We start from the raw sequence: 107,543 nt of genomic DNA, 5'->3' as shown, positions 1-107,543 counted from the left end.
GCAGTGCCTGGCTCGGGGGCAAGCGTGCAGACAGCGCCTGCTCTTTCAGAGTGGGGGAGGCAGGAGCAGTCTGCCCCCGTCGTTGGGAAACATCCCTCGGTCTTCAGCCATCTGTGAGCACCCAGGTCTGTCCGCTGGGAGGACAGAGGACTTGGGCTGAAATCCCCGCCCTCCCGTCCCGGGGTGCGTGTCCTTCCTCAGGCATCCGAGCCCTGCAGGACCCCGTTTCCTGCCGGCTGGGCCTGCCGTGTCTGTGGCGCCCTTCCTCCCTGGCTTTGCATCTGTTGAGTCTTGACACCCTCAGCAATCCAGGTCTCTGCTCAGTGACAAATCAAAATGAAAAGACTTCTCCATCTGTGCTTCTCCTCCAAACTCCCATCTCCCCATCTGTACATTCTTCAGAAGCAAATCAGTACATTCCCTGGCTACTCAATGAACTTCTTACATCCATTTATATTTTTTTTAAAAAAAGAGAGCTCAGGGTGCCTGGGTGGCTCAGTCGGTTGAGCGTCTGCTTTCAGCTTGGGTCATGATCTCAGGGTCCTGGGATAGAGCCCTGTGTTGGGCTCCTTGCTCAGTGGGGAGTCTGCTTCTCCCTCTGCCCTCCCCTCACCCTTTCTTGTGTTCTCTCTCTCTCAAATAAATAAATAAAATCTTAAAAAAAAACAAAGAAAGGAAGAAAGAAAGAAAAAGAAAGAAAGAAAGAGAAAGAAAGAAAGCTCAAATCAGGCTTGCATACCCTTTGCCCCATCATCTTTGGGGGTGGTTTTGTTTTTTAATTCAACAGGGTCTCAGGTGTCAAGAACAAAACCAGTCAGTGAAAATTCTAAGTCAGCTAACTTTGGCTGTGAGGACACTGCATTAGCAGGAGCTGTCCAATAATGGAAAGGGACGTAGACAACAGTCATGAATCAGATGGCCTTGAAGTCTGAGAGGTCCCCAAGGCCCTCCCAACCCAGAATTGTGTGGCCAGTTTCCCTTAATTAGTCTGTGCTGTGGGGGCCACAGACCAGACCCACCTCCTGCTCCTTCCTTAGAGGGGAGGTTTTTTGTGTTGGGGGGAAGACTCTTCTACAACCCATTCCTCAAAATGTCATCCAGGAGTCCCCGAGAGTTCTGGCAAGGGCTTGGGGGAAAGAAGGTGTGGTAGCAGGGGAGAGGAAAGAGGCCATGAGTTGTAAAGGGAGTTGGGGACTTTTGTTTCATTCTGGCAACTTTTTTTTTTCCCAAATAACATCAATATAAGTACCTTCTGAATCTTATGGGGGTGAGACTTTATAGCTGGAGGATTCCACCTAGCCTCAGGGTCTGAGTTTCTCTTTGTGTTTACAGTGTCATTCTTGCCGAATGATCAACTCAAGTAAAAGAATTTAACTGAATGTATTTTTGCAGCTAGGTGGGTCTGTAGGTCTTCAGGGTCCATGGGTTTTCAATTTTGAGAAATGTTAACATATGAACGTGTAAGCTTGCAGAGAACAAATGTCACCTTGCGCTTGATGGTGACTTACAACGGTTGAGGGACATGTAGGCCTGCTGGAGAAAGAGGCGGACTCCCACATGTCCTGCCTGCCCTTTGAAACTGGCCAGGAAAATCTACCACATATAAACCAAAGAATTGACCAACCCATCCTGGCAATCCGAATAATGAAACTCAAAATAACAAGAGAGGCCATCACTAGAGACTGCAGGCCCTGTTCCCTCCAAGGAAGGGAACAGAGGAAAAACCTTGCAGGGAAGAGAAGTTGCCTGCACCCACTCACATTCTATCCCAGTGCCAGCTTTACTAGAGTGCAGAATCCCAGGCGTGAAGAGTGTGTGTGGTTCTGGGATCCCAGGAGCTATTTCCTTGGCTGAACTTAAGAAGAAGGCACATGGCACTCAGGTACTGGTGTCATCGAATTCCTCCACACCCAGAAGAAGGAAGAACCAGCCAGAGTAAGCGATCTCTGCCTCCCCACCCCAAACAGCCCCTCAGTGCTGCTACTAACCTGCCATTTCCCTTCCTTGTCCTTCTTTTGCAGTGCTGGGGCAGGGCTCTGCAGAGTAGGGGTCCTGGCCACCCAGCCAGGCAGCCAGAGCTTGGGCAGCTGGGCCCCCCAGGCCGTGGTATAAAGCTCCTCCTTGCCGACTGCCAAAGCCCTTCTGGACCAGTTCCTAGGACAAGAGAGTCTGGGGTTTGGCTCCCAAGGAGGGGCTGGATGGAAGCCAGAGCTTGGCACAGAGCGAATGCTGGAGGCTAGCCGGGGAGCGGCAACTCGTTATGTTGTGGAGGGAGAAAAGCACTCTTCCAGGCTCTGTCACTGGGAAAGGAGGAGCCTGTGGGCTGCTTCCCCCTGTGTGACTGGGCTCCTTCCGCCTCCCAGAGCTGCGTTTTCCTGGGGAGAAGGTCTTACTCCTTCAGTGGTGGGATGGGGCAGCCCCTTTTGTGGTTCAGAAACAGCGACTTGATTTTAGAAGTAGATGGTGGGTTTGGTTTGGGGGAGACAGGTATCTGGGGGTTTCTTTGTGGCTTTCATAGGCAGTGCAAAGTGTAGAACATGGGACGAGTCAGAAGGTTTAGCCTCAGCTCACCTGCTACCTGGTGACTTTCCTGCACTTCATCTCCCTCGGGTCATGAACACAGACAGAGCTCCCCAAGATCTCTAAGAACCCTTCTTCTTCCATAGTTCTGTGTTCTGAGGATCGTAGGAGAGAAGCTCTGGGCAATTTTTCCTTGTATGGTTCTTAGAAGGGAAACAATTCATTAGTTAAATGAACCAATAGCTTCCAAACAGACTGAGAAATGACTCCTCAATGATCCGCTTCAGGACTTTTGATCAGAGATATAAGTTCACGGTTTTAGAGGGGAAAACCTTTAAGCTAGAAAACGCAAGGTAAAATTAGGACCCCAGGGGCACCTGGGTGGCACAGTGGGCTAGGTGTCTGACCCTTGGTTTTGGCTCAGGTCATGATCTCAGGGTCCTGGGATCAGGCCTGCACTGAGTTCTGCACTCAGTGTGGCGTCTGTTTGAGATTCTCTCTCTCCCTCTCCCTCTGCTCTTGCTGCTTGTACTCTGTCTCTCAAATAAATAAAATTAAAAAAAAAAAAAAGGATTCCATAAGGACCAGAGAAGGGAACAATGTGAGCCAAGGTAGAAAGCCAGTCAGTCAACAGCTTAGCTGGGGCCCACTGGGATTCAACGGCAGGACCAACCATCTCCTGAGACATACATTTCAAACTGAGATGCGTCGGACTCAGTAACGTATCTCTGTAGAGATAACAGGGTGATAAGCAAAGTTATAAATAAGTCATTACTGATTTGAGGCAAATATCATAGGAAATTATCAGAATTATTTTAAAGTACATTAATATAGCCATTCCCTCAACAAATGAGATTTGTATGGAGTTCTCAGATCGTTTTTTCCCTCGACTAGTAAAACTCGATTTCCCTCTATGCGGTAGACACACCGTGTCACTGAGATAACACTATATTCGTATGTACAAATAGCATCCTTTGAAACATCTTTAACACGTGTCTGTACAGAGTGTATTTCCCGCACCTGATGTCATGAACTTTTTCTTTAAACAGCTTTATTGAGGTAGAATCCGTAAAACATACTATTCGCCCACTTAGAGTGCCCAGTTCAGTGGGTCGGTGTGTATTCACAGACGTGTGCCCGCACAAGTACACAACTTAGAACATTTTCACCCCCTCAGAAGGACACCTGGCCCTCCAGCCGTCGCCTTCCTCCCCCGCGCGGGCCCAGGAGCAGTAGCGAACTTGCCCTGGCCCTGCCCAACAGCACAGTAATACTTTCTCACCATCGGCAGTGCCCTGGGTCATAGATTCGGAGCAAGCACATCCCAGTGGCCTGCGCGACGGAGACCCGTCGGGCTGCACGGGGTGGAGGCTCAAGCATCATCTGTGTTGTCCCGTGAGAACAAGCCTCAGCAGCCTCCTGACGGGCGGCCTCCGTGGGGAGGTGGGTCCGGCTAAGCGTGAGGACGGCAGGCTCACGAGACGCCTGCAGCTGGCAGCTCCCTCGTCCTTTTGCTGCCCCAGCACGGGACGCTGAGTCGATGGCCATGTGCCGAGGGGGGCACAGAAGCAGCTCGGGCATCGTGAGGCAGAGGGCCTCAGAGTGTGGACCCTGAACCACCTGCATCAGAATTTCCGGGGACAGGGAGTGGTTCCTTGAAAAATGCACGGTCCACCGCCAAAACCACTTGAGCCAAATCTCTGCATTATGATCAGACTCCCTGGTGGTTTTTAGACACAGAGCTCGCTGACCCCGGTATAGGGGGCTCGACTTGCCATCCTTTCCATCTCTATGCTTCTCAGAGGAGGTGTTTTTCCCTCCTGCCTCTTTCAGCTTTGAGACTGAGTCCCTCATTCTCCCTTTGTGTCCATGAGGCCCCCTGGATACTTGCTGTTCTCACGTACGCCTTCCCCCCGGGGCTATCACAAGCCCTGTCCTCACCGGCTGCAAGGGCCTGAAGGAGAGCAGTCTTCGCTGCAGTGGACACCATCCGTTTGCTCCAGTGCCGAGAGCCATGGGAACTATGGGGAAGGTGGCAGGAGGTGACCCATGCAGTCCTGGCCATGCTGTGAGTTTCACATTTGCCATGGTTTTTTTTTTTTTTTTTTTCTATTTCTTGTCTCTCAATTAGTGAATTACCCTCTAAGGTGGCTCTCTGAAAATTTTCTTCTAAGGAAAATGACCTAGGATGCTGATCTGGAAATGTAATTTGATCCAGTTGCTCCAAGAAGACTAAGAGTCCCTCAGGGGCACGTTAAAGATGGCATCCTCTGCTAGGCCCCTCTTGGGCCCTTTTCTTTCCAAGGCCCCCTCTGGAAATGCCAGTGAGGGGCAGGGTTCTTCTGGAACCTAGAGGTAAAAGGAGCAGAAAGACCTGCCTTTCTTTCAGCTCATGGAGAAATGATCTTAAAGTCCAATGTGGGCTCAGACCAGTCATCCACAGGACTCCCAGACAGGAAGGAAGAAAGGAGCCAGGGCACACAGAGACACAGGGAAAGGCTCCCAGGCACATGGACGTTTGGTCCCACACGGTTGCAAGTTGATCAGGGCTACCCACCCCCTTCGGTGGTCCCTATCCAAGCTCTCTTGCAGCAAAGGGGAGCTGGCTTTCTGCCAGAGGAAGAAAGCTGGAGGCTACCTTTCAGAAAGGGATCTTGTAGCCGATGAAGCAAAAAAGGGATGAGGGAGCTCCAGCCATGTTGTAGGGGTGAGTGCTCACAGGCCTCCCCGAAGAGCCAAGTACCCCCCACTCTGGGTCCACTAGCACAGGGAAGGACTAAGGTGCTGGTGTACCAGGCCCCTCCTGGCCAGGGCTAAAACCCCACAAAAGTGAGGGCTTACCCCACACCTCTTGCCCCTGATCAGACAATGGCAGCCCGTTTCTGGAGAGACCAACCAAGTGATGGTTCAGATTATGAAGCCATATCCTGATGATTCCCCAAATTCAATCAATGAAATTGATTTCATTGAAATCAATGGGCTGCTTCCCTCCATTCTATGTCGATGGAGGCCCCTTTGCTCATCATTTATTTGTCAGGGGCAGGGTATTTCAAGTGTTTCCGTCTTGCTTCTCCACACCATGGCAGCCATATTCACTTTTTTCTCGCAATTTTTTTTTTTACTGTAGTAAAATACACAGAGCATAAAATTTAACGTCTTTACCATTTTTGAGTGTACAGCTCAGGGGCATTCAGTCTACTCACACTGTTGTACAACCATCACCACCAACCATCTCCGGAACCCTTTTCATCTTGTAAAACTGAAACTCTGTACCCATTGAACAATAGCTCCCCATTCCCCCTCCCTCTGGCCCTTGCAAACCACCATTCTTTCTCTCTCTATGATGTCGATTACTCTGAGCACCTCCTCTAAGTGGAATCACATAGTATTTGTCTATTTGTGGCTTATTTCACTTAGCATAGTGTCCTCAAGATTCACCTCTGTTGTAGCGTGTATTAGAATGTTCTTCCCCTTTAAGGCTGAAGATTCTGTTCATTGTGTTTGTACCGCGGCGTGCTTATCTGTTCATTCATCCATGTGCACTTGGGTTGTTTCCACATGTCAGCTATTGTCAACAATGCTGCTATGAACATGGGTGTACAAATGCCTCTTTGAGACATGCTTTTAATCATTCCACCCTAAAGTGGTATTGTTGGATCATATGGTAATTCTGTTTTTAATGTTTTGAGGAGCCACTCTTCTGTTTTCCACAGCAGCTGTACCATTTTACATTCCCACTGACAGTGCACAAGGGTTCCAATTTCTCCACATCCTTACCAACATGTGTTATTTTCTGGGGCTTTTTTGATAGTAGCCACTTGAATGGGTGTGAGATGGTATCTCACAGTGGTTTTGACTTGCATTTTCTTACTGATTAATGACGTTCTGCATCTTTCACGTGCTTATTGGCCATTTGTATCTTTGAAGAAATGTCCATTCAATCCTTTGCCCATTTTTGAATTGGGTTGATGTTGCTGTTGCTGAGTTTTAAGAATTCTCTATATATTCTGGGGGGCGCCTGGGTGGCTCAGTCGTTAAGCGTCTGCCTTCAGCTCAGGGCTCAGGGTGTGATCCCGGTGTTCTGGGATCGAGCCCCACATCAGGCTTCTCTGCTGGGAGCCTGCTTCTCCCTCTCCCACTCTCCCTGCTTGTGTTCCCTCTCTCGCTAGCTGTCTCCATCTCTGTCAAATAAATAAAAACTCTTAAAAAAAAAAAAAGGAATTCTCTATATATTCTGGATATTAATCTCTTCCCAGACATATGATTTGCAAATATTTTCTCCTGTTCTGTGGGTTGCCTTTATACCCTGTTTTCTGATGCACAAAATTTTTTTTTTGTAATTTTCAGGAAATCCAGTTCTTCTTTTGCTGCCTGTGCCTTTGGGGTCATATGCAAGATATCACTGCCAAATCCAATGTCATGAAGTTATGGCCCTATGTTTCTTCCAAGAATTTTATAGTTTTAGGTCTTACATTTAGATCTTTGAGCCATTTGAAGTTAATTTTATTAGCACTTTATTGTAGTTTTCATTGTATGGTCTTTCACCTTGTTAGTTCCTATTTTTGATGCTACTGTAAGTGGAATTATTTCCCTAATTTCCTTTTCAGATTGTTCATTGTTAGCATATAGAAATGCAACTGACGTTTGTGTGCTGACTTTGTATCCTGCTACTTCGCTGAATTCATATATAAATTCTAACAGGTTTTTCTGTGGAATCTTTAGGGTAGTTGCTACTGTACTAAGAGCTGAAATCGACCAAAATTAACCATCCAAGTCTTCCTTGGAAGTTGCAAGATGGTCTTACTCAGTAGACTCCAGGGTTCTAAAATAGTTAGATCAGACAGATTCTTTCAGTGCAATTGTTGTCTAGCTGGGGAGATAGATTCCTGGTGCTTCCTGCTCCACCATCTTCCCAGAATCCTCAGTGGTGCCTTCACTCTTGGGTCTCCTGCCCTCTCACCCAATGCCCTATCATACCTTTATATGTATGACCTCCAGATTTCAGGCTCACCACCTGCAGGGATGTTAAAACCACTGATGAGGTTGTGAATTCTGCTCAGCAGTGCATCTCCTGGATTCATCAATCTAGGAGAACCAAAGGCCCACCTCTTTAAATCCTCCTCCTCCTCACCTTTTTGCAATCAGGTATCTTTTTCACATTTTTGCCCAATTCCCTACCAGTGTGATCGAAATCCCAAGAAAAGGAGAGGCGTCTTCATGCTGTATGTATTATGTATACCCATGTGTGGGACACAAGCACCTGCTTTTCAAATTCCCAAAACCACAGAAAAATATCTTTTTTCATTTTTTAAAGTCAAATCCAGTTGACAAATTTCCCAAAACCCTCCTAAGTTAACTACAAACAACAGGAATGCTTGAAAGATTCTTGGTAGACATTAAGCTTTTCAAGAACGGGAACAAGAAAAACCAGCCCGTGGGCTCGCATGTGTGGTGCCTCCAAGCCTGGAGCAGGTCCTCTGACCACCACTAGCGGAAGGAAGAAGTGGTGACATTTCACTTCCCACCTCTCCTCTCGCTGTCTCTCAACCTGAGTGATACTGATCTCATTTGTGAACTAATTAATGCCAGGTTGATGTGAGGGGAGACTGTAGCCCCTACACCCAGGAGAGAACTGCAGCTTGACTGGGCTGCTGAAACAAGGCCTTTGTAGGAAATGGGTTCCTCCTGACTCTCCTCCCCTACATTGTAAATGCCAGGAAGAAAGGACCCACAGGGGAGTGGGTGACCCTCACAGTCGTGGCTGGCCAATTCCTCACTTGCCTGAGAGTTCCCAGAGGAAATGCAAACAAATCAGACCACACTTGGCTGCTGGCCAATGAATCTTTGAACTTCTTCAATAAAAAGTCTTTAAAACTTTGGTTCTGACCCAAATCTTTTGCTGCAGCATAAAAACCGCTAGGCCTCAAGTCTCTGTGTTTAGGGAAACAGTGTGTCTGTGGCATTTGAATAAGGGTGTTTATCTCAGAGATGGTTCCTTGAGTTCCACCAGGTTCTATAAAAAGTTCACTGTTCCTCACTTTCAGTGTCCAAACCTTCCTGAATATTCCACCCCTTACCTGTCGGGTGTATCTACTTGTGACTGTTCCTAACTCCATCCTCTTTCTTGTAAGCCCCCTATTGTGCTTTATAAAAGGGCCCAGAGGTTGTTGAATTTCCACTGAAACCAGGACAAGAGAAAAACTCTCCAGCAGGCGGTGTTTAAAAGGTATTAGTCGGGGCACCTGGGTGGCTCAGCCGGTTAAGTGTCTGCCTTTGGTTCAGGTCTTGATCCCAGGGTCCTGGGATCGAGTACCACATCAGGATCCCTGCTGAGCAAGGAGCCTGTCTGTATCTCCCCCTGCCTGACTCTCTCTCACTGGCTCTCTCTGACAAATAAATAAACAAAATCTTAAAAAAAGAGAGAGATTCTCTCTTTCCCCCAGCGCCTCCCCCCACTCATGCACGCATGCTCTTTCTCTCTCTAAAATAAATAAATAAATCTTTAAAAAATAAATAAATAAAAGCTTTGATCACTGGCTATCTAAAGGGGTCCTGGAACTACCACCGTTACAAAAAATAAATACATTTAAAGAATTTGTGAGATATAAGATGTCATGTGTTTCTTTTACGCTAAATTGTATATCGGATTTTTTTTTTCATTCCCCCTTTGTTGCTGCTTACTTCCACAGCAGATAACATGGCAGGTACCTGCCCTCCAAAGCCAAATCTCCTGCCCTTATAAACAGAAGTCTCAAGAGGAGGGAGAACCAACTTTTCCAGATCTAGGCAATCCTCTTAGTCCCATGTGTCCTCCAAACCAATACCCTTACTGCCTCCACTTCCATACCTTCCTGGAAATAATATTGAGTCCACTTGGAGCCTTTGAGAGGAAGTCTGGAGGAAGTGAGTTGCCAGCAAACCACTAAGCAGTGATTTCTTAATCTGCTCTATCACCAGTTTACCTACACAACACGGACATTCAAACAGCAGCTGAACCCTCCCCAGTGTGTCCCCTGAGTACTACGCTTGAACCTCCGCAACCCGAAATCTGCCTGCGCCAAAGCTGTAGCACACCTGGGAATCTAAGGCATCAAGAAAGTTCCCCAGAGAATCCCAAGTAGCTGGAAAAGGAGAGCAGGAGAGGATTCCAGACTCCAAGAAAGAAGAATCACAGATCATACCCTAGGCATATTTTTAAAGAAAACTAGAGTGAGCAATAATTGTTAACCCATTTCCGTAATTGTGCCCTTAATTAACACCTTCATAGAGTCAGGCCCAAACTGTTCATTTTCGCCTGAATGATTTTTAGTGACAATCGATGGGAACCAACTCCATTTCAGAATTAATTTTCTTCTACGGCACATGTCCAGATGCATCACAGGGCTTTAAGTGTTATAAAATAGTATTTTCTGTTATTCTTGGAGTGTCAGTATAAATTCGTATGTACATAAATGTACCGGGTCCAGTATTTTAGGACAGCCCCAAATCATTTATAAGAATGTACATCACTAACTAGGGAAAAAGAGGTTCTAAAGAGGCCTGCTGCTTGCTTCCCTATTAGGCATCCTTTCTTTTTGGACCTGTGGCAACACACGTCATCTCCTCCCCCCCCCGACAGATTTACTTTAGCCACCCATAAAACAATTTCACATTCTATCATAATATTTGTGGATTAAATGTGATATTTGACCTCATTTTGTTCAATTTTCATGTTTTTCTTGCCATTATACGTATATATTTACATGGAAACTTCTAAAATTGGCCAGAACGCTGATGGAGCAGACAAATTATGAGAGCAGATGAAATAACATATTCATAGATTATTTATGATGTTGTAACTTTCTAAAGTGTTGTGAAGCCAACCCCCCATAAGATGATAACATTGCTGGTGCTGGTATTTATGGCAAGTCCTAAATGAACGTGCTGGATGCCTGTTTTGGGTAATGGCAGCTTTTAGGACTTTAGAAGAGTCCTTCACTGCAGTCACTTTGTTTGACATTATTCTTTCCTCTGGGAAATTTCTGGGTGGCTGTTGAAGAGGAGGCTGACCCTGGAGGGAGGTGGTCAGGGCTGCATATAAGGAGGTGAGGTCATCGTCACTTGCCTGGGTAAAGAGTTGTTTCTTAGGTTGTAGCATGTCTCATCTTAGGCTGCCTTGACTCTCACACATTGCTGATGGGAGTGTAAAATGGTGTTGCCACTGTGGGAAACAGTGTGGTAGTTCCTGAAAAAATTCAACACGGAGTTACCATATGACCCAGCAATTCCACTCCTAGATACATACTCAGGAGAACAGAAAACATAGTCTCATAAAAATCTGTACACTAATGTTCACAGTACCATTCATAACAGCCGAAATGTGGGGCGCCTGGGTGGCTCAGTCAGTTAAGCATCTGACTCTTCATTTTGGCTCAGGTTGTGATCTCAGGGTCATGAGATCGAGCCCTGAGACGGGCTCTGTGTTGGGCATGGAGCCTGCCTAAGATTCTCTCTTTTCCTCTCCCTCTGCCCCTCTACACCCCCTACTCATGCCTGCTCTCTCTCAAAAAAATAAAAATTAAATTAAAATAAAACATAATTGCCAAAAAGTAGAAACAATCCAAATGTCCCTCAACTGAAGGGGATAAACAAAATGTGGTATATCCATACAAAGGAATACTATCTGGCCATAAAAAGGAATGAAGGATTGTTAAATGCTACAAGATGAATGAACCTTGAATACATTATGCGAAGTGAAAGAAGCCAGACACAAAAGGCCACATATAGTTTGATGCCATTTTTTAAAATGTCTACAAGTGGTAAATCCATAGACATAGAAAGAACATTAGCTGGTTGCCAGAGGCTGGGGAGAGGGGAAATTGGGACTAACTGCTAATAGACACAGGGTTTCCTTTTGGGTTGATGGAAATTCTGTAGTGACGATGACTGTACAACATAGTTAATATACCAAAACCACCGAATTATACACTTTAAAATGATGGGTTTTACATTATATGAATTATATCTCAATGAAAAATTGCCAAAATCTAAGGAATATAGTATAGTCTTCACAGAATAATATCAACAATGTCAAACTTAAGAACTACAAAATGCAACTCTGAAGGCGACTGCAGGCAATTTTAAGAAAAAAATTAGTAACATATATCTTCTAATGCATTCTTCAGAAAAACATCTCTGTTTTTTGAACAGAAGAGTTGCTGAGGTTTTGAGGACAGAAATAGCTAACAAATGTGAACATAAGAAAAATAATTCTGCTTATTTTTTTTAAATGATCATATAATCAATATAAAGACATTAACTTTTGCTTTAATGTAAATAGTTATGTGTTCCAAAAATTTGTTGGAAACAGCTTTTTATTTATCGATTTTATTAATCCACCAATAAGCCAATTTGTTGATCAATGAGTATTTTTTATATTTATATATAAAGCTCTCACTTTCAAAAGTATCTTAATTTCCACTACTAATGACATGGTCACCCTACTTAGAAAGAAATAATCCAGAGTAACAGGTAACAGCTCCTTTGTATGCTGAGGAACCAAGATACTTCACAGCCTTACTAGGGAGAAGGTCCCTTCTGAACAGCTTGTGGGGCTCCTGCAGACATCTGTGTCCCCACCCTTGCCACACTCTGCCATCCAGATAGTTCCCCCAAATCAAGAGCTCCCCAAAGGCAAGGATCTGATCTCATTCCCCAGGACCTAGCATCCTGACTGACCTATAAAAGGTGCTCAAATAATGAAAGAAAAGAAATAAGGGAAGGAGGAAAGATGACCACTTTTTGTCAGCTCTGTGCTCTGTTCCTGCAGCCCCAATATTCCAGGGCTCATGTCCCCCTCTGTGTTCTAGTGTGGGGTCTGGGGAGAACTGGGGGAAGCCCGGCAAGAGGACCAGACTTGCCCCCTCTTCTCTCTGGGCTTCTGGGACTGGCAGCCACACTTTTCTGGACCAGTTAGTAAAGCCTCACAGCTGGCCCATCCCCATGCCCCAGACTCACACCCCCTGAACTCTGGTCCTGCAGCCCTGGGCTTGCTCCCAGCACTCCAGTCAGGAATGGGTGGTCTGATGATTCTACACTATACCCTGCTGGGAGCAACCTGGGCACATTGGCTGAGAAACTATACTCAGAGTTACCTCCTCAAAAGTTGATGTGCTGGGGGGTGCCTGGGGGTTCAGTTGGACTGTTGATTTTGGCTCAAGTCATGATCTCAGGGTCATAAGATTAAGCCCCAAGTGGGGTTCCACGTTGGCCATGAAGCCTGCTTATGATTCTCTCTTTCTCCCTCTACACCTCCCCACGTGCGCACTCTCTCTAAAAGAAAAAAAAATGAGGTGGCTGAAATAATCATTAAAATCATTAAAAAAAGATCTTTCACATATACATATAAAATAGTTAATAGTTTGAAACATGTTTATTTCAGTAAAGAATTATATAGGTGCCTCTCTGTGTATCTGTATACGTATGATGGATTAATCTGCTTATCATTTTTTTGTGATGATTGTTTTCTAATACAAAACAATAAAAACAGTGAATCATCAATCATCAACGGTTAACTTGTTGAAAATAGTTTTCTTCTGGCTTTATAATTACCTGCTTCAATTAAATAAAATAATCACAGCATTATTTAATTTCCTGACCCAATTGCCAAATTAAAAACAAATTACTGTAATTTCTCAATTTTCTTAGGCTACCTGGACTTTCAGCATTCTGAGTGGCTTCAAATCTGTAAGTAACCAAGAAAAGAAAAAACAAATACGTCTCTCTCCAGTCAGAAAAGCCCTCCCTGTCAGTCTGCTCACAGAAGTTATGGCACCCACTAACTGGCAGAGCTCCCAAAGGGCCAGCAGCTCCTCACCAAAGCCACAAGGTGTGGAAGAAGAAAAGGAAAAAGGAAATAAGAAAATAGGCAGAGGACATTCAAGGATGATCATAAAATCCCTGATGTCCTAACTCTACTACTAGGTATCTGTGTGACCTCAGACAGTCACTTCAGCTCCCCAAGACTCAGTTTCTTCATCAATAAAATAGGAAAATACAAACAGGGGTTTGGGGGACTAAGCACATAATAGTGTTTGGAAGAGTTTCCGACCCAGTGACACTCAATGAATGTTACCCTGTTATGATGACAAATTACTTTTCCTTGGAGGCCTTCTGGATTTAATTAGGGGTAGACAGTCACTGTGGACGGGAAATAAGTCAGAGTAAGAGGTAAGGCGGAGAGCTCCTTGTAGCAGTCTACAAGTTGGGAATCCCCTAATGTGAAGGAGGTTGTTATAAACTAATTACATACTACTTAAGACAGGATAAATTGGCTTCATTTTGAGTGGTAACTCAGACTACCTACTATTTAAGAAATGGATACCTACAGGGCTATGGTTGGAAGGATCCTGAAGCTGAGACTTGAGTCCAGAAGCAGGAGGGATGTGATAGATGGCACCGCCTGGCATTTTCATTTATAAGTTCAATGTCCACGGAAGGAAATTTCAAGAAACAACAACCCTCTTCCCTGCTCCCCCTCCCCCAAAAACCCTATTATGCACAGACAAATCAGCAGTTCAAACTCCACAGTATTCTCCCACAAAAAACATTCCCAAATACCACTCCCAGTGCTGGGGAGAGTTCAGCTCAGGCTGGCCTACCACAGAGCTCTTAGCCTGGGGCTGCTCCAGGCAGAGGCCAAGGCTCGTGCCCTCCTGGCCTGTCTGGCATTGTCTGTCGACACAAGTCTTCCGAGACTTCACACTGATGGAAAGATTTCAGAAGTCCTCTTCTACTCCATTCTGCTTTCTTAACCAGCGCTTAACTGCCACAATAAGGAGCTCTTCCTTTCAACGCTAATTGCATCCCCCAGTTGTAGGTATATTATCTTTTTTTAAGAAAGATTTTATTTATTTATTTGAGAGAGGAGGGAGGGGCTGAGGGCGATGGAGAGGGAAAGCTGACTCTGCACTGAGTGTGGAGCCTGACACAGGACTCGATCTTATGACCCTGAGACCATGACCTGAGCCCAAACCAAGAGTCAGACACTCAACCAACTGAGCCACCCAAGCGCCCCAGTACATTATTTTTAATAACCTGGCCCAACCTAGAACACACAGAGGAGTGTTCCAGTTCTATGTTCCCACAGAGTAAAATGTGCCTCTTCCTTCCAAATTCTATACTGAATTTAATCAAGTGACTCAGGAATTCCCAGAATAGGATAGGAATATGTCCTTCATGAAATTAAAACCTAATTAGGGTACTACCTCTTCTGACCAAAAGGACTAGATTTATCCTCCTGCCTTAAACAACCAGGAAACTAGAGAAATTACATGAAATCATGATCTTTAGACACTGAAAAACCACCATCACAGGACTCTGATTTCTGATTTTGTTTCACAGGGAAACAAAAACCAAGGCAAATCCTGTGATTGTCCCAGCTGACTGCCTGGAAGCAGGTTCCAGGGCACAGGACAGGGAAGGAAAAATCCTAAGAGATGGAGGAGGCCAGGATGGCTAGAATTTGGGATGGAAAAGTTTGTTTCCACCAGCCAAAGTGCCCTCATGAGACAGAGGCAGTACCTTCAGAAGGGTGTTGCCTTAATGGTGATAAATTAACCCTAAACACTGCTCTGGACTCTGCCTAAGAAAACTTAAAGGCAGGTGTTGAAAGGACCAAACTGATTCTAAGTAACTGCACCAGAACAAACTCCAATTCTCTCTGAATTGCCATTAAAGTTTAAGAATAATGGATTTAATATCAGGATTAGAGCAAGGAAGGGATAGAATAACCACTGTTTTTTTTCTAGATTTGACCTTTATGGGCTATAAATCGAGATCTTGGTTGAAAGTTAGATCCAAGATAGTGCTAATAGAAATATAATGCAATCACATACGGAATTTAAGCTTTCTAGTATCCTGCCACATTAAAAACAAAAAGAAACAGGTGAAATTAATTTGGGTAATATACTTTTAGTCTCATATATCTAAAATACTATTTTAATATCCTTAATATAAAAATTACTTTACTTTTGGGGCACCTGGGTGGCAAAGCGGTTAAGCGTCTGCCTTAGGCTCAGGGCGTGATCCCGGCGTTACCGGATGGAGTCCCACATCAGGCTCTTCCGCTATGAGCCTGCTTCTTCCTCTCCCACTCCCCCTGCTTGTGTTCCCTCTCTCGCTGGCTGTCTCTCTCTGTCGAATGAATAAATAAAATCTTAAAAAAAAAAAATTACTTTACTTTTGCACTAAGTCTTTGTTTTTGTTCTTGTTTTCTTTTTAAAGATTTTTATTATTTATTTATTCGACAGAGATAGAGACAGCCAGCGAGAGAGGGAACACAAGAAGGGGGAGTGGGAGAGGAAGAATGGGGCTGGATCCCATAACGCCAGGATCACGCCCTGAGCCGAAGGCAGACGCTTAACCGCTGTGCCGCCCAGGCGCCCCTGCACTAAGTCTTTGAAATCCAATGTTTACACTTCAAAACACATGTCCATTTTATACTTCAAACACATCTCAATTCTGGCCACATTTCAAGAACTGCCACATGAAGAGATACATATGGCAAGGTCCGAAAGGGTACTGAGCATGGGAACTTCTGTCCCCATGGAACCGGGGTCCATCACCAACATGGGAAGTTCATCAATCCTATTCAAGAGTTTTTACAGAGCTTAATCTCCAGCCGCACTGCCCCTCTCTTTTCCCTTCCCAGAGGTAGGTGAGCAGGGTCTGAAAGTTCCATCCCTCTGATCACTTGGGGCTTTCTGGTGACCAACCCCATTCTGTGTCACTTCAGTAGCATAAAATCAGGTCTGCTCAAAAAGGCTCCTTATGAATAACAAAAGACCCTTATCACTTCTGTAGATGAAGACTCGTCCAATGATTTGGAGTTGGGTCCAAATCATTTCATTTTTCCCATAGCTCACAATAACTCTTATTTAACCCTAGCAACTATTAATCAGTGAACTAAGATGAAAAAATAAATTCTTAACCTTATCTATCAGGTCTTATACCTTGCTCATCAGTGGGGACCAGCTTGTTCCACTTACTGGTTTTGCCCTTAACTGCATTGAAGCGTACAGCAGCAATTCAGACCAAGCCCCTCCCACTAAGAATATATCACACCTCGCCTCTGTTACTTTCTACTTGTCACACAATATAAGGAAATATAAGGAATGGAGATGTGCAATCAGATTTCCAAGTACTTTTCTTTCACTGAAATACAAAAAATCTCTGGGCTCTAGTCTCTGCCCATTTGGCACATGTCCTGCCAGACCGCATCAGGGAAGAACTTCCTAAGGTCAGCTGTTTAGTGGCATTGACAATGTGTTCTGGGGAATGAAAAGTACTCATCCACTTAGGAAAATGGTTTAAAATAACTAAAGAAAACTGATTCCTTTCTTGGAAAGAAGGCCACAATCTAGCTGCAACCGCTTAAAAGAACTCATTATATTTTCAGCATTAGAGATGCTCCAGGAAATTCATGCTGTTTGACATTATCCATCTTTTCCCCCTGCCCAGGTCTATCTTCCCTGTATCCAGGCCACAATCTTTAAGACCTCAGGGTTCTCTGGACCCATCTTTTGGGTGCCTTCCTATCTTGGATCCAGGCATCTACCATGAAGTTTCCCATGTGATGCCTATGAAAACATATTTCTTTTTAAGTAATTCTGTTTCCTGCTGCTTATTCAGAAGACCTGTTCTTCCCCAACCTTCCTGATGCTGTTGGCCTTGTTAATGTATAGCTGTCCCTCCGATTACCACAGTGCTCACTCTTCTAAAGAAACAGGCAATGCTAACTTAGCTGGTAAATCTGCTTTATATTCATTAGCCACCTATCTTCAGCTTCACTGGTCAAATGTCCACTGCTTTCTGTCCTAGAACAAGTTCTTTTAGCTCAGTACAACTTCATGGACATCTTCCATAATGGAGGAAAGTGCTCCTCCACATCATACTATCTGTAATCACACGATACTTGCACAGAGATCTCTTAAATGACATGGCGCCTTCTCACAGGACTTAGCTTTCAGGCGGTAAAGGTCCCATCAAGCACTCATGCGTCCTCTCCCCCACCTGGTAGAAATTGGCACAAGCTAGTTTTACCAGAACCCCTTTCTGCTGACTTACATCTATAAACTAGATCAGATCACTTTTCTTTACTTCTCGGAGAGCCACAGGATTGCTAAAATCAACCCTTGGATATTACCTGGTCTCAGATTACTTATTTCGAGGTGACAAGTCTTTTTAGTCATTCATTCAGTAAGCTGAGCCCCTATTACCAAGTGCCTATTATGTATTAGACAAAAGGAACATAAAATATACACATGGTCCTTAACCATAAAAAGTTCATAGTCTCATTATGCAAGCACATAAACAAGTAACTTTCATACAATCATTAATCCTGGCCCATTGGGCAGCAGCGGCTCCCTCCCTTAAGAGCCCCTTCTTTGCAATTACTACAGTGGGTGTGGTGAATTTAAACCTCCTTTACCTTCAGTGCCCCAAAAATGCGGCTTCAGGTCTCAGAATTTGTCTGCTATACATTACAGCCAATAATAGGCATAAATTGCTGAGATTCGAATGCCATTTTTGATCTAGCTTTGTGTTTTAGGGTACACATGCAGAGATGGCCAGGAGACTCAGAGTCTTTGGTCACTAAGTCACCATCTGACTACTACGTTTCTTGCATCTTGTGGTGGCTGTAAGGAGAGGGCATCATAGAAACAGAACACTGCTTTGAATGCTCTGGTCAGGCTAAAATGAAAGCAGGGGATTTGGACACGCACCTGAGGATCAGTCCACACTCTAACCTGGCTGAACCCCACAAAGCTCTCTTTGAACATCACACAAAAACGGCAGTATCTTTACTTTTAACCAATGAGACCACATTCTTTGGGATTGTAATGAGTAAATCACTCCTTTCATCCCATTCCAGTTGTTTCTGTTCTTTTTCACTAAACCTAACAAATTACTGAATAGTATTTACTTATTATTCAGCTATTTGGATAATAAAAAAATACATAGAACAAAGGACAGTATAGATCATTTTGTATTTATTACATATTTAACTGAAGTTTTTCCAATTACAGAATTCAACTCCAAAACAACGTAATTAATGCCTACTAGGCTGTCATTCTCATTTGCATTTTTCCTCCTAAAATTTTAACACAGCAAAACACCTTAAAGACATGTGAATAGGTTCAGTGCACTTTCAAGTGGCTCACGATCATGAGGAAAGACCACATTTATCCATAAAAAAGAAAACAAAGAGTTCAATATTTTACAATATTACTGACATGAAATAAATGAAAAGAAAAAATACAATACTGCATTTTCAGCACAGGTGTTTTGGTAGAGGCTAGTAGGTTACTGTTTAAAACAATGCCCCTGTGCAGGGCACACGCTGTGCTTGGCATGCTTGGCACACTCGCCCTTGGTAACTGCTCAGCTTCCATCTGCAGTGTCTTCAGAAGGACCCTCACTTGGGGCCCACCTTCCCCTGAGCCTGACCTGCCCACCTCCACAGGGATTACTCTGGTGGGAGCCTGATCCTTCTTCATGCACCTGCTCTTAAGGCTCTGCTGTCTGCCCTGTATCCCGCCCCCCCCCATCCATGCTTCCGCCTCCAGCACTCACACAGGTGAGTATCCCCACCGCAGCTCTTACTCCAGGTGCTCGCCCTTCCCGTGACTGAACCGTGACTGTAGGACAAAGGGATCACCCGCCCACAATAGTCATTCTCCCTACTTCATAGTCACAGCTCCTGCAGTGCATAAAAGCTTGGGGATGCCTGATTTAGAATTTAAAACATTGAATTTATCTAGGCAGAATATATACTACTCTGAAGTTCTTTAAAATTTACTCTTTCCTACTGTTGTTTTTAAAACCATAAAAATATAAACATTGTAAACAATCTACTAATCATTTTAGTGGAAACTCTGTCACCCTATTTTCCCTTCAGTGAGTTCAGAAAGAACAAAAGTGGCACTAAGTTCCCTTTGGCAGGCCAAAATGATGCCCCCCTGCCCTAACCGACCATTACACGTGTCCCACCATTAGACAGCTCTGTTGGCCAAGCCACATCTTGCATGACAACTGCTGCTGCCACTCATGAACAACCTTGCAGCCAAGCAGCACTGCAGTTCATGGTAACCTCTCCCAGGTGGCTGTCCATCTGCTTGCTGGGCACCTTACACCCACCGCTCCGTACTCAACCCAGCCTTGGTGATCACACAAACACACAGAAGTAAGGACACAAAAAAATTAGAGCACCTCCTTTGCCATACACTGCACTCCTCTACAAAGTGAGAGGGTATGTCCTATTTCTTTGTCAGAGTAAGAGCAGAATCGGGGGCTGTTGTTGAAAGAGGTAGAAATAAAGAAGCTGGTAAGTCTAGCCACCAGTGTCCACTACACTCCAGAGAGCTCACTCCCTTCACCATGACACTGCTGGGAACCCGAACATGAATCTGATCTTCTAGTCAAAAGGAGAAACCTAGGCAGGAAATTCCAGTCACTTACCATTGCTTTTGTAGCAAGGTTTTACTGCATGTTTCTAAAAGCATGAAATTAACAAGGTGCTACCTTTTTAAAAATGAATAACTTTAAAATTAATTTTTAAAAACAGTGCTTTAGTTTTTAGGGGGGAAACTAATGAAATGAAAAACTAATGAAATCTATCAGCTCTGGGGAATCCCCTTAGTATCTTCATCAGCTATGATTAGTGAGATAATTTAAACCAGAATCCCACACCTCGGTGACAAACAGTATTAATTAACCAGAGAATTAACTGCAATGACTTAAAACTATATTACCAGAACAGTCTCCATGGTGAAGTGTCAGAAAAAGTGAAATAATAAATATTTTCCACAGCACCATAAGATTTTATAAAATACTTACTATTTCAGTTTTAACTTTAACGTACAATCTCAAGATTGTGGTCCGTCCTTCATAGTACGCTTAACCTCTTACTGATCAGAGTTCTGACAGAGCCATAAAGGTACAGCTACAACATACAAATGATATATTTTACTGAAGAACCTGTATGGTAGAGTTAAGCAGTCACTGCTTTGGTTGTATTCACTGAGTACTAGTAGATTCAAAAGCCAGGAAAGACGGCTTTGCCATTTATACTCACAAAATTTAATTTGTCAAAAGGACCTAAATGGTAACTAAGATATTCATCATAACTAAAAAGTCCTTTGATAACTGTTTGTTTTATTACTGTGTGCTCTTACAGGTTGTGTTTCCACATGACAATATTTTGTAAATGGCTCTGGATTTTTAAAATAAGAATACAGTGATTTACTCCGAATTTTAAAAATAAATGCAAGTGGGAAAACAAATTTTGGAGCCAAATTATCTGCAAGTATGTGTATCAAGTTATCTACAATAGAAACTCTATCACGGATTGAATCCCCCCATTATCCAGCATGCTCAAGGATCTCCTGAACTGTTAGTGTGTGCTGTGCCAACTTAGTTCAATACTGATCTAAGCAAAACATAACTGAAAGTAATGGCTTGCCTATCAAAAAATTTACACTGCATTCCAAAGCCAAGTATGAATTAGGTTTGGGATTATCAATGCCATGTCTGTCTCCCCTCCATTAGTGCAGAGAACTGAGACTTGGCTTTACTACAAATCAGCTAGCACTAGAGTAAATTTGCTATAAAATTATTTATAACAAAATAAATATTTTCAGTCCCTCTACACTAAGTGACATATAAATCATTAGCAGTTTATAACATTAGTTTAGGTCACTTTTTTGGGACCCAAACATACTGTACAATCCTGAGTAAAAGGTTAAGGATACAGTTCTTTGGGGATCTTTCTTGATCAGGTTTCATAAAGAAAACACATAGAACCACAGCTTATAATAATCCCCATTTTCATTAGAAGTACCAAGAGTTCTTTTTACTTTGGTAAATAAGTTCATCTATGTAAACCACTTATTCTGATGGAGTAAAATGTAAGTAGAGCTTCTGCTAGGATCCCTCCATCACCTTTTGACACTGATACAGTAAATAGTCAGGAAGAGCAGAGCAGGAGGATCGGAACCACAGGGCTAACACGTCTCCATGAACTCGAAAATGCAGCAAGCAGGGGATGGATGGGAGCAGCTGACAGGCCAAAAGCCCTTCATTGCCTACAACAAAAATTAAAAATTCTTTAAGACAAAAGGACTTAAATAGACATTTCTCCAAAGAAGATATACAAATGGCCCATAGGCACGTAGAAAGATATTCAAATCATCGATCAGTAAAGAAATGTGAGTTAAAACCACAGTGAATTCCTACTCATATATGTAAGATACACATATATCTCATACACACACACACACACACACACACTCATATGTATGTATAACAACTATTGGTGAGGATGTGGAGAAATTGGAACCTCTGTGCGCTGCTGGTGGGAATGTAAATGGTACTGATGCTGTAGAAAATTCTATGGCAATTTCTTCAAAAATTAAATATAGAATTATATAACCAAAAGAACTGAAAGCAGGGACTTGAACACAGATTATCTGTACACTCAGAGTAGCATTATTCCTAACAGCCAAAAGGGGGAAACAACCCAAGTGTCCATCAACAGATGAATGGATAAACAAAATGTGGTACATCCATACAATGAATAGTATTCAGGCTTAAAAAGGAAAGAAATTTTGACACATGCTACATGAATGAACCTTGAAGACATTAGGCTAAGTGAAATAAGCCCATCATAAAAGGACAAATATTATTTCACTTATATGAGACACCTAGAGTGGTTGAATTCATAGAGACAGAAGTAAGAATGGCGGTTGCCAGGAGGTAGAGAGGAAGAGGGAATGACGAGTTAGTGTTTAAAGGGCACAGAGTTTTAGCTAGGGAGGAGGGAAAAGTTCTGGAAGTGATGGTGGCAATGGTTGGACAACATGAATGCACTTAATGTCAATGAACTGTACACTTAAAATTGGTTAAAATGGAAACTTCTGTTCTATATAACTTAGCACATAAAAAAATTATTTAATAATGTCTGAACAACACACTCATTTGAAAGATACTCATAACAGGAAATATAGCCCTAAGAAATCTGATATTCATAAAAGCTCATTTGTGTTCTGACTGTGAGAAAGCCCCTATAAACACAAGATTGCCTTTTCGCAACTCTACGAACCTATAATTTCAACAACATGAAGTCTCAGTTTCTGCTGCAGGGTCTTCAGGGCAGAAGGCAGAGTAGCTTGAGATTCTGACACTTTTACATTCTGCTTCACATCATTTGCAAAGGATAACCAGAGTTTGCCAAAGTTTTCAGTTGAGATTTTTAATGGTCTGTAAATAATTTTTAAAATTAGATTTATGTCCAAAAGAATGAAATTAATTCTAAACAAACAAACAAATACATTTCAAATGACTCATGGGAAAAGAACATAATCATTGTAAATCTGGGTCCCACAAAATTTGTTTTAAAATTAACTATGATTAGAATGCTTACCATCATCCTCCAAACCGATGAAAATACTGAAAAAAGATGTTATTGAAGTATAAATGTCTTTTCAATAAATCACTCAGTTCTCTTTTTGTCTAGTAGTCATTTCACTAAAATTTTACCAGTAATTCCATGAATCCTTCAAATATAAAACTTCCTTTCATGTATACTTTGGATTGGGGATAATAAGACACTATCAACATCATGTACAAGAGTGCCAATACAAATATCTAGCACCTTACGTAAATTAGACCAAAGAAAAGAATTTAACAAATGCATTTTTGAAAATGGTTCATGAGACTTAAGATCAAATAGTGAACACTGGGTCTCTGGAGGTAGAATTATAAGGAACTTTTTCTTATTCTACTTATATTTTTCTACAGCATTTGAATTTTTATAATAATTACGTGCTTATTTTATAATTAGGGAAAATATTTTTTAAAGATACATGGATTTTATTAATACACACAGAAGAACTATTTTTGTACATACTGCACTCACGAATGTTCACCACGGGACATACCTTTACAGTCAGAGAACATAAGGCTTTAGGGGGCTGGATTCTATCTTATACAGCACCATAGGCAGAAATATATTCTTTAACAGAGTGAGAGACATGTTCTTACTAACAGATTTTAAAGAGTAGGCAAAAATTACAGCAGTGTAACACAAATGAATGTGTGAAGGTTAAAAAATTTCAGATATTCATTGGCATTCTGCATTCTTGGTTCAGGCAGCCTTCATTAAAAAAAAAATGTTTTAATACAGTACAATATATCCATAAAACTAAATGAGAACAGAAGAGTAAAGAAGTTGTCTTCAATTATTCTGGTAACACTGCATAGTGTCTAGCATAATGCTAAATACTGACTATATCTCTAATAAAAGTTTAATAACTTTGAGTAATTTTCTTACGGATCTCTAAAGCTTAATAAACAGATTTTATGAAAGAATTAATCAAATAAACGAAATATAAATAAGAGAAACTTCAAAAGCTTTTTAGAAAAAAGCCAGGCAGAATCTCTGAAGTAATTTCAGCTTAAACATTACTTAAATATTACTTTCTCTCAGAGGTTTTCCAAGATTACTAATCAACCCCAACCTAAATCAGGTCCCATATTATAATTGCTCTTTGTACCATTTACTTTCTCTTCACAGCACAATTCTAAATTATATATGCATTCATGTGATTGTTCAATGTCTCTTCCCTAGACTGAACACTCCCTAAAGGTAGGGACTATATCTAGCTTTAAATTATTTTACTCCCTAGCACTCAAGCACAGTGTTTCTTTCCAGAGAAAAGGTCTAATAAATATTTGCTGAATGAATGAATAACTTAACTTTCCAGAAAATATTTACCTAATGAAATCTAATAGTGATAAATTTACAGAAAATTCAAGCTGAACAGAATGAGTATCCATCATTTGATAATTTATAAAACCAGAAAGATTCCCTTCTGTAAAAGGTTTCTCCATCTGCACGCTATATTGAAAGGTTTTGATGCTTTCTGCTTCTATTACAGGCAAGCAGCATCCAGGTTGCTCAGTGATCTGTAAATAAAATTATAAAAGTATTGAAGACAGGATCAATACAGACTATCATATGAATATCAATTTTCTATTTTATTGAAGTGGTACAAAACACACTATTGTAAGATGTTAAAAACAAACCACATTATGAAAATGACAACTTCACCTGAGAAAAATTCACAGATAATTAAGAAACAGTATACAGGTAAAAGTTATGTACCAAACTGCAGCGAAAATCTCTGTAAAATTTAGCAACAACAATATAAAAATTGTTAAACTTGTATCTTTTGGTTCTCAATCCTGGCTAGCACCAGATGCTTAAAGCCAGGAGAGCTGGAGCACCTGGGTGGTTCAGTCAGTTAAGCCTCCCGGGATCAAGCCCGGAGTTGGGGGGGGGGGGGGTCCCTGCTCAGCAGGGAGTCTACTTCTCTATTTCTCCCTCTGCCCCTCCCCCTGCTTGTGCTCTCTCTCTCCGTGTGTGTGTCTCTCTCTCAGATAAATAAATAAAACCTTAAAAAAACTAAATTTATTAAAAAATGCTAGGGGAGTTAAAAAAAAAAAAACGTGCACACACACAGGCACAGACACACACAGGTGTCTTCACTTCTCAATCTACACGGTTACTCAAGCTATCAGGGCAGAGCCCAAACAACTGGACTGGACTTCTTGCTTTGCTTTGTTTTTAAAAATTCCTTAATTTTTTATTCCTGGTACCACTACCACAATTTACAGGGCAATATACATGATGTAATGAAAAGAAAAAGAAAAAGCTACAACAGATAAAAGACCTCAGGAATGTACATCTAATTGATACTACCCTGCATTTATCAATCGCTGCACTTTTTGCAAACTGTAGCTATGACCGTCCTGAGCAAGAAGGGCTTCCTGTTTAAGCTACAGTGACTTTTCCGACTATGGATCATCGTTCCTTCTGTGGCAGATTTTTACAGTTCCTCTAATGCGTTTGGGACAACTGTCTCAAAGTAACCTGCAGCTTTCCTGACAACTCCTCCTTCTCTCTCCTGCTAAGAACTGTAGCCCTTTTCTTCTGATTTTTTTTTTAGAACCTTCTGCTACCATATCCACCACTTCCACCACCAGATCCATAACCACCACGATAGGGACTGCCCAAGCTTCTTCCACCAAAACTGCCCCCCTTCATGGGTCCTTAATTTGATTGTTATTGTCCACTATAATTTCCAAAATCATTACACTTCCCACCATCACAATAGTTATCACCTCCAAAATTTCCTCTTTCATTGTAACCATCATACCCCCTCCACCACCACCACTACCACATCCGCCTCCTTGGTTTCCATATCCTGGTTGACCATAGCCTCCTTTACTACTATAACCAGAACCACCAACCATAGTTGCCATCTCCAAATCCATTATATCCACCATCACTTGCTCCATAACTAGCTCTGCTACCACCACGTCCACCACCTACTCTTCCACCAAAGTTTCTACCACCTCCAAAGTTTCCTCCACGACCCATAAGTTGCCAGATCCACCTCCATAACCTCTTTGTGATCCAACTGACTGCATTTCTTGTTTAGAAAGGGCCTTCTTCACTTCACAATTATGCCCATTAATAGTGTGGTATTTCTGAACAACAATTTTATCAACTGTATCATGATCATCAAAAGTTGCAAAAGCAAATCCTCTCTTTTTTCCACTCTGCCTGTCTTCCATAACTTTAATGGTTTCAATCCTGTCATACTTTTCAAAGTGAGATGTCTCTCAAATTATATTTTTCTGTATCTTCTTTAATACCACAAACAAAAATTTTCTTCACTGTTAAGATGGGCACCAGGCTTTACAGAATCCTCTCTAGAAACAGCTCTCTTTAGTTCCACTACACGTCCATCAAACGTGTGTGGTCAGGCACACATTGCTGCATCCGCCTCTTCCACACAAGAGTAAGTCACAAAACCGAAACCCTTGGAACATTTTGTTTGGGGGTCTCTCATCACCACATAATCTGTAAGTGTACCCCATTTTTCAAAATGTTCTCTTAAAGTATATCTGTAGTTTCAAAGCTCAAACCACCAATAAACAGTTTTCTCAACTGCTCTGGTTCCTCTGGATCATGGCCCTCCTCCTGGTGGTGGTGGCGGCGGCGGCAGCGGCGACAGCCAGAGTCAGCCTGGGGGTGACCGTGCGGCGGTTTTAACTCCATCTTGAGACCGGACTCTGTTTTGTTTTATTTTTTTAAGTTCCACTGGTGATCTTTTTTTTTTTTTTAAAGATTTTTATTATTTATTTATTTGACAGAGATAGAGACAGCCAGCGAGAGAGGGAACACAAGCAGGGGGAGTGGGAGAGGAAGAAGCAGGCTCATAGCGGAGGAGCCTGACGTGGGGCTCGATCCCGAAATGCCGGGATCACGCCCTGAGCCGAAGGCAGGCGCTTAACCGCTGTGCCACCCAGGCGCCCCTTCACTGGTGATCTTAATGCCCACCTAAAGTCAGGAACTTCTGCCCTGGTCAGTGGTTCACGCAATATCCTATTCAACACATTTCAGCCCAAAGGAGAAATTGGGTCAGTCTTGTGGAATAACTGATCTACTGGTCAAATCTCATTTCAACTCCACCAAGGACATCCATACAATAACGTAATTAAACATATTTCCAGAAATCACAATGGCCATCTCTTAGAGCTAGGAAGAAATACAGCTGATCCCCAAGCACTCAGTATAGAATAATAAATCAATGAAAGAAAAAAGGCAGCAGACAAGACAGTATACACATTTATCCTTCAGTATTCTTACTCCTTGACGTTCTGCTTTGTTAAACTGAGAACTTCGTCTCAGTGTTTAAAACAAGAATGAATGAGCCACTTAAAGAGTACAAAAACCCACAAAATACACACTGAAAATAATAACATGATAACACTTACCATGTGGCAGGTACTGCTTGTAAGCATTTTACAGATATTAACTCATTTTGTCCTCACAGCAACAGGCAGACACTATTAATATCTTCATTTTAAATGTGAAGGAACTCAAAAGTTACATAACCTGACCATGTAACACAGCTAATAAGTAGCAGAAGCAAGATTCAAAGCCAAGCATTCTGAGTCAAGAGCCTACCTTTTTAACTACTGTGCTCTATCAATATTTGCTTTATATTTATGGCCTTCCCCAATACAGCTGGAAAATCTTTGTTTCCTTGTCTCTTTTGAATAGTTCATCCCTACTCAAAATAATTTAAAAAAACCTGTCATACCTTTGGGATTTCTTTACTAAAGAAAAAAGGGTGTGAAGAAATTTATAAATCATGAGAAGATCGAACAGCAGAAAAACTAAGTAAGCATTGTCCATTTAAGGCAGAAACAAGGAACCATTCATTGTCTTACCTTGAAATTTTCTGCTGGAGCAATTTCTAAGTTAGCACTTTTCAATTCCAAACCACTCTTATTAGAAACTGACCAGACTATGAATAAACAATCATCTTTCCAAATTTTGTAAGAAGACACTGATATGGTCTCATTATGACAGACCTCCACAAGCTCTGAATGCATGTGTTCAGAAGTTTCTTCCAGCAAAGAAGAAGCTAAAGAGGTTTCAGGAGCAACTGAGGGTGCGGTGGACTGAGAAGGGTGAAAACCTTCCATATTGTTATCAGTAAACAAGGAAGGTGAAGAAGACAGCTTGCAATTGGAGAGTTTCTCAACTGAGGGCAGTTCTGTGAGTGACTCGGAATCCAAAAGTTCAGAGTTGAGAGAAAATTTATTTAATTCTTTGTCTCCTCTATCCTGTAAAGCATCCAAGTAATAATCATCTTCATAAGTTGCATTTGACGAAGAACTAAAGTAAGAACAGGTCATACTATGAGCACTGGTTGTTTCTCCACTTTTGGTTTCCTTGACTTTTGGTTTCCTTCTGAATTTGTGAGATACTGTATCTGCTTTTCCTAGCTGTAAAAATAAAACATAATAATAATATTTAAAAACCCATTCTACCAGTCATGAGTTTTAAACATTTTTCTATAATTTCAAATGAGCAATTTACTAACTTAAGATTCTATCTATAAAGCATAGATTAACAAAAGAATCAGAGATGAATAAAATGTTAAGCCCTAAAATTCTGACAGCTACCTCACTTTGAACTATTAGCTAAATCTTATTATTAAAAACACATAAAATTAAAAAAAGAAAGTCAAAAAGTCATTTGTGAACAATTCTAAAAACTTGCTCAATTTCAGAATGCTAGAGTACAGATTGCACAAATTAAAAACAGCGAGGGGCACCTGGGTGGCTCAGTTGGTTGGGTGTCTGACTTGATTTTGGCTCAGGTCATAATCTCGGGGTCATGGGATTGAGCCCCGCATTGGCTCTGTGCTGAGCTCAGAGTCTGCTTGAGATTCTCTCCCTCTCTCTCTACCCCTCCCCCACTGCTTGTGCACACTCTCTCTAAAAAAATAAAAATAGGGCGCCTGGGTGGCTCAGTTGGTTAAGCCTTCAGCTCAGGTCATGATCCCAGGGTCCTGGGATCAAGCCCCACATCGGGCTCCCTGCTCAGTGGGGAGCTTGTTTCTCTCTCTCCTGTCCCTGCCACTCCCCCTGCTCTGTTCTATCAAATAAATAAAATCTTTTAAAAATAATAAGAATAAAAAGCAGTAAAATTTTTTAAAAATAAAATTAAATAAATGAATGAATGAATAAAAACAGTGAGAAACCTAGCCATTTTTTGAGTTTCCAGAGTTGTCCTGTAAAAGAGAAGATACCTTCAAATACAGGGATGGCTCAAACTCTGGTTTGGTAGTCTATAATAGCCATGATTTCAAGGCCCACAAGTCAATAAACAGAGAAGAAAAACTGATTTTACCTCAAGAACCAACTGGCAATGGCTGGCACAAACAGCAGTCAAGAACTCTATCAGTAACTAGTGATGTTTCCTACAGACTCAGGAAATGGAAATGGCAAATCTGCCATCATTGAACCAACAGCCCTGGGGAACGGTACGCAAAGAGTGGAGTGATGGCTCACAGCTCCCCCTTGCCCTTCACAGTCCTATCTGGAATCAGTGCAGCAGACTGGCACTACTCTAAATCCACGTCTCCACCCTCCTTGGGGCAGTGTGGCTGCCATTCACATGATTCTAGTTAACCAGAATTCTAGTTCCTCTTCCATACCCTTTCATTCCCTCAAGTCTCAATACCTCTTCCAACTCTCAGCAGATTAGTGTGTCTCCTATCTCTCAATTTAGAAGCCATCAAACAAGAATTAAAATTTTATTAACACAAAAATGAAAACGAGTAGTGGGTGAAGGCCTTCCATTTTCAAGTAGCTTTGGGACTTGAATTAGACATATATTAGACTGTTCAGTATTGTTCCTCAGGTCACTGATGCTCTGAGGGTTTTCATTTGTTTTTTGTTTTCTCTTTTCTGTGTTTCATTTTGGGTAGTTTCGATACTTTATCTTCAAGTTTAATAATTTTTTTCTTCTGTACTGTCTATTCTGCTGTTAGAAGCTACACAAGCCATAAGATACTAGAATGACATCTTTGCTAAAATATTTAAAGAAAAGAAACAGTCAACCCAGACTTCAGAGAAAATAACTTTTAAAAATAAAGGTAAAAGAGAAAGGAAAACCAAGAAACACACTTTTAACTACAGAGAACAAACTAAGGGTTACCAGAGGGGAAGGCATGGGGGGATGGGTTAAACAGATGCTGTGGATTAAGGAGGGCAATTGTAGTGATGAGCACCAGGTGTTGTATTAAGTATTAAATCACTAAATTCTACACCTGAAACTAATATTACACTGTAGGTTAACTTACTAGAATTTAGATAAAATCTTAAAAAAATAAAAATGAAGATAAAGTAGAAGGCAAAGATGAGGGGGGGGAAAGCCTTGATCCTTAAAGTGAATTATGTAAAAAAATTAACTCAAAAAGGATTTAGTATACCTCAAATGGAAAAACAACCCCATTACATTTCTGATATCAAGCACACCACAAAAAAACAAACAAAAAACAAAAAAACCCAAACAACAACAACAACAAAAAATTCCTGATAATTAATTTGTCATACTGAATGTTTTCTTGAGAAAGACTGTTTAACTGAAAGCTTTGCACTTTGTTGAGGGGGCAGGAACCCTTCAATACCAGCCATGGGATTCACAAATCAGGGCTCCATAAGCCTGGGTGCACTCTGACCACTGACTACTTGCCCAGCGGTGCCAGGGCATTCACGAGTGCTCTTACCACAGCCAGCTGGAACACCTTAAAGGCCCAAGATGATAAGTCACTTTGCTGCTGAAATGCAAATGCTAAGACAGCATTAAAATACATTACTTATTGAATTTTTTTTTTCCTTAGGAGGGAATATCAAGTCTGATAGAAATGGGGTCTAGAAAAGAGAGAGAAAACAGGCAAAGAGTATAGGGATAGAGAGAAAAATCCACCAAGGGAGAAGGAAGATGAAAGAACTGGAATGATGTAAAACTGAGGAAAATGTAGCTCTAATCACAATTTTCTACCAGGTAGGTCCATCAGTCCGCCAAATGGAAAATTACATGGAATTCTCAGATGCTCAAAAATAGCACCTGCCCTTCACTCCAATTTTTCATTCTTTTACTATGATAATAATATATCAGCATAAAAAGTTTTGAAAATCATCATAATCATAATGCCTGAGTGTAATTTTCATTTTGTGTAATTCCTTTCAGTCTCAAGACACTTTTATCTTAACAGTTATAAACAAAGTGTAAATAAAGCTTTATATTCTGCCTTTTTGTTTAATATATCACATGTATTTTTTTATTTTACAATGCAGTATTTACCATTTTTAATGGCTGAGTAATATTCTGAGCTAATATAATTTACGTACCCATTCTCCTACTATTAGACATCTAAATTGATTCCTATTTTTTACTATTAAAAATACCATTTTGAGAAGTACTTTTTCCATAGACATACCCATATTGTTGAACTACTATTATCGCCAATACTTCCATCGAACCCCCTTCCCACTGAGAACTGTCCTATCCCCCATAGGAGTAATACCTGTGGTCATATTTGTAAATTTATTTGGACCCCGACCCTTGCCCCAGCTGGCTGAGCTACAGAAAACACCTGACTCAAGCTAAACCAATTAGAATTTCTCTTTCAGGAATATAAAAAGCGTGTCACTGATGGCTCTGGAGCTGGGGAAGCCATTTCCCGTGTGTATGGAAGCCGAGAGCTTCTGTAGAGCCAGTTTTTTGGTACAAGACAGGGACACAGATTCCCAGAGGACTATAATGGACTACTTACCAAATTGATTGTACTTTCTGATCCTAGCCCAACAAATAATGATGATGCCAGCAGCTGCTTTTCCTTCTCCTCTTTAGATTGGGTAAGGACTTGACACTGATCCTTTTTTGTTACAGCTTGGTCTACATTCTCCATTATTATACTCTCTTGAGGAACAGGCAGAGCTTCAGTTTCATCCCCAGTTTTGCCTTCCTTCTTGGGAAGATAACCCTCTTTCCCCCACAATTTCTTTATACCTTCCAGCTTCAAGCTATTTGTCCTAAGGAGATTAAGAATGAAATCAAGTCAACTTAAATAACTGCTGAAGAGTTACTTTCTCGAGGCATTTTTTAAAACACATCATTGCCATGGCCTCTTAAATTAAAACAGCTTTCAGGGGGACCTGGGTGGTTCAGTCGGTTAGGCATCCAACTCTTGATTTCGGCTCAGGTCACGATCTCAGGGTTGTGAGATCAAGCCCTGCATCAGGCTTTGCACTGGGCATGAAGTCTTCTTGGGATTCTCTCCCTCTGCTCCCACCCCCTGCTTACACGCTCTCTCTCAATCCTCTCTCTCTCCCCGCCAAATAAATAAATATATACATACATACAGCTTTTATACTGTACTCCATATGTCAGGAAGTAAAATGTAGATTTTATTTTAGCTTCAGCCAATGCCCCCTAACCCCCCAGCTAAAGGATTGAAGGCAAAAGAACTCTAGATTTAGTTAAAAATTTCAGATCACTTGATTTTCATTTTACTGTTTGAATAAAGTTATCCAAAAACAGAACTACTATAAATTAGTTCCTTTCCTCCACTGACTTTTCAAAAATACCTCTAATGCTGATGAGTTAAAGATCAGAAATGACTCTTAAGTTTCTTAGCCATAGTCACCCAATGAAGGAACTGACCCTACATAAATTCATTAAATAAAATCCTGTTGAAAGCAAAAAATCATTCAAATCCATTCCTATCCAAAAAGTTTTCTTAATGTGAACACTAGATACATTTTCAACTATTATAAGTGTACTTTTATTAAAATGAAATGAGGTTTGATCTATAAAAGAAAAAAGAGTTTTGGAAAAAGCATGTAGATGAGTTTTTTTATGCTCGAACTGAAGAAGAACTAAAAGTAGTGATTAGAATTTGAACTCACCTCCTACTGTGTCAAAAGTTACAGCTGTGAATAATCCCAAGTGCAGGCTGAAACAGCCAAAGATTACCTTTATTGTTTTCATATAAGAACTATGTGTCCATTGCACTTGGCTCATTTAAGCATCACTGTCATTGTCCAAAACAGCATTTTAAAATTTGTACCACAAGATAACCAGATCATGAAATGAATCTAAAAGAAAAACTCAGAAATATCTTTACTGGTTATTAGTCCCTTCTAATTTGTTGGAATCACGATCAATTTAATTTTCTATACTATGCCAGAAACAGACAGGTGGTTACACTTCATACTGAGTGAAGAACTAATGCTATTAAATACTAATTGGCTGAAAGAAAATCTGAATGTTAATAAAGAATGCCCTAGAGGGAATTAGTACAATCCTCCTCAATGAATTTTACTGCCGACTGTTCCTTTACAAATATCTTGATTTCTCCCTTTCTTTCAGGCATCCAAAATAGCCTTCTAAAAAAGTTTTTTTTTTAGAAAAAATAAAACTATTAGTTATCCATCAGACCTCTTAGAAGAAAACCAGGTGTTCTTGCATGAGCAGATCCAAAAGTGGTCACAGGAAGATGCCCCCCAGCATCTCTGGGATGCTCAACAGCAGCAACTCAAAGGGATTCATAAATGCCCACAGTGTTTCTGTAACCCTGTTTATCAAAACATATCCTTTAATTAAGAAGAAAAAGGGCAACTCCCCAAGTTTTACTAATAAGTAATTAAATATCAGTTAACAAGTTAAGTGTGGTGGACCCTGAGATGCTCCATCCAGATCATCCTTCAATAAAGGACTTGTTGCCCCAATTGTTGGGAGTACAGCCCTCTCTGGGATTGCCTTGGCCGCAGAGGGACACCTTGCCTGAGACCAACCATACCTCTCCCTGGGCAGCCCATACCCAGTGACTGATGAACAGAAGTACAGAGTCCTGGCCACCCATGTGGACCCAACTCAGGACAACTCTGAAGGGCCACTCTAACTTCCGAGCTCCCCATGGGGTCAGCAGAGACTGCTGTTAGACTGCATTGCACCTTAACTTTTTCCTCTGCCCAAACCTGCTTCTTTCTACTTCCTTCCACAGGTGGTCATCACAAGGGCACTCCTTAATATTATGCATGCTAAATCCATCATGAGGGGCGCCTGGGTGGCACAGCGGTTAAGCGTCTGCCTTCGGCTCAGAGCGTGATCCCGGCGTTATGGGATCGAGCCCCACATCAGGCTCCTCCACTATGAGCCTGCTTCTTCCTCTCCCACTCCCCCTGCTTGTGTTCCCTCTCTCGCTGGCTGTCTCTATCCTGTCGAATAAATAAATAAAATCTTTTAAAAAATAAATAAATAAAAAATAAATAAATAAATCCATCACGGAATGCACTTCCCAGGGAATCCAATCCACAACAGGCAAAATAGGAAAGGAGAGGAAAAATAAGACTGAAAGGAGCTTTAAGCTACTTAAAAAATTTTTCTGGCATATTTCAATTGCATACATGCCTATTATCAACATAAATTCTTTCTGTCATGGATTATATATTGGCAGCCTAAAAAGCAGGAAAAATAAACAAGAGCACAAAATATGCTTCTTTATGATATGAAACATACTTTTTTTTTTTAACATGAGTCATCTTTGCCTGGGTTTTGACAACAATGTAACTCGTGGTTTTACGTGTTATACCTTTGTATTGTTTTTAATCAGATCATTCAAAGACAGATGTAAATTCTGGCCAAGCTAACCTTCAAAAAACTAGGGATACACTTTAATTCAGCTCTAGGAATTCCCTTTTGAGATAGCCCCCCAATAGGGCTTAAGGTAAGAAATTCTAAATTGGGCTTGCTACTACTTTATTCTCAGTTCGCCAGAGATTGCAGAAGAGTGACAGTCTGCTCTGTAAAGCTGATTTGCCTTGTCAATTACCACAGAGGTTCCCAATTCTGAAATCAGGCGTGAGCTGTGGTCCTCTTTGGAAAGAAATTTTAAATTCATCCCTCATGTTCCATTTCATGGTAACACAGCATATGTATTATTCCTTAGCAGCTCTGCCAAATGTCATTTCTCTCAGAGCAGTACATGTATATGTATAGGACTTACAAGGATCGTCAAGTCCCCCAGATCTTAGTTCAGTACTAAACAAACAGATGCTGTCACCTGTTGTGCATGTAAAAGAGACCTAGTTTCCTCCCTGCGTTTAGAGGGTTCCTGTCCTCTCCTTCCCTTGTCCCGCTGTTCTGTTTGGGGCACTTTCCATTCACCTCTACATTCAAATGCTCACAAATCATATCTGTTCCCCATACTTGGAATACCAAAATTAAATGTCTGGGAAAGAAAAAGGTGTCAACAGAGCAGGAAAAAAGGCTAAGAAAGAGAATTTCATTCAGCATATCATCCTATATTCCTCATCATCTATGTGTCATTCTTCTGGTATATATTCTTCCAACCATCGTGCTGGAAGACTGACAAATGCAGAGACGAACATAAAATAAAGTGAGTGACTCCATAATGAACCTATGAGGACTCAAAATTCAAATGTCATCTTTCAAAGTTGCCACCTTTGAGATTTTATTTCATTTATTCCAACAAAGCTACCATTATTCAAAACATTTTTTAATAAGCACTGAATAATATATGGAGCTGGTGAATCACTATATTGTACACCGGAAACTAACGTAACACTGCATGTTAACTACACTGTGATAAAATTTTTAAAAAGTTTTTTTTAACTCTTTTAGAAGCTCCTTCACAAACAAGGAAGCCATTTTCATTACTTTATGTCACATCAATAACCAAAGTTACCCAGAATGATCACTAATTTCATTTGGTTAACTCAGCTTCTGGATATTGATAATGATGGCAATGACAATTAGTATTAATAGTAGCAGCTACCATGTATCAATCACTTATTATGCACTGGATTTTATGAGGCACTTTATATATATTATCTCACTTTTTTAACTTAGTCACATTTCTAAAATTTACTTCTATTTCCAAAATAAAAATCTACCTAAAAAGACTGAAGATTTGGCTCCACAGAAGACATTTAGATAAATGTATCACCAATTTTCATGGTGGCAGGAAAGCAGCTCCAGAGGTATTTTGAGCAAAGTATACAGCTTACTTAAATGAAGTCAGTCATCTTATTTTATGTTCATCTCTGTACTGCCAATCTTCCAATGAAATGGTTGTAAGAAGATTATGGGGAATGTAGAATGATATGCTGAATACTCACCTGTGTATAAAAGTTCTCACACACTTCTTTAAAAAAATGTGTGTGTAAACATATGTGTATGTCAAATATATGTATAAATGTGTGTATAACACACATACAGACATACATACATACACATACATACACGCAATACACAGTAATAACACACACATCATTATTATGTGTAAAGCCTATATATATTACTGTCTTGGAAGTAAGCAAGCTCTCTACAAGTTCTCTTGTACAACATCGACACCTTGAAAGCAATAAACAGAAACAACTGAAACAACAGACCATGCAGAATTCAGCTTTAAGGGACGCTTCTACATTTAAACACATTTAAATACTCCTATGCTCTCAATTTTAATACGAAAGGAACTTACTCTTTCATCCCAGTCTCTGCACTATTCCCAGATATATCTGAACCAAGAGAAATGCCAGCAGGAGACTGTCGTCCAGTGAAGCCAGATGAAGAAAAGGAGAGTCCATATGGTTCAAAATTGAGAACTAGAATTTTAAAACAATAACAGAAGTTCATACTTAAAACAAAGCAAAAGTTAGGGGGGAAAAGCAGAAATTATCAAAGTTACCATTCACTACTGAAATAAAATAACTGAAGGTTAGAATCCAATGAAAACTTTTATTTTTTTATTTTATTTTTTTAAGTAACCTCTACACCCAACATGGGGCTCAAATCTACAACCACAAGATGAAGAGCTGCATGCTCCACCAGCTGAGCCAGCCAGACACCCTTCCAATGACACTTTTTAAGCTGGAAGGGTCTCTGAGATGATCTAATCAAATAATTCTAGTAATAATAATAAAGTAGCTATGATTTATCGAATGTCTATACCATTTGCATGCTATTAGTTGATCAAAGACAACGGTACTTCACTTTTATCTTTTCACCACCCTTAGAAGCTAAAGTAATATCCAATTAGGAAAGACAACTGATAAACCAGGTCACTGAAAAGTGGCTGCTCCCAGACAAAAATGTTTAATGAGCTATGAATGAAGACAGAACCATGCTTTTGTTTAACAAAATGCTCTTACGCACATTCCTATACTGAATGGACTAATGGAGCCCTCAATGTGAAATTTCCCTTACTAAAAAGAATACGGTTTACTCAGGTTCAGATTCCTTTGAATCTGTATTCCCAAATGAATTCAATCAAGAGCCATAAAAATTCATATTGTTATTATGGTGGAGCAGATGTCAATATCCATTCTCCTCCTTTAAGTAACAGAACCCTCGCTTCTTAGCTAGGTACATCGCCACCCAGAAAAGAAATGACATTTCCAGACTCCTCTGCCATGTGCTTGAGCACTGGCCAATGAAATTACGTACACATTCTGTGCACAACTTCTGGGAGGATCTTCCTGGAAGAAAAAAACATCTTTCTTCTCTCCCTTCCTCCTTTACATTCATGAAGGCATCATCAATCCTTGGCTGCCTACTTCTGGAATTTCTTTAATGGAAAAGAGCAGTAATCTTCTACCTTGTATAAGGCTACATTGTGTTTGTTTTCTAATATGCTATGTAGCTATACCTAATCCTAACGGGCATATTTTTATCTTTCTGGACTATCTGGATTACAATACAAGGGACCTTCTTAAATCATAAGAAGTGCCTTATAAAATATAAATGTGAACTTCTCTAATTATTATCTTAGAGAAACTGCAGCAGAGTTTAACATGAACTTACAAAAGATCACAAAAATAGGAAAAATGATAGAGCCAGATAAGAAATCAGATACCCTGGTTCTAGAGGTCCACTCTCAAGTATTCTATTATATTGTCTCCTCCAGAAACAGCAACTAATCTAAAGAGAACTAAATACATTAGTTTAGGATAGAATAAATAAATTCTATATCTAAAAGAATGATATAGAAGAGAAATCAACATGCAGTAGAAAAAAAATAGGCTCATTAATAACCAGGAGAACTGAGTTCTTGATATACATCGGGTATGAACTGGGTACATGAACTAGACTTTAACTTCTCTGTCTGTAAAGTGAAGAGTCTGGGCTAAACAGTTTCCAGATGCTGACGGGATAACCAGGATCAAGCTGACTTTGTAGAATCTCCCACATAGAGCCAAGCTTTCACAGATTCACAAACAAAAGACACAGCAGTAGGGCTCAAAAATCTGTATCATTTTTTAAAACTCTCTGTGATTCTGATTCATAATCATGTTTGGAAATCACTTCTCTAAAGACAATTATCATATCGTTTCACTCATACGCAGAACATAAGGAACAGCGCAGAGGACCACAGGGGAAGGGTGGGAAAACTGAACGGGAAGAAATCAGAGAGGGAGACAAACCATGAGAGACTCTGGACTCCGGGAACCAAACTGAGGGTTACAGAAGAGACGGGAGTGGGGTGATGGGTATTAAGGAGGGCACGTGTGGTGATGAGCACTCAGTATTATATGAAACTAATGGATCACTGAACACTACATCAAAAACTAATGATGTACTATATGCTGGCTAATTAAACAATAAAAAAAAAAAGAAATCACTTCTCTAAATCCTTCCAAGGTCTTTTTCAACTAGAAAATCCTCCCATCGTAAACTTTTCAATCATGTAGTTTAACTTTCTGTGCCATTCTGACCTCTTTAGTAGCATCTGTGACAGTTATCAAGCCTCTGCGTTAACAAAGCAGCGATGAAGAGTTCAAGAAATGCTTCCTATGCACAAGCAAAATCAGAGTTTAAGCCAAAGATCAAGTAAAGATAAGAGTTTAAGCAAAGAGCAGAAAGAATTCAAAATCAGAGGTAGAGTTTAAGAGTGGAGAGAAAAAAAAATTGACATAGAAGGGGACAGCATCTGGAGACAGATAAAATTCCAAACCTGAGACAACAGAATTAAGCACTGTCATCTAAGGAAGGCCTGGAAAGGCTCGAGGCTGAGAATGAACTTCAAATCACATTATTTTCATTCTTCAATGAAAATTTCCCAAGATCTTTACAGAGGTGAATGACAGGGCCAAAGATTTTTTAAAAGTTAACTAGACATGTAAGAGTTCATGTGCGTGTGGGGAGCAGGAGGAAAATAACAGTATGCAGAAAGAGTCAGAAGAAGGCAATAGATGGCTGAATTGAAATTTATATTTTTTTGGTGTCATTTTAAGATCAACCAGTTGGTTGTACTCATATGCCTACCACAGAGCTTGGAAAGTACTCAACAAAATCATGAGATTATGAATGGGGAGAAAAAGAGCTTTCAGCATTGAACTTCTCAGTATTACCATTCTGAACTCCTACAAAGATAATATTCAGTGGTCTTCTATTTACTCATATGCATACTTCCCATCCACCATCCAAACATCTCAATGATTTCCTCTTTACCAAAATCATAACAGGCATCTTTCCCTGACAGGCTACATTTCTGAAATTTAAGTTATTCTTTCTTTTCTTAGCTGTTTCTAACTTTACTGACCAGATATTTTGCTGGAGGGAAGCATTCTAACACAGTTTATATAAGACTGCTTAGAATGAAAATGAAACTCACTAGTCCATGGTAACCAGATTTTTTTTTCAAACTTCTCCACAGACATGCTCGCGTGAATATCTATCAGCTCTCTATCACAGTGACCCAACATGATAATTCCACCTTCGAGTTCTTTCAAAATTCCAGAATGGCACTTATATATATATGGAGCCTAAGACTTTGGGAATATCTCTGGGCCAACTTCTTTTTTCTGGGTATCCAAAGACCTAATCAGGGTAAACAAGTCACAGGCAGATTTAAAGAAAGATGATAAAAGTAAATATCCTCAGTTATTTACATTACATGACTATAGTACCAATTGCATAAAAAAACGATTCCCTATAATTTAGCTTGTTACAGACCTACAAAAAATTACCTTTTTCCTGAGAAAGCTTTTCCTCCTGCCGTTGGTGGTGAGGTTTGTAAGGTGCTGCCCCCTGACTAAGTTCTTCAGCCACAAAACCATCCAGAAAAGATAAAGAAGCATCTACCTATATTAAAGTGAAGCAAAAATTAGAAATTAAAAAATTTACCCTAAACAGTAGACTGTACACTCACATAACTAATTCTGACTTTTTATTAACATACAATGAATTATTTGTTTCAGGGATACAGGTCTGTGATTCATCAGTCTTACACAAAACACAGTGCTCACCATAACTAATTTTAATCCATATGTCCTAAAAATAATTTTTAACTTCAATTCTGAAAGGGCTACCAGTGCTACCAAACTCTCTACCTTTCTAAAACATCTATATTCAAATCACTTAGCTATGAATGTAACAATGTAGGTCATCTGCAGTTGTGATCAATTTCACTGCACTGCAGAATAAACTGAGCATCCAGTATGTTAGAGCATCATATGTTAGGTGCTATGACTGAGACAAAGACAGTTCCCGCCTTCATGAGAATTGTAACCTACTAGAGAAGACACCTACACCAGGAGCTGCAGGGTCTGTATTAGTTTGCTGCTGGCGGCTAAAAATAAGGTGTTGCCAAGGCTAGTTCCTTCTGGAGACTCCAAGGGAGAGTAAGTTCCTTATCTCTTTCACTTTCGGAAGGCACCACCATTCCTTGGCTTGTGGCCATATCTCTCTGATCTCTGCTTCTATTGTTCGTTGGCTTTCTCCTCTCTGACTCTTTCCTCACTTTTATAAGAACTCTTGTGATCATGCCTCTGGACAATCCAAGATAATCTCCTCATCACAAATCCTTAACTTAATCACATCTACAAAGTCCTTGTTACCAGGTAAGGTTCCAGGGATTAAGGTGCATACAACACCATGCGGAGGTCATTATTCAGACCCACAGTGACTTTCCTATTCTCTTCTACCTGAAAATGCTTTTTCACAAATCTATGGAAAATTACTTAATTTCAGCAGGAATAGAAAGGTATGAGAGAACTGATTAAATGAAAAGAAATAAGTGATGAAGAAAGAGTAAGGGGAAAAGGAGAAAAGAAAAAGTGAGCAAAGAGTGAGATCTACACAAAAAGACATGGCAGTGGTAGCTTCAGGTTTGCTTCTCCTGCTTTAGCCAAGTGTATGCTAACAGCTCAGATAATTAGAAGAACAGGTGAATCTCAAAGAGTTAAGTGGCACGTCACACTCTGAACCTACAAAGGTTTAGTTTCATTAAGATTCTCACAAAATGAAGCTATGTCATCATCACTTTCTTCTACTAGAGGAAAGAGGAAATAGGTTACTTCCTAGTTTAATAATGTGTATAGCATATTTATTCACCATGTCAATGAATGTCTCAGGAATGCCTACCAAATACGAAAGCAAGGCCTCTGCCCTTGAGGAGCTATCTGTAAGAACCAATGAACAAAGGTTTAAAATGAATACAAGCCATGAAAATCTGAGTCAGAATTAATAGGAATGCTACCCCTCCTCTCTTCTTTCTCAACAATATGACATCTGACAAATAAAAATTTGTACAAATCTGGCTTCCTTTTGGCAATTTCCTAATTCATGCCAGTCTGGGGGAGAGACCGGTATACACTCAGAGGGTGGGTAGTAACTGAGCCCATTAGGTTAAAAAGGGTGGTGGCTAAAAGTTAGGTGGGAGAAGGAAAGGTGGGTAATCAGGTTCCAAAGTGGGAAAGAAGTTTGATACCAGGTAGACAAAATGCAACAGTATTATTTCCATTCTCAAAGAAAACACAGTAATAATTAAATGACATATTAGAGAAGTTCAAAGGAAACTAAAAATGTTTAATTCTTGAATTACCATATTTGTTAAAAGAGACTGTCACAAGATATAAATGCCTTCACTGCAGTTCTCCAAAAGAGACACTCCTCTATTCCCGACTATTTAGGGTCGCTACTGACCTAGACCTTGCAAATTCTCTCATACTAATGTGAGAAAAACTCCAACCTTCATCTTTAACGTTATGGAAACTATATTTTGATATATTCCAGATACATCACAAATGCAAGAACTATTCTGTTTATAGACAATGCGATTTTTACAAAGCTAAAATACAGATGCCTTACCACTATGTCTTCACAGCTCTTATCAACTGGAAGCAAGCTCTTCATAAGTTCCACATTCTCACGTAAGTGTTTTAATTCAAACGCATGCTGTCTCATACAAGTATCCAAAGATATGGTGAATTCCTGGATTAATCTCTCAACTATGTTAGAAGAGTGTGCTTGGGATGTCAACTTGGTAACAGCAGCGATTAACCAGGCTTTTGTTTCTGAAGAAACCGAGTCATTCATAAGTAACTTGTAGAGCTTGGTTAGAACTTCCTCTGGTGTGTCCTTATCTAAGAGGTAGTAATACTCCCCTAACACCTATCAGTAAAACAAAGAGATGTTTATATAGAAATATCAAGTTACACAGCAAATTGTACTCAGAAATCCAAACAAAGCAGCTACTGCTGGAGTCAATTTACTCTAGATTAAACATACTCTAATGGTGAATTATTACATAAGGATAAAATTATACATTTTAGGTTCAAAATTATATAAGAGTTGGAACTCGATACAAAAAGGTTTTCCACATCTTTATCATTAACGATATATAAAGCAGCATACCTTTACAAGTTCGCTTTCTTCTGAACTTCAGGTTTGGTTATTGCTTTTTACAAGCATGTCCACATTCTGCTACTGATTTTGCAATAAGCACTTAAACCAGGGGTTCTCACATGCTAATATGCATGAGAGACACCTGCGGGATTTCATAAAAATACAGATTTCTAGGTTCTACCTCCAGATATTCTGAGTTAGTATGTCCGTGGTGGGGCTCTACAATACACGTTCTGAACCAGCATCAGCTGAGTCTGATGTACACGATCCATGGAAGAACCTCGGAGGAACACTGATCTGTGTTACATATCTTTTCCTTACATTTAACTTATTTAGGTGATACATAATCCTACTGGCCTAAGAAACATTAATAAACTGATAATTCATGGAGTGTGAGATCTTTCCTAAGTGCTACTTATGGAGTGTTTTCATGTCTTTGGTGTAACATTGGCATCAGCAGGGAAAAAAAAAGGGGGGGGTGAGGTGACAGGCAAGGAGAAATTAATAGCTAGTAACAAGAACAGGAGGAAAAATAAACAGAACTAGTTCAATTTTTAAAGTAGCAAGAAAATTTTTGGTGTGGCTTAATAAGATGGAAGATAGCTCTAGAAAAGCCAGTAATCTCAATCCCAGTTCAAAAATTAATGGGAAGATGGAGTAGATGCATTTTCCCCTATTCTTCCCAATAAGTACACCTAAAAACCCTTGATGTTATATATGAAGCACACATAAAAAGACACCGATAGATGGAGAAAAGAAGGCTGACTGCTAAGGACACTGGGACAGTACAGCGGGTTATCTGCTGCCTCATACACCCCAGACTGGGTACTGGTAAGCCAGCAACCTGGAAACACCAATGGGCACAGACAAACCGACCCCAAGAAAAGCCTGCCCTCTAGCCAAAGAGCCAGGAGGCCAGAAAACTTTCAGACAATAACCCTTCTACGCCAGCCAAGCACTGCACAGGAAAAAACCACAGACCCACCCACACCAGCAAAGACAGAGTAGAGAGCCAAGACTTCCACCCTTACCAAACTGTAAAAGACACCCCCATTCCCTCCTTCTCTGTGGTGACAGAGAAGACCCAATGGGGAGCCAGGACTTTCATCCCCACCAAGCTGTAGAGAGGCCCACTCCTCCACAGTGTCCATGAAGACCACATATGAAGCCACTTCACCTCTACCCAGGTATAAAGAGGGACCCCTCCCCCACTGGGGTGGTGTCAGGAGAAGCCTAGTAGAGAGTCAGGACTTTCACCACTGCTCAGCCATAGCAAGACAACCCCTTCACAGTGTCAGTGGAGGCCACATAGTTAGAGATCTCAACACCTGTGTCACAACACATCACCAAAAGAATCTAATCAACATTTACTAAACACACCATCCAACAACAGCAGAATACCCATTCTTTTCAAGCACCCACAGAGCATACAGTGAGACATACCTTGGGCCATAAAACAAACCTCAACAAACTTAACAGAACTGAATTCACAGAGTATTTTCTCTGATGACAATGGCATCAAACAAGAAATCAGTAACAGGAAATTTTCCAAACACTTAAAAATTAAACAACACTCTTCTATACAATTTTTCCAGAACATTCCTGACTTCAGACCAAAACCAAACCAACAGAGTAGAAAAAAATCTCATGAACAGAGATGTAAAAATTCTTAACAAGGTGTCAAGAAAACTACAAAAAAAAAAAAAAGATTCCTAGATTAATGAGTTCAGCAACATTGCAAAGACTGCAAAGCAAGACTGCAAAGACAAGATCAAAATACAAAAATCTATTGTACTTGAATAAACTAGCAACAAATATGTGGGAACCAAAATTAAAAATACAACTTATTTACTACTGCTCTAAAGAAAATGAAATGTGTAAGTATAAATCTAACAAAACCTGTACAGAATCTGTATGTTGCAGAAAGACATAAAGGCAGTATAAATATATGGAGTGACACAGAGGAAAAAAACGAATGGCGGCCAATACAGTAACCCAGGTAGGCAAGGATTACCAATACTAAAACCATTGGTGAAAGACAGATGAGGAAAAGATGTTCATGCACAGCCACACAGAATCACCTCACAGATTAGTAATAAATTACTAAGGAGAAAGGGCACCTTTACAATGGAGATATCTAAAAGTCATCTTAACCAAACAATGAAACTTAAAATCACCAATGACTAGAGGAACTGATATGAGATGCATCCTGATGATGCAGTGGGAAGTACATAATATTGTCGAAGTAGTATTCTTGCTAAAAATGTTTTACCAGACCAGAAATATTGAGGCAAATTCACAATGGTGGATATTCTATAAATCAACAGTATTCATCCAAAAAATCAGCACCATGAAAATAAAAAGAAACTGAGGATCAGTATAAAATAAAAGAAGCTAATATGACAACTAAATGTAATTTGTGAACCCTGAATGGATCCAGGATTGGGAGTAGCAGAAAAACAGCCATAAGAGACCTTTTTTGGACAAATGGATAAATGTAAACATGGACTATAGAGTAAGTGATATTAATGGACTAATGTTACATTTCTTAGGTATGATAATGGTTCTATGACAGGACAATGTCAATCTTAGAAGATCCACACTGAATTTTTTTATGGAGTGTCATGATGTCTGCAAGTCTATTGTAAATAACTCCGCAAAACACACTGTACATAGGTAGCTCTACATAACAGATGCAGTAAAGCAAAAGTAGTTAAAAATATTAACTGGGAATCTAGATGAAAAGTATAGAGGTATTTATTCTACTAGTCTTTCAACTTTCCCATATTTGAGGAAAAAAAATTCTTAAAAATCTGGGTAAAATTTAAGTTAACATGCTAACATTTGGCCAAAGTATAAAATATTAAAATATGTATATCCTATGATCCAGTAGTTGTACTTCACCAAATCTCCCCCTAAAGAAACTCACCCATACGCACACCAAAAAATACACAGAGTGACAGTATGCATGCAATTACCTATGATTGTATTACATAAAATGTGACCTTCATTGACCTTCATCTTACAAAGAGATGATCTCCTTTGCTGGCTTTGATAAAGCAAGGAGGCATGTCGGGAGGTCCACATGCAAGAAACTGAAGGCAGCTCTAGAAGCTAAGGGTAGCCTACAGTCAACAGTCTGAACCTCAAACCCTCAGTCCTATAGCTGCAACAAACTGATTTCTTCCAACAACCACATGTGCTTGGAAGTGGATCCTTCACCAGTCAAGATTCAGATCTTGGGATCTGGGAAAGAAACTGACAGCTGAAGGAGTCAGCAGAGTAGAACTGAATGACTTCTGAAGGAAATATATCGTTAGTATTTGGTTTTATAAAAAATAATGTTATAAATACATATGATCTAATGTACTTTGCTCACCCAACTCATAACTTGAAGAAATTTCTGTGGATAGAACACATTTTCCACATCTAGTAAAGTGAGATAAGACTGAACTGCATAAAGCCTTAATTGTTGATCTTCTGTTTCATCATCAAAACCTACAAAGAAATGGATACATCATTTTAACTTCCACTAAATTCTCTAAGGACTCTGTAATAAAACAGTTAATTGTTGGATCTCTATTTTACAGAATGCAGTAATTTACTAACCTTCCGCAAGCAGTCTCATAAAGTTATTGGGAATATCAGGATGCATGACATCTCCTCCCACTGAAAACACAGCATTCATTGTCTGAATAAACCAAGCATTATCAGGGGCATATGTGTCCACAGTGTTAAGAACAAGTATACTTCCAAATGCCACTTATTAAAATGATCTTTTCTGCATCAACCTTTTGAAGAATAACCCCCAACCCATCCTACTTTGTCATTTTTCTCTTAACCTCTTCCAATAAATTATTCTATACTCCAGTTTCATGTAAAATAGGTGCTCAGTAAAAGCTTATTTAATAAGCTTAATAAACTAAGTTCATGTTGCTTCATCTAGCACTGTTCCTTGTACATAACTAAGCATCCAATAAATAAGTGTGAAATAACTTAATGAAATGTTCCAGCTGACTAAGGACAAAAAATGGAAAATGATCTACACTTCAAAGAGGCTTAAATGTGGTGTGTCTACTTGAACAAACTGTTTAACCTCTTTTCTAATCTGTTCCACTTCTAAAATTCTAAAGTTCTAAAATTCTATCATTCCGCTGGCTACAGCTATAGCACTGGCTAGCACGAAACTATTCTTAAGCTATTTCCAAGACAACTGTCTTAACACTGTGCGTTTACTCTTAGATTTAAATAAGACATCTTAAAAAGAATAGGATCTCCTTGTGACCTACAAAGTTACTCTAACTTTTAAAAAGCAAATGTCGGGGCGCCTGGGTGGCTCAGTTATTAAGCGTCTGCCTTTGGCTCAGGGGATGATCCCAGGGTCCTGGGATCGAGCCCAGCATCAGGCTCCCTGCTCAGCAGGAAGCCTGCTTCTTCCTCTCCACATTCCCTCTGCTTCTATTCCCTCTCTCGCTGGCTGTCTCTCTGTCAAAAAAATAAATAAAATCTTTTAAAATCTTTAAAAAATAAATAAATAAATAGATAGATAAATAAATAAATAAGAAAAGTGACATGCGAATGGAGTTCCCAAACACCTTACTGTGACAATTTCCAGTATAAACAGTGGAAAGGATAAATTTTAGCATGCTGATCCCTACTCCCAAGGCCCCCTTGCAGAACAAGAACTTTTACCAGAAAGGAAACTAAGTGTGAAGTAAAGTCAAAGATAAGGAGGCACTGGGGCACACGGATGGCTCAGGCAGTTAAGCGTATGTCTTCAGCTCAGGTCATGACCCCAGAGTCCTGGGATCGAGTCCTGCACTGGGCTCCCTGCTCAGCCGGAAGTCTGCTTCTCCCTCTCCTTCTGCCTCTTCACCCCCCACCCCGGCTTGTGCTCTCTCTCTCGCAAATAAATAAATAAAATCTTGAAAAAAAAAAAAAAAAAGATGAAGCAGCGCTGAAAGAGGAATCAGGCAGAGGTTCCTGTATCTTTATGCTCATAATACTGACCAATTGAGGGGAACCTGGGTGGCTCAGTCGGTTGAGCATCTGACACTTGATTTCAGCCCAGGTCATGATCTCATGGGTCTTGAGATCAGGCCCACGTTGGGCTTCCCGCTCAGTGGCAAGTCTGCCTGAGATTCTCTCCCTCTGCCCCTCTCCCCATTCTCTCTCTAATAATTAAATAAATATTTTAAAAAATCCTGACCAATCAAATGAAAAGAACCAGGAAAAAGACTATCCACTAAGAAGCCTACACAAATTCCTGTTTTTGATAAGAAAGGCTTAAATATCAGGTATGGGAAAAATTATCACTGTATCTCTGAACTCAACTTGCAAGTGACCATACCTAAACCAATCATTCTAAAGTCACTGTGTAACTAAAGGTATTCATGACTCATGGTCCAAACAAAGGATATTTCTCAGCAAGCTCAGCTATTTTGCCAACCAAATTGACGATAATATATTCTTCTTTGCTCTGATGTAAATATTCAAGCATTTTCTGGACAATCACTGTTATATTTTGTGCATTAGTAATTCTGTAAAGAAGTTCCAGAGTCTATTTAAGAAAGAGGAATAAAAAAAGTATTATAAAACTATGCATAATTCCAATAAATACATCATGTTTATATTTTTTATATATTTATATTTTTATATATAATATGCTTATAAAATATTTATAATACAGTTGATTCTCCCACTTTGCATAGGTCAACTGGGCAGTTGGTTAATAGGTGCTGAAGAAATGCACAAGAACTGAAGAAAGGTAGAACCTAGTGTCAAAAAAATTAATTATGATCAATTTCAAAGTCTAAAAGCCTTCTACTGATCTCAATAAGTATTACCTAATTCTACATAAAAGGACATGTAAAGAATAAAAAATTAAAGGGTTTATAATCTATTTTCTTAAAATAGAACAGCTATTTAAACCTGTATTACTTATGCCTGTCTGTGCATGTGTATATACACACATACATACACATACAAAAATCCAGTCTTGCAAACTATATTTTCCACACTACCCAAACAATAGAAAACAGCCCTTCAGTGGGTTTGTCAGCTGAGGGCAAATGGCCTCTCAACAGACAAAGCCTGGTGGCTCAAGTGCTTCAAAGCCTTACAAGCCCTATCAGAATCTCAGGCAGCAAGGAAAAACCATGTTAGAGCCTCTTTCACAGTGCTCAGGAACATACCTCTTACTTCTTCAAGTAAGATGAAGGAAAACCAGTACCATGGTAAGCTCCCATTTGGCTGGACTTTCTGAGGACCTACATTAAGGTTCTAAAAATATTGTAACTCCCAGAAATCAGTATGAGACCAAGGGCGGTACTGAGAAGGTATCATTTACTGGTATTTTAGGATCAACAACATTAGCTGCAAAAGAATTTCCACATATCATATTTGTCAAACTTGTTCAAAATACCTTTAGCGCTCTTTATAATTTTTCAATCTTTACAGCCAGGATTTCAAGTACAAAAGATACCTGTTTCAGTTAATCTTTAGCTCCATTTAAAATCTACAAAAACACAGGTCCCCCTATCAATAGTTTTCAATTTATCTAGCTGTCTCAGACATGCTCCTTGTAGACTCTGAAGTATACATTATATATTTTTAGATAATTTACACCCAATTTATTTCCTACTCTAAGACCATGCAATTTAGCATTTCCAGAACTGCATGGGATATGGTATTAGGAACTGCATGGCTAGAGGTCTTTTATGCTAGCTCCTTCTTGTCTTCTTTCTCCCTGTAAGAAAGAAAGGTAATAAAACCAGTGAAAGGGAATCCCAGTTCGAAGCAACAGGCTACTTCATACCCAGGGACCAAAGTTCTTGATATGCAATTACTTATAGAGGTTAGATGTGACAGTGGCACCCAAAGAAACAGTACTGCAGTGCCTTCTTGGGGCACCACTGATATTCAATACCTTCCCCCAAAGAATTCAAACTACTTTTCTCACTACAGGTAAAAGACAAACAGATCAGACTTGATAATTTTAAACAGGTCAGACATGATAATTTTATTTTCCCTTTGACTCTCATTTTTAAATGAGAGCCTCCAAATTAAATATAGCAATAAGAAAAGTGTACCTAAGTCAACTCTGTTCAATTTGGTAGCCAATCACACAAAGAAAACACTTGCTCTATGTCTGTTCAAAGTGGAAGAGCCATATAATTATTAGTTATTGTCCTTTGGTGTCTTATCATTTTTCTGGGATGCCCACACATAGGAATTAGTATATCTATAAACTTCCCAGATTCATTTGAGGCAGGTAACAATTTTGGGAAGATTAAAAATATGAATGCAAAAAGAAAAAATATGGGACACCTGGGTGACTCACTCAGTTAAGCGTCCAACTCTGGATTCTGAGATCAAGCCTCACCCCAGGCTCCATGCCTGCTTAAGTTTCTGTCTCTCCCTCTCCCTATGCCCCCCCTTTTCTGCTCTCTCTCTCATAAAAATATATATATATATATATATATATATATATATGTAGATGACAATTTCTCAAAAATACGTTTGTTTCAAAATAGCACCTTTTAGGGGCGCCTGGGTGGCTCAGTTGGTTAAGCAACTGCCTTCAGCTCAGGTCATGATCCCGGGGTCCTGGGATGGAGCCCCACATCGGACTCTCTGCTCAGTGGGGAACCTGCTTCTCCTTCTTCCTCTGCCACTCCCCCTGCTTATGCTTTCCTGCTCGCTATCAAATAAATAAATCTTAAAAAAAAAAGCACCTTTTTAAAATTCAAAATGTATAAACTTATCTTTTAAAGTTATAATTGCTTAATGAAATAGTGTTCTTTCAATAAGCTATTTTCACTCATTGCTTTTAAGTAATTTAGATGTTCAATAAATTAACTTTATTATTTTTTAAATAAAAAATAAAAATATCTACTCATAGGTCCCATATACCATTTTAAATGAAGGTACAGAGTAATTTCTTTCATGAAAATTAACAGAAATACTTATATGGACACTCAAGTGGACACTGAAACTATTCTACAAAAGGAAAAAGTTGAAAAAAATTAAGTAAATTATACAACTTTCCTTCCAAGCAGTTCAAATCATTTTGGGGATATTTTTATTAATTCTTTCAAAATTCCTACATAGTTAATAAAGAATGCATTAGCCTACTTTACAGATGTTAAGGAGAATATGAACAAATATTAATAGTCATAAATTACACTTTAAGTTGTGTTAACAGAAAGACCTGGAAACAGAATTCAATTCTTCTCTTGGACCAAAAAGATATTAATGAATCCATACAAGTAACTGAACCCAGATCCTCCAACTCATAGTTTAAATCCATTTGTGAGGATACTGACACAAGGCCTTTTTAGAAAAGCTCCTTAAATTTCAGTAGAAAGAATAAAATATACTCAAAAGTTAAAATACATGTCTGTGTCTATACATATACACATACACAATGCCCACTACTCTATTCTCTTCATAATACCAAAAAAAAGTTTAGAAGTTCTAACACTCTGCATACGCTCTTCAAAATAACAGTTTACCTCTCTTTTAATAATGGGATCAGGATGGTCTAAGCATTCAATTATTGTCATCTGGTGCTGAAGAGCCAGAGTGGGATCCTGTTGGATAACATAGGTAAGAGCCTTCAGTCCTAGAAACAAAGATTAAGTTATACAACTGACTGGAAACAAATAACCAGCAAATTTCAAGAGCTCTCTTTGTAATTTCTGTCAAAATTATCTAATCAACTTGGGGCATTTGGGTGACTCAGTCATGATCTAAGGGTCATGAGATTGTGCCCTGTATCAGGCTCCACCCTCAGCAGGGAGTCTGCTTGAGATTCTCTCTCCCCTTGCTCTGCCCCTCCCCATTCACGTGTGCATGCACGCACGTGCTCTCTCTCTCTCTAATAAATAAGTAAAATCTTTTTTAAAAATTATCTAATCATCTTACCTAAATATTTGAGATTTATTTTAGGTGACAGAACAAATTTTCCAATGCACTTGGCCGCCTTCTCAAGTAATTCTGATTTAGGATAAATAGAATAAACTGTATGTACACATTCAAACAGAATAGCTAGAATAGAAAGAAAATATAAAATATCAGGGATCACGTTAAGGCATAATAAAGGAACATACTTGTATAGAATTCACAACAAAACAAACTAATTAAAGGTCAGTTTTAGTAAAAAATCTTATTTATGGAAAATGTTCAAAGATAGGAACCTTATTGTTTTCAGGCTTAGAGTAATTAGGATTATGTTACCACAGCACAATCTAAAGAGAATTATCTATATATTAATAGATAAAAATGATGAATTAATTCACGAAACAAGTATTTACTGAACACCTCCTATGTGCCAGGCATTGTTGTAATAGTATGGATACAGCAGTGGGGAAAAAAGACAAAAACCCCTGCCCTTAAGGAGTTCACATTCTAATGGACACATAGGTAATGTGTTCATTATTCCTATACAAACAGATATTTCCAACACTCCTTGAATACTTTAAAATAATTTGTTTTTAGGCAGTTTCTACCACTTATACACAGAAACAATATATGTAAGTTTATTTTAATATAATCATTTTAGAATGCTATAGCATTCATTTCAAAGTAGGACCACTTCATGAAAATCCTCAAGTCAGTTCTTTAAAGCCAACCTCAAAGAACATAGAACCATCAACTGAACATCTTGATAGTGTCCAAATTTGATTTTCTAACATAAAGATCTGATAAATCTGATAGATGATCAAAGTTGACACTAAAATTTTTTTCAAACTCTTTTGAAGAGCCTGAGTCAAGGAGCTGGAGCCTTGCCATGGTAAAGAAGATCCAGTGAACTATCACTACGTCTGGCACGTGCTGTGGAATCACAGCGATGACAAGGGAGACATAGAATCAGCAGACTTAACAGTTCTACTACAAGTTGAAGCATATCCAAGTGTCCTTGATAGGACCACTTCTCCATTTCCAAAAGCCTAAAAAAACAATCGGATACTTTTTTGTATACAAGACAGATCTTGAGTATTCAACTAGCTATGTTTACACTGCTAAGTTGCCTATCAATTGATTCACACCTAAATTTTGTGTAAAAAGCTTTATACAAACCTTTTCTATGGAGAGAGAAAGAAAATAAATCAGAAATATAAATTTCTCTTTAAGAGGGAATGGACTTTAAAGAAAAACTTACAAAGTAAGTTAATTAAACCTAAAAAAAGACTCTGTATATTCAGATGTTGTGCTGTAAAATGTCCTTACTCTATGCTATGAAAAAAAGAGACTTTATGAGTTCATGAACTAAACAAAGAAAGGCTTGGTCAAGTGACTACCAACTAAGGCAGAAGTGGATAAATCGCTACTAAATCCAGCCCTTGCTCTACTTTTGCAAGCCTGTGAACTAAGAATTATTTTTACATTTTTTTACTGAGATATAACTGATATATAACTTATATTAGTCTCAGGTGTACAATTACATTTTTTAAAGGTTGTGAAAAAGGGGCGCATAGGTGGCTCAGTCAGTTGGGTATCTGACTCTTGGTTTTGGCTCAGGTCATGAGCTCAGGGTCTTGAGATCGAGCCCCACGTCAGGCTCCCTGCTCAGTGGAGAGTCTGCCTGAGATTCTTTCCCCCTTCCACTCCTTCCCCCTCCCCCTCAGCTCCTCACCCTTCCCTCCCACTCGCACTATCTCTAAAATAAACAAAATCCTTAAAAAAATAAAAAAATATAAATAAATTTTAAAAATTAAGGTTGTGAAAAAACAAAACAAAGGAGAATTTATGACAGAAACCTATGTTACCTACAAAGCCTAAAATATTTACCACCTGGCCCCCTTCTGAGAAAAAGTTTGCCAAACCCTGAACTTACAGGCCAGTCCTAAGTAAGATTAAAAATAATGCTGCTCCAGAGCACCTGGGTGGCTCAGTCAGTTAAGCGTCTGCCTTCGGGTCAGGTCATGATACCTCCGTCCTGGGATTGAGCCCCACATTGGGCTCCCTGCTCAGTGGAAAGCCTATTTCTCCCTCTCCATCTGCCCCTCCCCTCCACTCATGTGCTCTCGCTCTCTCTTAAATAAATAAAAATCTTTGAAAAAAAATAATGATGCTCCATTTTCTACTGTAATTGACATGGTTTCCTTTACAGATCCCTGCCAGTCAGAACTCTTCTGCTATCTGTGTTACTACAAAAGGTTCTCATTACTCACCTAAACTTTTTTAGATGCTTATTAAGATTTCTGGAAAGCTAGTACAGGTAAAATTAATAGTTAGAAAATTGCACTTATTAGTCAACTTAGGCATAAATGAGCTGAAAAAGAATTTAACAGGTTAATTATTTTTCCACTGGAACAAAGTCCTTTTATTCCTCAGCTCTACAAAAATCTGAGTATAAGTCTACAAAATGAAATAGCAGCCACCCTGCTGTCTCCCCTCTACAGTGGTTTCAAAAAAAGTGCTTCTGAGGATTTGTAAACATAAAAACACAATGTGAAGTTTTATTTTCTCTTCTAGAGCAACCCACGTCCTAACCAAAATATCATCAAGTAAAAATTATCAAATTAAAAGTTAATAACATTCTAACATTCCTGACACTGTGGTTTTATCATAGGTATTTTGGGTTGGATTATGCACAAAATTTGAAGTTCCACTCATACCATATCCTTCAAACTAGACTTCACTTTCATATGAAGTAAATCTCTATCTACTGATCCGACTCTGGCAGGGAGATGTGGGTACTACCCTATGGGAGTGGAAGCCCAGGTTCTCCTTTGACACTTGGGAGAAGCAAGGGATCCTTGTTCCTTCTGGGTGGGGGATGGGAACATCTGCTGATACTATCCTGCTTGGGAAAGGAAGGGGCATTACTTCACTAGTACTCCCTACATGGCCTCCACTGACACCGCTGGGGTGGCCTGAGTATCCCTGACCAGTGGTGAAGGCTCCAACTCTCCACTAGGCTTCTCTAACACCACCCCAGCAAAGAGGGGAGAGGTACTTTGTTAACCCCCTATTCTTAAATATGTGAAATCCAGGCTTCCCACATCATGAGGAGGGTGTGCCCCTCCTCAACACCTGGCAGGAATGAAATTCTGGCTCTTCTCTTGGGCTTCTCCACCAGGAGTCCAGTGGAGGGTTGGGAAGCTGGTTACACCTGGTGAGGTGCAATTCTTGGCTTTCCACTTAGTCTTTTCTGCCATGATATAATTTGTTCTGTATGATGCTTGGCTGGGAGAGAGGCTACTGTCTAAAAGTTTTCTATCTTGCTACTTTGCCCTTTTCTTGTCAGTCCTTTGGCTAGACAGCAGGCTTTTTTCTTGGGGCATTTTTGTCTGCGCCCATCAGCATTTCCAGGTTGCTGGCTCTCCAGTACCCAGTTTGGGGACTATGAGGCAAAAAGAAAACCCAGGGTACTCACCGTGGTGTTGTTCCTTGCATCCCAAGGTCCCTAACCAGTCTACCTTCGTTTCTCCACCTTTCAGTCATATGTTAATTTTACATATAATATCCACTAAGTGGGAAAAACAGGGAAATGCACGTCTATCTACTTTTGATGGTTCTGTTCCTTGTACTCCATTTTATATAATCTCCCAATTTATTAAACAGCTTACTAGTACCCTGCCTAAAAATCTTCCATATCTCTGGATTTATACAGTATAAAGTCCAAATCCATTTGGCTCCCGCGAGAGGACCTCTAAAATATGGCCTTTCCACTGCTCCCACTATGAACGGTCCATGCAGGCTGTGGTAAGTCAATATGCTCTGAAACAGTTTTAAACATCCCCACTTCTGCACCTTCTCTCTCATGTTCCCTCTGCCTAGACCGCCTAGACTTCCCTTCTGGCTATCTGAATCCTACCTACCTTTCAGGGCTCCATTACATCAGTAAATCCTTATGTGTGTCCTCAGGCCCACAGTGATCTCTACCACCTCTGGACTCCTGTAATATTTATTCCCTGCACCACCCTCTTAGCATTCTACCTTATACTGGTATTATGCTTTCATATATAAGCTATTTCTCCCATTATACTGTAAATTCCTTGAAGGCAAAGACTGTATTTTACACTTCTTCATATGCTCTATATCACTTTGTACAATGCCTGGTACATAACAGTAGTCAATAAATGTCTATGATGTGCTTTATGTCTTGATTTAACATTAAGGTAAGTTGTAATAATAGAACTGTCATAAAAATATGGTTTAGAAAGTATAAAGACTAAAATCCAATCCGATAACTGATAAAAGTAATCTTCTTTTCCTTTAATTCAATTAAAACATATTACTCATTGATTCACCCAGTGCTAGATACTGGGTAGACACAGCCTCTTCCCTTATGAAGTTCATAATTTAAAATTCACATTCTTAAGCAATAAAATATTTATGTTAGCACTACTAGAGAACAGTCTACCATTGATAAAATCACTGTAAGTTATAAACCATATCAATACAAAAAGGGGGGGGAGCCTAACAATGGAAAGATTAATAAAGGAAACAAACAATAAGGTTTCCATGTCAAGGTGAACACTGGACTGACAGCCTACAAAGAAATGAACTGATGGTGTTGGTCCCAGAAATCACAATAAAGGAAAGGTGCCCTAGTGGAGAACATTAAAAAATATTTCCTCAGGTATACAGCATTTTCCAAATCAAAGGAATGGGTAACAGTGGCTATCGCTAAGAAGGGGAACTGGGTGGTGGGTGGTAAGGGTCAAAGAGACACTTACTGTTCACTGTATACCTTTGTGTGTACCTTTTGAATTTTGAACCATGTGCATACATTACCTATTCAAAAAAATAAAATTAAAGCTGAAATGTCAATTACCAAAAAAACAAAAACAAAAAACTTTCTGTAAGAAAAAGAAAAGCAGATCCTTGACTAATTCTAAACAGAATTCCTTGAGAGCCTTTTAAATTCATCCTACATGCTAATTATATCTCAAAACTTTTTAACTTGGCTGCCTGCAAAGACTCTCACACTTTTCTGGATCTTCTGACAGTTCCTAGCCAAACCACCTGTGTCAGTAAGGACCATCCTTACCTCTGGCCTGACTCTTCTCATTAGACAGCAGGATCCTGGAGAGTATCAACTGATCATTATGCTATACACTCATAAGGGCAGGGACTGTGTCTACCTCATTTTCCTTTAATCTCCCGGACTCATCATGGAGAAATAAATCAATCAACTCTTTTCTCAATCTCTCCCTAGTTTACAAATCAAGTTTTTGTTTTGTAAGCCTTCAATAAATACTGGTTGAACAAATGAATAAATCACTTTTATTGCCTTAATTACCATTTATACATGCAAAACATAAATCTATCCTTTAAAATTTACCATTTCAATTCACTATCATGTACATTATCACGCCCGTACTAGTCTTACACATGCAATCCTTTCTTCTTATTCCTACTTCATCTTTGTCAAGCACTTTTGCTTACAGTTAAACTGGTGCAATTTCTGCCCTCTAGTCCACCCTATGTTTCTACAATCATTGTCCTTAAAGATTCACAGCTTATCACTGACTGAAAGAACAAGTAATGATCTTCCTCCCTATTTCACAGTACTTTACTAGATTAAGAAATGACTTCTCATCTGAGTTAATCTCTCAATGTCTCTTTACTGCTCTTCTCCAGAGCACGCAAAATTCAAGCTGTTTTACTTTGCTTCTGAATATTTCCAAATAGCCCAATTTCTTTACTGAGCTTTTTCAAACTAATCAATAAAGAACTAATAGTTCACCCCTTCACAGTCAATTAGATGCTTAGTGAATAGAAAACAATTTCAATAGAAAAACAATTTCTATTAAAAAATAAAATATTTAGAAAAGAGAGATAATTTTAATAATGAACTTAGGTCAACATTTAAAACAATGCCGTAATTTCAAATTATTTCTATTAGTTATCTAATGCTTGCATTGAAAAATAATAACCCAAAGAACCATCTTAAAAATTAACACACAGAATTCTTTTGGAATTTACAGTATTCTAACACACATTTTGCTACAATCCTGAAAAACACTGTTAATCATTAGAGTAGCATTTACATGTTACCTACCATATGTGACATTGTGATTTAACTCGGCTCTTCGTAAGGATTCATCAAGAACATCATACATTAATTCACTTGTCCTGTTTAAAAGATATTTTATTTGCAGTAGAATTATAGTATTATAACTCAATAAAACAGTTTTTCAAACTTCTCTCTCTTTAAAACTGAGGATCTACAGAAAAGAAGTGAAAGAAATTCATTTTATGAAGTTATGGGAATTTCACTTCTTCAAGATTCCATTTGCTCTTTTTCATGAGTTTAATTTCCTGCTTTATCAAAGCTGACTAGTCAAGGGAGAGATAACCATAAGTCAATCAACTCTTTCCTCTACCTGTACCTAGTCTATGAATCAGGCTTTTGTTTGGTTGAACACACTACCTTTCATAATTTCATTTATAATAAAATAAGCTACCTGCTTCAAGTTACTACAGTAATACCTCACACATCCAGATTATTCCAGACAGTAACCATATAGTTTTTTAAAAATATTCAAATACTTTCTTTGAACAGCACCAAGTTCTCTGGAAAAAAAATTGTAACTTTCATTCACATTAAATATAAATTACATTTTGTGAAATGGGTTTCTACCATTCCTATGTCTTCACGGTTACTGATTACAGTTACAGTAACTGGACTGAGGTAGATACTGTAAGAAAATGCAGTGCTTTGTAGAGCACTCTGCCTCCAAACCTAGAAAAATCCTCCGCAAGAGGTCAGTGTGAAACTATGGCTTCTCAACTGGCATTTCTGTCTATGTTTTATAAATTCAAAAAGCACTAATAGAAAAAAAACTACCATCAACATACAATACACAGAGTAGTCTTGCAGAGAAACTTCACTGTAAAACAAACAGATCAAAATCATACGAGGCTACACAAATAACACATGATGTACGCTATATCTTTTTCAGAAAATTTCTTTTTTCCAAATACACAGCTGTAAAATTTAATTTGAAGTCCATGTGCTTTTGTTCTGTCTTGACTAAAGTGTAACTATCCAGTGAGAATCCTGAACCATATTCTAAAATCCCTCATTTTATTGTGTAAGCACTTTTTCCAGCCAATAACCACAAAGCAGACATTACTCCCTCCCCTGCCCCAAATTTGGTAATACTACACCTAGATTACAGTCTAGTTTCTCAATTTTAAAAGCCAATGTCTGGCATAAGAGTCATAATTAACCACATGAAAATGTGGAAACATTTGCAGACATGATCAAGAACATTAATAACCTAAGACAAAGAATGCTATAAAACACAAGAAAATATTCAAACGATATAAAAGAATATAAATATAAGAAGACTTTTACAGTAAATTAGCTCTTTTAATTAAATACATTAGAACCTGTTATAAAATGACATTTTTACTTTGCACACTAAGCTAAGCATGTCTTAAGAAATACAAAATTTGTGTTAACGTGAAATCTCAGAGTTGGGACAACAAAGGAGAAAATATTCTAATGTTCCACAACATCATAAGAGTTCCACTCTTTATTCATTTCATTGAGCCTAATTCTGTTCAACTGAGCTCTCTGGAGGTAAGCACTCTCTTTGTACATATTCTTTGTAATTGTACATATTCCCCAAATTCATCCATAAAGTTCGAAAGAAGAAAGATACTGACTTAATGAATTTAGTAAATTCACTAAATGCCTCCAAAGTTACTTCATGACAACATATGGTCACTGGATCTTTTTAGACCAGCGAGGTCTGGTTGCATTACCATGATATTCGTGATTTTAAAACAGAATTCCAGTGAACTCCAACTAGAGCTACACAAAAGGACAGGCTGGATTATATAAAATAAAATTAGGACAAACATTTCTAATGTGCGTATCTACTCTCGTCACCTCCAGGTTTTTTTACTTAGGTTTCGATCAGGCATTGAGATTCAGAAACACATAAAAAATAACATGGCAATACCAGGAGTGATATAGTCCAATTAGCTCTCATTAGGAGCTTGCAAACAGATGAACACTGACATGACACTGACAAGGCATTACTAAGAGCAAGAGCCTAGAAGACAATCCCTTTGTAAAGCCAGGCTAAAGAATTAGAAGGTACCCCACTGCATGGAGGAGAACCACCTCTCATAAAGTCAAAACACTGATCAGCAAAATTTTTTTTTTTTAGCAAATATTTTCTTAGGACAGAAACACATTAAGGGGGGCGCCTGGGTAGCGCAGTCGTTAAAGCGTCTGCCTTCGGCTCAGGGCGTGATCCCGGCGTACTGGGATCGAGTCCCACATCGGGCTCCTCCGCTATGAGCCTGCTTCTTCCTCTCCCACTCCCCCTGCTGTGTATCCCTCTCTCGCTGGCTGTCTCTCTGTCACATAAATAAATAAAATCTTTAAAAAAAAAAAAAAAAAAAAAGAAACACATTAAGGACTCAAGCTATGGTCCTTGCTCTCAAGGGAACTAAAATCTAGTTGGACTTGCTCTTGAACAGTTCAGGAAAAAATTTTTAAAATATGTGCGCACACATGCACATATATAGAGAGTGAGAAAGAACAATTAACAAATGCAAATAAATGATGTCTGTAGGTAAAGGGTATAAGGAAGCTTCTCATACTGTTCTTGGAACTCTTCTGTAAGTTTGAAAACCATGGCAAAATAAAAAGTTACAAAAAATATATATAATTGAAAAGACACCCATAAAAAGTTTAATATGAAGTACTGGCTAAAAGAGTAACTCAGACAAATGAATTAAGATGAAGCACTCACACCCAACCAGAGCAAGAGTCAGCAAACTATAGTCTGCGGGCCTGTCCTAGCTGGATGTTTGCTTTTGTATGGCTGCAGGATAAGAATGGTTTTTACATTTTTAAATGATTGGGGGGAAAAAAATCAAAAGAATAATATTTCACAACACAAAAAGATTATATGAAACTCAAGTTTAATGTCCATAGAAAGTTTTTTTGGAACACAGAAATGTTCATTCATTTACATATTGTCTATGGCAGCTTTTAAGCTATGCAACAACAGGCTTGAATGGCTGCAACAGACAACATACAGCCCACAAAGCTTAAAATATTTATTGTCTGGCCCTTTACAAAAAGTTTCTCGATCCCTAAACTAGAATGATTAAGAAGGCTTCATGAAAGATATGGAGCCTCAAAGGTCCCTTTCCATATGAGCAGGATTTAGATAAGCAGAGAGCTAGGATTATCCTAGCAACCTGTTATGTATTTCTTACGGTAGTTTATTTATCATTATTAAGCCAATTAAACACTGGGAGAATCTGACTTATGAAACTTCTAGGTGAAGGGCTATCAGGGTATCAAATTTACTTAGAATTAGTTTACCTTTGATCATCTTTTCCTAGAAGACCTAGTATTCTCAAGAGCTGGATTTGTATCCATGGCGCTGGCACACTGTGGTAATTGAAATCTACTGGGAGCTTTCCTCCAACTACTTGCTTCAATATTGTTACAAAACTCCCCGTCAAGTCTTTATATACAGATGAATTCTCCTATACCCAAAAAACAAAACAGAAAATGTTCTGTTAATAATAATGTCTTATCAAATATTAAATAGACCTGGTTGAAATGCCATACAGAATCTAACTTAGTATATGTTCAGTTAGAAGTTTCATGTGCACATTTAATAAACAGTACTCTAATCTAATTAGTTTGATTTCTTCCTTGATGAAACTCCCTTGGCTACCTGATCCAAAGCTGAATCATCCCCCAAAAAGCTTCCACCAATAGCTACTTGTCCCCACACAGAATCTTAATCACATTTCATAAATTCTTATAATTACATCTTATATAGAATTTTACTAGCCAATATCAGCAATTAAATCGAAAAGGGAAAAGAACTGGCATACTGAAAAGGGACAGCATTATTTCTACTTTTGATGAAAATCAAGGCCCGTGTGCAATCTCTGAACTTTGTTTGCAAAAAAGACTTCTCATGTAAACGATCTAAATGTGCTCTGGGTGGAAGAGCACCCAGCACAGTCAAGACTCCTCAAACATTCAAACCTCCCCAAATCAGTGCATCTGTCTTTTAAAAATTAACTAACACCATAGTATTTAAACATACTTGTGTTTCTGAATGAGTGTGCTTTGATTATCCATCTACTAATCTCTTGGACTGGGGAAATTACATACACATTCCTCAAAGTAAACATCAGATTCTTCACTGTAATTTTTATTTCATTATTAAGGACATATTTTTAGAAGGGAAATAACAGCTCTTTCAAAGTTTAGTGAACATTAGAGGAAAAATAAGATTTAACATCAAATATCGATTTATACCAATCTATTTTGGAGCACAATGCATAAAAATGAAGACAATCTTCAATTCTGTAATTGTAAACTGAATTCGATAACATATGCCATTTTGTTTTATAATACTCATGGAGTCTCTCACGTATATATAAAACATACAAAGGGTTTCAGGCAATACACTGGGGCTGAATTAGTATAAACCTGTATCACCACTGAGAAAATTTTACCATACCACTCAACCTTCCCTTTTCATCTGACACAGTATCAGTGTAAGGAGTCAACACTGTAGTCTATATACCTTGCACAACCTCCATTGACTCTCTTCATTCCTATAAGCTGTTAGACATCTCAGGAAGTTGTATAAAAGAAAGTCACTGCTTCGGACACCTGGGTGGCTCAGTTGGTTAAGTGTCTGCCTTTGGCTCAGGTCATGATCTGAGAGTCCAAGGATGGAGCCCCATACCAGGCCCTGGGTCACGCTCCGCGCTCAGGGAGGAGTCTGCTTCTCTTTCTCCCTACGTCCCTCCCCCACTTGTGTGCGCTCTCTCTCTCTGATATAGAAATAAAATATATTTCTTTTAAATTTAAAAGAAAGTCACTGCTTGAAAAATCACAAATCTGCAAATTTCAATCACGTTCTATAGCTACCATTTTTCCATGCATCTTTAGTAACTTAAAAAAACTTGGTCCTTTAAGAGAGACTAATTCTGTAATATGCCAACAACTCATGCTATCAAACTACTTGCAAAAATTACTATTAAATAATCAATAATAAAAAATAGTCAATAATAAAAACTTGAAATGTTAATTAAGCATTTTACTGAAAAATCTGAGTTTTCTTTTAATTCCATAATTACACTTTTCTAATGGCAACTACTAAGTACCTCCTGACATTTCCAACTCACCTTAATCATCCTAAAGTATATGTGCAAAGAAGCAGCCATGACCCCAACATCTCTGTCACAAAGTGCTTTCCGAAACTTAATGTGAATATGCTGTACTTGATTAGGAGCAATGAGATGGAATTTATATAATGCCAGAACAGCTTTTCTTCGTATGATCTCCCTAAAGATAAAAAATAAAATTTAAACAAACCATCTGACTTGTCAGGCATTTAGTCTGAAAAGACTGTAGATGAGACGATTTCAAAATATCAGCTATTACCTTAATATAAAAAGAAAGAATTATACATTTATTGTTAATTTCTTTATTCTAATCCACCAAACTATATAAAGTGGTTATCTCCAAGAGGTAAGACCTCAAGAGACTAACTGCCCACGTTATATATTTCGTTAGCTACATAATTTTTAGTAACAAGCATGTATTTATTACTTTTGAAACCAGAACAAACAAGGAAGATAAGCTCCTTAATTCCCTAATTCCATTTTTGAAAGCCATCTCTCTAGGAACTGGGAAAAGAATCAACAATTCTAATCTGTAAGAGGTAATTCTGCCTAGTAATATTGAACAGTTTCTTTATTGATATTGAAATTCTCATTAACATTCTACCTTTTAAAATTTCTTTTTCTGTACCATGGGCAAGTATATTCCAAACACTTCAGGGAGGCAGGGCAATAGAAAGGGAGACTCACATTAAAAGATGTTACTCTTCCCCTTGCCCAGTTCATGTTTCAAAAATGTCATTCCAGTGAAGGGGATGGTAGGAGCACCTGGGTGGGTCAGTGGGTTGACCGTTTGCCTTCAGCTCAGGTCATGATCTCGGGGCCCTGGGATTGAGCCCCGTGAGCCCCGCATCAGGCTCCCTGCTCAGTGGGGAGTCTGCTACTCCCGCTGCCTCTCCCCCCCACACCCACTCCCCACTCATGCTTGCTCTCTCTCAAATAAATAAAAACTTAAAAAAAAAAAAAACTTAGTTTTTTTGACTGTTTCCTTGGCTGTGCAGAAGCTTTTTATCTTGATGAAGTCCCACAAGTTCATTTTATCTTTTGTTTCTCTTGCCTTTGGAGATATGTCATGAAAAAGGTTGCTGTGGCCGATGCTGCCTATGCTCTCCTCTAGGATTTTGGTGGATTCCTGTCTCACATCGAGGTCTTTCGTCCATTTGGAATTTATCTTTGTGTATGGTGTGAGAGAGTGGTCAAGTTTCATTCTTTTGCATGTAGCTGTCCGATTTTCCCAGCACCATTTATTGAAGAGACTGTCTTTTTTCCACCGGATGTTTTTTCCTGCTTTATCAAAGATTAGTTGCCCAAAGAGCTGAGGGTCCATTTCTGGGTTCTCTATTCTGTTCCATTGGTCTATGTGTCTGTTTTTGTGCCAGTACCACGCTGTCTTGGTGATCACAGCTTTGCAGTACAGCTCGAAATCCGGCATTGTGATGCCCCCAGCTTTGTTTTTCCTTTTCAACAATTCCTTGTTGATTCGGGGCCTTTTCTGCTTCCACACAAATTTAAAGGCTGTTTATTCCAGTTCTTTGAAAAATGTCATTGGTATTTTGATCGGGATAGCATTGAAAGTGTAGATTGCTCTGGGTAGCATGGACAGTTTAACTATATTAATTCTTCCGATCCATGAGCATGGAATATTTTTCCATCTTTTTGTGTCTTATTCAAAACTAAGAGGCAGCCCACGGAATGGGAGAATATATTTGCAAATGATACTACAGATAAAAGACTATTCCAAGATCTACAAAGAACTTCTCAAACTCGATACACGAGAAACAAATAAATCATAAAATGGGCAGAAGATATGAACAGACACTTTTCCAATGAAGACATACAAATGGCTAACAGACACATGAAAAACTGTTCAAAATCATTAGCCATCAGGGAAATTCAAATCAAAACCACACTAAGATACCACCTTATGCCAGTTAGAATGGCAAAAATTGACAAGGCAAGAAACAACAATTGTTGGAGAGGATGTGGAGAAAGGCGATCCCTCCTACATTGTTGGTGGGAATGCAAGTTGGTACAGCCACTCTGGAAAACAGTGTGGAGGTCCCTTAAAAAGTTAAAAATTGAGCTACCCTATGATCCAGCCATTGCACTACTGGGTATTTACCCCAAAGATACAGACATAGTGAAGAGAAGGGCCATATGCACCCCAATGTTCATAGCAGCTCTGTCCACAATAGCTAAATCGTGGAAGGAGCTGAGATGCCCTTCATCAGATGACTGGATTAAGAAGATGTGGTCGATATACACAATGGAATATTACTCAGCTATCAAAAAGAACGAGTTCTCAACATTTGCTGCAACATGGACGGCACTGGAGGAGATAATGCTAAGTGAAATAAGTCAAGCAGAGAAAGACAATTATCATATGGTTTCTCTCATCTATGGAACATAAGAACTAGGAAGATCGGTAGGAGAAGAAAGGGATAAAGAAAGGGGGGTAATCAGAAGGGGGAATGAAGCATGAGAGACTATGGACTCTGGGAAACAAACTGAGGGCTCCAGAGGGGAGGAGGGTGGGGGAATGGGATAGGCTGGTGATGGGTGGTAAGGAGGTCACGTATTGCATGGTGCACTGGGTGTTACACGCAACTAATGAATCATCGAACTTTACATCAAAAACCAGGGATGTACTGTATGGCGACTAACATAATATAATAAAAATATTATTATGAAAAAAAATTTAAAAAAATAAAACAAGACAAGACAAGCAAAAAAAAAGAATTCAAAGTTTAGGAGAATCTAAGACTTACTCGAAAATTAAGCAAAATAAAACATTTTTACCATGTAAATTACACCTCAGTTGAAAAAAAAACAAAAATCTTCACTGATGATTTAACTGTGAAAACTGACAAAACTTTGTACATTAACAAACTACCACTAAAGTTTAAACAGCTTAAATAATCTTTAATAAATCATGTGAAATTTATTCAAGGTCCTAATGTCCAATACTCCTGTCAATGTGAATGTTCATCATGAGATATTAAAAGGAGCACCTGCTTTCAAATCTTTATCCTAATAAATGTATACCAGCAAAATAAAATAAATAAATAAATAAAAATAAAAACACAATGAAGAGGGAAGTTTACACTAATCTACACTTAATTTGTAATAGATAATGTCTAGCACATAAGAAGCAAAAATAACAAGTTGCTATCCTATATTCTAATGTAATTTCCAAGGAAGTATATTCCTTGTTATTCTCACTCATACCTATTTCTAAATATTTCATATTTGCAGGCTATGCTGGCAGTGCTCATAACGGCAGCAAATGTCACAAAAGTGAAGTATTTACTTTTAGGGTTCCTTAATACGTATTTCTGTTGCTTAAAATCATAGATTTCAAAATTGAAATTATTCAATACAATCCTGTGTTCCACTCAAGAATACCTTTTATAAGATTCCTAACAAATGTCAAATTTAGCATCTTCTAAATTCCATTAGCAAGCAACTCATTATCTTCCTAGACTATGCCATGATGGAAAATTTTTTTTACAGAGAAAGCAAAAGCAGATTAACAACAGATTTGCCATTAACATTATTAATACTATGGTGACTGTAAACTACATCTCAGTGTATTGCTATTGAGTGTTAACCAATTTCAGTTCTGAAGAGAGAGTAGGTAAATGAACTGAGATGAAAGAATGCAAACACTCAACAGGCTCAGGAATCCGCAGGCCTGGCCCTTTGTGGTGGTACTAACAAGACATCAGAACACCTGGATTGAGGCTACAGGTCTGGCATGGTGAAATTCAAAAGTCAAGTCCAAGTACCATCTTCTTTGTGACATCCACTGGCCTACCTACAGCTGACTCAAGTTCTTCTGCATGGAGTTAGGTATGGCCATAATGGCAGAAGCAGAGTTTCAAAAAGTCTAACTGGTGGAAGACACGAGAGGCCAGGATTTGAAATCAGAGTACATGGGAAGCAATACAGAAAAAATTCAGTTCTCAGAAGGATCTCATACAAAGGCTCAGTATTTGATTACCATGAAACAGTGAGGGTATGGAAAAATTACATAAAAATAATGTTCTGCTATGATCAGATCAACCTGTAATCATTTAAGAAAAACACTATTTTATTTTCAGTAATAATTTTCTATAGTCATCATTTGTTCTGAACACAGATCTGACATAAATAAAACATTTAAACAAGTTTGAAAAGCCTACAAAGTTATTCTAGAATTCTTGATAAAAGCTATCATTTTAGCCAGAAGATTCATGGTCCAAAATTTCTGAAAGAATACAAATCATAAGACATTTTATAATCTCAGAACACTAAAAATACTAGCTTAAAGAGCATGTAAAATAAATATTGTATGAATAACAAAAAATATTAAGAATGCATGTATAACTAAAATACTGTAATCACCAAAAAAAAAAAAAAAAGGAAAGAGTGATTGCAAACTTTTCCCTAGCTCTAAAGGTTATGAAGTTAGGGGGCTTGGTCAAAAACAGAACAAGAACGAAATAACAAAACAAAACAGGGGCGCCTGGATGGCTCAGTCGGTTAGGCATCTGCCTTCAGCTCAGGTCATGATCCCCGAGTCCCAGGATCGAGTCCCCACATCGGGCTCCCTGCCCAATTTAATATTACTAGGCAGAATTACCTCTTACATATTAGAATTGTTGATTCTCTTCCCAATTCCTAGAGAAGTGGAGAGCCTGCTTCTCCCTCTACCCCTCACCCTGCTTGTGCTCTCTTGCTCTCACTCTCGTTCTCTCTCTCTTAAATAAATAAAGTCTTTTAAAATGAAAAAAATTGGTGAAAAAGTAAGTCAAGCTGATAAGGAGAGTTAAGGCATCTTACAAGATAAGATTAGCAAAATACTACAAGTTAAAGTTTATCTGGATATATTCTGCTATAAAACAGAATTTGAATGCTACAGTTTGGTTATGGCATTCATAGCACTTCAATCACTGCTAGATTTTTTCCATTATTTCACTTTATCCTCAAAACAACTCTGTGAAAACTAACATGCTTCAACCAACCCCATATAGCCAAAGGAAAAACAGGACCACTGCTGGTTAGTGGTAGAACTGGGAGGAAAGCCACAGATTCCTGACACTAAACCTCACTGCCTCTCAGTTTAACTTTAGAAAGCTGCTGGCATTTTCTCGAACCCACATAAAATAAAGGATGATGCTATCAGGGATTTTTGCATTATATCTGGCAGTCAAAGATATCCTCCACCCTGATAGTTATAATAAATTTTTGTTAAAGTTATAATAAATTTTTGTTTTGAAATAGTATAGAAACATATCCAAAAATAATTTACTTACTTAGAATGTTGAAGTTTATCTTCAATTAATGGAAGAACAGCTGGAATCATTTCTCGAGGGAAAATCTGGCTGACGATAGTAAGAGCCATACATACTTCCACCAGGTTAGTGCTCTGCAAGTCCTAACGTAATGATTAAGCAAACAAAACATTCAGTGCAAATTCTGGAACTTAGTGAGTTCAACACTGCAATGGTCCTATGTAAGAGTTTTCTACTAACTTTATAATTAATTTGTACATTCAGAACAGATCCTGGAAAAAAAGACAATAGCTGGAAAACTGCATCTGACTAAAATTCTGGAGATCTGCTTTCAAATGAAACCCTAATAGCAGCAGGAGCATGTTTCATTTAACCCTTACCACTGGGTTAATTAAGTTCTATTATTAGCCTCATTTTACAAACTCAGAAACTGATTCATCAAAAGATCTTTCTAAGCCCATTCTGTAAGCCTGGCTTCTTCTGAAAATATCTATTTCAATATCTAATTCAATATCTAATTCAATATGATTGAGGTGAAATGTCAGATGCCTGGAAGAATAATTTAGGACTTCATATTTACCAACATATAATACTGTACCTTTACAACTGTATTCACAAGGAGAAGCAGCAGTTCATGATTTTCATGTAGAAATAAAGAAACAGCCAAATAACCTATAAAATTTGAGGGGGAAAGTCTCGTTACTACCTGCCAAAAAATGAACTTTTCCCGAGAAATTAAACAAAGCAATAATATATTTGAAAATGTAAGTGTCAAAGATTACAGCTACAGGTAACTATAAAGACAGATTGCAAAATATGAGGTTCTAAAAAAGATTTCAGGCATTCTTTATCCTGAAATCTTTCGTAATTATGTAACACAGGATACACCTGAAATGGAAAAGAGGCTACCTATACCAACTTAAAGTCCTATAAATGACATAAGAAATATATGCCTTCTATCTTCTGTGCATATCTCTACACAATCAATCAAACTATTTTCTATCTTGTAGCCAAACATACAACTATTCAAAAACTAAGAGCTACTATAGCTACTAGGGAGTTACTGGCTATTTGTTATTATTGAATGAGCCACCCAATACCAACCCATATGACATAAATCATATATTAAGCCATAAACAACATCCTATTTCCTCAATACGAAAATATACTACTGAAGAAATAACAGTTGTTGAGGAAAGAAACACTGTCTACCACATTAAATGTACGCATTTTTATTTCAATATTAAAACATAAAAGAGTACATCTTAGGATTGAGAAAACGTATTAATACTATGACAAATGCCATGTATATGGACTTAGACACTCCACGTCATTTTCTTTTCTTTTTCTTTATTTATTCTTTTTTAAAGATTTTATTTATTTATTTGACACAGAGAGAAACAGCCAGCAAGAGAGGGTACACAAGCAGGGGGAGTGGGAGAGGAAGAAGCAGGCTCCCAGCGGAGGAGGGAGCCCGATGCAGGGCTTGATCTCAGGACCCCGGGATCACGCCCTGAGCCGAAGGCAGACGCTTAACGTCCATGTCATTTTCTTGTCCCCCTTCATACTGATAACGTGTTAGACAGTTACTATGGATCAGTACATTACAAGCCTCATCTCATTCAATCCTCACAATTCTATGAAGTATTATTATGCCCCAAAAGAACGTGAGGCCAAAAAAGGGTAACTGCACAAAGTCTGTATCTATTGCATGGTGGAACCAGCACTCAAACCCAGCCAGCAGGAGTTGAGCTCAAGTTTTAATCCCTATGCTGTCCTGTCTCTCCACACAGTCTACACTGAGGCCCTGTTCCCTGACTCCCACTCTCATTGTTTTCCATTCTTCTCAGTTCTTTCAGTCCCCTCTTTAGGGATTCTAATGTTAACTGTCCCCATCATTACCCACATACTGTGTGTGTCTGCTGAGAACAGCAGAGAAGTAGCAAGCATGACCCCCTGCAACATCTTTACCGAAGACAGGAGCAGCAAATGTGAGAAAGAAAAAAAGAGTATAACCAGGGGCAAGAAAGAGATGAGAAAAACCCTAGGGAACATTTAAAGAGATTATGTCTTATCAGATTGCTAAGAACTCCTGTAATCAGCTAAGGTATCACCCACACCCAAGTCACCAATATCAAGGTAGGAGATGAATAAATTCAAAGACCATCTCAACAAAACCTTAATCCTATCTGTTACAAAAAATATCCTCACTATTTTTGACCCCCAGGAAACAGGGGACAGAATATTTGGTGACTCAAGATGAGAAGGTTCCAGAAGACAAAGAATAATGACTATGATTATGGAATATGTTTGATATAAAAGAGTGATATATAAGATAAGAATACAAGCTTTGACTCACAGAAAGATGGGTTTACATTCTGGCTCCACCATTTATTAGCTGTATGACCTTGGACAAGTGACTTAACCTTTCTGAGCCTCAGTTTTCTCCTATCTCACAAGATAAAACACCTAACATAATGCCTGACTTAAGTACTGAAAAGTATTTATTCAACAATATTCACATAAAAAATAAGACAGCATCTCCATCAGAAAAGCACCAAAGCTAGTCTGAGAAATCTCAGAAAAGCTGAAGAGGCAATAGTACCAGAGTGAAGACATATGGAAGGTTTAAACGGTATCTTAAAAAAAACAACTTCTCATAAGCACACAAAAAATTTCTGATACCTACAGATATATGTCCCTCTACATGGCAATAAAATATTTCCCTAAGATCATAAACCTCAATACAAATGACTCTGAGGTCTCTGTTAAAATCAGTTTCCATAACTATGAAGAACACATGTACAAGGTTATTCACTGCAACATTATTTACAAGAGCAAAAAAATAAAAAATGACCCATATGACCACCAACAGAGACCTGGTTGAAAAACTATAGCCTATCCATCCATCCAATGAAAATGATGCAACTGTATAAAAGTATGAAGATGTAAAAACAAGGTGTAGAATAATCTGTACAGCTGTGCTATCTTTTGTGTAAGAGAGAATATTTGAGTGTACACCAGTGCATTTGCTTATTTTACAAAAAGAAACAATGGAAAGATTAATCAGAAACTAATGAAAATAGTTACCTATGGGAATAAGGAACAAACTGGGTAAGAGGGGCTAGAGATAAAAGTGAGACTTCTTCGATTATACCTTTTTATAAGGTCTTACCTTTTGAACAATGTAACACTTCATCTATTTTTAAAATGAAATTAAATAGAAAATGAAAAAATTACATGAAAGTCTAAGAAGCACTACATAGCAACAGCTGTACAGAATTATAGCACCAAGTTTCCTTGCCTTTAGGAATCTTACAATTAGTTCGAGAGCTAAAACATTAATATATGAAAAGGCAACACCAAAAGATGACAGGTGGTAAGAGCCACCCACATGCTCACAGAAGAGTTAGAACTTGATTTGGAATGCGAAGAGGATGCCAGAGGACATTCCCCTTGGAGGGAAGAATACAATAAATCTCGAAGAGTGGAGTTTCAATAAATAGAATACTGGGTACACCTAATCTCAGAATCTTTACCAAAATACCTCCCTCCCGCATCCCATCATCTGACAAAGGTGAATATAATTTGTGAAGAATGCTGATCCTTGAAAACATGACACTATCAACTCCTTTGAATAAAGAACATGTTGTATTCCTATATTACTCTAATGTGTTTCCTTCTTGGATTATGATACACAGCTGAACCTATATGAATAAAATATTTAAGACCTTAATTTAAAGGATATTTCCTACTAGCCCTAAAGGAGGATTAAAGAGACAAAATTTTTTAAAAGATACCTCTAATCCTCACAGCTAACATTTATGAAACTAAGAACAGTATATTCAAAATTATTCAAGTGAATTTCAGTTTTTATTCTATAAAGAAACATTTTTGATCATTAAACTGGTGAGGTCAGACAAACTTTAAAATCAGCTTTGTTGAGGTATAATTTACACACAAGAAAATTCACTCATTTTCAAGTCTATGGTTTAATGAGTTTTGACAAATACATACAGTCATCTAACTATCACAAACACAGGCAATTTTTAATCTTCTCCATAACTCCAAAATGCTATGGATCAGTAAGATTGATTTCACTTACAGGCTTTGAGTTTTTGAAGTGTTCTCTTCTAAAGCTTCGGAAATTATAAGGCAATGTTCTAAAAACACACTATATAGCTGCCATCATTCATTTTACACAGTTGCTAGAACTTTAAGGGCAACATTAAGTATAAAAATCTTACACACATACATACCTACTCTTTTTTCCAAAAGGTTTCCTTGTTGTGCCAACTTGATTGCATGTATGTAGCCAAAGGAAGCGTCATATCCAAGCATTTCACAATATATAAGTCTCACCATACATTCCTTCATCATTCTCTGCAAAGCAAAAGCAAAATATCCAGTAACTGCATAAATAAATAGAATACTTTGATTTTTTTAAAATTATGTTGCAATCATTTCACAGGGGAACCCTTAATCCTGGCGCTGAAGATATAACATATACACATATTATAAATTCATAACCTGAAGTCAAACTTTATAAATAAAAGTTGCTCCAAAACTTAGCTTACCAACAGTACTGATCTTAGTAAAATAATTTTAACATTTTGTTAGTGGTAACATTATAAAATAAATTAACTGTAGCTATTTCTTTTTTTTTTTTTAAGATTTATTTATTGATTTGAGAGGGAGAGAGAGAGAAAGGGAGTGTGTGCAAGCAGGGTAAGAGGTAGAGGGAGAGGGAGCAAGAGACTCTTAAGCAGGTTCCACACTCAGCACAGAGCCCAATGCCAGGCTCATGACCCCAAGATCATGACTGAACCCAAATCAAGAGTCAGACACTCAACTGACTATGCCACTCAGGCACCCCAACTATAGCTCTTTTTATTTATTTTATTTTTTTAAAGATTTTATTTATTTAACAGAGAGAGAGACAGCCAGCGAGAGAGGGAACACAAGCAGGGGGAGTGGGAGAGGAAGAAGCAGGCTCCCAGTAGAAGAGCCTGATGCGGGGCTTGATCCCAGACCACTGGGATCACGCCCTGAGCTGAAGGCAGATGCTTAACGACTGAGCCACCCAGGCACCCCTCTTTTTAATTCTAGGTGTCCCTGTGTAAAATCTAGTTATAATGTGAGACACATGGTCCTCAAACAAAATTTCACTCATGGTAATATGAATTAGCTTCTAGATTAAAGCACATCATTTTAATATACTTTGTCAAATGAAAACATCCATAAAATTCCCTTGAATTGGTAATAATTTATAAAGAAAATAATTTTTATATTTGAAAACCAAATTGCACCCAGACTTTCTTCAGAATTATTTTGCTGTACATAATATGCAATAGTTTTTTTTCCAGGCATTCTTTTTAAGTAACTCTCAGTTATTAGGAACTGAAGGGCATGGTATCATTAATGGTATAGCTATTACAATATTTAATTTTTTAACTGGGTCTTTCAATATTTACAACATAAGCTGATAAGTTGTTTTAGGAGTTTCTATAAATTTGTTTTATTAATATAATAATATTTGCATTCTCAATATTTATAGCAAATTTTAATCATAAAAATATAAATAAAATGTGTTTCAAAATAGGTTCACAGCCTATTCTAATATCTAAAAATTAACTAGGGTTAGTGTATAACACAAAATACTTAGAAAATAATAAATATCTAGTAAGGATAATATTTAATATTTCATTCATATTTATATATGTATATCATTTTTATATATGTATACATGAAGAGTTTTAAAACAAACCATAGGAAAATCCTTGGAGAATAAGATTCAATTCAGGTCACTTATGTTTAAAGCAATAAAAGTTAATTCATTAGTATATTAAGACTACTAAATACTGAAAAAACAAGCTTAAAAGATACTGGAAATTCCTCTTCAAAGGCATTCACATCAATTAGGAGTGAAAGTGTTCAACTAATCCAACTAATCCAACAAAAGGTTTTGTAACATTTTATCTCAGAGTCTTTCAAAGGTCATTATGAGCTCTATTTAATTAAAATGATATTGCATACATTATTATTCTCCTAGTTTTGGAGAAGAAAGTCCATTCCCCACTGCAGAAATTTTATTTACAATTTCCCTAACAAACTGTCATGCAACCTCTACACAACCAGCTCAGGGATAGAGGGGCACCTGGGTGGGTCAGATGGTTAAGCATCCCACTCCTGATTTTAGCCCTGGTCATGCTCTCATGGTCACGGGATCAAGCCCTGCATGGGGCTTCATGCTGAACGTGAAGCCTGCTTGGGATTCTCTCTCTCCTACTCCCTCTACCCCTCTCTATCGCTCTCTTTCTCTCTCTTAAAAAAAAAAAAAAAGAAAAGAAAGCGTGCCCACAGCTGGATGGCCATAATTATAAAATCTTCCTTCCAAACTCTGGCTCCCTAACTTCTACCTATTTATCTCATTTCTCCAGGTGTGTCAATTATAAAAAAATGGAAATCAAAGTAAGAGAGAAACCATTTCTGCTTTACGTTTCTATCAAGTATCAGGAATAAATATTACAATGATTTCATACATATACACACATATACATTATCTACACACACACACATATACACATAAATGTATCGGATTAACTATGCTTTGAGCTTCATTTGTCCAAATATTACTATGATCCTAAAAGGAAATATACACATTCTCTTAGACTTTAAAAGTGTTACTCATGTACATAATCATGTGCTCATGCAAAATAATCAACCCAATATTTTTATTAGAAGAGGGAGACTACTCCCACAGTGACTTACACACAGAAAGCACTCATTAAATATTTGCTGAATAATGTTGCTTGGCAAAATCTCATTATATGAAACCACATGAAAATTAAAAGAAAAAAAAATGTAGGTCTTAATCTAACAATGGCCTGCATATAGTGGCTACTCATTAAATAGCTGCTAAAAGAATGCTGTTTGAAAAACCAAGTTATATGAAACTCAAGTTCTAAAATAACTGGAACTTGATTTAGCTGCCATGCAATACACTGTTTTACAGCAAGAAAACCATTTTTTTTTAAAGATTTTATTTATTCATTTGACAGAGACAGAGACAGCCAGCGAGAGAGGGAACACAGGCAGGGGGAGTGGGAGAGGAAGAAGCAGGCTCCCAGCGGAGGAGCCTGATGTGGGACTCGATCCCAGAACGCTGGGATCACGCCCTGAGCTGAAGGCAGACGCTTAACGACTGAGCCACCCAGGCGCCCCAAGAAAACCATTTTTCTACCTCGTTCACCTACATTCCAAGATGTAGAATAGTAAAATGAGAGAGCTATAATACACCAATTCAGGACTGAAAATATTACTTTAAATGATATATCGTAACCTTTTCTCAGTGCACAACATTAAAACAGTAAGATCAGCACTGGGGTCCCACGAGTATTGCCACATTTATGAAATCATCATCACGTGGCCATCCATAACTGATGTGACTATGATAAATTGGATTTTAGCAAATGATCAATTAGATGCCACTACAGACTCTGTAGTGGACCAGATTTCAAATATAAAATGTGCTGGCACTGACTGTGCAAACTTACCAGTGTTGTCGTAGGAGCAGAAACGGTTGCTTTCAGATTACTCAGTTCCTGCTGGATTAGTTTCTCTTCCTCCTGAAAAAGTTGAAGTAGTTAAATGCATGAATAATGGTCTTTTCAAACTGTAACAGTATTTCTTAAGAGGAAAAATATAATTTATAATACTTTCAACAACAACAAATGTTATTTTAAAGGACAGTTATAAAAATTATGTGCTTAAGATTAGCCTAAAGGCAGTTCCCCAAACCTTCCCAATCACTCATGGAAAGAATAATCCACCATTCCTCTTTCCTTCACTTAATTGCTGTCTCCTGAAGGACAGTTTAGCAGAAAATGTTTTGTTTCGTTTTGTTGTGTTTTGAATTAAAGGTGGAGAGAAAGAAGAAATTTGTCATGTACTGATCCATGTGTTCTCACACCTTCCCTTTAAGAGTACAAAGTCCTGGGGCACCCGACTGGCTCAGTCAGTGGAGCATGCAACTCTTCACCTTGGGGTTCTGAGTTTGAGCCCCACATTGGGTGTAGATATAACTTAAAAATAAAAAAATCTTAATAAATAAATAAAGTTAAATGTCTTCATAGAATAGAGAAATAGGGTAAGAAGGAAGAAACAGAAATCGGGTCTTTTTCCCTCAAGCTATATACTCTTCCCTCTTCTCATTCCTCACATCCTTTCCCTCACTTCCCATCTCTCTCTCTCATACATACAATAAATACACCAATGGGAATCACTTCTACTAGCCTGTATTGTATTTCATCTCCTTAGCACACTTGAATATTGGCCCCATTTCTGGCTAACATAATGCTATCTTTAAATTACACACTGAAGCAGATGTCCATTAGGAAGCTTACTCAAGAACTATTCGTGATGTACTGCCACGTTTAGATACCTTATGTAGTTTCAAACTGCAATTTAAGACCAAAAATAACTTTTTTTAAATTTCACTCAGAATCTCACAGAAATGAGTAAAGGACAAAATGTTAAGACAAACAATGTTACGTCCATAAATAATGATTTCTGAATGTGAAGCAGAAATACAGCATCCAGTACAGCATCATCTTTTTTCAGCTTAAAAAGAATGTTTTAAACCCCAAGGCACTTTGAAGAAAATCCTCCTGTCATTCCTTCTCCCTGGGGACTTACATGTCATTGTATATTGCTTATACCTGTCTTAAGCCCAAGATGAAGGACCAAGTCCTTGAAGAAAAGAAAATTTGTTTTACTCTTTTTCCTCAGTGTCTAACACATAACCTCTTTCATAAATAACTTTTGAACAAATTACGACCTAACAGAGTATCGTACACAATCCGTTCAACTACCAAAAGTCTGCGGAGACTTAATACCTTCTATTATAACTGCCCATTTTCAAAGCCCATCTGAGGCTGAGACAACAAATTTTACATTTGGGGAGAATTACGCTTTTTCTTTGCCCACCCGGTTGGCCTAACCTAAGAACCTCAAGCTCCCCAAAGTTTTGACCAACAGGTTCAGATGGCAGGGTCTGTTCCGGTGTGTGAAAGAACTGGAGAGGAAGAACCTGTAAAGAAACTTTGTAGAAGGTAAACAATGCTGACACCTCCACGGCACTCGGTATTTTCACTCGCTTGATGGCTCATCTAAACCTCGAAACAACCTATGGTAACTTAGTGGTACTTTTCCACTTCAAGTTCAGGAAACACACAGAGGCTCAAAGGTTAAAGAGACCAGCCCCAGATAATAATGACACTGTCACGGCCGACTGTGGAAACTTGGCCTCCCAGTCCGGGATTCAGGAAAGGGACGCTTCCAGACAGACGCGGGGACGGACTGACACACACGCAGTGCCTAAGCCCCGCCGGAGGGCCGGCCCCGGAGGCTCGCCGCCAGACTCGGGCCTCCCAGCGCAGGGGCCTCTCCCCGGGGCCCCTGACCTCCCGGCCCGGCGAGCACGTACGTGCTTGGAGGTTAGCGCGGTGATTCCGCGGACAAGGCCGCCCAGCCGCGAGGAGAAAGACGTCTTGACGCCCGCGGGCCCGCCAACCGACTGGTTCTGCAAAAAGAGTCCCGGCAGGGCCGTCAGCGTCTTCTCCACTATGTCGCTCATTGCCGCCGCCGCCACCGCCCGCGATCTGGTCGCCGCCCGGCTTCATGCCCGGCCCCTGCCCAGCCGCCGGCCCGGCCTCCGTAGACACTTCCTGTTTGTTTGAAGAAGAAATCTTTATTCGCGTCCAGCGCGGACAAGGACAGTATCGTTCTCGAGAGAGGCCGCGGGAGGGCGCGAGAGTCCGCGTGGTGAGGCGGCTAGCCCAGCAGGCGCGCGGAGGTTGCTTCCCGTGGAGAAATAGAAGGACCGGAGGGTCGGGTTTCAATGGCAACCCGGGGTCTCACGCTCAGTCCCGCCTGAGGTAGCCGCTGGGGCCGGAGCCTCTCACGCTTCGTCTTCCAAGGTCTCCCTTTCTCTTTAGCCGCCCGCGAGTCGTGCGAGACCTCCCCGGGAGGCGCAAGTTCCTGGCCCCCGTTCGGCCTCCGCTTCCAGGCTGAGGGACTGCGGACAATCCGCCCACCTGCCTCCCCCTCACCCCCGAGGGGCGGGACGGCGCGGGTCCCCACTGCCACGCGCGGCCCCGGCCCTGAAGGTGCTGGGGATGCTGGCGGTGTCGAATGACAATGCGGCTGTCCTGCGGCGTCCTCGCGCCGGGGTGTCGCGGTCACTGCCGCTTCCTAACCACCCCTCTTCTCCGGGGATTTGGGGACGCAGTCGGGAAGGGGAAGGAAGTGGTCGCGAGGCCACCCCCGCCCGGGGCCGACTGCGGCTCAGCGGCTGCAGTTTAGAGGTCACTGTCCTGGAGCGGCCTCCCCAGGCCGGGCAGACGAGGATAGGTGTTCCTGCCGTTCCGCTCCCGGCGCTGCGTTCTTTCGCATTTCGGAGCTGATCACCGTGGCCGCTGCATAATACCTTATCTCCCTGTGGAGGGGATAGTTTATCTACTGCTGTTACCCCAGCTTCTACCTAGAACAGACGCTAGTACGGTGGTTCTCAAAATGCGGTCTGGTGACTTCTGAGGGTCTCTGAGACCCTTCCACGAAGTCCGAACTATATGCCTAATACTACTTAAATGTTGTTTGCTGTTTTCGCTCTCATCCCCTGGGGAGTATACAGAGAAGTTTTCAAGAGGATAGTTGACTTAAGAGCTTTGTTGGCTGGTGAAATGTGTGCTTGAGTACCCCTCAGTTTTCTAGAATCTTTTGAGGTTTAGGGTATAAATATGTGCGTTTTCAGAGATTAACTCAGTTTTTCCTTAGTACTTCTAGTGTGTTCTTACAAGGTATCTTCCCTTACCCCTAATCCCTGTAACCCCATCAATCATCCAACAAACTCCTTTTTTAAATCCCTAAACTGTCCTTGCACTTATGCAGAAATACGAGAAAAAAGTTCGTTTTATCGACTTGTTTTGCAAGAACAGTTTTTAATTTATTGAAAAAGTTTCTAGGGGGGCGCCTGGGTGGCACAGCGGTTAAGCGTCTGCCTTTGGCTCAGGGCGTGATCCCGGCTTTACGGGATCCAGCCCCACATCAGGCTCCTCTGCTATGAGCCTGCTTCTTCCTCTCCCACTCCCCCTGCTTGTGTTCCCTCTCTCGCTGGCTGTCTCTATCTCTGTAGAATAAGTAAATAAAATCTTAAAAAAAAAAAAAAAAAAGAAAAAGAAAAAGTTTCTAGGGGCGCCTGGGTGGTGCAGTCTAAGCGTCTGCCTTCGGCTCAGGCCTTGATCCCAGCGTAATGGGATCGAGTCCCACATCAGGCTACTCCGCTAGGAGCCTGCTTCTTCCTCTCCCACTCCCCCTTCTTGTGTTCCCTCTCTCGTTGGCTGTCTCTCTCTGTCAAATAAATAAATAAAATCTTTAAAAAAAAAAAGTTTCTAAATGTTTACATTTTATTTAAAATTGTTATTCTTTTAGAATTTAGTATTTTATTCAAAATACAGTTTTGTTTTACCCTTTTTTAACTTTAGGTTCTTCCATCGGCTTACAAAAGGGGGATTAGAAGACTTGCTTTCTCAATCTTCCCACATCTAAAGATGCTGAAAAATACAACATTGACCTCAGTTATCAGGATTCGCTGACTCAGGTAAAGGGAAGAATCTGGGTGAAACTGTAAATAAAGGAAAGGGAATTGAATATTTTAAACATGGTAGGCTCTTTAAAAGTCAGAGTGTTTTTGTTACCACTTTTCAAACTAGAAATGAAAAACCCACTGAAACATCTTACAGCTTAAATTATTGTGTTGCACTGGCTGCAAAAGGACATATGATAACTGAGAGACTAATAAAGCCTGTACATTACTTCAAGAAATGCCTGCTGGATGAAAAATCAGTCAAAAAAAATCATGGCCACGCTATTTTCCAAAGATGCAGTAGCTCACCAAATTAGAAATTTAGTTGCAAATGTAAAGACTGAGATAACATCTCACCTACAGAATTATATGGACCCAAAAATTATATAAATGTAGATATAAGCTAGGCTTGTTGCTTTGCTTGTATCTATCCAGAGTCAGCACTAATACTTGAAGATCTTTTATATAATGCTTGGCAATAAACACAAGTAGTGCTGAAATAGAGCACTGACCAATTTTTTAAAGTAACTTTATCCTGGAACAACTGTGCTGACATTTGCACTAATGGTATAAAAGCAATACTGGGCAAAACTGCTGGCACCTTGGCACAAATCAAAGCAGAGGCTCCAAACTGTGCTCTTCACCACCGTACACTCCCATTGGGGAAGGGAAAAAGCCAGTTTACCTTAGAATATCTTTAATAAAGCAGTAAGAATTCTTAATGTTATTAAATCTCAACCTTTCAGTACATTCCTTTTAAATACTGTGTGTGACGAAACGGACAGTACACATCAAGCAGTTCTGATGCACAACCAGGGTTCCCCAAGGAAAAGCACTGGTGTATTTGTTTGACTTGAAGGCTGAACCAGCCACTTTTCTTCATTTATTAATCAACAGTGGCTTTCTTGAAAATGAACAGCAAGTCTGTCACTTCAAAGAAAATCACTGAATTTGTTGCCACTGATAAAATTTAAGCTTTCATGTGAAAATTATGATTTTGAAGAATGTGTTTCTACCACCAGGAGTTTGATAACTTCCCAATATGTAAGAACTGTTTTGATAAGATTGGAGGTGATATTAATGAATATTATTTTTTGATCATATATAATTAAATGTGTCAACATTTGGAAGATCTATATAACGCAGTGAACCAATATCTTCCAAATGATCAATGCATGATGTTATAAAATTATGAATGAACGAAAGATCCATTTAAAGTGCATATAGCCCAATGATTTTAATGTAACCCAGTGAGAGAAGTTCGCGGATACATTTTCAAATTCCACATTGCAACAAACCTTTAAAAAAATACTTCTTGTTGAGTTTTGGTGTTGTACTAAAGAAGAATGTCCACAATTATTTGAAAAGGCTATAAAAATACTCTTTTTTTTTTTTCCCCAAACTGCATATCTGTGTGAGGCCAAATTTTCTTCATAAGCATCAAACAAAATCACAACCTGTTGTCAGCTGATAATGGTTCCCAAGGGTCTGTCCATGTCCTCAGCCTTGAAACCGGTGAATAGTGAAACTTGTGCTGGTGGGACTGGATTAAGGATCTTGAGATAAAGAGATTATCCTGGATTATCCCAGTGAGGCCTATATGCCATCACAATGTCCTTATAAAAAAAGAAGCAGGAGGAGATTATCCAGCACAAAGAAGAGCAGGTGATGCAGAGATAGGAGAAGAGATTGGAAGGAGGCATCCACAAATGAAGGAATATGTTAGCTGCCACCAGAATCCGGAAGGGGCAAGGAGAGAAGTTTCCTCTGGAGCCTCCAGAGGGAGCGCTTTCCTGCCCACACCTTGATTTTGGCCTAGTGAAACTGATGTTGAACTTCTGGCCCCAGAACTGCAAAAGAACACATTTCTGTTGTTTTGAGCAGCCAAGTTTATGGTAATTTGTTATGGTACCCCCAGGAAAATAATACAAACCCCAAAGCAACAGATTAAATAAAGAACGAGGCATGAGAATCCAGCTGTTTTATGTTAAGCCTGACAGTAAAGAGATTTGCAAAATTGTGAAAGAGTGCCATTCCTCTCACTATTTTTTTTGTTCTGAGTATATAGCTGTTTTTCATCTTTTTAATCTTATTAACATATTTTTTGCTATTTTAAAATTAATTAATAGTTTAAGCTTTTCTCAGTTTTACTTTTTAATTTAGCAAATATATATAGGTATAACCCATATAAACAAAAGGTTTTGGAGGTCTCTGATAACTTTCAAACATGCAGAGAGGGTCCTAAGACCAAAAAGTTTGAAAACTATCTAGTACTTGGTAGGTACTCAATTATTTATTGAAGTAATTATATGTATTATTCAGTCACATCAATTGATACATGAGTATAGGCCAATGAACAGCAGAAGAGTTTAGGGTAAAATGAATGGTTGCAAGAGAAGAAGACAGAAGAGTTCTTTGAAAAGGGAAACTTGGGAAAAAGACAAAATTATCTCCAACTGACCCAATTACGATGGAGAAGTTACTGGAACAACTTCCAGAGCTTTCTACCCAGTGTGTGACCCAGGCACAGAGAGTATTGAAGCACCACCAATTTCTACCATTCCTCCTCTAGGTTACATCTTGCAAAGCTAGAGTTGATAATAGACGTAAGAAACAAATGTCAAAAGCCCAGAAGTGAAATGCCTGTTAGGAAAAGCTGCAGAATTATATAGCAAGACTTGCTAAGATTTAGAATTATAGGATGTGGAAATTGGAAGAAATTTGGATGTCATCCACACATCCAATCACCTAATATTACAGAAAAGGATACTGATAGATAGGCTATGGAAGCCACTTGACCAAGGTCACACAATCTTAGGGGTAAAACTGAAATTGCAGTCCTAAATCTAGACTTAGAGCTTGGAGCATTTTCCGCATACTTTCACGGATTGACAATGAAGAGGTCGCCTGTGGCTTCCTGTTCTGAGACTCTGGCTCCAAGTCCTGCCATGAAATGAAGGGGGTATGGATGTTCTCTTTGAAGCTTGTAATTTTAGACTGTCCATTTTTTTTCTGTAAATATGGGCTCTTCTTTCTCCTTTTCCCATCTCCACCTTTATCCCAGGTAATTTCACTCAGAATGACAGGGATTGAACCTATTAAATTAAACCCTCTAGAAGTGGATTTCCTCTCTTCTTCCAGTCAGGGAGGAAGGTGGCTCTCATTGAGCTGAAAATAGGGCAGAGAAATGACTCAGTACATTTTAAGAAGGTACAGTGGTCCTAAGACTGCAGTGGGGCAAGAATATCAGTAGCCCCGCCACTTTCCAAGCAGGACTCTCTCGCTTGGAAATACATAGAGGTGTGTGAAAGGGTAATGTTTTTCTTCTGAATTTCCTCAGCTTCCTTTTTAAAAACTTTTATTTTGACTAGATGTTAAATTCTCTTCATTCTAAAACTCAAAATGTACACAAGGTTATACTGAGAAAAATCTTCCTCTCTTCCCATCTCCCAGCCGCCCACTTCCCTTCCCTAGAAACAACTGCTATGATCTATTTCTTCAGAAACATATTATACATAAATGTTAGCTTTCACTCTGAAAGTCTTAGATTCTACTGCGTGACCACAGAGAATTTAGCCCACTTCTTTTGAAGATGTATCTCTAGGGAATCATTCCTTCATAGAATGTTTTCCAAAACAATTTTGCCTTCATTTGATGGGACTATTAAAGACAAACAACAGTTGTTCATGCTCACTTATTGCAAGGTTGTCATGCTATCCCAGGAATGTGTCTGGCAACCACGTGAAGGGGTAGTTCCAAGGACGTAGAAATATCCATGGCTCCAGATCTCACCTGTGTCCTCAACCAGACTCTCCCCTAGGCTCCAGGGGAGCCTATGCTATTCCTCTTTCTAAGTCCCTCAACTTCTTTTTTTTTTTTTTTTAAGATTTTATTTATTTATTCAACAGAGATAGAGACAGCCAGCGAGAGAGGGAACACAAGCAGGGAGAGTGGGAGAGGAAGAAGCAGGCTCACAGCAGAGGAGCCTGATGTGGGGCTCGATCCCATAACGCTGGGATCACACCCTGAGCCGAAGGCAGACGCTTAACCGCTGTGCCACCCAGGCGCCCCTAAGTCCCTCAACTTCTAAACTCCAGTTAGCTTTCTTCATCCCTTTGCTCTTAAGTTTAACATTCGGCCATGTTTTCCCTGCAAAGCTCTTGTCAGCTCTCACCAATAATTCTGATTTCCCACTCTAGCTAATTTGCTTCCATTTACCCCTAATAACATGGTTAATACACCTTCAATTACTCCATTTCCCGTGCCGCTGTCTCTGTCCTCAATTATTATGAAAATCTTCTAATTTGTCACCCGTTATCACCAATTTCTTCTCTTTTCAGCCAGCCCTTCAGAGAGAGCTTTCTATCTCAGAAATCTGATCATGTTATTCTCAGTTCAAAATGATCTGGTGGATAAATGCAAACTCCTTACGAGGGGGACATAGGCCTTGTTAGCTTTCCCATTGCCTGTCTCTCTAGCATTCTCTCCTACTAGGCTTAGGTTAGCATTTTTTGTTTAAGCAGGATCACGCTGCCAGCAGTTCTCCCAAGTATGCCATGCTTTTAATTCTCATGTTTTTGCATCTGCTGATTGCCTGGTATATTCTTCCACTCTTAACTAGAAAATTTCTATTTATCCTTTAAAACAGAACTCAAGCACTCATTTCCCCGATGAAGCCTTCCTTGCCCAACGTTTGTACCTTATAAAAGCCCTACTAAAATTGAATTGAAATGATCTATTTATATGTCTCTCTCCCCTGTTAGAACCGAACCCTCAGGGATAGGAGCATGTTTTTCTTATTCTCAATTCTAACACAGAATCTATATTTATTGTCATGGGAAAATATTCATGATATGTTGATATAAGTAAAGAAAACAGGTTATAAAACATATGTATGTATGGAGGCACCTGGGTTGCTTGGTTGGTTAAACATCTGACTCTTGATTTCAGCTCAGGTCATGATCTCAGGGTCGTGAGATGGAGCCCTGCGTGAGCCTGCTTGGGATTCTTTCTCTCCCTCTCCCTCTGTCCGTCCCACCGTCTCTCTCTTTAAAAAAAAAACACCAAAAAAACCAATAACATATGTGTATGGTTTGGGTCTGTCTTTGCCAAAATACATGTCAATCTCACACTTATCACAATTTGTAAGTATAAAATTATTTGCTGGATTTATTTAATGTCTTTCTCCCTCATTAGACTAAATGCAACTTGAAGGCAGGGAGTAAGTGTTTACCACCATTTGCCCACCACCTGGCACAATGCCTGACACTTAGTAAGCACTCATTTTTCATTTCTTAAAGGGTGTACGTAGAAAAATATTTGGACACGTAAATACCCAAATGTTGAAAATGGTTGCCTAGGATGGTGGAATTATGATTACTCTGTATGTTTTTCTTTATATTTTTTGGTATTTATTGAATTTTTTAAGCGATAATATATTCATTTTATAATTATAAGGAAAATTAAAACCATTTTAGGAAGGAAGCAAGGAACTAGGAACTCAAAGGTCCATCCAAGTCCCAACTTGACCTTCTCTGTCAAGGTAGATTAAATGGGTTTGCCTCAGAAATGGGACTTGTGGGGGCTGAGAGTGTCAGGGAGGAGAACATCTGGTTATTTGTTCCCCACTACTGGCAATAATCTGTGGCAATATAAAGAAGTACCCATTGATGACCATCTCCACTATAACTAATCCCTAAATTTGTCCTATAGTCTAAGCAGTTCATTTGTCTTAGCATTTACCAGTGTTTCATAACTTGTTAATAGATACTGTAAAAAGTATCGTAAAAGGTGGCTAAATTAATTGGAAAATGCTGCATACTTTTATTCTACTCACAGCTCTGCTCTTAGAGATGTGCAGTGTATCTTGGCATATTCATGATCCTGTGAAGTCCTATAATAAAGAACCCTATTTAATTTTGTTTAACTCAACATTTCTCAAATTTGTAACATATGAAACAGACTTTTTACCAAACAACAAGCTAGTATCTCATAAATAACTGCTTGATAAACAAAATTTTATCTAACATAAAAATGGGTTTCAGGGCAAGACTTCTCACATTGAAGAAGAAAGGAGATAAGCAAATCCTCTCTATGGGAAACAAGTATAAAGCAAAATTATCAAAAATATCCATTTCAGTGCTCTAGAGATCAATCAAATGCACACAACAAATTGAGAGTGTCAATTCCTTAAAAATTACTACACATCAGGTAAAAATGGCATCTGTGTCATTCTTCCCAGAGGCTACTCCTCCATGCCCCACTGCCCTATAAGTTTGATTGGTGGTGTAATCTATCAAGGTGGAGCAAGTCATGAAAACCTTATTTAATTTGGAGACAAATGTGAAAAATCCAGTGACATCTGCTGGCCTGAGGTTGCAGTCCTGATTGGCGTAAGCAATGGATCAAGGATTAGCCAGTAATGTAAAAGAGAGATCAGGTAATAGATAGCCATAGATAGTGGCTCTCCATCCATCCCTGGCCGATCAGAGGCTACATGCACACAGAGGAGACACAACAGGAGACACAACTGTTGGAAAGTAAAAGGCAGATGTGAAAACTGCCTAAAATGTGAAAGTTCTCTCCAAACCACACATATATCTAATAGTAAGAATGAAGTCTTACAGGCTCTGGGTGTTTGTGTACAATCTCTGATGAATCCTGGGCTAACCACTAAGCTATGCAGGTACAGGATGACCCCTAAAAAGCCAGAGACATCAGTGAGCACACACACATCAGTGAGGGAGGCAGCCACAGTTTTAGTCCAGGCAAGTTAAAAAAAAAAAAAAAAAAAGGAATAAACAGCAACAACTATCATTGGGGCTAGATATCAGAAACCGGATTTGCTACAAAATTTTATCTGAAATATCCAGCTTTTCTGAAGGCATCACAATTTTGGACCTCAAGTTATATTATAAAGCTATAGTGATCAAAACATATTGGTACTGGCAAAAAAATAGGCACATAGGTCAATGGAACAGAATAGAAAACCCAGAAATGAACCTACAACTACATGGCCAGTTAATCTTCAACAAAACAAGAATATGCAATGGGGAAAAAGACAGTCTTCTCAACAAATGGTGTTGGGGAAACTAGACAGCAACATGCAAAATAATGCAATTGGATCACTTTCTTACACCTTACACAAAAATAAATTCAAAATGGATTAAAGACCTAAAAGTGAGACCTGAAACCATTAAAATTCTAGAGAGAACACAAGCAATAACCTCTTTGATACCGCCATAGCAACTTCTTACTAGCTATCTCTCCTGAGGCAAGGGAAACAAAAGCAAAAATAAACTATTGGGACTTCTTCAAAATAAAAAGCTTCTGCACAACAAAGGAAATAATAAAACTAAAAGGCAACCTTTGAAACAGGAGAAGATATTTGCAAATGACATACATGATAAAGGGTTAATATCCAAAATATATAAAGAACTTCTAAAACTCAACACCCAAAAATAAATAATCCCATTTAAAAAAATGGACTGAAGACCCGAATAGACATTTTTCCAAAGAAGACATACAGATGTCCAACAGACACATGAAAAGATCCTCAACATCACTAATCATCAGGGAAATACAAATCAAAACTACAGTGAGATATCACCTCACACTTGTCAGAATGGCTAAAAGCAACAACACAAGAAACAAGTCTCTTTTCCAGCTGGAACCATGGAGGGTGCAGAAGAGAGGAAAAAGAAGGATCCTGCTGTGCCAGAAACCCTTAAGAAAGAAGTTTGCCCAAAAGAAATGCAAGGATGAAGCTTATCTATGAAAAAGCTAAGCATTACCACAAGGAATATAGGCAGATGTACAGAACTGAGATTTGAATGGTGAGGATGGCCAAAAAAGCTGGCAACTTCTACATACCTGTGGAAACCAAATTGGCATTGTCATCAGAATCAGAGGTATCGGTGGTGTGAGCCTAAAGGTTTGAAAGATGTTGCAGCTTCTTTACCTTTGCCAGATCTTCAGTGACACCTTTGCTAAGCTCAAAAAGGCTTCAGTTAACATGCTAAGGATTGTGGAACCATATATAGCATGAGGGTACCCAAACCTGAAGTCAGTGAATGAATTGATCCACAAGTGTGGTTATGGCAAAATCAACAAGAAGTAAATTGCCCTGACAGATAACACATTGATTGGCAAATATGGCATCATCTGCATGGAGGATCTGATTCATGAGATCTATACTGTTGGAAAATGTTTCAAAGAAGCAAACAACTTTTTATGGCCCTTCAAATTATCTTCTCCATGAGGGGGAATGAAGAAAAAGACCACCCATTTTGTAGAAGGTGGAGATGCTGGTGAAGGGAAAACCAGATCAATACGCTTAATTAGAAGGATGAACTGAGGTATCTACCATGATTATTTTTGTACTCTGGTCAATTAATAAATGACTACTTTCAAATGAAAAAAAAAAAAAAAAGAAACAACAAGTGTTGGTGAGGATGTGAAGAAAGGGGAACCCTCCTGAACTGTTGGTGGGAATGCAAACTGGTGCAGCCACTCTGAAAAACAGTATGGAGTTTCCTCAAAAAGTTAAAAATAGAACTACCCTACGACCCAGTAATTGCACCACTAGGTATTTAGTGAATGAAAACAAAAATGCTACTACAAAGGGATACACGCACCCCATGTTTATAGCAGCACATCTACAATAGCTCAAATATGGAAACAACCTAAATGTCCATCAACTGATGAATGGATAAAGAAGATGTATTGTTTATATACAATGGAGTATCATTCAGCCATAAAAAAGAATGAAATCTTGCCATCTGCAACTACATGGATGGACCTAGCAAGTATGGTGCTAAGGGAAATAGGTCAGAAAAAGACAAATACGTATGATTTCACTCATATGGGGAATTTAAGAAACAAAACAAACGAGCATGGGGTGGGGAGAGAGGAACACCAAGAAACAGACTCTAAACTATAGAGAACAAACTGATGGTTACCAGAAGGGAGGGCACTTATTGTGATGAGCACCAGGTGATGTATGGAAGTGGTGAATCAGGAAATTGTATACCTGAAACTCATACTACACTGTATGTTAACTAACTGGAATTTAAATAAAAACTTTTTACAAAATTAAAAATAGAATTTCCAGCTTTCAACAACAAAATTATAAGAGTTTCAAAGAAGCAGGAAATTATGAAGTATACTCAGGGGAAAAAGCAGTTGATAGAAACTTCTCTGAGTGGGCCCACATGTTGGATTTAGCAGACAAAGATTTCAAAGCGTTATTATAAATATGTTCAAAGAACTCAAGGAAATCATGTTTAAATAATTAAAAAGAATATATGAGAACAATGACTTAACAAATAGATAACTCAATAAAGAGACAATCTATTTTTAAAAAGAGAACTAAATGTAAATTCTGAAGTTGAAAAGTATAATAGTTGAAAATTTACTTGGGAGTTCAACAACAGATTTGAGATGGCAGAAGAACAATCAGTGAAGTTAGAAGTAGATCAAAAGAAATTATTCAATCTTTAAAACTGAGAGAAAAAAGAATGAAGAAAAAGAAACAACCTCAGAGATCTATGGGATACCATCAAACATATCAACATAAAGGTAATGGGAGTCCCAGAAGAAGAGAGAGAAAAGGGGGTAGGGTAGTAAGAATACTTAAAGAAATAACAGCTGAAAATTTCTCCCATTTGATAAAAAATACAAAGAGAAAAATATTCAAAACAACAAGAGAAAAACAATTATCATTTAAAAGGGAAAATGATTTCAATTAATAGCTGACTTCTCATCAGAAACAACGGTAGCCAGAAGGCAGTGGTATAATATTTTCAGAACTGAAAAATCAAGAATTATATATTTAGCAAAACTGACCTTTAAAAATCAAAGCAAAGGTCTTCATTTCCTTATGAAGGCTCCTGTGTTACCTAAAAGTTATATTAAATAAATCTGCATGGTTTTTTTCCTGTTTAAAAAAAAAGTGAAATAAAGACATTTCAAGATAATCAAAGAATTTGTTGTTGGTAGACTTGCCTTAGAAGAAATATTAAAGACATTTCTTCAGGGGCACCTGGCTGGCTCAGTTGGTAGATCACGTGACTCTTGATCCTGGAGTTGTGAGTTCAAGCCCCACATTGTGTGTAAAGTTTACTTAAAAAAAGGGAGGGGAAGAAATTTCTTCAGACTAATAGGCGATGACACCAGACATTAACTCAAACTATACAAAGAAATGAAGAACACAGGAAACGGTAAATATAAGAGTAAATATAAAGCACTATAATATTTCTCTTTTTTTGGTAAGAAGTCCTTTAAAAGACAAAAGATTGCATAAAGGAAATCATAACACTGTATTGTTGGGTTTAGAACATGTACGGATGTAATATGTATGACAGTAATAACATGAAGGAGCAATAAATGGAACTATATCAGAGCAAAATTTCTACATTTTACTGGATTAATGTTATTCCAGTTCTTATAAATCTGAAGCAGATTGTGATACATTAAGATACATACTATAATTCCCAGAGCAGGGGCACCTGGGTGGCTCAGTTGATTAAGCATCTGCCTTCAGCTCAGGTCATGATCCCAGGGTTCTGGGATTGAGCCCCGCATCAGGCTCCCTGCTCAGCAAGGGAGTCTGCTTCTCCCTCTCTCTCCCTCCCCGCTCATGTTCTCTCTCTCTCTCACTCTGTCTCTCAAATAAATAAAATCTTTGAAAATAATAATAATAATAATTCCCAGAGCAACCACTTAGAGAATAACTCAAAAAATATAGTAAAAAATTAACATAGGAATTAAAATGAGATAAAAAATATTCATTAAACATAACAAAAGACAACAAAAGAGGAACAGAAGAACCAAAAAAGAAAAAGATGTGATATATAGAGAACAAATAGCAAAATGACAGATGTGAATCCAACCATATTCATAATTGTAAATCTGAATGAGCTATTTCCTTCATTTTGTTAATGTGATATATTGCATTGATTGAGTTTTGTATGTTGAATCATCCTTACATTCCGGAAATAAATCCCACTTGATCATGGTGTATAATCCTTTCAATATGCTATTGTATTCGGTTTGTTAGTATTTTGTTGAAGATCTTTGCATCGATGTTCATAAGGGATGTTAGTCTGCAGTTTTCTTGTAGCGTCTGTCTGACTTTAGTATAAGAATGATAGCTTAGGATGCTAGTATAGGATGCTAGAATGAATTTAGATGTGTTCCCTCCTTTTCAATTTTTTGGAAGAGTTTGAAGAGGATTGGTGTTCATTCTTCTTTAAATGTTTGGTAGATTCACCAGTGTAGCCATATGGTCCTCAGCTTTTCTTTGTTGGGAAGTTTTGGATTACTGATTCCATCTCCCTACTAATTATGGATCTATTTTCTATTTCTTCATGATTCAGTTTTGGTAGGTTGTGTGGTATTAGAAATATATCCATTTCTTCTGGGTTATCCAATTCATTGACACACAGTTGTTTATAGTATTCTATTACATAATAATCCCCTCCTTATTTCTGGGGGATACTTTCCAAAACCGCTAGTGGATGCCTCAAACCACAGATAGTACCAAACCCTTATATAATATGTTTTTTCCTATACATACCTATCTATGGCAAGCTTAATTTATAAATTAGGCACACTAAGAAATTAACTGCAGAGGAGCCTGGGTGGCTCCGCTGTTAAGTGTCTGCCTTCGGCTCAGGTCATGATCCGAGGGTCCTGGGATCGAGCCCCACATCGGGCTCCCTGCTTGGCGGGAAGCCTGCTTCTCCTTCTCCCACTCCCCTTGCTTGTGTTCCCTCTCTGGCTGTCGCTCTCTGTCAAATAAATAAATAAAATCTTTAAAAAAAAAAGAAATTAACTGCAATAACTAATGATAAAATAGGACAATTAAAACAATATGCTGTAATAAAAGTTTTATGAATGTGGTCTCTCTCCCTCTGTCTCTCAAAATATTGTACTGTACTTACCCTTCTTCATCTTGTGATGATGTGAGATGATAAAATGCCTACATGATGAGATGAAGTGAGGTGAATAATGTAGACACTGTGATGTAACATTAGGCTACCATTGACCTTCTGATGATACGTGAGAAGAAGGATCATCTGTTTCTGGACAACAGTTGACCACAGGTACCTGAAACTGCAGAAAGAGAAACCACAGATAGGGGGGATCTGCTGTAATTCCTTTTATTTCTGTGGTAACAGTTGCAATGTCCCCTTTTTCATTTCCGATTTTAGTTATTTAGGTCTTCTCTCTTTTTTTCTTAATCCAGTTAAAGATTTGTCAATTTTATTTGTTAATCTTTTTAAAGAATAAATTTTAGTTTCATTGATTCCTTTATTCTTTTTCTTTTTTTTAAAGATTTTTTTTAAAAAGTTTTTAAAAGTAATCTCTACACCCGACATGGGCTTGAGTTCACAACCCCAAGATCAAGAGTTGCATGCTCCACCAACTGAGCCAGCCAGGTGCTCCTCCTCTGTTGTTTTTCTACTCTTCATTGCATCTATCTCTGCTCAAATCTTTATTATTTCCTTTCTCTGTTAGCTTTGGGTTTAGTTTTCTTTTTCTAGTCCCTTACAGTTAGCTTATTGATTTGAAATCCTTTTCCTTCTTTAATGTATGTGGTTACAGTTATAAATTTCCCTATTAGAACTGTTTTGCTGCATCGGAGAAGTTTTGGTATGTTATGTTTTTACTTTTATTTATCTCAAGATATATTCTAATCTCCTTTGCGACTTCTTCTGTGACCTACCAGTTGTTTCAGAGTACGTTGTTTAATTTCCTACATATTTCCAGTTTTCCTTCTGTTAGTGATTTCTAGTTTCATTCCGTTGTGCTCAGAAAAGATACTTTGCATGTATGTGTAATTTCAACCTTTTAAAATGTATTAAGATTTGTGTTGTGATCTAATATATACTCTGTCCTAGAGACTATTTCAACTGCACTTGAGAAAAATGTGTTTTCTGCTGTTGTTGGGTAGAGTGTCCTGTATATATGTCTGTTAGTTCTAACTGGTGTATAGTGCTGTTCAAGACCTCTATTTCATTATTCATCATCTGTCTGATTTCTATCCATTATGGAAAGTGGATTTTGAAGTCTCCGACTATTATTGTGGCTCTGTATTTCTCATTTCAATTTTGTGATTTATTTGAATGGATTCCATGATCATGGATTAGAAAGAATCAATGTTGTTAAGATTGCAACTCTCCCTAAACTGATGTATAGATTCTATGCAAAACTACAGCAGCCTTGTTGGCACAAACAGCAAGCTGATCTTAAATTTTATATAGAATATCCAAAACAATTTTTAAAAAAGAAGAACAAAGTTGATGACTTACAATAGCCAATTTCAAAACTTACTATAAACCTACAGTAATCAAGACAGTGTGATATTGGTATAAAGACAGAAAATATATATTATGGACCATATGTATTAATGGAACAGAATTGATAGAAATAAATTCTTACATTTATGGTCAATTTATTTTTTTAATTAATTAATTTATTTGAGAGACAGAGCATGGGGGCAGGGGCAGAAGGAGAGAGAAACTTAAGCAGGCTCCACTCTGAGCTCATAGCCCAACATGGGGGTCATTCTCACCACCCTGAGATCATGACCTGAGCCAAAACCACTTAACCAACTGTGCCATCCAAGCACCCCTATGGCCAATTGATTTTCAGTGACGTAGCCAAGACAGTTCAATGGAGAAAGGACGGTCTTCAACAAATGATGCTGGAACAATTTGATCTCCATATGCAAAAAAAATTAACTTAGACCTTTATCTCACACCATACCCAAAAATTAACTCAAAATGGATCTTAGATCTAAATGTTAATATAAAACTATAAAAGTTATAGAAGAAAACATAGGAAAAATTCTTCATGATCTTGGGCTAGGCAGAGTTCTTAAATAAGTCATCAAAAGTGCAAACCGCAAAAAAAAAAAATCGATAAATCGTACTTCATCAAAGTGACAACTTCTGGGCTTCAGAAGAAACTCTTAATAAGTTCAAAAGATAAGACATAGACTACAAGAAAATATTTACAAATTATATATCTGGTGAAGGAGTTGTATCCAAAATACACGAAGAATTCTTATAACTTCGTTATGAGAAGACTAACAATCCAATTAAAAAATGAAGAAATGCACATGTCATCAAAGAGGATATATGAATGGCTAAAAAGCACTTGAAAAGATAGTCAACATTGTTAGTCACTAGGGGGATTCAAATTAAAACCACAATAAGATAGCATTATATACCCACTAGGGCTATAATCAAAAGAACACACAATACCAAGTGTTGAAGATCATGTGGGGAAAGAGATCTTGAAGATCTCTTCAGTTGTAGCAAACTGTCAATCAGTAACGAACAAGCATTTCTGAAATTCATTTAACAATTTACCAGTTTTATTGAAATATAGTTTACATACCATAAAATTCACCCATTGTAAGCATACGGCCAATGGTTTTTAGTAAACTTATAGTGCTGTGCAACCACTGTTACTATCTAGATTTAGACACGTCCAAAACCCCGTAAGTTTCCTTCATAAGTATTTGCAGTGTATCCTCAATTTCACCTCCAATTTCAGGCAACTACTGGTCTGATTTCTGTCTCCAAAGATTTACCTTTTCTGGTCATATCGTATGCATGGAATCAGATAATATGTCGTTTTTTTTAACTGGCTTATTTCACTTGGCATACAGTTTTCAAGGTTCATCCATTTTGTAGCATGTATCAGGGCTTCATTCCTTTTTATAGCTGAAAAATAGTCCATTACATGGACATATGACTTTGTTTATCCACTTATTAATTGATGGTAGCAAAGATCTTTCAAGATCTTTCTGGGACGTAGTGACCAGAGATGCATGCAGAAAGGGAAAGAGAAACGAATCTGTTTAGAAAAATTAATACTTTAATGAGGGTCTATAGGGAGTAACCAGAGAAAAATTTCAAGAGAGAAGGCTTGGGAATAAACAGAAATTGTTCAGGAAACTCTCCAGGCTGAGAGGCAAGGCCTAGAAAAGGAGACATACTGGATAGAGTTATGGAGACTGCGATGGTGGGGATTTAGGCAACTTTAAAGAACGCAGTTCCACCTTCATACTCAAGGGGGCACCAGAGGAGCAAGTTCCAGTGTGACTGCAGCCATTTCCAACCCCTGAAGGCAGGGCCCTCTCCTGAGTTCATTGAAAACCTGACCCAGGTTCTTCAGAGACCATGACTCTCAATTTTCTTGTATTTTCTTTCTTGGGAGGAAGAGGGAATTTGCCTGAAGGTGGCTTCCTTTTAAGTCTGAAATGTGGCAGGAAGAGCCAAGAGAGGCCCTGTGACTCTCTCCAGGGGAGAGGCAGTGATTATAGCCAAAAGAAACTGCCCTAAGAGGAGCTTTTTCAGAGTGACACATGCTATTTTCTTCCTCTCCCTCCGTGACTCAGATTCATATTTCACACAGACCTTTGCCTGTGTTTTCTTTCCTCTGCCTTGACCGCTAGCCAGCAGACTGTGTCCACACTGTTTTCCCACTCCTGCTCCCCAGTCTGAATCAGTCTGGTAAAAACATTAGCTGGAAAAGATCTGGTGTTTACCAGGTAAATTCCTTTACTAGTACCTTTGCAATGAAAACCTCTATTTAAGAGAGTCCTCCACAGCCCAGCTTATATCTCACCTAATTCAAGTCATAGTCACTGAAACAAAATTCTAATCCATACTACATATTTGGACAGTCCAGTGGCACTTACTTGTAAAAAGATTTGACCTATAATACTTTCTTTTCCCCAAAGAACTTAAGAAATAAGTAGAGGCAAAAACAGAGCCCCTTCCGTAGTTGGAGAATATTTTCCCACACACACTTGTTTTAAAACTCCAGTTCCCAGGAAATCTCTGTAAGGACTTTTCCCAATAGTCTACCCAATCCTGGACAAGAAAGAGATAGGCTCTAGATTTGATAAGCAGGGATCATCTCAGAAGGAAACCATGGGAACTTTCTCAGTATTCAAGCAGTCCCTGGTCCAGAACATTGTAGAAAATGATCAAGGGATCAGAAATGAATCTAGTTAAAGGAAACAAAAGTGGCATACCAAAAAAGTGAGAGTATGTTGAAGCCTGAGGCCATACTAATGTACTAATGAGACTCAAGTCTTTAATAATACAGTACCTACAGCCACTTTGGAAAACAGTGTGGAGGTCCCTTAAAAAGTTAAAAAAAAGAGCTACCCTATGATCCAGCAATTGCACTACTGGGTATTTACCCCAAAGATACAGATGTAGTGAAAAGAAGGGCCATATGCACCCCAATGTTCATAGCAGCATTGTCCACAATAGCTAAATTGTGGAAGGAGCCGAGATGCCCTTCAACAGATGACTGGATTAAGAAGATGTGGCCCATATATACAATGGAATATTACTCAGCCATCAGAAAGAACGATTACCCAACATTTGCAGCAACATGGACGGGACTGCAGGAGATTATGCTAAGTGAAATAAGTCAAGCAGAGAAAGACAATTATCATATGGTTTCACTCGTTTATGGAACATAAGAAATAGCAGGAAGATCAGTAGGAGAAGGAAGGGAAGAATGAAGGGGTAAACAGAAGGGGGAATGAACCATGGACTCCGGGAAACAAACTGAGGGCTTTGAAGGGGGGGACTGGGATAGGCTGGTGATGGGTATTAAGGAGGGCACATATTGCATGGAGCACTGGGTGTTATACACAAATAATGAATCATGGAACATTACATCAAAAACATCAAAAAGGATATACTGTATGGTGACTAACATAACATAATAAAAAATTATTATAAAAAAATAAGAGTGAGGGAAACATTTAAGAAAAAAAAAAAATAAAAATACAGTACCTACATCATATGACAGAATTAATTACATCAGTTGTTCTTACACAGTGCTAAGAGCAAGATGCTTAAAGGGCATCATTACTGGGGGAAGCCATTTTCTCCCCCTCTCAGCTCCATAAAATAAAAACTTCCACTTCTTCGAAATTATAAAGAGCATTTGCCTTCCTGCTTATTCTCCCCCAGTTGTCCCCAAGGAAGGCCTGACTTACCTGACTGTGGCACTGGGGAAGGAACTAAGCATGCTCAGCTCCTTCTGCACCTTGTCCTGGGACTAGCCTGTCCACACAACAAGTGCATCTGCACCCTGAGTCCCAAACACACCCATGTGCACCCACACCTGCCTCGCCAGAAGTCTAGAGTAGAGTATTAGGAAGTGTGGTTGTAAGCCCTGACACGTGGCTCCTCCACTTTGGCCTCACTCCCATCCAAGCTAACACTTTTCTCTCAATATGTCTAATTTGTGTGTCTGTTTCTCAAAAGCTTCTGAACACAGAGAGGGGTAGAGCTGCAGTTTATTGTCTTCCTTAAAGCCTCCAAATCAAGACTTTGAGTAACCCTGCCCATGGAAAGTTTGAAAACCAGTGAATAACCTGAAGAAATGACTCTCAGGAGACTAAATTTACCATATGCCCTTGAGCAAGGGGTAAGCTCCTCAGTGAGGAAGGGAGGCCACCTCTCCCAGAAGAGAGTGCAGCTTGAGGCGCTTGCACATGGGGCAGTGAGGGATGAACAGGCAGCTTCCCAAGAGCCTGGAGTGGGGAGACCGTCATCACTGCTGGATTCTCTCATGTCTAAAATGTGAAGTGGTAGCAAGAGCCCCGAATTAGGACCAAGAAAACTTGTACTGAAATCCCAGCTCTTATCAGATGTTCAGCCTTCACCGATTTTGAGCCTTAGTTGCCTTACTTATAAATGAACATAAATATCATTCCCACCTACCCTGTGGGGTTACTGTGAGAATCATTACACCATGTATATGAATGTTATATGTACACTGGAAAGTACGATAGAAATATAAGATCATATGAAAACATGGTGAGGATAAGGTATTTGAAGATATTTGGGGGTCAAGAGCTGGATATTTTCCATTTACTCCTTCAGATCCATTCTCCAATCTGATCCATGTTCTGGAAGCTGAACTTCTGAACCTCCCTCGCCTGTTGGCTGCCGATTGAATTTAATTGCAGTGAAGCTACAGAGGCGATTGGAGAGAGAGTGGTTCAGCTGCCTGGATTAGATTCCCCAGTATCCTCCCTGCTGGGTCTCTTTAGGTTGGCTGCACCTCTTTATGGAGGGCACAGCTCAAGTCAAACTGCCTTCTCCACAGTTTCCCCCTAGACCAGCAGCATTGCCATCACCAGGGAATGTATGAAAAATAAAATTACTCTAGTCCTACCCCAAACCTACTGAAGCAGGAGCTCCAGGGGAAAGCCCAGCAATCTGTTTTAACAGGCCCTCCAGAAGATTCTGACGCATACAGAATTTGAGAACCACTGCTGTAACTAACTACTGTACTCCCTTTCCTTTGCTTGCAGCTACTAACCCTGGGATACTGTCCAATCCCTTGTTACTTCCCCCCAAATCCCGTTTACCTTCGTAAATCGTCCTTTCATTATACTCTCCTCGAGTTAGTCATTTTGAACGTGCCATTGTTTCCATTTGGTAAACTAAGAAATGATGTAACATCCTTGTGAGACGTATGACTAAAATCTGAGGGTTTTGTGTGGGCTTGGGTTGTAACGTTGGTTTCTACCAAGGGCTTTAGTCTGAAGAGGGAAAATGCTAAAATAAGTTGCTACTTGCAAAAGGAAGCTACTGGTATTTCTTTCCTTTGGCTAAGGCCAAAGCTATAGTGAGCTAAGTTCATACTATTTATTTTTCATTTCACACGAAAGCTGAATGGGCCAAGATACGACATTTGAGCAGCTGTTGAAAATAAACAAGTTCAAAGGATCAGTGTGTCCAGAGTGTGCAATGCCTAAGACAAAGAGAGACTTTTTCTAGGTGTTTGTTTCCTCAGGTTTCTTGTCACAGGGACTCTCCTTATTTCCAGGGTGTAACTCTGAGGCAGAAATATTCAACAGAGGTCAGCAGGGAGCCTTGAGTAAATCTGGGAAGCCCCATTCCTGCAAGTCATTTCCTTCAGGAAGAAGCCTACAGTCAGGGTAAGAAAGAGGCTTTGGGAAAACTCAGCCCAAAGTATAAGTAACCCAGGTTTTTCTTGCCTTTGCAGATTGAGTACAGTGCATCTGCCTACAACTGAAGAGACTGGTTTTCAAAGTAGCATCTCTTATTTATGCCTTATGATTTATTAATTTAACCACCAGTAAGAACTGGACCCTGAAAAAGGGTGAGATAGGCTAAGCTTGTCTTCACATTTTTTCTTTAATCCACTTTTTAAAACAATTCTCCATCTACCCTCCACCCCCCAAGTTCCTTGGTATCCTCAAGCTATATAACCTGTCCCATTTATAGCCTACCACTTGAACAACCTTCCCAGATTTTCCCCTCTTTGAACTTTCCCAGAGCACACTCAGAATTGAAAGGAACAGGGTCCTATCCCTCAGGGTCTAATGCTGATGTGATCATCCAGTTAGCCCTGTTGGACAGGGGCTTACTGCTAGTAACCGTCCCACCTAAGGCGGCCCACGAAAGTAGACCCATCTCAGGGACAGCAGGCCTTGCCGCCTAAGGGCTGTGTGACCTTGAGAAAATCATAAAGATACAAAGAATCATAGATTCTTGGGGTTGAAAGAGACCAATACTTGAATACATATTCTAACACATTACCAAGGTATTAGCTAGCTTCTATTTAATTTTCTAGTGAAAATAATTTCTACCACTTATTGAGCACCTCCAATGAGCCAAGGCCTATTCTAGGCATGTTGTATACATTAACACTCATCCCGAAAGTAACCCAGCAAGGTAGTTAGCACTAACCCCAGTCTGCAATTGTGGAACTGAGACTCGATAAAAGACATAGTTAGTTCTGAGAAAATGGCCAAGCGAGGGTTCGTATCCATTCCCAGCTGGCCCGGAAGTCGGAGCTCATTCCACTTGACTATTGATCTCTTGAGAGATCCCATTCTAACCCTGCAAGTGAAACATCCTTTAAAATGACCTGAATTCTGTCTTTCTCGACCTCCTGCCCATCCCCTCCAAGTTCTACCCTTCTGGGTATAATAAGCAAAATTGTCTTTCTCTTCCACATGCCACTTTTTCAGATATTTGAAGACTTCACACTACTCTGACTATCCTGGAAATATTCAACCTTTCCTCCCATGAAGGAAGTCCCTTTACTAACCTGCCAATTCCTCTTCAGTTTGTGTATGTCCCATAAATCAACAACAGCCTCAAGTTGAATTTTAATATACGTACAAAAAACTGCACAAATTATAAGTATACAGTGAGATTAATTTTTACAAAGTAAGCGTTCCTTCCGGGATTGAGAAACAGAAGCATTACCGATCCCTGGAAGCCTATGCTGTCCTGTCTCTGCCTCCCCCACAGGTGACCACCACCCTAACTTTTAACACATGCATTATACAGAAAGCAGACAGTCTGCCTTGTTTTGTGTCTGGCTTTCTTTACTCAACATTGCAAGAGTTACGTGTCATATTGTGTGAAACGATGATTGGTTCGTTCTTATTGCTTTCTGTGTACTTTTCTTTTTTGTGTGCAGTGAAGGCAACTTTTTATTATTATTTTTTTATCAAAGTATAGTTGGCATACAGTGTTATATTAGTTTCAGGTGTACAACATAGTGATTCAACAATTCCATTCATTACTCAAATTCTCACCATGTTAAGTGTAGTTACTATCTGTCACAATACAAAGTTAGTACAATACTATTGACTGTATTCCCTATGCTGTGTTTTTCATCCTCGTGATTTATTTATTTTATAACTGGAAGTTTGTACCTCTTAATCTCTTTCACCTATTTTGTCCATCTCTCTACCCACCTCTGGCAGCCACCAGTTTGGTCTCTGTGTTTATGAGTTTCTTTCTATTGTTTGTTTATTTGTTTGCTGGTTTTGATTCCACACAGAAGTGAAATTATATGGCATTTGTCTTTCTCTGTCTGACTTATTTCATTTAGCTTTATACCCTCCAGTCCACCCATGTTGTTGCAAATGGCAAGATTTCATTCTTTTTTATGGCTGAGTAATATTTCATTGTATGTATATATCTCACCTTCTTTATCCATTCATGTACCAATGGACACTTAGGTTGCTTCTATATCTTGGCTATTGTAAATAATGCTGCAATAAATATAGGGTGCATTTATCTTTTCAAATTAGTGTTTTCATTTTCCTTGGGTAAAAACTCAGCAGTGGAATTACCAGTTCATATGGTATTTCTATTTTTAATTTTTTTAAGAACCTCCACACTGTCTTCCACAGTGGCTGCACCAACTTACATTCCCACCAATAGTGCATGAGTGTTCTTTTCTCCATAAGCTTGCCAACACTTGTTTTTCCTTGTCTTTTTGTTGCTAGCCATTTTGACTTGTGGGAGGGGATGCTTTCTGTGTAATTTTTTTAATGGGGTAAAAAATATATATATATATAACATAAAATTTACTATCTTAACCAGTTTTAAGTGTACAGTCCAGTGGTATTAAGTACATTCACAATGTTGTGCAACCAACACCACCATCTATCTCCAGAACTTTTTCATCTTTGCAAACTGAAACTCAGTTCCCATTAAACAATAACTCGCCATCTACCCCTCCCTCAGCCCTTGGCAACCACCATTCTACTTTCTGTCTCTGTGAATCTGACTAGATACCTCATATAAGTGGAATCATACAGTATTTGTCCCTTTATGACTGGTTTATTTCACTTAGCATCATATCCTCAAGTTTTATCGATGTTGTAGCATGTGTCAGAATTTCCTTCCTTTTTAATCTAAATATTCCTTTATATGGATATACCACATTTTGTTTATTCTGTGTGCTTTTTTTTTTAAAGATTTATTTATTTATTAGAGAGAGAGAGCCCACACACGGGCGGGAGGGGCAGAGGGAGAGGGAGAGAAAGCTGAGCACTGATGGGGGGGCTCAACCTCAAGACCCTAAGATCATGACCCTGAGATCATGACCTGAGCTGAAACCAAGAGTTGGACACTTAACTGACTGTGCCACCGAAGCGCCCCTATTCTGTGTGCTTTTTAAAACACATTGTATTATAGGGTACCCAGTGTCTCTGCTGGGTCCAGCATGAGCACGTCCTTTACACAGCTCCACCACTTCACTCCTACACTCATTTTCACTTGCATCCAAGTATGGCTCTCCTCTGGACATAGCGCCCCTCATGCTTCATCCATCTTCACTTCCCAGCACCTAGCTCTGAGTTGAAATACAGTGAACAGTATCTGTTAATAAATAAATGAATGGAAGTAGAACAGCCCCATGAAGTCCCTCCTTTTTACCTTTCTGAGCCTCAATTTATTCATTTTTAAAATGAAGGGTTTGAACCACAGATTCCACAAGTCTTGCCTACTTTAACATCTCTGATTTTGTGACAGACTCACACTTAACAGAACTCTTCAGTGACCTATTCCAAGGGTTTGGCTAACAAACACAATAACAGTAACTTTTAAAACTTTAAAAACACTTGAAAACTACATTTAAAACTTTTAAAACTACATGCGTAATTACATGTTTATGTAATTTCAGTTTATCCCCCTTGGTAATCCTGTTAAGTAATGTGAGAATTTAAGACTCCGTGAAAGAGGATTCTGGACAAGGAGACAGACTTGCAAAGTGGGTTGTTAAGGTGGTCCCCATTAGGGAGAAATTTGCCAACCTAATTTCTTTCATTCCACTTCTGAACTGACAAGCTTCCTGGAGCTTGTAGGCCCGAGGTAGATTGGGGTGGAGGAGAGCCGTAGGGAAGCTGCAGTTCCCAGCCCAGTCATTAGGTGGCCCCTTAACTGCACCCAGAGGGGACAGATGAAGAAAACATCTCCAGCCCCAGAGCCAGGATGGTCCCAAAGGGTCAGTAAACCGAATTAGGCTTTTTCTTGGAGTCTTTCCAGATATAAAATGGTTAGGAGGCCCTGAGTATTCTGAAATACACTATGACTGGCATTAGACTTAAAATACTACTCACTCCATTCTTGGGTAAGTTAAAAATCTGACCATAATACCTTATCCTCCATCTTGTGACTTTTGGATTTTATTCTCTCCTCTCATCCTTCTCCCTCATCTGTTACATTTTTATGAGAGACACAAAGCCAAATTTTGATGGGCCCATGGTTGAAGCACACTGACTTAAAATGTCTCAAGGGACAGTAAGTTTACAGGTGGATAAGTAGCTCTCCAGCTGGAGTTTTTAAAGGACGCTAAGCTTGCTGTCTTATGAAAGAGAACACTCTCACACGTATTTCAAGAACATTTAGAAACTTCTGTGTCAGATTAGATCAAATCCGTCCAAATAAATAGTCACAACTTGGCAATTGTTGCTAATAAAGTGGTGTATGTGTCTCCAGGTATTTTTTCCAAAGTACATAGTAGCATATGTTTCTTTCTTTTTTTTTTTTAAGATTTTATTTACCTGTTTAGTAGAGAGAGAGACTGAGGCACCTCGGTGGCTGAGTCGTTTAAGTGTCTGACTCTTGATTTTGACTCAGGTCGGGATCTTGGGATCTCAGGGTCATGAGATTGAGTCCCACATCTGGCTCTGAGCTGTGCAAGGAGCCTGCTTGGGATTCTCTCTCTCCCTCTCTCTCTACCCCTCTGCCATGCACTCTCTCTCTCTCAAAAAAAAAAAAAAAAAAAAAAAAGGAAAGCTAACACTTTCAAATAACCTTTAAATTTTATTATAAATAGGACTATTGATTAAACCATAACACCCATTAACCTTACTCCACATTCTCTTCTCTTACATTGAACATCCATGGGTTTTAGTAAAGTTGTGTTCAATTATTTCCTATTTTACATTTTAAAAATAATTAGTATTAATTTATTCTGTCCTCCCTCAGAATCCTTAAGTGTTTTGGCATTTCTGCTACAAAGGTATTTTTGCCAATTCCTGCCAATTTTTTGCTATCCTTTCAAATTTGCAAATTTGTTTACTGAACCTAGGTTATATTTCTTAGGCTGATTTACAACTTTTAAGACATTGTGCTCTATTATATTATTGTTGCTTCCTTGGTTCCAAGCACTACTAACTTCGGGTGGGATTAGCCCACTTTATTGTTCATTCTATTATCTTCATGGAAGTTCTGTAACCTCCTATGGTATTCATTCTTTAACATTAGTAATGTCCCAGTGGGTTAAAAGCAGTCCAAAAAAACAGAGACTAAATAAATAAATAGCTGTTTTAGAGACCACAGAGAGCAATTTCAGCCTACACATTAGCATTGTATAAGGGTAAGATGAAATAGCCGATGTGAAAGCCCTTTGAAAAATACAAATTTATGCCATGCAAATGTAATATTTGGCTTGACTTCAAGTGGAAACCAAGAGCTACTGAAATAATGGCTTCTTAGGGTTTACCAAATGCCTGGGTTCATATATCCAAGGAAAGAGCTGGGCGACACATAACCAGCACCGTTTCTTAAACTGGTTGAATATTCTACATTGTTTACCCGCGAATGTTCTGGCTGCTGTTGTGACTTAACACATTTTAGTAACAGGGCAATGGGAGAATGCATTTTTTTTTACAGTAGCCTTGAGATTCCAACAAATATCAAAGGACATAAATCAGCATGAAGTCTTTAAAGTGGCTGGTCTGGCAAGACAGAGCCAGTGTAATGTGGCTTTTCTATTAGCTTGGCTATAAAGTTGGCTATTAACTTAGCACTTAATGAATCCTCCTACAGTGGAATCATAAGAGCATTCAGTCCTGCAGGCTAGAGAACGTGTTGTACCTGTTGCATAGTGCTTAAGGTTCTTTAAAAGTGTGCTTATAATTGAGTAATGACTAAACACAGCTTTATTATATCGGACTTTTAGAGGTGATAGGCATGGTTTCTACGTACACAGAATTGTGTCCAAACGGCTGCGTCTGACTCCTAGCTCCACCGTTTATAAACTGTGTGACTTTGGTCGTATATTTTCGCCTTCGTGAGCTTCAGTTTTTTTCATTTATATAATACAGGTAACAGTACCTATCCTTCTTACCTCATGGAATCATAAGAATTCAGTTAGACCATGCACAGAAAAGAGTTTTGGGGACTTAAGCACTCTGTACCCATTAGTTATGATCACTGAGTGTAACCATCATATTTTATCAATGAGGAAGCTGAGGCTCAGAGAAGCTGATTTGCTAAGGATCGACCTATGGTGGCAGAGTGAGATCTAGAACACAGATCTCCAGGCCTCTTTTCTTTGCAGTGTATCAGTGCTGTTTTGTGACATTTTATATAAACTAAGGTCTCCATCCATGACTCATTTACATACAGTTTATTAGCCAGCTATAACAGGTCATTAAAATTTAACTTCAAGTTTGTTAGAAGCTAGATTTAATTACTGTGTATGTGCAGATGCATTGCTGAACTTCCAGCTAGAACTATAGCTAGGCCAGACCCTGAAGGGAAAAGTTTTTTGTTTTTATTTTGCATGTCAGTGCTTGGCTAAAACTTCTGTTTTTGTAAGAGAGTCACATGAGATAATCTAAACTCTAAATCTAATTATGAGGAAGAATCTACAAAACAAACTCAAACCTTGTATGAAAGCCAAAACTTTCACTGTACTTTCATAGTCTTTGTAAAATAGCTTTTTTCACCTTCATCCTAATATATATTTCAAACGGGTAATTTTAACATAAAGATAACCAGTTGTGGCCTCAAAGATGTCTTATTCCAATATTATTTTTGTCTCAATAGATTCATATGTCAATAATGTGTCTGTGAAAATAGCATTAAAGGCGCTTCTTTGTTTTAAATAAGGCTATTCTGAGTTTTCCCTTATTAAAATTTACGATAGATTTGGACTAAATAATGTGTAAAATTTGCTTATTACTTTAAGCTCCTAAGATCTAGAATTCAAAATTATAAGAACAAACTAGATCAGTATTTATTTTTCCAGCTACAGTTGCATGGAGATTTGGGGCTAGTTTCTTTTCCACAGAAAAAAATACGTACAGGCACGTTGAACCTTGGGGCCTGTTAAGGAATGTATCTCAATTCTTTGTGAGTTTTTAGTAGCTTAATTTTACAGTGTTCTATGATGGAGAATGTCTAGAATTTATATCCGAAGATCTCGGCCCATGTCCTGGCTGATTTTGAGCAAGATAGTAAGCCTCTCTGAATCTCAGTCTTCTAATCTTTAATGTGGTTATTTCAACAGGATGCCCAGAACTTATAAGATTTTTAAAAGATTAGGGGGAGGGTTGGCAGGCAACTAAAGAATCTCAGTAAGCTGTTGTTTCAGAGCTAGAGAGCTTTTCAGTCTAGAAAGTGGTAAAACTTGACTACTCTTGGTTGTCACATTTGTTCTGGTGAAATGACCTAACTCCACCCTCTATAAAAAGTAAAATTTGTAGGCTCCCTGGGTCATGGAGAGCACTTGGAGGAAACCTAAATGCAGATGTTCTCAGAGGAGACCTTAGCTAGGTATTCTTATTGGTAACACAATTGTTAGCTTCTAACCCTGTGCTTATCTCTACCTGCTTTGTCACTTTTGAGGTAGAGGCAATGTCTCCTTTCTTTCCATACAAATATAAATGGATGAGGGCAGCCCTGTGCCTTGTGCCTGGGGAAATGTGTATCCTTGCCAGAGAAGGTGCTATCCACAAACTTGAAGTTGAGGCCCTTGAGATGGCAGGGTGTTCATGTCTAGAAAGTGAGGACAATGAAACTGACCTTGGAATGTGACTGTGAGAATTAAGTGAGCTAAGGTATGTAAACCTTCTGGCACATAAGGTACTTGTTAAATGATAGCTATTATGAACATGCCCAATATTGTTTTCTTAAGTCCTACTATGGCCTCTTCCTCCGGCAGACATCAGCAGAGGTGGCAGGAAGCAGAGCAGGGCTCAGTGGGCAGCCCTAAACAGGTGCTGGCCTGTACGGTCAAACCCTACCCCTGGAACATGCATCTGCAAACCTTGGGCAGGGCTCTGGGCGGCAGCTGGACAGGATTAACAGCAGTGAAAACCAAAAGCAGACTGTATACCTCACATCCTCCCAGAGCTGACCCAGGGAGACGTGTGACTTGCATGTAGTTCCGCAGAAATGTAAGCAGGGGCCATACCTTTGGCCCCTAGTTTACATAGGCTTGCATTCGCCAAATGAAACTTCAAATAGAAGAGACATAGCAACATAAGACAAAGGGACACTGCTGCCAGGGAGCATGCCCAGGACGGTATTACCTTGATGCTCTCTGATTGTTTTAACTTCCAATAAATATTCTGCCCTTTAAGTAAATGACAACTAGAGCAGAAGTGTGAAGACACTGCTGAGTGCCATCTTGCAAGGATTTAACAAATCTGGGTCTTGGGGATTTGGGGTAGTGGGAGCACATGGAAGTTTCTTACAATTATTCATATAAAGAGTTAGTAAGCAAGGTGACCTGCAGAGTAAAAAGGAGCAGCAGGTATGAACTAGCTGTCTAGGGGAGCAGGTGATACGATGGAATAGCCAGGGAACATGGAGGGCCGCAGGATGTCCATGATTTCAGATTTAAACTGAGTCCAGTCAGCATGCTTATGTGTTTCTCCCCAGCGCTTTGAGGTGTGCAGTCAGTAGAACTTATTGTAATTAGTTAGGGTTTTGTCAGATAAATAATATGAAAGTAAAGAGGGGCAAAAATATTGGGGGTATATGCAAAGTTCATGAATGGAAGCTGCGGGAGGAGGGCAGTAAGGACACAGTGGAAGTGAAGGGTGATGAGAGATGTCAGGGTCAAGGGATTCTAGGTCCCAGTGAGGCTGAGAACATTCTTTAAGCAAATTTTGGCATTATAAGTCTTTTTTTCCCCCCAGGTGTTTAAGAGTGGGACATTTCCTTGCCATCTTCTCACATTACCATCTTTATTTCCACTTTTTTTT

General features: G+C 39.0%; 1 protein-coding gene and 2 pseudogenes across 3 annotated transcripts; 1 reads left to right on the top strand and 2 right to left on the bottom strand.

The window, feature by feature from the left end:
• Positions 1–18,534: 18,534 nt before the first annotated feature.
• AP4E1 (adaptor related protein complex 4 subunit epsilon 1) lies at positions 18,535–77,854 on the bottom strand. Of its 2 annotated transcripts, XM_045812121.2 has the most exons (21): positions 77,555–77,854; positions 75,624–75,695; positions 72,327–72,450; positions 68,666–68,739; positions 68,089–68,210; positions 62,795–62,954; positions 60,960–61,126; positions 57,663–57,736; positions 51,572–51,694; positions 51,160–51,269; positions 48,064–48,203; positions 46,253–46,365; positions 46,023–46,141; positions 42,107–42,409; positions 39,985–40,099; positions 36,498–36,621; positions 31,767–32,025; positions 27,865–28,425; positions 24,335–24,525; positions 22,661–22,818; positions 18,535–21,644 (listed from the first exon to the last, which is right to left on the bottom strand). In XM_045812121.2, exons 1-21 carry the CDS (start codon positions 77,702–77,704, stop codon positions 21,484–21,486), a joined length of 3,420 nt encoding a protein of 1,139 aa, XP_045668077.2. In that variant the 5' UTR covers positions 77,705–77,854; the 3' UTR covers positions 18,535–21,483. The 2 variants fall into 2 exon arrangements, with proteins under 2 accessions (XP_045668077.2, XP_045668078.2); XM_045812122.2 differs by lacking the exon at positions 42,107–42,409.
• LOC123801830 (heterogeneous nuclear ribonucleoprotein A3 pseudogene) lies at positions 24,532–27,857 on the bottom strand (annotated as a pseudogene).
• Positions 77,855–77,875: 21 nt separating the features above from the next.
• On the top strand, positions 77,876–88,634 carry LOC148107029 (large ribosomal subunit protein uL30 pseudogene; annotated as a pseudogene). The gene is made up of 2 exons (XR_015723212.1): positions 77,876–78,005; positions 79,611–88,634. The product of XR_015723212.1 is annotated as a large ribosomal subunit protein uL30 pseudogene (transcript).
• Positions 88,635–107,543: the final 18,909 nt, after the last annotated feature.

The sequence above is a fragment of the Ursus americanus genome, chromosome 36, assembly GCF_024610735.1.
Source record: "Ursus americanus isolate L20-20 chromosome 36, mUrsAme1.1.p, whole genome shotgun sequence".
NCBI classification, from domain to species: Eukaryota; Metazoa; Chordata; class Mammalia; order Carnivora; family Ursidae; genus Ursus; species Ursus americanus.
Note: the sequence above shows the minus strand (reverse complement) of the source record. Positions and strands in the feature narration are given on the sequence as shown.

Bases quoted from the DNA above. Each gene is read 5' to 3' on its own strand.
- AP4E1 (XM_045812121.2), bottom strand. From the start codon at position 77,704: ATGAGCGACATAGTGGAGAAGACGCTGACGGCCCTGCCGGGACTCTTT. The intron at 62,955-68,088 runs GTAAGTAAATTA...TTTTATCTTTAG, and splicing joins GATAAACTTCAACATTCTAA to GGAGATCATACGAAGAAAAG. The intron at 24,526-27,864 runs GTAAGACAATGA...TTTTATTTACAG, and splicing joins CTCCAGCAGAAAATTTCAAG to ATCACTGAGCAACCTGGATG.